This window comes from Montipora foliosa, unplaced genomic scaffold (genome assembly GCF_036669935.1).
Source record: "Montipora foliosa isolate CH-2021 unplaced genomic scaffold, ASM3666993v2 scaffold_135, whole genome shotgun sequence".
NCBI classification, from domain to species: domain Eukaryota; kingdom Metazoa; phylum Cnidaria; class Anthozoa; order Scleractinia; family Acroporidae; genus Montipora; species Montipora foliosa.
Genome location: NW_027179435.1, coordinates 1 through 136627, shown reverse-complemented (window position 1 = coordinate 136627; position 136627 = coordinate 1). Strand labels below are relative to the sequence as shown.

General features: G+C 50.7%; 69 non-coding genes and 1 pseudogene across 69 annotated transcripts; 18 read left to right on the top strand and 52 right to left on the bottom strand.

The window, feature by feature from the left end:
• Positions 1 to 5116: 5116 nt before the first annotated feature.
• On the bottom strand, positions 5117 to 5308 carry LOC137986080 (U2 spliceosomal RNA). The gene has a single exon (XR_011119533.1). It is a non-coding gene; the product is annotated as a U2 spliceosomal RNA (small nuclear RNA).
• A 267-nt stretch (positions 5309 to 5575) lies between these two features.
• LOC137986118 (5S ribosomal RNA) lies at positions 5576 to 5694 on the top strand. Its single transcript, XR_011119570.1, has one exon. It is a non-coding gene; the product is annotated as a 5S ribosomal RNA (ribosomal RNA).
• Positions 5695 to 6670: 976 nt separating this feature from the next.
• LOC137986144 (U1 spliceosomal RNA) lies at positions 6671 to 6834 on the bottom strand. The gene has a single exon (XR_011119595.1). It is a non-coding gene; the product is annotated as a U1 spliceosomal RNA (small nuclear RNA).
• Positions 6835 to 7028: 194 nt separating this feature from the next.
• Positions 7029 to 7219, bottom strand: LOC137986105 (U2 spliceosomal RNA). Its single transcript, XR_011119558.1, has one exon. It is a non-coding gene; the product is annotated as a U2 spliceosomal RNA (small nuclear RNA).
• A 5639-nt stretch (positions 7220 to 12858) lies between these two features.
• LOC137986079 (U2 spliceosomal RNA) lies at positions 12859 to 13050 on the bottom strand. Its single transcript, XR_011119532.1, has one exon. It is a non-coding gene; the product is annotated as a U2 spliceosomal RNA (small nuclear RNA).
• Positions 13051 to 13317: 267 nt separating this feature from the next.
• LOC137986117 (5S ribosomal RNA) lies at positions 13318 to 13436 on the top strand. The gene has a single exon (XR_011119569.1). It is a non-coding gene; the product is annotated as a 5S ribosomal RNA (ribosomal RNA).
• Positions 13437 to 14412: 976 nt separating this feature from the next.
• On the bottom strand, positions 14413 to 14576 carry LOC137986143 (U1 spliceosomal RNA). The gene has a single exon (XR_011119594.1). It is a non-coding gene; the product is annotated as a U1 spliceosomal RNA (small nuclear RNA).
• A 194-nt stretch (positions 14577 to 14770) lies between these two features.
• LOC137986104 (U2 spliceosomal RNA) lies at positions 14771 to 14961 on the bottom strand. Its single transcript, XR_011119557.1, has one exon. It is a non-coding gene; the product is annotated as a U2 spliceosomal RNA (small nuclear RNA).
• A 5639-nt stretch (positions 14962 to 20600) lies between these two features.
• LOC137986078 (U2 spliceosomal RNA) lies at positions 20601 to 20792 on the bottom strand. The gene has a single exon (XR_011119531.1). It is a non-coding gene; the product is annotated as a U2 spliceosomal RNA (small nuclear RNA).
• Positions 20793 to 21059: 267 nt separating this feature from the next.
• LOC137986116 (5S ribosomal RNA) lies at positions 21060 to 21178 on the top strand. Its single transcript, XR_011119568.1, has one exon. It is a non-coding gene; the product is annotated as a 5S ribosomal RNA (ribosomal RNA).
• Positions 21179 to 22154: 976 nt separating this feature from the next.
• On the bottom strand, positions 22155 to 22318 carry LOC137986142 (U1 spliceosomal RNA). The gene has a single exon (XR_011119593.1). It is a non-coding gene; the product is annotated as a U1 spliceosomal RNA (small nuclear RNA).
• Positions 22319 to 22512: 194 nt separating this feature from the next.
• LOC137986102 (U2 spliceosomal RNA) lies at positions 22513 to 22703 on the bottom strand. The gene has a single exon (XR_011119555.1). It is a non-coding gene; the product is annotated as a U2 spliceosomal RNA (small nuclear RNA).
• Positions 22704 to 28342: 5639 nt separating this feature from the next.
• On the bottom strand, positions 28343 to 28534 carry LOC137986077 (U2 spliceosomal RNA). The gene has a single exon (XR_011119530.1). It is a non-coding gene; the product is annotated as a U2 spliceosomal RNA (small nuclear RNA).
• Positions 28535 to 28801: 267 nt separating this feature from the next.
• On the top strand, positions 28802 to 28920 carry LOC137986115 (5S ribosomal RNA). The gene has a single exon (XR_011119567.1). It is a non-coding gene; the product is annotated as a 5S ribosomal RNA (ribosomal RNA).
• A 976-nt stretch (positions 28921 to 29896) lies between these two features.
• On the bottom strand, positions 29897 to 30060 carry LOC137986140 (U1 spliceosomal RNA). The gene has a single exon (XR_011119591.1). It is a non-coding gene; the product is annotated as a U1 spliceosomal RNA (small nuclear RNA).
• Positions 30061 to 30254: 194 nt separating this feature from the next.
• Positions 30255 to 30445, bottom strand: LOC137986101 (U2 spliceosomal RNA). The gene has a single exon (XR_011119554.1). It is a non-coding gene; the product is annotated as a U2 spliceosomal RNA (small nuclear RNA).
• A 5639-nt stretch (positions 30446 to 36084) lies between these two features.
• LOC137986076 (U2 spliceosomal RNA) lies at positions 36085 to 36276 on the bottom strand. Its single transcript, XR_011119529.1, has one exon. It is a non-coding gene; the product is annotated as a U2 spliceosomal RNA (small nuclear RNA).
• A 267-nt stretch (positions 36277 to 36543) lies between these two features.
• LOC137986114 (5S ribosomal RNA) lies at positions 36544 to 36662 on the top strand. The gene has a single exon (XR_011119566.1). It is a non-coding gene; the product is annotated as a 5S ribosomal RNA (ribosomal RNA).
• Positions 36663 to 37638: 976 nt separating this feature from the next.
• Positions 37639 to 37802, bottom strand: LOC137986139 (U1 spliceosomal RNA). The gene has a single exon (XR_011119590.1). It is a non-coding gene; the product is annotated as a U1 spliceosomal RNA (small nuclear RNA).
• A 194-nt stretch (positions 37803 to 37996) lies between these two features.
• LOC137986100 (U2 spliceosomal RNA) lies at positions 37997 to 38187 on the bottom strand. Its single transcript, XR_011119553.1, has one exon. It is a non-coding gene; the product is annotated as a U2 spliceosomal RNA (small nuclear RNA).
• A 5639-nt stretch (positions 38188 to 43826) lies between these two features.
• Positions 43827 to 44018, bottom strand: LOC137986075 (U2 spliceosomal RNA). The gene has a single exon (XR_011119528.1). It is a non-coding gene; the product is annotated as a U2 spliceosomal RNA (small nuclear RNA).
• A 267-nt stretch (positions 44019 to 44285) lies between these two features.
• On the top strand, positions 44286 to 44404 carry LOC137986113 (5S ribosomal RNA). Its single transcript, XR_011119565.1, has one exon. It is a non-coding gene; the product is annotated as a 5S ribosomal RNA (ribosomal RNA).
• A 976-nt stretch (positions 44405 to 45380) lies between these two features.
• On the bottom strand, positions 45381 to 45544 carry LOC137986138 (U1 spliceosomal RNA). The gene has a single exon (XR_011119589.1). It is a non-coding gene; the product is annotated as a U1 spliceosomal RNA (small nuclear RNA).
• A 194-nt stretch (positions 45545 to 45738) lies between these two features.
• On the bottom strand, positions 45739 to 45929 carry LOC137986099 (U2 spliceosomal RNA). The gene has a single exon (XR_011119552.1). It is a non-coding gene; the product is annotated as a U2 spliceosomal RNA (small nuclear RNA).
• Positions 45930 to 51568: 5639 nt separating this feature from the next.
• Positions 51569 to 51760, bottom strand: LOC137986074 (U2 spliceosomal RNA). Its single transcript, XR_011119527.1, has one exon. It is a non-coding gene; the product is annotated as a U2 spliceosomal RNA (small nuclear RNA).
• Positions 51761 to 52027: 267 nt separating this feature from the next.
• Positions 52028 to 52146, top strand: LOC137986103 (5S ribosomal RNA). The gene has a single exon (XR_011119556.1). It is a non-coding gene; the product is annotated as a 5S ribosomal RNA (ribosomal RNA).
• Positions 52147 to 53122: 976 nt separating this feature from the next.
• On the bottom strand, positions 53123 to 53286 carry LOC137986137 (U1 spliceosomal RNA). The gene has a single exon (XR_011119588.1). It is a non-coding gene; the product is annotated as a U1 spliceosomal RNA (small nuclear RNA).
• A 194-nt stretch (positions 53287 to 53480) lies between these two features.
• On the bottom strand, positions 53481 to 53671 carry LOC137986098 (U2 spliceosomal RNA). Its single transcript, XR_011119551.1, has one exon. It is a non-coding gene; the product is annotated as a U2 spliceosomal RNA (small nuclear RNA).
• A 5639-nt stretch (positions 53672 to 59310) lies between these two features.
• Positions 59311 to 59502, bottom strand: LOC137986073 (U2 spliceosomal RNA). The gene has a single exon (XR_011119526.1). It is a non-coding gene; the product is annotated as a U2 spliceosomal RNA (small nuclear RNA).
• A 267-nt stretch (positions 59503 to 59769) lies between these two features.
• On the top strand, positions 59770 to 59888 carry LOC137986092 (5S ribosomal RNA). The gene has a single exon (XR_011119545.1). It is a non-coding gene; the product is annotated as a 5S ribosomal RNA (ribosomal RNA).
• A 976-nt stretch (positions 59889 to 60864) lies between these two features.
• On the bottom strand, positions 60865 to 61028 carry LOC137986136 (U1 spliceosomal RNA). The gene has a single exon (XR_011119587.1). It is a non-coding gene; the product is annotated as a U1 spliceosomal RNA (small nuclear RNA).
• A 194-nt stretch (positions 61029 to 61222) lies between these two features.
• On the bottom strand, positions 61223 to 61413 carry LOC137986097 (U2 spliceosomal RNA). Its single transcript, XR_011119550.1, has one exon. It is a non-coding gene; the product is annotated as a U2 spliceosomal RNA (small nuclear RNA).
• A 5639-nt stretch (positions 61414 to 67052) lies between these two features.
• LOC137986072 (U2 spliceosomal RNA) lies at positions 67053 to 67244 on the bottom strand. The gene has a single exon (XR_011119525.1). It is a non-coding gene; the product is annotated as a U2 spliceosomal RNA (small nuclear RNA).
• Positions 67245 to 67511: 267 nt separating this feature from the next.
• Positions 67512 to 67630, top strand: LOC137986081 (5S ribosomal RNA). Its single transcript, XR_011119534.1, has one exon. It is a non-coding gene; the product is annotated as a 5S ribosomal RNA (ribosomal RNA).
• A 976-nt stretch (positions 67631 to 68606) lies between these two features.
• On the bottom strand, positions 68607 to 68770 carry LOC137986135 (U1 spliceosomal RNA). Its single transcript, XR_011119586.1, has one exon. It is a non-coding gene; the product is annotated as a U1 spliceosomal RNA (small nuclear RNA).
• Positions 68771 to 68964: 194 nt separating this feature from the next.
• On the bottom strand, positions 68965 to 69155 carry LOC137986096 (U2 spliceosomal RNA). Its single transcript, XR_011119549.1, has one exon. It is a non-coding gene; the product is annotated as a U2 spliceosomal RNA (small nuclear RNA).
• Positions 69156 to 74794: 5639 nt separating this feature from the next.
• Positions 74795 to 74986, bottom strand: LOC137986071 (U2 spliceosomal RNA). Its single transcript, XR_011119524.1, has one exon. It is a non-coding gene; the product is annotated as a U2 spliceosomal RNA (small nuclear RNA).
• Positions 74987 to 75253: 267 nt separating this feature from the next.
• LOC137986070 (5S ribosomal RNA) lies at positions 75254 to 75372 on the top strand. Its single transcript, XR_011119523.1, has one exon. It is a non-coding gene; the product is annotated as a 5S ribosomal RNA (ribosomal RNA).
• Positions 75373 to 76348: 976 nt separating this feature from the next.
• LOC137986134 (U1 spliceosomal RNA) lies at positions 76349 to 76512 on the bottom strand. The gene has a single exon (XR_011119585.1). It is a non-coding gene; the product is annotated as a U1 spliceosomal RNA (small nuclear RNA).
• Positions 76513 to 76706: 194 nt separating this feature from the next.
• Positions 76707 to 76897, bottom strand: LOC137986095 (U2 spliceosomal RNA). The gene has a single exon (XR_011119548.1). It is a non-coding gene; the product is annotated as a U2 spliceosomal RNA (small nuclear RNA).
• Positions 76898 to 82536: 5639 nt separating this feature from the next.
• LOC137986069 (U2 spliceosomal RNA) lies at positions 82537 to 82728 on the bottom strand. Its single transcript, XR_011119522.1, has one exon. It is a non-coding gene; the product is annotated as a U2 spliceosomal RNA (small nuclear RNA).
• A 267-nt stretch (positions 82729 to 82995) lies between these two features.
• Positions 82996 to 83114, top strand: LOC137986152 (5S ribosomal RNA). Its single transcript, XR_011119603.1, has one exon. It is a non-coding gene; the product is annotated as a 5S ribosomal RNA (ribosomal RNA).
• A 976-nt stretch (positions 83115 to 84090) lies between these two features.
• Positions 84091 to 84254, bottom strand: LOC137986133 (U1 spliceosomal RNA). The gene has a single exon (XR_011119584.1). It is a non-coding gene; the product is annotated as a U1 spliceosomal RNA (small nuclear RNA).
• Positions 84255 to 84448: 194 nt separating this feature from the next.
• LOC137986094 (U2 spliceosomal RNA) lies at positions 84449 to 84639 on the bottom strand. Its single transcript, XR_011119547.1, has one exon. It is a non-coding gene; the product is annotated as a U2 spliceosomal RNA (small nuclear RNA).
• Positions 84640 to 90278: 5639 nt separating this feature from the next.
• On the bottom strand, positions 90279 to 90470 carry LOC137986068 (U2 spliceosomal RNA). Its single transcript, XR_011119521.1, has one exon. It is a non-coding gene; the product is annotated as a U2 spliceosomal RNA (small nuclear RNA).
• A 267-nt stretch (positions 90471 to 90737) lies between these two features.
• On the top strand, positions 90738 to 90856 carry LOC137986141 (5S ribosomal RNA). Its single transcript, XR_011119592.1, has one exon. It is a non-coding gene; the product is annotated as a 5S ribosomal RNA (ribosomal RNA).
• Positions 90857 to 91832: 976 nt separating this feature from the next.
• Positions 91833 to 91996, bottom strand: LOC137986132 (U1 spliceosomal RNA). Its single transcript, XR_011119583.1, has one exon. It is a non-coding gene; the product is annotated as a U1 spliceosomal RNA (small nuclear RNA).
• A 194-nt stretch (positions 91997 to 92190) lies between these two features.
• LOC137986093 (U2 spliceosomal RNA) lies at positions 92191 to 92381 on the bottom strand. Its single transcript, XR_011119546.1, has one exon. It is a non-coding gene; the product is annotated as a U2 spliceosomal RNA (small nuclear RNA).
• A 5639-nt stretch (positions 92382 to 98020) lies between these two features.
• On the bottom strand, positions 98021 to 98212 carry LOC137986067 (U2 spliceosomal RNA). Its single transcript, XR_011119520.1, has one exon. It is a non-coding gene; the product is annotated as a U2 spliceosomal RNA (small nuclear RNA).
• A 267-nt stretch (positions 98213 to 98479) lies between these two features.
• LOC137986130 (5S ribosomal RNA) lies at positions 98480 to 98598 on the top strand. Its single transcript, XR_011119581.1, has one exon. It is a non-coding gene; the product is annotated as a 5S ribosomal RNA (ribosomal RNA).
• Positions 98599 to 99574: 976 nt separating this feature from the next.
• Positions 99575 to 99738, bottom strand: LOC137986131 (U1 spliceosomal RNA). Its single transcript, XR_011119582.1, has one exon. It is a non-coding gene; the product is annotated as a U1 spliceosomal RNA (small nuclear RNA).
• A 194-nt stretch (positions 99739 to 99932) lies between these two features.
• LOC137986091 (U2 spliceosomal RNA) lies at positions 99933 to 100123 on the bottom strand. The gene has a single exon (XR_011119544.1). It is a non-coding gene; the product is annotated as a U2 spliceosomal RNA (small nuclear RNA).
• A 5639-nt stretch (positions 100124 to 105762) lies between these two features.
• LOC137986066 (U2 spliceosomal RNA) lies at positions 105763 to 105954 on the bottom strand. Its single transcript, XR_011119519.1, has one exon. It is a non-coding gene; the product is annotated as a U2 spliceosomal RNA (small nuclear RNA).
• A 267-nt stretch (positions 105955 to 106221) lies between these two features.
• On the top strand, positions 106222 to 106340 carry LOC137986119 (5S ribosomal RNA). Its single transcript, XR_011119571.1, has one exon. It is a non-coding gene; the product is annotated as a 5S ribosomal RNA (ribosomal RNA).
• A 975-nt stretch (positions 106341 to 107315) lies between these two features.
• Positions 107316 to 107479, bottom strand: LOC137986129 (U1 spliceosomal RNA). The gene has a single exon (XR_011119580.1). It is a non-coding gene; the product is annotated as a U1 spliceosomal RNA (small nuclear RNA).
• A 195-nt stretch (positions 107480 to 107674) lies between these two features.
• On the bottom strand, positions 107675 to 107864 carry LOC137986111 (U2 spliceosomal RNA). Its single transcript, XR_011119563.1, has one exon. It is a non-coding gene; the product is annotated as a U2 spliceosomal RNA (small nuclear RNA).
• A 5639-nt stretch (positions 107865 to 113503) lies between these two features.
• LOC137986065 (U2 spliceosomal RNA) lies at positions 113504 to 113695 on the bottom strand. The gene has a single exon (XR_011119518.1). It is a non-coding gene; the product is annotated as a U2 spliceosomal RNA (small nuclear RNA).
• Positions 113696 to 113962: 267 nt separating this feature from the next.
• Positions 113963 to 114081, top strand: LOC137986064 (5S ribosomal RNA). The gene has a single exon (XR_011119517.1). It is a non-coding gene; the product is annotated as a 5S ribosomal RNA (ribosomal RNA).
• Positions 114082 to 115057: 976 nt separating this feature from the next.
• Positions 115058 to 115220, bottom strand: LOC137986150 (U1 spliceosomal RNA). Its single transcript, XR_011119601.1, has one exon. It is a non-coding gene; the product is annotated as a U1 spliceosomal RNA (small nuclear RNA).
• Positions 115221 to 115414: 194 nt separating this feature from the next.
• On the bottom strand, positions 115415 to 115605 carry LOC137986087 (U2 spliceosomal RNA). Its single transcript, XR_011119540.1, has one exon. It is a non-coding gene; the product is annotated as a U2 spliceosomal RNA (small nuclear RNA).
• Positions 115606 to 115872: 267 nt separating this feature from the next.
• On the top strand, positions 115873 to 115990 carry LOC137986125 (5S ribosomal RNA). Its single transcript, XR_011119577.1, has one exon. It is a non-coding gene; the product is annotated as a 5S ribosomal RNA (ribosomal RNA).
• Positions 115991 to 116976: 986 nt separating this feature from the next.
• On the bottom strand, positions 116977 to 117143 carry LOC137986154 (U1 spliceosomal RNA). The gene has a single exon (XR_011119605.1). It is a non-coding gene; the product is annotated as a U1 spliceosomal RNA (small nuclear RNA).
• A 203-nt stretch (positions 117144 to 117346) lies between these two features.
• Positions 117347 to 117545, bottom strand: LOC137986089 (U2 spliceosomal RNA). The gene has a single exon (XR_011119542.1). It is a non-coding gene; the product is annotated as a U2 spliceosomal RNA (small nuclear RNA).
• A 272-nt stretch (positions 117546 to 117817) lies between these two features.
• LOC137986127 (5S ribosomal RNA) lies at positions 117818 to 117936 on the top strand. Its single transcript, XR_011119579.1, has one exon. It is a non-coding gene; the product is annotated as a 5S ribosomal RNA (ribosomal RNA).
• A 1003-nt stretch (positions 117937 to 118939) lies between these two features.
• LOC137986156 (U1 spliceosomal RNA) lies at positions 118940 to 119108 on the bottom strand. Its single transcript, XR_011119607.1, has one exon. It is a non-coding gene; the product is annotated as a U1 spliceosomal RNA (small nuclear RNA).
• A 4056-nt stretch (positions 119109 to 123164) lies between these two features.
• On the bottom strand, positions 123165 to 123356 carry LOC137986157 (U2 spliceosomal RNA). The gene has a single exon (XR_011119608.1). It is a non-coding gene; the product is annotated as a U2 spliceosomal RNA (small nuclear RNA).
• Positions 123357 to 123624: 268 nt separating this feature from the next.
• Positions 123625 to 123743, top strand: LOC137986124 (5S ribosomal RNA). Its single transcript, XR_011119576.1, has one exon. It is a non-coding gene; the product is annotated as a 5S ribosomal RNA (ribosomal RNA).
• A 978-nt stretch (positions 123744 to 124721) lies between these two features.
• Positions 124722 to 124884, bottom strand: LOC137986149 (U1 spliceosomal RNA). The gene has a single exon (XR_011119600.1). It is a non-coding gene; the product is annotated as a U1 spliceosomal RNA (small nuclear RNA).
• Positions 124885 to 125073: 189 nt separating this feature from the next.
• LOC137986110 (U2 spliceosomal RNA) lies at positions 125074 to 125201 on the bottom strand (annotated as a pseudogene).
• A 5816-nt stretch (positions 125202 to 131017) lies between these two features.
• LOC137986090 (U2 spliceosomal RNA) lies at positions 131018 to 131200 on the bottom strand. Its single transcript, XR_011119543.1, has one exon. It is a non-coding gene; the product is annotated as a U2 spliceosomal RNA (small nuclear RNA).
• Positions 131201 to 136627: the final 5427 nt, after the last annotated feature.

Genomic DNA, 136627 nt, shown 5'->3' with positions numbered 1-136627 from the left:
AGAAGACGCTCAGCAGTGTAAATCACACCATGAGCTACCTTCCAGGAGAAATCAACAACAAAGCGGTCAAAATCAAAGAAGTGGAACTGGCGCCACGTATCATACCAGTAAAGGTCCCCAAAGGAGGGAAAGAACTTAACTACACAGTGCGGTGTGACAGAGGAACAGGATAAAAGAAACTGGTAACCGACTTTGGCAGAGAAAAAAAGCCACGGAGGCGACAACGTGAGGGTCAGAGGATGCGAAAACCAAAGTTCCCCGGGAGGGGGAAAAAGAGCCACCAAGCGACTCCCAGGCCAAAAGCAAAGAGGAGTAAAATGGCGGTAACAGGGACCTGTCGAAGGCAGCGGGACGGGAGAAAACATCAAGAGAGGAGGCAGCAAAACACGATTGAAACCAGTACGACACAAAGGAGGACCAGCTTGACGAGGACAAAGTAGACCGTTTGACCCACTGACCCAGAAGCGACCAAACCTTGAGCTTAATGTCCACCACCGAGAAACCTCCCAGCGATGTGGGCTGAACGACCACAGCACGTGCAACGAGCTCCCGCTTGGTTTTCCAGAAGAATGAGAAAACAAGGGAGTTAAGTTCTTTAAGTACCCAGGGGGGCATGTGGACCAGGGATGCCACATACCAAACCCTGGCGAGGGCCAGGCAATTGATGACCAAAGCCTTGCCATGAAAAGACAAGGAGCGCTGACGCCAGGAGGAGAGGACGCGTTCCACAGCCTCTATCCGAGGCCGCCAATTAGTTCATCAATGTCATGCGGGCCAATGAAGACTCCGAGGATTTTAAGCTTAGAAGATGTCCAGTCGAGAGGGACAGGGGGGTCAGTTCGGCCAGCCCAAGACCCCAGCCACAAGCCGCGAGACTTTGTCAGGTTGAGCTTGGATCCAGAACCAAGCTCATACCTTGTGTAGGTGTCAAAAACAGCCCTAATGGAGGCATCGGAGGACAAGATGAGCGATGTGTCATCCGCGTACTGGGAAATTGGAGAGAGCGGTGAGGGCAGTCCAGGCAGCAAAGGTCCAGTAATGGCGGGATTTGCTCGAATATTGGCGGCCAAGACCTCAGCGACCATAACATACAGCAAAGGTGCGAGGGGGCAGCCTTGACGCACCCCCCGTGTGAGACTGAAAAAGTTTGAGACATGACCGTTAACAATGACAGCACTCTGAACAGCATTATAGAAAAGGCGGATCCAGCGCAGAAAGGAGGTTTGGAAACCCATTCTGCAGAGGGTGGCATGCAGAAAGGACCAATCAACGCGATCAAACGCTTTTTCTTGGTCGAGCGAGAGGATGGCACAAGGAGACCCGGATTGCGTGGCGTAATGGACCATGTCTCGGAGATAAGCGACGTTCTCACCAATATAACGACCGGGGACACCACAGGTTTGATCCTCAGCCACCACGGCATGAATAACCTTCAGGAGACGCCCAGCGATGACGCGGGCAGCGAGCTTGTAGTCCACACTAAGGAGGGAAATTGGCCGCCAGTTACGAGGGTTCAGCCGGTCACCCGTCTTAAAGATGAGAGAAATGATGCCTCGACGCTGAGAGAGGCTGAGAGTGCCAGCCTCATAACATGAGTTCAGGACGAGCACGAGGTCCTGTCCGAGCACCGGCCAGAATTTGACATAAAACTCCATAGGGAGGCCATCCAAGCCCGGGGTCTTGCCTCGAGCCATCCCACATAAAGCAGTATAACACTCCTCCGACTGGAGAGGACCATCACACTGTTGAGCCTGGTCGGCGGACAAGGTGGAGGTGAGGGCGTCGAGCAGGGAAAGAGCCACGTCCCCGTCAGTAGGCTCGGCACTAAACAAGTTAGAATAAAAGGAAGCAAAAGCCTGGCATAGGTCCTTTGAACTCGAGACCACTGTGCCATCATCGCATCGAAGTGCTGAAATAAGTCGGTCGGCGGCACGCTTCTTTTCCAGACGGAAGAAAAAGGCCGAGGAGGTTTCACCTTCCTCAACCCATTGGCCCGAGCACGGACTTGGGCTCCCCGAGCTGCCTCGAGGTCTAGGGCAGCAAGGGCAGACAGGGTAGAATGGTACGGCTCAACACAGGAGGTGAAACCGGCATCAACACGGTTCTTAAGATGCCCAGCTAGTCGGCCAAGGAGGTCTCGACACTGCGATGTTTTCTTTCGAGCGCTCAGCGCAATATTTAATTGTGAGGCCTTTGATTTGGCTCTTGCCCTTATCCCACCACTTAGCTAGTGACGGGAAGGACAGCATGGACTGCCTCCAAACGGACCAAAAATTAGTGATATGCTGGATATAGTCCTCATCATTGAGGACAGAAATGTTGAGCTTCCAGAAACTGTCCCAGGAGCAGCAATGTCTGGGACACTACAAGAAAGCACCACACCACAGTGATCCGAAAACGGACAAGGAATAATATCGCAAGTCAAGACTGATGGTAACAGGAGTACGGGGCACCAATGAGATCAATACGGGAGGCCATAAGGCCGTCTGAGCGAGTCCAAGAGAAGGCAGAATCGGAAGGATGCAGGTGCCTCCAAATGTCCAGACAACAGCAGGAGTCAAAAAGACGTTTTAAGGTAGCAGTACTTTCGCGGGAAGTGTCAGAGACATTGGAGCCCCGACGATCGAGGGCGCGGTCGAACACAGTGTTAAAGTCCCCGGCAAGGAAGGTCGGATAGGTGGGATCAACCCAAGACGAGACGTCGTCCAGGAAGTCGTCACGGGCTGGGTTGCGATTGGGGGCGTAGAGACAGCAGATACGAAACGGGTGCCCAGAATGGGTAAAGTGGCAAAAAACAACACGCCCAGCGGTGTCACACCAAGAGCTCGTAAGGGTGACCGTGGGGCGGAATAAAATGATGCAACCACAAGAGTGTGCAGAGCCAACAGAAGCAACTGCATTAAAACCAGATGAACGAAACCAGACTGACATTCACTGTCTGAAGAGCAGTGGGCCCTCTTGTAGGCAGACAATGTCAGGGACCTGAGGAAAGGAACGTAACCAGTGCAGAACACCAGCGCGCTTGGACGAGTCCCTGAGACCATTGGTGTTTAAGGAGAGGATAGAGAGAGCCATAACTGAGAAGAAAGAGAGAGACAGCACAACTAGGAGCGACGGCTCCGAACCGGGGCAGGGGGAGCCAAGGAGGGAAGGCCAGAATGAACAGCCCTCCCAGACTCCCTGCCCTTTCCAGACTTCGAGCGGCCGGGGACCGCAGAACCAGGAAGAGGTTTCTTCGCTTTCTTCTTAGACTTGACCTGATCATCAGAGGAAGCCTCAACATCCGAAAGTCCACGCTTAGTGACTGGTGAATCAGTCAGCTCGACCTCGTTAACCATTACGGGAGACAGAGATAGAACCTGTGGGGTATTTACAGGGGTTACATTGATGCCCGTTAAAGGGTCATCGTCACTAAATATACTTTGACTGTATTCAGTCTCATTAACTAGTTCATTATCATTCGTATCCATTTCTTTTCCATTATTACTATTATCCATTTCCATTTCTTTTCCATTAACTACAGCATTATTTGTCATTTCTTTTCCAGTAACTACATTATTACTATTATCCATTTCCATTTCTTTTCCATTAACTATAGTAGTATTGTCCATTACACCAACTACGTTACTACTAGTGTTAACATTGTATTACTCTGTGGCGCAGCCAAACCATCAGACGCAGCGGCGGGGGAGGCAGCCACCTGCACGCGCGTCGAGGACCCACCATTACCGTTTTAGGGAGGGCCGCACCCTCCTTAACATTTACTGGTGGCAGGAGAGGCCATGGGTGGAGTACCAGGGGGGATAACTCATTGTCCCTGAGGTCGGTGTGGGAACCCCAACTTGAAATACCAGGTTGCGTGGGGGCAGGAGGACGAAGGGTTACCCCCTCGTCCCCAGAGTCCTCATGGTCAGAGCTTGCAGGAGAAGTGGGAAGGTCCTCAGGACCAGAACTGACATCCAGGAGGGGAGGCAGCGACTCCGGGGGAGTGGCACCAACAACAAGTGAAGCGGACGGATGGGCGGGGGTCGCAGGCGAAGATGGTGGGTTCCCCCAGGCATTGGGGGGGTTGGGCAATCCCTGGCCATGTGACCAGGCTCCCGACACCTGCGGCACTTCCCGCGCAAGTCACAGTTTTTGGTGAGGTGTTCCCCACGACAGATATCACATTCGGCCGGCTGACCCACATACCACACCTTACATTTATATCCAGCAATGTCCAGATTACGAGGGATCCGGCCAGAACGAACCATTTTGATGATACGGGCTCCAGTGCAGATTGCAGGGTCACCCGGGTAATGCTGGTGCCTTATCGTCTCCACCTTCCCGTACGAGGAAAAGTAGGGCCGGAGGCGATCATCACTCTCCTCAAAGGGATAGTGATACAACATAACATTTTGAGCTCGAGGCCCAGCATACATGACTTTGCACTTAGCACCAGCTAAAGTGACAAAATCATAACCTTCAACAATATTTTTACATTTTGGGTCAGCGAAAGTAATCTGAACCAGTTTTACGGGAACAAACTGAATACTGTCAATCACAAAGGGGGTGAACTTTCCCTTGATGGCTGTAACAAGTTCCGCCCTGGGAACAGAGGTTGGAACATCGGAAAGGTCGAGGACTACTGTCCTCTTAAAGGCCGCAAGAGGCATGATGAAAAGGGAAAAAGAGAAAAAACAGTCCCCCCGGAAAGCAAAGCTCCCAGGAAGGGAACAGAAAGACTGGCTACCCTGGGTTATGGCAGGACGCCAAGCATAAGTCCCCAGGAGGGTCACCAGTAAAACTCAGGAATCAAAAATCTTACCACAAATCCCAAAAACGCTTGTCCCCACACTCCAATTCCAATACGGAACTTACGCGTACCACAAGGAAAGGCACGAACCTGGCAGATAATAAAAACCCGCGTCAGGTAAGTATGCCTTTTCAACCTCTCCGGAACCGCAAAAACGCAACTTGTCTGCGCATACCATGTGGTAATGGGGGTCACGTGCTCCTCGTCCTGTCGTGTCGTGCTGTCCACTCGCTGCTATGCTACCTAGAAAAGAGAAGAGAAATGTGAAGGTTGGTTGCTTGGTCATTTGTTCTGCTTTCACTTGATTATTTCTTCCCCAGAGGGAAGTGGGCCACGCTCGGAGGTAGTGCTATACCGAGGCAACCCGTGGCCGGGACGAGGCAAGCCTCTTTTCCACGGCCCAGTTCCAAAAATCAGTTTAATATATGAGCTGCTCGATGAGCAGCGTATCAGATATTAAGCTGATAAGAACAGATACTACACTTGATCTTAGCCAAAAGGCCGAGAAGCGATGCCCGTAAATGCTCACAGCGGACAAGGTGCTCCCAGTCTCATGGCCACGAGATATGGTGGTCCGATTACAATCCGTGCCAAGGAAGGAATGCCCAAAGCCAACCTGAAAGCGAGGCGCACACAACGATCGCCCTTGTACAGTGGGCAGCAGGACCAGCATTGCATGGCACTTGCGTTGACGGCAAGAGGACAAATGCACATTGTGCTTGCTCTGACCTCGTTTTTATTTTCCCTTATAACAAAGTTAATTTTCACGGCGAATTACTTGTCTACGACCATACCACAGGGAAAACACCGGTTCTCGTCCGATCACCGAAGTTAAGCCCTGTCGGGCGGGGTTAGTACTTGGATGGGAGACCGCCTGGGAATACCCCGTGTTGTAGGCTTCCCTTTTTCCTTCTGTACACTTGATTATCTCAAAAAATCTCAGTTTCCTTTAATGAAAGAACATTCCAAACCAGGTTTTTTGAACACAACATGCCAACGATATGTCAAAGATGAGACATACAACAAAAACAAAATAGTTCACACGAGAAAGTGGAACTTGTATTCCCAAGGGAGCGCGTGCGCGCGAGATCTTATCAATCCAACGTTTATGACATGAAACGTATCTTTTCGTGTGAGCAAAGAACAGGATACGACAAGTAAAAAATGCATGCACTGTTATGCATTAGATGGAAGTTAACCTAGCCCGGATGATATGCATACAACGAAGGCTACAACACTACAACATTGATCCTGCGAAAACGTGACTTACGTGACGTAGCGCACTTCAAAGTCTTACTGTTCCCTGCTCAACACGGACAGTACGTATTCAAAGGGCCGATAAGACACTATCCTGACCATGAAAGATTTACTTTTTATGATAACAATCCAATTAACTGATAACATAGAGAAACCACAAAGTGTTGGCCACAGAAATGTAACGCCAACTGATCTGGCGGGTCCTCAGTTACTCAATGCAAAACGGGCTCTCCAGAACGCAACATAACACAACGCAAAAGAAATCTATCGCGATGGAGCAGTACAAACACACATCCACTTACGTTTTCGAAACGATGCACGAGGATAAGAGCTCGACCCGCTGGCATTTTCTTGTCTCACTCGTCTATCGATGGAAATCGATGCGGCTGAAATAAACACGTCCTCTCGCTCTCTCTACGGCCAAGAATGAAAGAAATAAAATCACAGTTTTGCAGTGCACCAAGTACGGAACATTCACCTACAATTTCAGCAGTGGAATTCACAAATACAACTCACCTTCCTTAGTCCTTACACCGCCACCGCATCTCCTTCCCTGCCCTGCCTGAAACGTTACCAACAAACCTTCCCATTAGCCAACTTTGCCACCGGGGTTTGGTGCGGGGACTAGCGCGAACGCAGGTCCCCACTACCAGAAATTATACGCTCGAGTTACCCACATTTGGGGTAATCGCAAGGGTCAACCCAATCGAAGTGCAATGAAAGAGCCTCACCTTGAGAGGACTGCCTCCCTGATCACAGTGCCTCCCGCGTCAGGTAAGTATGCCTTTTCAACCTCTCCGGAACCGCAAAACGCAACTTGTCTGCGCATACCATGTGGTAATGGGGGTCACGTGCTCCTCGTCCTGTCGTGTCGTGCTGTCCACTCGCTGCTATGCTACCTAGAAAAGAGAAGAGAATGTGAAGGTTGGTTGCTTGGTCATTTGTTCTGCTTTCACTTGATTATTTCTTCCCCAGAGGGAAGTGGGCCACGCTCGGAGGTAGTGCTATACCGAGGCAACCCGTGGCCGGGACGAGGCAAGCCTCTTTTCCACGGCCCAGTTCCAAAAATCAGTTTAATATATGAGCTGCTCGATGAGCAGCGGTGAATGGCAGACCAAAGGTCACCAGTCGACAGACTCATCCAACGCCTGAGGCATTGGTCACCAGTATTAGGCGACAGAGGCGAAATAAAACTAAGCAAATCAGGTGGTACAGAGGGTGAATTAAGCAGGTGGCCCGAAGCGAAAAACGAGCTTGTTGGAAACATAGAGGCGATGACTCCATCCGCCCCCCACTGGCGGGCAAAATAACGTCGACGTCTCCGGGTTGAAAAACGCTTGAAGAGCAAGGGGAGGTGGAACTTGACACGGGCCTTTGCTCCCTCAATGACGGCGAGGGCCCCAGGTTGACAGAACGAAAGCGGTAGTCATTGCGGGCCAGCCAGATGTGAAACTTACAGGCACACAACAGGTAACTGAAGACTTTGGGCACTGCGTGAAGCTCAGTGGAATTGAAACCAAAAAGTAAATGGCGACGCTCAAGCACAGGACACATAGGCGAGAAATGAAAAAGGAGGGACTGTAGCCAACCAACAACACTTTGAGCAAGGGGACACACAAAGAGCAAATGCGACAGTGACTCGACGACAGGACCACAAAAACAAGCGGAGGAGACAGATAAACCAAAAGAGAGAAGACGCTCAGCAGTGTAAATCACACCATGAGCTACCTTCCAGGAGAAATCAACAACAAAGCGGTCAAAATCAAAGAAGTGGAACTGGCGCCACGTATCATACCAGTAAAGGTCCCCAAAGGAGGGAAAGAACTTAACTACACAGTGCGGTGTGACAGAGGAACAGGATAAAAGAAACTGGTAACCGACTTTGGCAGAGAAAAAAAGCCACGGAGGCGACAACGTGAGGGTCAGAGGATGCGAAAACCAAAGTTCCCCGGGAGGGGGAAAAAGAGCCACCAAGCGACTCCCAGGCCAAAAGCAAAGAGGAGTAAAATGGCGGTAACAGGGACCTGTCGAAGGCAGCGGGACGGGAGAAAACATCAAGAGAGGAGGCAGCAAAACACGATTGAAACCAGTACGACACAAAGGAGGACCAGCTTGACGAGGACAAAGTAGACCGTTTGACCCACTGACCCAGAAGCGACCAAACCTTGAGCTTAATGTCCACCACCGAGAAACCTCCCAGCGATGTGGGCTGAACGACCACAGCACGTGCAACGAGCTCCCGCTTGGTTTTCCAGAAGAATGAGAAAACAAGGGAGTTAAGTTCTTTAAGTACCCAGGGGGGCATGTGGACCAGGGATGCCACATACCAAACCCTGGCGAGGGCCAGGCAATTGATGACCAAAGCCTTGCCATGAAAAGACAAGGAGCGCTGACGCCAGGAGGAGAGGACGCGTTCCACAGCCTCTATCCGAGGCCGCCAATTAGTTCATCAATGTCATGCGGGCCAATGAAGACTCCGAGGATTTTAAGCTTAGAAGATGTCCAGTCGAGAGGGACAGGGGGGTCAGTTCGGCCAGCCCAAGACCCCAGCCACAAGCCGCGAGACTTTGTCAGGTTGAGCTTGGATCCAGAACCAAGCTCATACCTTGTGTAGGTGTCAAAAACAGCCCTAATGGAGGCATCGGAGGACAAGATGAGCGATGTGTCATCCGCGTACTGGGAAATTGGAGAGAGCGGTGAGGGCAGTCCAGGCAGCAAAGGTCCAGTAATGGCGGGATTTGCTCGAATATTGGCGGCCAAGACCTCAGCGACCATAACATACAGCAAAGGTGCGAGGGGGCAGCCTTGACGCACCCCCCGTGTGAGACTGAAAAAGTTTGAGACATGACCGTTAACAATGACAGCACTCTGAACAGCATTATAGAAAAGGCGGATCCAGCGCAGAAAGGAGGTTTGGAAACCCATTCTGCAGAGGGTGGCATGCAGAAAGGACCAATCAACGCGATCAAACGCTTTTTCTTGGTCGAGCGAGAGGATGGCACAAGGAGACCCGGATTGCGTGGCGTAATGGACCATGTCTCGGAGATAAGCGACGTTCTCACCAATATAACGACCGGGGACACCACAGGTTTGATCCTCAGCCACCACGGCATGAATAACCTTCAGGAGACGCCCAGCGATGACGCGGGCAGCGAGCTTGTAGTCCACACTAAGGAGGGAAATTGGCCGCCAGTTACGAGGGTTCAGCCGGTCACCCGTCTTAAAGATGAGAGAAATGATGCCTCGACGCTGAGAGAGGCTGAGAGTGCCAGCCTCATAACATGAGTTCAGGACGAGCACGAGGTCCTGTCCGAGCACCGGCCAGAATTTGACATAAAACTCCATAGGGAGGCCATCCAAGCCCGGGGTCTTGCCTCGAGCCATCCCACATAAAGCAGTATAACACTCCTCCGACTGGAGAGGACCATCACACTGTTGAGCCTGGTCGGCGGACAAGGTGGAGGTGAGGGCGTCGAGCAGGGAAAGAGCCACGTCCCCGTCAGTAGGCTCGGCACTAAACAAGTTAGAATAAAAGGAAGCAAAAGCCTGGCATAGGTCCTTTGAACTCGAGACCACTGTGCCATCATCGCATCGAAGTGCTGAAATAAGTCGGTCGGCGGCACGCTTCTTTTCCAGACGGAAGAAAAAGGCCGAGGAGGTTTCACCTTCCTCAACCCATTGGCCCGAGCACGGACTTGGGCTCCCCGAGCTGCCTCGAGGTCTAGGGCAGCAAGGGCAGACAGGGTAGAATGGTACGGCTCAACACAGGAGGTGAAACCGGCATCAACACGGTTCTTAAGATGCCCAGCTAGTCGGCCAAGGAGGTCTCGACACTGCGATGTTTTCTTTCGAGCGCTCAGCGCAATATTTAATTGTGAGGCCTTTGATTTGGCTCTTGCCCTTATCCCACCACTTAGCTAGTGACGGGAAGGACAGCATGGACTGCCTCCAAACGGACCAAAAATTAGTGATATGCTGGATATAGTCCTCATCATTGAGGACAGAAATGTTGAGCTTCCAGAAACTGTCCCAGGAGCAGCAATGTCTGGGACACTACAAGAAAGCACCACACCACAGTGATCCGAAAACGGACAAGGAATAATATCGCAAGTCAAGACTGATGGTAACAGGAGTACGGGGCACCAATGAGATCAATACGGGAGGCCATAAGGCCGTCTGAGCGAGTCCAAGAGAAGGCAGAATCGGAAGGATGCAGGTGCCTCCAAATGTCCAGACAACAGCAGGAGTCAAAAAGACGTTTTAAGGTAGCAGTACTTTCGCGGGAAGTGTCAGAGACATTGGAGCCCCGACGATCGAGGGCGCGGTCGAACACAGTGTTAAAGTCCCCGGCAAGGAAGGTCGGATAGGTGGGATCAACCCAAGACGAGACGTCGTCCAGGAAGTCGTCACGGGCTGGGTTGCGATTGGGGGCGTAGAGACAGCAGATACGAAACGGGTGCCCAGAATGGGTAAAGTGGCAAAAAACAACACGCCCAGCGGTGTCACACCAAGAGCTCGTAAGGGTGACCGTGGGGCGGAATAAAATGATGCAACCACAAGAGTGTGCAGAGCCAACAGAAGCAACTGCATTAAAACCAGATGAACGAAACCAGACTGACATTCACTGTCTGAAGAGCAGTGGGCCCTCTTGTAGGCAGACAATGTCAGGGACCTGAGGAAAGGAACGTAACCAGTGCAGAACACCAGCGCGCTTGGACGAGTCCCTGAGACCATTGGTGTTTAAGGAGAGGATAGAGAGAGCCATAACTGAGAAGAAAGAGAGAGACAGCACAACTAGGAGCGACGGCTCCGAACCGGGGCAGGGGGAGCCAAGGAGGGAAGGCCAGAATGAACAGCCCTCCCAGACTCCCTGCCCTTTCCAGACTTCGAGCGGCCGGGGACCGCAGAACCAGGAAGAGGTTTCTTCGCTTTCTTCTTAGACTTGACCTGATCATCAGAGGAAGCCTCAACATCCGAAAGTCCACGCTTAGTGACTGGTGAATCAGTCAGCTCGACCTCGTTAACCATTACGGGAGACAGAGATAGAACCTGTGGGGTATTTACAGGGGTTACATTGATGCCCGTTAAAGGGTCATCGTCACTAAATATACTTTGACTGTATTCAGTCTCATTAACTAGTTCATTATCATTCGTATCCATTTCTTTTCCATTATTACTATTATCCATTTCCATTTCTTTTCCATTAACTACAGCATTATTTGTCATTTCTTTTCCAGTAACTACATTATTACTATTATCCATTTCCATTTCTTTTCCATTAACTATAGTAGTATTGTCCATTACACCAACTACGTTACTACTAGTGTTAACATTGTATTACTCTGTGGCGCAGCCAAACCATCAGACGCAGCGGCGGGGGAGGCAGCCACCTGCACGCGCGTCGAGGACCCACCATTACCGTTTTAGGGAGGGCCGCACCCTCCTTAACATTTACTGGTGGCAGGAGAGGCCATGGGTGGAGTACCAGGGGGGATAACTCATTGTCCCTGAGGTCGGTGTGGGAACCCCAACTTGAAATACCAGGTTGCGTGGGGGCAGGAGGACGAAGGGTTACCCCCTCGTCCCCAGAGTCCTCATGGTCAGAGCTTGCAGGAGAAGTGGGAAGGTCCTCAGGACCAGAACTGACATCCAGGAGGGGAGGCAGCGACTCCGGGGGAGTGGCACCAACAACAAGTGAAGCGGACGGATGGGCGGGGGTCGCAGGCGAAGATGGTGGGTTCCCCCAGGCATTGGGGGGGTTGGGCAATCCCTGGCCATGTGACCAGGCTCCCGACACCTGCGGCACTTCCCGCGCAAGTCACAGTTTTTGGTGAGGTGTTCCCCACGACAGATATCACATTCGGCCGGCTGACCCACATACCACACCTTACATTTATATCCAGCAATGTCCAGATTACGAGGGATCCGGCCAGAACGAACCATTTTGATGATACGGGCTCCAGTGCAGATTGCAGGGTCACCCGGGTAATGCTGGTGCCTTATCGTCTCCACCTTCCCGTACGAGGAAAAGTAGGGCCGGAGGCGATCATCACTCTCCTCAAAGGGATAGTGATACAACATAACATTTTGAGCTCGAGGCCCAGCATACATGACTTTGCACTTAGCACCAGCTAAAGTGACAAAATCATAACCTTCAACAATATTTTTACATTTTGGGTCAGCGAAAGTAATCTGAACCAGTTTTACGGGAACAAACTGAATACTGTCAATCACAAAGGGGGTGAACTTTCCCTTGATGGCTGTAACAAGTTCCGCCCTGGGAACAGAGGTTGGAACATCGGAAAGGTCGAGGACTACTGTCCTCTTAAAGGCCGCAAGAGGCATGATGAAAAGGGAAAAAGAGAAAAAACAGTCCCCCCGGAAAGCAAAGCTCCCAGGAAGGGAACAGAAAGACTGGCTACCCTGGGTTATGGCAGGACGCCAAGCATAAGTCCCCAGGAGGGTCACCAGTAAAACTCAGGAATCAAAAATCTTACCACAAATCCCAAAAACGCTTGTCCCCACACTCCAATTCCAATACGGAACTTACGCGTACCACAAGGAAAGGCACGAACCTGGCAGATAATAAAAACCCGCGTCAGGTAAGTATGCCTTTTCAACCTCTCCGGAACCGCAAAAACGCAACTTGTCTGCGCATACCATGTGGTAATGGGGGTCACGTGCTCCTCGTCCTGTCGTGTCGTGCTGTCCACTCGCTGCTATGCTACCTAGAAAAGAGAAGAGAAATGTGAAGGTTGGTTGCTTGGTCATTTGTTCTGCTTTCACTTGATTATTTCTTCCCCAGAGGGAAGTGGGCCACGCTCGGAGGTAGTGCTATACCGAGGCAACCCGTGGCCGGGACGAGGCAAGCCTCTTTTCCACGGCCCAGTTCCAAAAATCAGTTTAATATATGAGCTGCTCGATGAGCAGCGTATCAGATATTAAGCTGATAAGAACAGATACTACACTTGATCTTAGCCAAAAGGCCGAGAAGCGATGCCCGTAAATGCTCACAGCGGACAAGGTGCTCCCAGTCTCATGGCCACGAGATATGGTGGTCCGATTACAATCCGTGCCAAGGAAGGAATGCCCAAAGCCAACCTGAAAGCGAGGCGCACACAACGATCGCCCTTGTACAGTGGGCAGCAGGACCAGCATTGCATGGCACTTGCGTTGACGGCAAGAGGACAAATGCACATTGTGCTTGCTCTGACCTCGTTTTTATTTTCCCTTATAACAAAGTTAATTTTCACGGCGAATTACTTGTCTACGACCATACCACAGGGAAAACACCGGTTCTCGTCCGATCACCGAAGTTAAGCCCTGTCGGGCGGGGTTAGTACTTGGATGGGAGACCGCCTGGGAATACCCCGTGTTGTAGGCTTCCCTTTTTCCTTCTGTACACTTGATTATCTCAAAAAATCTCAGTTTCCTTTAATGAAAGAACATTCCAAACCAGGTTTTTTGAACACAACATGCCAACGATATGTCAAAGATGAGACATACAACAAAAACAAAATAGTTCACACGAGAAAGTGGAACTTGTATTCCCAAGGGAGCGCGTGCGCGCGAGATCTTATCAATCCAACGTTTATGACATGAAACGTATCTTTTCGTGTGAGCAAAGAACAGGATACGACAAGTAAAAAATGCATGCACTGTTATGCATTAGATGGAAGTTAACCTAGCCCGGATGATATGCATACAACGAAGGCTACAACACTACAACATTGATCCTGCGAAAACGTGACTTACGTGACGTAGCGCACTTCAAAGTCTTACTGTTCCCTGCTCAACACGGACAGTACGTATTCAAAGGGCCGATAAGACACTATCCTGACCATGAAAGATTTACTTTTTATGATAACAATCCAATTAACTGATAACATAGAGAAACCACAAAGTGTTGGCCACAGAAATGTAACGCCAACTGATCTGGCGGGTCCTCAGTTACTCAATGCAAAACGGGCTCTCCAGAACGCAACATAACACAACGCAAAAGAAATCTATCGCGATGGAGCAGTACAAACACACATCCACTTACGTTTTCGAAACGATGCACGAGGATAAGAGCTCGACCCGCTGGCATTTTCTTGTCTCACTCGTCTATCGATGGAAATCGATGCGGCTGAAATAAACACGTCCTCTCGCTCTCTCTACGGCCAAGAATGAAAGAAATAAAATCACAGTTTTGCAGTGCACCAAGTACGGAACATTCACCTACAATTTCAGCAGTGGAATTCACAAATACAACTCACCTTCCTTAGTCCTTACACCGCCACCGCATCTCCTTCCCTGCCCTGCCTGAAACGTTACCAACAAACCTTCCCATTAGCCAACTTTGCCACCGGGGTTTGGTGCGGGGACTAGCGCGAACGCAGGTCCCCACTACCAGAAATTATACGCTCGAGTTACCCACATTTGGGGTAATCGCAAGGGTCAACCCAATCGAAGTGCAATGAAAGAGCCTCACCTTGAGAGGACTGCCTCCCTGATCACAGTGCCTCCCGCGTCAGGTAAGTATGCCTTTTCAACCTCTCCGGAACCGCAAAACGCAACTTGTCTGCGCATACCATGTGGTAATGGGGGTCACGTGCTCCTCGTCCTGTCGTGTCGTGCTGTCCACTCGCTGCTATGCTACCTAGAAAAGAGAAGAGAATGTGAAGGTTGGTTGCTTGGTCATTTGTTCTGCTTTCACTTGATTATTTCTTCCCCAGAGGGAAGTGGGCCACGCTCGGAGGTAGTGCTATACCGAGGCAACCCGTGGCCGGGACGAGGCAAGCCTCTTTTCCACGGCCCAGTTCCAAAAATCAGTTTAATATATGAGCTGCTCGATGAGCAGCGGTGAATGGCAGACCAAAGGTCACCAGTCGACAGACTCATCCAACGCCTGAGGCATTGGTCACCAGTATTAGGCGACAGAGGCGAAATAAAACTAAGCAAATCAGGTGGTACAGAGGGTGAATTAAGCAGGTGGCCCGAAGCGAAAAACGAGCTTGTTGGAAACATAGAGGCGATGACTCCATCCGCCCCCCACTGGCGGGCAAAATAACGTCGACGTCTCCGGGTTGAAAAACGCTTGAAGAGCAAGGGGAGGTGGAACTTGACACGGGCCTTTGCTCCCTCAATGACGGCGAGGGCCCCAGGTTGACAGAACGAAAGCGGTAGTCATTGCGGGCCAGCCAGATGTGAAACTTACAGGCACACAACAGGTAACTGAAGACTTTGGGCACTGCGTGAAGCTCAGTGGAATTGAAACCAAAAAGTAAATGGCGACGCTCAAGCACAGGACACATAGGCGAGAAATGAAAAAGGAGGGACTGTAGCCAACCAACAACACTTTGAGCAAGGGGACACACAAAGAGCAAATGCGACAGTGACTCGACGACAGGACCACAAAAACAAGCGGAGGAGACAGATAAACCAAAAGAGAGAAGACGCTCAGCAGTGTAAATCACACCATGAGCTACCTTCCAGGAGAAATCAACAACAAAGCGGTCAAAATCAAAGAAGTGGAACTGGCGCCACGTATCATACCAGTAAAGGTCCCCAAAGGAGGGAAAGAACTTAACTACACAGTGCGGTGTGACAGAGGAACAGGATAAAAGAAACTGGTAACCGACTTTGGCAGAGAAAAAAAGCCACGGAGGCGACAACGTGAGGGTCAGAGGATGCGAAAACCAAAGTTCCCCGGGAGGGGGAAAAAGAGCCACCAAGCGACTCCCAGGCCAAAAGCAAAGAGGAGTAAAATGGCGGTAACAGGGACCTGTCGAAGGCAGCGGGACGGGAGAAAACATCAAGAGAGGAGGCAGCAAAACACGATTGAAACCAGTACGACACAAAGGAGGACCAGCTTGACGAGGACAAAGTAGACCGTTTGACCCACTGACCCAGAAGCGACCAAACCTTGAGCTTAATGTCCACCACCGAGAAACCTCCCAGCGATGTGGGCTGAACGACCACAGCACGTGCAACGAGCTCCCGCTTGGTTTTCCAGAAGAATGAGAAAACAAGGGAGTTAAGTTCTTTAAGTACCCAGGGGGGCATGTGGACCAGGGATGCCACATACCAAACCCTGGCGAGGGCCAGGCAATTGATGACCAAAGCCTTGCCATGAAAAGACAAGGAGCGCTGACGCCAGGAGGAGAGGACGCGTTCCACAGCCTCTATCCGAGGCCGCCAATTAGTTCATCAATGTCATGCGGGCCAATGAAGACTCCGAGGATTTTAAGCTTAGAAGATGTCCAGTCGAGAGGGACAGGGGGGTCAGTTCGGCCAGCCCAAGACCCCAGCCACAAGCCGCGAGACTTTGTCAGGTTGAGCTTGGATCCAGAACCAAGCTCATACCTTGTGTAGGTGTCAAAAACAGCCCTAATGGAGGCATCGGAGGACAAGATGAGCGATGTGTCATCCGCGTACTGGGAAATTGGAGAGAGCGGTGAGGGCAGTCCAGGCAGCAAAGGTCCAGTAATGGCGGGATTTGCTCGAATATTGGCGGCCAAGACCTCAGCGACCATAACATACAGCAAAGGTGCGAGGGGGCAGCCTTGACGCACCCCCCGTGTGAGACTGAAAAAGTTTGAGACATGACCGTTAACAATGACAGCACTCTGAACAGCATTATAGAAAAGGCGGATCCAGCGCAGAAAGGAGGTTTGGAAACCCATTCTGCAGAGGGTGGCATGCAGAAAGGACCAATCAACGCGATCAAACGCTTTTTCTTGGTCGAGCGAGAGGATGGCACAAGGAGACCCGGATTGCGTGGCGTAATGGACCATGTCTCGGAGATAAGCGACGTTCTCACCAATATAACGACCGGGGACACCACAGGTTTGATCCTCAGCCACCACGGCATGAATAACCTTCAGGAGACGCCCAGCGATGACGCGGGCAGCGAGCTTGTAGTCCACACTAAGGAGGGAAATTGGCCGCCAGTTACGAGGGTTCAGCCGGTCACCCGTCTTAAAGATGAGAGAAATGATGCCTCGACGCTGAGAGAGGCTGAGAGTGCCAGCCTCATAACATGAGTTCAGGACGAGCACGAGGTCCTGTCCGAGCACCGGCCAGAATTTGACATAAAACTCCATAGGGAGGCCATCCAAGCCCGGGGTCTTGCCTCGAGCCATCCCACATAAAGCAGTATAACACTCCTCCGACTGGAGAGGACCATCACACTGTTGAGCCTGGTCGGCGGACAAGGTGGAGGTGAGGGCGTCGAGCAGGGAAAGAGCCACGTCCCCGTCAGTAGGCTCGGCACTAAACAAGTTAGAATAAAAGGAAGCAAAAGCCTGGCATAGGTCCTTTGAACTCGAGACCACTGTGCCATCATCGCATCGAAGTGCTGAAATAAGTCGGTCGGCGGCACGCTTCTTTTCCAGACGGAAGAAAAAGGCCGAGGAGGTTTCACCTTCCTCAACCCATTGGCCCGAGCACGGACTTGGGCTCCCCGAGCTGCCTCGAGGTCTAGGGCAGCAAGGGCAGACAGGGTAGAATGGTACGGCTCAACACAGGAGGTGAAACCGGCATCAACACGGTTCTTAAGATGCCCAGCTAGTCGGCCAAGGAGGTCTCGACACTGCGATGTTTTCTTTCGAGCGCTCAGCGCAATATTTAATTGTGAGGCCTTTGATTTGGCTCTTGCCCTTATCCCACCACTTAGCTAGTGACGGGAAGGACAGCATGGACTGCCTCCAAACGGACCAAAAATTAGTGATATGCTGGATATAGTCCTCATCATTGAGGACAGAAATGTTGAGCTTCCAGAAACTGTCCCAGGAGCAGCAATGTCTGGGACACTACAAGAAAGCACCACACCACAGTGATCCGAAAACGGACAAGGAATAATATCGCAAGTCAAGACTGATGGTAACAGGAGTACGGGGCACCAATGAGATCAATACGGGAGGCCATAAGGCCGTCTGAGCGAGTCCAAGAGAAGGCAGAATCGGAAGGATGCAGGTGCCTCCAAATGTCCAGACAACAGCAGGAGTCAAAAAGACGTTTTAAGGTAGCAGTACTTTCGCGGGAAGTGTCAGAGACATTGGAGCCCCGACGATCGAGGGCGCGGTCGAACACAGTGTTAAAGTCCCCGGCAAGGAAGGTCGGATAGGTGGGATCAACCCAAGACGAGACGTCGTCCAGGAAGTCGTCACGGGCTGGGTTGCGATTGGGGGCGTAGAGACAGCAGATACGAAACGGGTGCCCAGAATGGGTAAAGTGGCAAAAAACAACACGCCCAGCGGTGTCACACCAAGAGCTCGTAAGGGTGACCGTGGGGCGGAATAAAATGATGCAACCACAAGAGTGTGCAGAGCCAACAGAAGCAACTGCATTAAAACCAGATGAACGAAACCAGACTGACATTCACTGTCTGAAGAGCAGTGGGCCCTCTTGTAGGCAGACAATGTCAGGGACCTGAGGAAAGGAACGTAACCAGTGCAGAACACCAGCGCGCTTGGACGAGTCCCTGAGACCATTGGTGTTTAAGGAGAGGATAGAGAGAGCCATAACTGAGAAGAAAGAGAGAGACAGCACAACTAGGAGCGACGGCTCCGAACCGGGGCAGGGGGAGCCAAGGAGGGAAGGCCAGAATGAACAGCCCTCCCAGACTCCCTGCCCTTTCCAGACTTCGAGCGGCCGGGGACCGCAGAACCAGGAAGAGGTTTCTTCGCTTTCTTCTTAGACTTGACCTGATCATCAGAGGAAGCCTCAACATCCGAAAGTCCACGCTTAGTGACTGGTGAATCAGTCAGCTCGACCTCGTTAACCATTACGGGAGACAGAGATAGAACCTGTGGGGTATTTACAGGGGTTACATTGATGCCCGTTAAAGGGTCATCGTCACTAAATATACTTTGACTGTATTCAGTCTCATTAACTAGTTCATTATCATTCGTATCCATTTCTTTTCCATTATTACTATTATCCATTTCCATTTCTTTTCCATTAACTACAGCATTATTTGTCATTTCTTTTCCAGTAACTACATTATTACTATTATCCATTTCCATTTCTTTTCCATTAACTATAGTAGTATTGTCCATTACACCAACTACGTTACTACTAGTGTTAACATTGTATTACTCTGTGGCGCAGCCAAACCATCAGACGCAGCGGCGGGGGAGGCAGCCACCTGCACGCGCGTCGAGGACCCACCATTACCGTTTTAGGGAGGGCCGCACCCTCCTTAACATTTACTGGTGGCAGGAGAGGCCATGGGTGGAGTACCAGGGGGGATAACTCATTGTCCCTGAGGTCGGTGTGGGAACCCCAACTTGAAATACCAGGTTGCGTGGGGGCAGGAGGACGAAGGGTTACCCCCTCGTCCCCAGAGTCCTCATGGTCAGAGCTTGCAGGAGAAGTGGGAAGGTCCTCAGGACCAGAACTGACATCCAGGAGGGGAGGCAGCGACTCCGGGGGAGTGGCACCAACAACAAGTGAAGCGGACGGATGGGCGGGGGTCGCAGGCGAAGATGGTGGGTTCCCCCAGGCATTGGGGGGGTTGGGCAATCCCTGGCCATGTGACCAGGCTCCCGACACCTGCGGCACTTCCCGCGCAAGTCACAGTTTTTGGTGAGGTGTTCCCCACGACAGATATCACATTCGGCCGGCTGACCCACATACCACACCTTACATTTATATCCAGCAATGTCCAGATTACGAGGGATCCGGCCAGAACGAACCATTTTGATGATACGGGCTCCAGTGCAGATTGCAGGGTCACCCGGGTAATGCTGGTGCCTTATCGTCTCCACCTTCCCGTACGAGGAAAAGTAGGGCCGGAGGCGATCATCACTCTCCTCAAAGGGATAGTGATACAACATAACATTTTGAGCTCGAGGCCCAGCATACATGACTTTGCACTTAGCACCAGCTAAAGTGACAAAATCATAACCTTCAACAATATTTTTACATTTTGGGTCAGCGAAAGTAATCTGAACCAGTTTTACGGGAACAAACTGAATACTGTCAATCACAAAGGGGGTGAACTTTCCCTTGATGGCTGTAACAAGTTCCGCCCTGGGAACAGAGGTTGGAACATCGGAAAGGTCGAGGACTACTGTCCTCTTAAAGGCCGCAAGAGGCATGATGAAAAGGGAAAAAGAGAAAAAACAGTCCCCCCGGAAAGCAAAGCTCCCAGGAAGGGAACAGAAAGACTGGCTACCCTGGGTTATGGCAGGACGCCAAGCATAAGTCCCCAGGAGGGTCACCAGTAAAACTCAGGAATCAAAAATCTTACCACAAATCCCAAAAACGCTTGTCCCCACACTCCAATTCCAATACGGAACTTACGCGTACCACAAGGAAAGGCACGAACCTGGCAGATAATAAAAACCCGCGTCAGGTAAGTATGCCTTTTCAACCTCTCCGGAACCGCAAAAACGCAACTTGTCTGCGCATACCATGTGGTAATGGGGGTCACGTGCTCCTCGTCCTGTCGTGTCGTGCTGTCCACTCGCTGCTATGCTACCTAGAAAAGAGAAGAGAAATGTGAAGGTTGGTTGCTTGGTCATTTGTTCTGCTTTCACTTGATTATTTCTTCCCCAGAGGGAAGTGGGCCACGCTCGGAGGTAGTGCTATACCGAGGCAACCCGTGGCCGGGACGAGGCAAGCCTCTTTTCCACGGCCCAGTTCCAAAAATCAGTTTAATATATGAGCTGCTCGATGAGCAGCGTATCAGATATTAAGCTGATAAGAACAGATACTACACTTGATCTTAGCCAAAAGGCCGAGAAGCGATGCCCGTAAATGCTCACAGCGGACAAGGTGCTCCCAGTCTCATGGCCACGAGATATGGTGGTCCGATTACAATCCGTGCCAAGGAAGGAATGCCCAAAGCCAACCTGAAAGCGAGGCGCACACAACGATCGCCCTTGTACAGTGGGCAGCAGGACCAGCATTGCATGGCACTTGCGTTGACGGCAAGAGGACAAATGCACATTGTGCTTGCTCTGACCTCGTTTTTATTTTCCCTTATAACAAAGTTAATTTTCACGGCGAATTACTTGTCTACGACCATACCACAGGGAAAACACCGGTTCTCGTCCGATCACCGAAGTTAAGCCCTGTCGGGCGGGGTTAGTACTTGGATGGGAGACCGCCTGGGAATACCCCGTGTTGTAGGCTTCCCTTTTTCCTTCTGTACACTTGATTATCTCAAAAAATCTCAGTTTCCTTTAATGAAAGAACATTCCAAACCAGGTTTTTTGAACACAACATGCCAACGATATGTCAAAGATGAGACATACAACAAAAACAAAATAGTTCACACGAGAAAGTGGAACTTGTATTCCCAAGGGAGCGCGTGCGCGCGAGATCTTATCAATCCAACGTTTATGACATGAAACGTATCTTTTCGTGTGAGCAAAGAACAGGATACGACAAGTAAAAAATGCATGCACTGTTATGCATTAGATGGAAGTTAACCTAGCCCGGATGATATGCATACAACGAAGGCTACAACACTACAACATTGATCCTGCGAAAACGTGACTTACGTGACGTAGCGCACTTCAAAGTCTTACTGTTCCCTGCTCAACACGGACAGTACGTATTCAAAGGGCCGATAAGACACTATCCTGACCATGAAAGATTTACTTTTTATGATAACAATCCAATTAACTGATAACATAGAGAAACCACAAAGTGTTGGCCACAGAAATGTAACGCCAACTGATCTGGCGGGTCCTCAGTTACTCAATGCAAAACGGGCTCTCCAGAACGCAACATAACACAACGCAAAAGAAATCTATCGCGATGGAGCAGTACAAACACACATCCACTTACGTTTTCGAAACGATGCACGAGGATAAGAGCTCGACCCGCTGGCATTTTCTTGTCTCACTCGTCTATCGATGGAAATCGATGCGGCTGAAATAAACACGTCCTCTCGCTCTCTCTACGGCCAAGAATGAAAGAAATAAAATCACAGTTTTGCAGTGCACCAAGTACGGAACATTCACCTACAATTTCAGCAGTGGAATTCACAAATACAACTCACCTTCCTTAGTCCTTACACCGCCACCGCATCTCCTTCCCTGCCCTGCCTGAAACGTTACCAACAAACCTTCCCATTAGCCAACTTTGCCACCGGGGTTTGGTGCGGGGACTAGCGCGAACGCAGGTCCCCACTACCAGAAATTATACGCTCGAGTTACCCACATTTGGGGTAATCGCAAGGGTCAACCCAATCGAAGTGCAATGAAAGAGCCTCACCTTGAGAGGACTGCCTCCCTGATCACAGTGCCTCCCGCGTCAGGTAAGTATGCCTTTTCAACCTCTCCGGAACCGCAAAACGCAACTTGTCTGCGCATACCATGTGGTAATGGGGGTCACGTGCTCCTCGTCCTGTCGTGTCGTGCTGTCCACTCGCTGCTATGCTACCTAGAAAAGAGAAGAGAATGTGAAGGTTGGTTGCTTGGTCATTTGTTCTGCTTTCACTTGATTATTTCTTCCCCAGAGGGAAGTGGGCCACGCTCGGAGGTAGTGCTATACCGAGGCAACCCGTGGCCGGGACGAGGCAAGCCTCTTTTCCACGGCCCAGTTCCAAAAATCAGTTTAATATATGAGCTGCTCGATGAGCAGCGGTGAATGGCAGACCAAAGGTCACCAGTCGACAGACTCATCCAACGCCTGAGGCATTGGTCACCAGTATTAGGCGACAGAGGCGAAATAAAACTAAGCAAATCAGGTGGTACAGAGGGTGAATTAAGCAGGTGGCCCGAAGCGAAAAACGAGCTTGTTGGAAACATAGAGGCGATGACTCCATCCGCCCCCCACTGGCGGGCAAAATAACGTCGACGTCTCCGGGTTGAAAAACGCTTGAAGAGCAAGGGGAGGTGGAACTTGACACGGGCCTTTGCTCCCTCAATGACGGCGAGGGCCCCAGGTTGACAGAACGAAAGCGGTAGTCATTGCGGGCCAGCCAGATGTGAAACTTACAGGCACACAACAGGTAACTGAAGACTTTGGGCACTGCGTGAAGCTCAGTGGAATTGAAACCAAAAAGTAAATGGCGACGCTCAAGCACAGGACACATAGGCGAGAAATGAAAAAGGAGGGACTGTAGCCAACCAACAACACTTTGAGCAAGGGGACACACAAAGAGCAAATGCGACAGTGACTCGACGACAGGACCACAAAAACAAGCGGAGGAGACAGATAAACCAAAAGAGAGAAGACGCTCAGCAGTGTAAATCACACCATGAGCTACCTTCCAGGAGAAATCAACAACAAAGCGGTCAAAATCAAAGAAGTGGAACTGGCGCCACGTATCATACCAGTAAAGGTCCCCAAAGGAGGGAAAGAACTTAACTACACAGTGCGGTGTGACAGAGGAACAGGATAAAAGAAACTGGTAACCGACTTTGGCAGAGAAAAAAAGCCACGGAGGCGACAACGTGAGGGTCAGAGGATGCGAAAACCAAAGTTCCCCGGGAGGGGGAAAAAGAGCCACCAAGCGACTCCCAGGCCAAAAGCAAAGAGGAGTAAAATGGCGGTAACAGGGACCTGTCGAAGGCAGCGGGACGGGAGAAAACATCAAGAGAGGAGGCAGCAAAACACGATTGAAACCAGTACGACACAAAGGAGGACCAGCTTGACGAGGACAAAGTAGACCGTTTGACCCACTGACCCAGAAGCGACCAAACCTTGAGCTTAATGTCCACCACCGAGAAACCTCCCAGCGATGTGGGCTGAACGACCACAGCACGTGCAACGAGCTCCCGCTTGGTTTTCCAGAAGAATGAGAAAACAAGGGAGTTAAGTTCTTTAAGTACCCAGGGGGGCATGTGGACCAGGGATGCCACATACCAAACCCTGGCGAGGGCCAGGCAATTGATGACCAAAGCCTTGCCATGAAAAGACAAGGAGCGCTGACGCCAGGAGGAGAGGACGCGTTCCACAGCCTCTATCCGAGGCCGCCAATTAGTTCATCAATGTCATGCGGGCCAATGAAGACTCCGAGGATTTTAAGCTTAGAAGATGTCCAGTCGAGAGGGACAGGGGGGTCAGTTCGGCCAGCCCAAGACCCCAGCCACAAGCCGCGAGACTTTGTCAGGTTGAGCTTGGATCCAGAACCAAGCTCATACCTTGTGTAGGTGTCAAAAACAGCCCTAATGGAGGCATCGGAGGACAAGATGAGCGATGTGTCATCCGCGTACTGGGAAATTGGAGAGAGCGGTGAGGGCAGTCCAGGCAGCAAAGGTCCAGTAATGGCGGGATTTGCTCGAATATTGGCGGCCAAGACCTCAGCGACCATAACATACAGCAAAGGTGCGAGGGGGCAGCCTTGACGCACCCCCCGTGTGAGACTGAAAAAGTTTGAGACATGACCGTTAACAATGACAGCACTCTGAACAGCATTATAGAAAAGGCGGATCCAGCGCAGAAAGGAGGTTTGGAAACCCATTCTGCAGAGGGTGGCATGCAGAAAGGACCAATCAACGCGATCAAACGCTTTTTCTTGGTCGAGCGAGAGGATGGCACAAGGAGACCCGGATTGCGTGGCGTAATGGACCATGTCTCGGAGATAAGCGACGTTCTCACCAATATAACGACCGGGGACACCACAGGTTTGATCCTCAGCCACCACGGCATGAATAACCTTCAGGAGACGCCCAGCGATGACGCGGGCAGCGAGCTTGTAGTCCACACTAAGGAGGGAAATTGGCCGCCAGTTACGAGGGTTCAGCCGGTCACCCGTCTTAAAGATGAGAGAAATGATGCCTCGACGCTGAGAGAGGCTGAGAGTGCCAGCCTCATAACATGAGTTCAGGACGAGCACGAGGTCCTGTCCGAGCACCGGCCAGAATTTGACATAAAACTCCATAGGGAGGCCATCCAAGCCCGGGGTCTTGCCTCGAGCCATCCCACATAAAGCAGTATAACACTCCTCCGACTGGAGAGGACCATCACACTGTTGAGCCTGGTCGGCGGACAAGGTGGAGGTGAGGGCGTCGAGCAGGGAAAGAGCCACGTCCCCGTCAGTAGGCTCGGCACTAAACAAGTTAGAATAAAAGGAAGCAAAAGCCTGGCATAGGTCCTTTGAACTCGAGACCACTGTGCCATCATCGCATCGAAGTGCTGAAATAAGTCGGTCGGCGGCACGCTTCTTTTCCAGACGGAAGAAAAAGGCCGAGGAGGTTTCACCTTCCTCAACCCATTGGCCCGAGCACGGACTTGGGCTCCCCGAGCTGCCTCGAGGTCTAGGGCAGCAAGGGCAGACAGGGTAGAATGGTACGGCTCAACACAGGAGGTGAAACCGGCATCAACACGGTTCTTAAGATGCCCAGCTAGTCGGCCAAGGAGGTCTCGACACTGCGATGTTTTCTTTCGAGCGCTCAGCGCAATATTTAATTGTGAGGCCTTTGATTTGGCTCTTGCCCTTATCCCACCACTTAGCTAGTGACGGGAAGGACAGCATGGACTGCCTCCAAACGGACCAAAAATTAGTGATATGCTGGATATAGTCCTCATCATTGAGGACAGAAATGTTGAGCTTCCAGAAACTGTCCCAGGAGCAGCAATGTCTGGGACACTACAAGAAAGCACCACACCACAGTGATCCGAAAACGGACAAGGAATAATATCGCAAGTCAAGACTGATGGTAACAGGAGTACGGGGCACCAATGAGATCAATACGGGAGGCCATAAGGCCGTCTGAGCGAGTCCAAGAGAAGGCAGAATCGGAAGGATGCAGGTGCCTCCAAATGTCCAGACAACAGCAGGAGTCAAAAAGACGTTTTAAGGTAGCAGTACTTTCGCGGGAAGTGTCAGAGACATTGGAGCCCCGACGATCGAGGGCGCGGTCGAACACAGTGTTAAAGTCCCCGGCAAGGAAGGTCGGATAGGTGGGATCAACCCAAGACGAGACGTCGTCCAGGAAGTCGTCACGGGCTGGGTTGCGATTGGGGGCGTAGAGACAGCAGATACGAAACGGGTGCCCAGAATGGGTAAAGTGGCAAAAAACAACACGCCCAGCGGTGTCACACCAAGAGCTCGTAAGGGTGACCGTGGGGCGGAATAAAATGATGCAACCACAAGAGTGTGCAGAGCCAACAGAAGCAACTGCATTAAAACCAGATGAACGAAACCAGACTGACATTCACTGTCTGAAGAGCAGTGGGCCCTCTTGTAGGCAGACAATGTCAGGGACCTGAGGAAAGGAACGTAACCAGTGCAGAACACCAGCGCGCTTGGACGAGTCCCTGAGACCATTGGTGTTTAAGGAGAGGATAGAGAGAGCCATAACTGAGAAGAAAGAGAGAGACAGCACAACTAGGAGCGACGGCTCCGAACCGGGGCAGGGGGAGCCAAGGAGGGAAGGCCAGAATGAACAGCCCTCCCAGACTCCCTGCCCTTTCCAGACTTCGAGCGGCCGGGGACCGCAGAACCAGGAAGAGGTTTCTTCGCTTTCTTCTTAGACTTGACCTGATCATCAGAGGAAGCCTCAACATCCGAAAGTCCACGCTTAGTGACTGGTGAATCAGTCAGCTCGACCTCGTTAACCATTACGGGAGACAGAGATAGAACCTGTGGGGTATTTACAGGGGTTACATTGATGCCCGTTAAAGGGTCATCGTCACTAAATATACTTTGACTGTATTCAGTCTCATTAACTAGTTCATTATCATTCGTATCCATTTCTTTTCCATTATTACTATTATCCATTTCCATTTCTTTTCCATTAACTACAGCATTATTTGTCATTTCTTTTCCAGTAACTACATTATTACTATTATCCATTTCCATTTCTTTTCCATTAACTATAGTAGTATTGTCCATTACACCAACTACGTTACTACTAGTGTTAACATTGTATTACTCTGTGGCGCAGCCAAACCATCAGACGCAGCGGCGGGGGAGGCAGCCACCTGCACGCGCGTCGAGGACCCACCATTACCGTTTTAGGGAGGGCCGCACCCTCCTTAACATTTACTGGTGGCAGGAGAGGCCATGGGTGGAGTACCAGGGGGGATAACTCATTGTCCCTGAGGTCGGTGTGGGAACCCCAACTTGAAATACCAGGTTGCGTGGGGGCAGGAGGACGAAGGGTTACCCCCTCGTCCCCAGAGTCCTCATGGTCAGAGCTTGCAGGAGAAGTGGGAAGGTCCTCAGGACCAGAACTGACATCCAGGAGGGGAGGCAGCGACTCCGGGGGAGTGGCACCAACAACAAGTGAAGCGGACGGATGGGCGGGGGTCGCAGGCGAAGATGGTGGGTTCCCCCAGGCATTGGGGGGGTTGGGCAATCCCTGGCCATGTGACCAGGCTCCCGACACCTGCGGCACTTCCCGCGCAAGTCACAGTTTTTGGTGAGGTGTTCCCCACGACAGATATCACATTCGGCCGGCTGACCCACATACCACACCTTACATTTATATCCAGCAATGTCCAGATTACGAGGGATCCGGCCAGAACGAACCATTTTGATGATACGGGCTCCAGTGCAGATTGCAGGGTCACCCGGGTAATGCTGGTGCCTTATCGTCTCCACCTTCCCGTACGAGGAAAAGTAGGGCCGGAGGCGATCATCACTCTCCTCAAAGGGATAGTGATACAACATAACATTTTGAGCTCGAGGCCCAGCATACATGACTTTGCACTTAGCACCAGCTAAAGTGACAAAATCATAACCTTCAACAATATTTTTACATTTTGGGTCAGCGAAAGTAATCTGAACCAGTTTTACGGGAACAAACTGAATACTGTCAATCACAAAGGGGGTGAACTTTCCCTTGATGGCTGTAACAAGTTCCGCCCTGGGAACAGAGGTTGGAACATCGGAAAGGTCGAGGACTACTGTCCTCTTAAAGGCCGCAAGAGGCATGATGAAAAGGGAAAAAGAGAAAAAACAGTCCCCCCGGAAAGCAAAGCTCCCAGGAAGGGAACAGAAAGACTGGCTACCCTGGGTTATGGCAGGACGCCAAGCATAAGTCCCCAGGAGGGTCACCAGTAAAACTCAGGAATCAAAAATCTTACCACAAATCCCAAAAACGCTTGTCCCCACACTCCAATTCCAATACGGAACTTACGCGTACCACAAGGAAAGGCACGAACCTGGCAGATAATAAAAACCCGCGTCAGGTAAGTATGCCTTTTCAACCTCTCCGGAACCGCAAAAACGCAACTTGTCTGCGCATACCATGTGGTAATGGGGGTCACGTGCTCCTCGTCCTGTCGTGTCGTGCTGTCCACTCGCTGCTATGCTACCTAGAAAAGAGAAGAGAAATGTGAAGGTTGGTTGCTTGGTCATTTGTTCTGCTTTCACTTGATTATTTCTTCCCCAGAGGGAAGTGGGCCACGCTCGGAGGTAGTGCTATACCGAGGCAACCCGTGGCCGGGACGAGGCAAGCCTCTTTTCCACGGCCCAGTTCCAAAAATCAGTTTAATATATGAGCTGCTCGATGAGCAGCGTATCAGATATTAAGCTGATAAGAACAGATACTACACTTGATCTTAGCCAAAAGGCCGAGAAGCGATGCCCGTAAATGCTCACAGCGGACAAGGTGCTCCCAGTCTCATGGCCACGAGATATGGTGGTCCGATTACAATCCGTGCCAAGGAAGGAATGCCCAAAGCCAACCTGAAAGCGAGGCGCACACAACGATCGCCCTTGTACAGTGGGCAGCAGGACCAGCATTGCATGGCACTTGCGTTGACGGCAAGAGGACAAATGCACATTGTGCTTGCTCTGACCTCGTTTTTATTTTCCCTTATAACAAAGTTAATTTTCACGGCGAATTACTTGTCTACGACCATACCACAGGGAAAACACCGGTTCTCGTCCGATCACCGAAGTTAAGCCCTGTCGGGCGGGGTTAGTACTTGGATGGGAGACCGCCTGGGAATACCCCGTGTTGTAGGCTTCCCTTTTTCCTTCTGTACACTTGATTATCTCAAAAAATCTCAGTTTCCTTTAATGAAAGAACATTCCAAACCAGGTTTTTTGAACACAACATGCCAACGATATGTCAAAGATGAGACATACAACAAAAACAAAATAGTTCACACGAGAAAGTGGAACTTGTATTCCCAAGGGAGCGCGTGCGCGCGAGATCTTATCAATCCAACGTTTATGACATGAAACGTATCTTTTCGTGTGAGCAAAGAACAGGATACGACAAGTAAAAAATGCATGCACTGTTATGCATTAGATGGAAGTTAACCTAGCCCGGATGATATGCATACAACGAAGGCTACAACACTACAACATTGATCCTGCGAAAACGTGACTTACGTGACGTAGCGCACTTCAAAGTCTTACTGTTCCCTGCTCAACACGGACAGTACGTATTCAAAGGGCCGATAAGACACTATCCTGACCATGAAAGATTTACTTTTTATGATAACAATCCAATTAACTGATAACATAGAGAAACCACAAAGTGTTGGCCACAGAAATGTAACGCCAACTGATCTGGCGGGTCCTCAGTTACTCAATGCAAAACGGGCTCTCCAGAACGCAACATAACACAACGCAAAAGAAATCTATCGCGATGGAGCAGTACAAACACACATCCACTTACGTTTTCGAAACGATGCACGAGGATAAGAGCTCGACCCGCTGGCATTTTCTTGTCTCACTCGTCTATCGATGGAAATCGATGCGGCTGAAATAAACACGTCCTCTCGCTCTCTCTACGGCCAAGAATGAAAGAAATAAAATCACAGTTTTGCAGTGCACCAAGTACGGAACATTCACCTACAATTTCAGCAGTGGAATTCACAAATACAACTCACCTTCCTTAGTCCTTACACCGCCACCGCATCTCCTTCCCTGCCCTGCCTGAAACGTTACCAACAAACCTTCCCATTAGCCAACTTTGCCACCGGGGTTTGGTGCGGGGACTAGCGCGAACGCAGGTCCCCACTACCAGAAATTATACGCTCGAGTTACCCACATTTGGGGTAATCGCAAGGGTCAACCCAATCGAAGTGCAATGAAAGAGCCTCACCTTGAGAGGACTGCCTCCCTGATCACAGTGCCTCCCGCGTCAGGTAAGTATGCCTTTTCAACCTCTCCGGAACCGCAAAACGCAACTTGTCTGCGCATACCATGTGGTAATGGGGGTCACGTGCTCCTCGTCCTGTCGTGTCGTGCTGTCCACTCGCTGCTATGCTACCTAGAAAAGAGAAGAGAATGTGAAGGTTGGTTGCTTGGTCATTTGTTCTGCTTTCACTTGATTATTTCTTCCCCAGAGGGAAGTGGGCCACGCTCGGAGGTAGTGCTATACCGAGGCAACCCGTGGCCGGGACGAGGCAAGCCTCTTTTCCACGGCCCAGTTCCAAAAATCAGTTTAATATATGAGCTGCTCGATGAGCAGCGGTGAATGGCAGACCAAAGGTCACCAGTCGACAGACTCATCCAACGCCTGAGGCATTGGTCACCAGTATTAGGCGACAGAGGCGAAATAAAACTAAGCAAATCAGGTGGTACAGAGGGTGAATTAAGCAGGTGGCCCGAAGCGAAAAACGAGCTTGTTGGAAACATAGAGGCGATGACTCCATCCGCCCCCCACTGGCGGGCAAAATAACGTCGACGTCTCCGGGTTGAAAAACGCTTGAAGAGCAAGGGGAGGTGGAACTTGACACGGGCCTTTGCTCCCTCAATGACGGCGAGGGCCCCAGGTTGACAGAACGAAAGCGGTAGTCATTGCGGGCCAGCCAGATGTGAAACTTACAGGCACACAACAGGTAACTGAAGACTTTGGGCACTGCGTGAAGCTCAGTGGAATTGAAACCAAAAAGTAAATGGCGACGCTCAAGCACAGGACACATAGGCGAGAAATGAAAAAGGAGGGACTGTAGCCAACCAACAACACTTTGAGCAAGGGGACACACAAAGAGCAAATGCGACAGTGACTCGACGACAGGACCACAAAAACAAGCGGAGGAGACAGATAAACCAAAAGAGAGAAGACGCTCAGCAGTGTAAATCACACCATGAGCTACCTTCCAGGAGAAATCAACAACAAAGCGGTCAAAATCAAAGAAGTGGAACTGGCGCCACGTATCATACCAGTAAAGGTCCCCAAAGGAGGGAAAGAACTTAACTACACAGTGCGGTGTGACAGAGGAACAGGATAAAAGAAACTGGTAACCGACTTTGGCAGAGAAAAAAAGCCACGGAGGCGACAACGTGAGGGTCAGAGGATGCGAAAACCAAAGTTCCCCGGGAGGGGGAAAAAGAGCCACCAAGCGACTCCCAGGCCAAAAGCAAAGAGGAGTAAAATGGCGGTAACAGGGACCTGTCGAAGGCAGCGGGACGGGAGAAAACATCAAGAGAGGAGGCAGCAAAACACGATTGAAACCAGTACGACACAAAGGAGGACCAGCTTGACGAGGACAAAGTAGACCGTTTGACCCACTGACCCAGAAGCGACCAAACCTTGAGCTTAATGTCCACCACCGAGAAACCTCCCAGCGATGTGGGCTGAACGACCACAGCACGTGCAACGAGCTCCCGCTTGGTTTTCCAGAAGAATGAGAAAACAAGGGAGTTAAGTTCTTTAAGTACCCAGGGGGGCATGTGGACCAGGGATGCCACATACCAAACCCTGGCGAGGGCCAGGCAATTGATGACCAAAGCCTTGCCATGAAAAGACAAGGAGCGCTGACGCCAGGAGGAGAGGACGCGTTCCACAGCCTCTATCCGAGGCCGCCAATTAGTTCATCAATGTCATGCGGGCCAATGAAGACTCCGAGGATTTTAAGCTTAGAAGATGTCCAGTCGAGAGGGACAGGGGGGTCAGTTCGGCCAGCCCAAGACCCCAGCCACAAGCCGCGAGACTTTGTCAGGTTGAGCTTGGATCCAGAACCAAGCTCATACCTTGTGTAGGTGTCAAAAACAGCCCTAATGGAGGCATCGGAGGACAAGATGAGCGATGTGTCATCCGCGTACTGGGAAATTGGAGAGAGCGGTGAGGGCAGTCCAGGCAGCAAAGGTCCAGTAATGGCGGGATTTGCTCGAATATTGGCGGCCAAGACCTCAGCGACCATAACATACAGCAAAGGTGCGAGGGGGCAGCCTTGACGCACCCCCCGTGTGAGACTGAAAAAGTTTGAGACATGACCGTTAACAATGACAGCACTCTGAACAGCATTATAGAAAAGGCGGATCCAGCGCAGAAAGGAGGTTTGGAAACCCATTCTGCAGAGGGTGGCATGCAGAAAGGACCAATCAACGCGATCAAACGCTTTTTCTTGGTCGAGCGAGAGGATGGCACAAGGAGACCCGGATTGCGTGGCGTAATGGACCATGTCTCGGAGATAAGCGACGTTCTCACCAATATAACGACCGGGGACACCACAGGTTTGATCCTCAGCCACCACGGCATGAATAACCTTCAGGAGACGCCCAGCGATGACGCGGGCAGCGAGCTTGTAGTCCACACTAAGGAGGGAAATTGGCCGCCAGTTACGAGGGTTCAGCCGGTCACCCGTCTTAAAGATGAGAGAAATGATGCCTCGACGCTGAGAGAGGCTGAGAGTGCCAGCCTCATAACATGAGTTCAGGACGAGCACGAGGTCCTGTCCGAGCACCGGCCAGAATTTGACATAAAACTCCATAGGGAGGCCATCCAAGCCCGGGGTCTTGCCTCGAGCCATCCCACATAAAGCAGTATAACACTCCTCCGACTGGAGAGGACCATCACACTGTTGAGCCTGGTCGGCGGACAAGGTGGAGGTGAGGGCGTCGAGCAGGGAAAGAGCCACGTCCCCGTCAGTAGGCTCGGCACTAAACAAGTTAGAATAAAAGGAAGCAAAAGCCTGGCATAGGTCCTTTGAACTCGAGACCACTGTGCCATCATCGCATCGAAGTGCTGAAATAAGTCGGTCGGCGGCACGCTTCTTTTCCAGACGGAAGAAAAAGGCCGAGGAGGTTTCACCTTCCTCAACCCATTGGCCCGAGCACGGACTTGGGCTCCCCGAGCTGCCTCGAGGTCTAGGGCAGCAAGGGCAGACAGGGTAGAATGGTACGGCTCAACACAGGAGGTGAAACCGGCATCAACACGGTTCTTAAGATGCCCAGCTAGTCGGCCAAGGAGGTCTCGACACTGCGATGTTTTCTTTCGAGCGCTCAGCGCAATATTTAATTGTGAGGCCTTTGATTTGGCTCTTGCCCTTATCCCACCACTTAGCTAGTGACGGGAAGGACAGCATGGACTGCCTCCAAACGGACCAAAAATTAGTGATATGCTGGATATAGTCCTCATCATTGAGGACAGAAATGTTGAGCTTCCAGAAACTGTCCCAGGAGCAGCAATGTCTGGGACACTACAAGAAAGCACCACACCACAGTGATCCGAAAACGGACAAGGAATAATATCGCAAGTCAAGACTGATGGTAACAGGAGTACGGGGCACCAATGAGATCAATACGGGAGGCCATAAGGCCGTCTGAGCGAGTCCAAGAGAAGGCAGAATCGGAAGGATGCAGGTGCCTCCAAATGTCCAGACAACAGCAGGAGTCAAAAAGACGTTTTAAGGTAGCAGTACTTTCGCGGGAAGTGTCAGAGACATTGGAGCCCCGACGATCGAGGGCGCGGTCGAACACAGTGTTAAAGTCCCCGGCAAGGAAGGTCGGATAGGTGGGATCAACCCAAGACGAGACGTCGTCCAGGAAGTCGTCACGGGCTGGGTTGCGATTGGGGGCGTAGAGACAGCAGATACGAAACGGGTGCCCAGAATGGGTAAAGTGGCAAAAAACAACACGCCCAGCGGTGTCACACCAAGAGCTCGTAAGGGTGACCGTGGGGCGGAATAAAATGATGCAACCACAAGAGTGTGCAGAGCCAACAGAAGCAACTGCATTAAAACCAGATGAACGAAACCAGACTGACATTCACTGTCTGAAGAGCAGTGGGCCCTCTTGTAGGCAGACAATGTCAGGGACCTGAGGAAAGGAACGTAACCAGTGCAGAACACCAGCGCGCTTGGACGAGTCCCTGAGACCATTGGTGTTTAAGGAGAGGATAGAGAGAGCCATAACTGAGAAGAAAGAGAGAGACAGCACAACTAGGAGCGACGGCTCCGAACCGGGGCAGGGGGAGCCAAGGAGGGAAGGCCAGAATGAACAGCCCTCCCAGACTCCCTGCCCTTTCCAGACTTCGAGCGGCCGGGGACCGCAGAACCAGGAAGAGGTTTCTTCGCTTTCTTCTTAGACTTGACCTGATCATCAGAGGAAGCCTCAACATCCGAAAGTCCACGCTTAGTGACTGGTGAATCAGTCAGCTCGACCTCGTTAACCATTACGGGAGACAGAGATAGAACCTGTGGGGTATTTACAGGGGTTACATTGATGCCCGTTAAAGGGTCATCGTCACTAAATATACTTTGACTGTATTCAGTCTCATTAACTAGTTCATTATCATTCGTATCCATTTCTTTTCCATTATTACTATTATCCATTTCCATTTCTTTTCCATTAACTACAGCATTATTTGTCATTTCTTTTCCAGTAACTACATTATTACTATTATCCATTTCCATTTCTTTTCCATTAACTATAGTAGTATTGTCCATTACACCAACTACGTTACTACTAGTGTTAACATTGTATTACTCTGTGGCGCAGCCAAACCATCAGACGCAGCGGCGGGGGAGGCAGCCACCTGCACGCGCGTCGAGGACCCACCATTACCGTTTTAGGGAGGGCCGCACCCTCCTTAACATTTACTGGTGGCAGGAGAGGCCATGGGTGGAGTACCAGGGGGGATAACTCATTGTCCCTGAGGTCGGTGTGGGAACCCCAACTTGAAATACCAGGTTGCGTGGGGGCAGGAGGACGAAGGGTTACCCCCTCGTCCCCAGAGTCCTCATGGTCAGAGCTTGCAGGAGAAGTGGGAAGGTCCTCAGGACCAGAACTGACATCCAGGAGGGGAGGCAGCGACTCCGGGGGAGTGGCACCAACAACAAGTGAAGCGGACGGATGGGCGGGGGTCGCAGGCGAAGATGGTGGGTTCCCCCAGGCATTGGGGGGGTTGGGCAATCCCTGGCCATGTGACCAGGCTCCCGACACCTGCGGCACTTCCCGCGCAAGTCACAGTTTTTGGTGAGGTGTTCCCCACGACAGATATCACATTCGGCCGGCTGACCCACATACCACACCTTACATTTATATCCAGCAATGTCCAGATTACGAGGGATCCGGCCAGAACGAACCATTTTGATGATACGGGCTCCAGTGCAGATTGCAGGGTCACCCGGGTAATGCTGGTGCCTTATCGTCTCCACCTTCCCGTACGAGGAAAAGTAGGGCCGGAGGCGATCATCACTCTCCTCAAAGGGATAGTGATACAACATAACATTTTGAGCTCGAGGCCCAGCATACATGACTTTGCACTTAGCACCAGCTAAAGTGACAAAATCATAACCTTCAACAATATTTTTACATTTTGGGTCAGCGAAAGTAATCTGAACCAGTTTTACGGGAACAAACTGAATACTGTCAATCACAAAGGGGGTGAACTTTCCCTTGATGGCTGTAACAAGTTCCGCCCTGGGAACAGAGGTTGGAACATCGGAAAGGTCGAGGACTACTGTCCTCTTAAAGGCCGCAAGAGGCATGATGAAAAGGGAAAAAGAGAAAAAACAGTCCCCCCGGAAAGCAAAGCTCCCAGGAAGGGAACAGAAAGACTGGCTACCCTGGGTTATGGCAGGACGCCAAGCATAAGTCCCCAGGAGGGTCACCAGTAAAACTCAGGAATCAAAAATCTTACCACAAATCCCAAAAACGCTTGTCCCCACACTCCAATTCCAATACGGAACTTACGCGTACCACAAGGAAAGGCACGAACCTGGCAGATAATAAAAACCCGCGTCAGGTAAGTATGCCTTTTCAACCTCTCCGGAACCGCAAAAACGCAACTTGTCTGCGCATACCATGTGGTAATGGGGGTCACGTGCTCCTCGTCCTGTCGTGTCGTGCTGTCCACTCGCTGCTATGCTACCTAGAAAAGAGAAGAGAAATGTGAAGGTTGGTTGCTTGGTCATTTGTTCTGCTTTCACTTGATTATTTCTTCCCCAGAGGGAAGTGGGCCACGCTCGGAGGTAGTGCTATACCGAGGCAACCCGTGGCCGGGACGAGGCAAGCCTCTTTTCCACGGCCCAGTTCCAAAAATCAGTTTAATATATGAGCTGCTCGATGAGCAGCGTATCAGATATTAAGCTGATAAGAACAGATACTACACTTGATCTTAGCCAAAAGGCCGAGAAGCGATGCCCGTAAATGCTCACAGCGGACAAGGTGCTCCCAGTCTCATGGCCACGAGATATGGTGGTCCGATTACAATCCGTGCCAAGGAAGGAATGCCCAAAGCCAACCTGAAAGCGAGGCGCACACAACGATCGCCCTTGTACAGTGGGCAGCAGGACCAGCATTGCATGGCACTTGCGTTGACGGCAAGAGGACAAATGCACATTGTGCTTGCTCTGACCTCGTTTTTATTTTCCCTTATAACAAAGTTAATTTTCACGGCGAATTACTTGTCTACGACCATACCACAGGGAAAACACCGGTTCTCGTCCGATCACCGAAGTTAAGCCCTGTCGGGCGGGGTTAGTACTTGGATGGGAGACCGCCTGGGAATACCCCGTGTTGTAGGCTTCCCTTTTTCCTTCTGTACACTTGATTATCTCAAAAAATCTCAGTTTCCTTTAATGAAAGAACATTCCAAACCAGGTTTTTTGAACACAACATGCCAACGATATGTCAAAGATGAGACATACAACAAAAACAAAATAGTTCACACGAGAAAGTGGAACTTGTATTCCCAAGGGAGCGCGTGCGCGCGAGATCTTATCAATCCAACGTTTATGACATGAAACGTATCTTTTCGTGTGAGCAAAGAACAGGATACGACAAGTAAAAAATGCATGCACTGTTATGCATTAGATGGAAGTTAACCTAGCCCGGATGATATGCATACAACGAAGGCTACAACACTACAACATTGATCCTGCGAAAACGTGACTTACGTGACGTAGCGCACTTCAAAGTCTTACTGTTCCCTGCTCAACACGGACAGTACGTATTCAAAGGGCCGATAAGACACTATCCTGACCATGAAAGATTTACTTTTTATGATAACAATCCAATTAACTGATAACATAGAGAAACCACAAAGTGTTGGCCACAGAAATGTAACGCCAACTGATCTGGCGGGTCCTCAGTTACTCAATGCAAAACGGGCTCTCCAGAACGCAACATAACACAACGCAAAAGAAATCTATCGCGATGGAGCAGTACAAACACACATCCACTTACGTTTTCGAAACGATGCACGAGGATAAGAGCTCGACCCGCTGGCATTTTCTTGTCTCACTCGTCTATCGATGGAAATCGATGCGGCTGAAATAAACACGTCCTCTCGCTCTCTCTACGGCCAAGAATGAAAGAAATAAAATCACAGTTTTGCAGTGCACCAAGTACGGAACATTCACCTACAATTTCAGCAGTGGAATTCACAAATACAACTCACCTTCCTTAGTCCTTACACCGCCACCGCATCTCCTTCCCTGCCCTGCCTGAAACGTTACCAACAAACCTTCCCATTAGCCAACTTTGCCACCGGGGTTTGGTGCGGGGACTAGCGCGAACGCAGGTCCCCACTACCAGAAATTATACGCTCGAGTTACCCACATTTGGGGTAATCGCAAGGGTCAACCCAATCGAAGTGCAATGAAAGAGCCTCACCTTGAGAGGACTGCCTCCCTGATCACAGTGCCTCCCGCGTCAGGTAAGTATGCCTTTTCAACCTCTCCGGAACCGCAAAACGCAACTTGTCTGCGCATACCATGTGGTAATGGGGGTCACGTGCTCCTCGTCCTGTCGTGTCGTGCTGTCCACTCGCTGCTATGCTACCTAGAAAAGAGAAGAGAATGTGAAGGTTGGTTGCTTGGTCATTTGTTCTGCTTTCACTTGATTATTTCTTCCCCAGAGGGAAGTGGGCCACGCTCGGAGGTAGTGCTATACCGAGGCAACCCGTGGCCGGGACGAGGCAAGCCTCTTTTCCACGGCCCAGTTCCAAAAATCAGTTTAATATATGAGCTGCTCGATGAGCAGCGGTGAATGGCAGACCAAAGGTCACCAGTCGACAGACTCATCCAACGCCTGAGGCATTGGTCACCAGTATTAGGCGACAGAGGCGAAATAAAACTAAGCAAATCAGGTGGTACAGAGGGTGAATTAAGCAGGTGGCCCGAAGCGAAAAACGAGCTTGTTGGAAACATAGAGGCGATGACTCCATCCGCCCCCCACTGGCGGGCAAAATAACGTCGACGTCTCCGGGTTGAAAAACGCTTGAAGAGCAAGGGGAGGTGGAACTTGACACGGGCCTTTGCTCCCTCAATGACGGCGAGGGCCCCAGGTTGACAGAACGAAAGCGGTAGTCATTGCGGGCCAGCCAGATGTGAAACTTACAGGCACACAACAGGTAACTGAAGACTTTGGGCACTGCGTGAAGCTCAGTGGAATTGAAACCAAAAAGTAAATGGCGACGCTCAAGCACAGGACACATAGGCGAGAAATGAAAAAGGAGGGACTGTAGCCAACCAACAACACTTTGAGCAAGGGGACACACAAAGAGCAAATGCGACAGTGACTCGACGACAGGACCACAAAAACAAGCGGAGGAGACAGATAAACCAAAAGAGAGAAGACGCTCAGCAGTGTAAATCACACCATGAGCTACCTTCCAGGAGAAATCAACAACAAAGCGGTCAAAATCAAAGAAGTGGAACTGGCGCCACGTATCATACCAGTAAAGGTCCCCAAAGGAGGGAAAGAACTTAACTACACAGTGCGGTGTGACAGAGGAACAGGATAAAAGAAACTGGTAACCGACTTTGGCAGAGAAAAAAAGCCACGGAGGCGACAACGTGAGGGTCAGAGGATGCGAAAACCAAAGTTCCCCGGGAGGGGGAAAAAGAGCCACCAAGCGACTCCCAGGCCAAAAGCAAAGAGGAGTAAAATGGCGGTAACAGGGACCTGTCGAAGGCAGCGGGACGGGAGAAAACATCAAGAGAGGAGGCAGCAAAACACGATTGAAACCAGTACGACACAAAGGAGGACCAGCTTGACGAGGACAAAGTAGACCGTTTGACCCACTGACCCAGAAGCGACCAAACCTTGAGCTTAATGTCCACCACCGAGAAACCTCCCAGCGATGTGGGCTGAACGACCACAGCACGTGCAACGAGCTCCCGCTTGGTTTTCCAGAAGAATGAGAAAACAAGGGAGTTAAGTTCTTTAAGTACCCAGGGGGGCATGTGGACCAGGGATGCCACATACCAAACCCTGGCGAGGGCCAGGCAATTGATGACCAAAGCCTTGCCATGAAAAGACAAGGAGCGCTGACGCCAGGAGGAGAGGACGCGTTCCACAGCCTCTATCCGAGGCCGCCAATTAGTTCATCAATGTCATGCGGGCCAATGAAGACTCCGAGGATTTTAAGCTTAGAAGATGTCCAGTCGAGAGGGACAGGGGGGTCAGTTCGGCCAGCCCAAGACCCCAGCCACAAGCCGCGAGACTTTGTCAGGTTGAGCTTGGATCCAGAACCAAGCTCATACCTTGTGTAGGTGTCAAAAACAGCCCTAATGGAGGCATCGGAGGACAAGATGAGCGATGTGTCATCCGCGTACTGGGAAATTGGAGAGAGCGGTGAGGGCAGTCCAGGCAGCAAAGGTCCAGTAATGGCGGGATTTGCTCGAATATTGGCGGCCAAGACCTCAGCGACCATAACATACAGCAAAGGTGCGAGGGGGCAGCCTTGACGCACCCCCCGTGTGAGACTGAAAAAGTTTGAGACATGACCGTTAACAATGACAGCACTCTGAACAGCATTATAGAAAAGGCGGATCCAGCGCAGAAAGGAGGTTTGGAAACCCATTCTGCAGAGGGTGGCATGCAGAAAGGACCAATCAACGCGATCAAACGCTTTTTCTTGGTCGAGCGAGAGGATGGCACAAGGAGACCCGGATTGCGTGGCGTAATGGACCATGTCTCGGAGATAAGCGACGTTCTCACCAATATAACGACCGGGGACACCACAGGTTTGATCCTCAGCCACCACGGCATGAATAACCTTCAGGAGACGCCCAGCGATGACGCGGGCAGCGAGCTTGTAGTCCACACTAAGGAGGGAAATTGGCCGCCAGTTACGAGGGTTCAGCCGGTCACCCGTCTTAAAGATGAGAGAAATGATGCCTCGACGCTGAGAGAGGCTGAGAGTGCCAGCCTCATAACATGAGTTCAGGACGAGCACGAGGTCCTGTCCGAGCACCGGCCAGAATTTGACATAAAACTCCATAGGGAGGCCATCCAAGCCCGGGGTCTTGCCTCGAGCCATCCCACATAAAGCAGTATAACACTCCTCCGACTGGAGAGGACCATCACACTGTTGAGCCTGGTCGGCGGACAAGGTGGAGGTGAGGGCGTCGAGCAGGGAAAGAGCCACGTCCCCGTCAGTAGGCTCGGCACTAAACAAGTTAGAATAAAAGGAAGCAAAAGCCTGGCATAGGTCCTTTGAACTCGAGACCACTGTGCCATCATCGCATCGAAGTGCTGAAATAAGTCGGTCGGCGGCACGCTTCTTTTCCAGACGGAAGAAAAAGGCCGAGGAGGTTTCACCTTCCTCAACCCATTGGCCCGAGCACGGACTTGGGCTCCCCGAGCTGCCTCGAGGTCTAGGGCAGCAAGGGCAGACAGGGTAGAATGGTACGGCTCAACACAGGAGGTGAAACCGGCATCAACACGGTTCTTAAGATGCCCAGCTAGTCGGCCAAGGAGGTCTCGACACTGCGATGTTTTCTTTCGAGCGCTCAGCGCAATATTTAATTGTGAGGCCTTTGATTTGGCTCTTGCCCTTATCCCACCACTTAGCTAGTGACGGGAAGGACAGCATGGACTGCCTCCAAACGGACCAAAAATTAGTGATATGCTGGATATAGTCCTCATCATTGAGGACAGAAATGTTGAGCTTCCAGAAACTGTCCCAGGAGCAGCAATGTCTGGGACACTACAAGAAAGCACCACACCACAGTGATCCGAAAACGGACAAGGAATAATATCGCAAGTCAAGACTGATGGTAACAGGAGTACGGGGCACCAATGAGATCAATACGGGAGGCCATAAGGCCGTCTGAGCGAGTCCAAGAGAAGGCAGAATCGGAAGGATGCAGGTGCCTCCAAATGTCCAGACAACAGCAGGAGTCAAAAAGACGTTTTAAGGTAGCAGTACTTTCGCGGGAAGTGTCAGAGACATTGGAGCCCCGACGATCGAGGGCGCGGTCGAACACAGTGTTAAAGTCCCCGGCAAGGAAGGTCGGATAGGTGGGATCAACCCAAGACGAGACGTCGTCCAGGAAGTCGTCACGGGCTGGGTTGCGATTGGGGGCGTAGAGACAGCAGATACGAAACGGGTGCCCAGAATGGGTAAAGTGGCAAAAAACAACACGCCCAGCGGTGTCACACCAAGAGCTCGTAAGGGTGACCGTGGGGCGGAATAAAATGATGCAACCACAAGAGTGTGCAGAGCCAACAGAAGCAACTGCATTAAAACCAGATGAACGAAACCAGACTGACATTCACTGTCTGAAGAGCAGTGGGCCCTCTTGTAGGCAGACAATGTCAGGGACCTGAGGAAAGGAACGTAACCAGTGCAGAACACCAGCGCGCTTGGACGAGTCCCTGAGACCATTGGTGTTTAAGGAGAGGATAGAGAGAGCCATAACTGAGAAGAAAGAGAGAGACAGCACAACTAGGAGCGACGGCTCCGAACCGGGGCAGGGGGAGCCAAGGAGGGAAGGCCAGAATGAACAGCCCTCCCAGACTCCCTGCCCTTTCCAGACTTCGAGCGGCCGGGGACCGCAGAACCAGGAAGAGGTTTCTTCGCTTTCTTCTTAGACTTGACCTGATCATCAGAGGAAGCCTCAACATCCGAAAGTCCACGCTTAGTGACTGGTGAATCAGTCAGCTCGACCTCGTTAACCATTACGGGAGACAGAGATAGAACCTGTGGGGTATTTACAGGGGTTACATTGATGCCCGTTAAAGGGTCATCGTCACTAAATATACTTTGACTGTATTCAGTCTCATTAACTAGTTCATTATCATTCGTATCCATTTCTTTTCCATTATTACTATTATCCATTTCCATTTCTTTTCCATTAACTACAGCATTATTTGTCATTTCTTTTCCAGTAACTACATTATTACTATTATCCATTTCCATTTCTTTTCCATTAACTATAGTAGTATTGTCCATTACACCAACTACGTTACTACTAGTGTTAACATTGTATTACTCTGTGGCGCAGCCAAACCATCAGACGCAGCGGCGGGGGAGGCAGCCACCTGCACGCGCGTCGAGGACCCACCATTACCGTTTTAGGGAGGGCCGCACCCTCCTTAACATTTACTGGTGGCAGGAGAGGCCATGGGTGGAGTACCAGGGGGGATAACTCATTGTCCCTGAGGTCGGTGTGGGAACCCCAACTTGAAATACCAGGTTGCGTGGGGGCAGGAGGACGAAGGGTTACCCCCTCGTCCCCAGAGTCCTCATGGTCAGAGCTTGCAGGAGAAGTGGGAAGGTCCTCAGGACCAGAACTGACATCCAGGAGGGGAGGCAGCGACTCCGGGGGAGTGGCACCAACAACAAGTGAAGCGGACGGATGGGCGGGGGTCGCAGGCGAAGATGGTGGGTTCCCCCAGGCATTGGGGGGGTTGGGCAATCCCTGGCCATGTGACCAGGCTCCCGACACCTGCGGCACTTCCCGCGCAAGTCACAGTTTTTGGTGAGGTGTTCCCCACGACAGATATCACATTCGGCCGGCTGACCCACATACCACACCTTACATTTATATCCAGCAATGTCCAGATTACGAGGGATCCGGCCAGAACGAACCATTTTGATGATACGGGCTCCAGTGCAGATTGCAGGGTCACCCGGGTAATGCTGGTGCCTTATCGTCTCCACCTTCCCGTACGAGGAAAAGTAGGGCCGGAGGCGATCATCACTCTCCTCAAAGGGATAGTGATACAACATAACATTTTGAGCTCGAGGCCCAGCATACATGACTTTGCACTTAGCACCAGCTAAAGTGACAAAATCATAACCTTCAACAATATTTTTACATTTTGGGTCAGCGAAAGTAATCTGAACCAGTTTTACGGGAACAAACTGAATACTGTCAATCACAAAGGGGGTGAACTTTCCCTTGATGGCTGTAACAAGTTCCGCCCTGGGAACAGAGGTTGGAACATCGGAAAGGTCGAGGACTACTGTCCTCTTAAAGGCCGCAAGAGGCATGATGAAAAGGGAAAAAGAGAAAAAACAGTCCCCCCGGAAAGCAAAGCTCCCAGGAAGGGAACAGAAAGACTGGCTACCCTGGGTTATGGCAGGACGCCAAGCATAAGTCCCCAGGAGGGTCACCAGTAAAACTCAGGAATCAAAAATCTTACCACAAATCCCAAAAACGCTTGTCCCCACACTCCAATTCCAATACGGAACTTACGCGTACCACAAGGAAAGGCACGAACCTGGCAGATAATAAAAACCCGCGTCAGGTAAGTATGCCTTTTCAACCTCTCCGGAACCGCAAAAACGCAACTTGTCTGCGCATACCATGTGGTAATGGGGGTCACGTGCTCCTCGTCCTGTCGTGTCGTGCTGTCCACTCGCTGCTATGCTACCTAGAAAAGAGAAGAGAAATGTGAAGGTTGGTTGCTTGGTCATTTGTTCTGCTTTCACTTGATTATTTCTTCCCCAGAGGGAAGTGGGCCACGCTCGGAGGTAGTGCTATACCGAGGCAACCCGTGGCCGGGACGAGGCAAGCCTCTTTTCCACGGCCCAGTTCCAAAAATCAGTTTAATATATGAGCTGCTCGATGAGCAGCGTATCAGATATTAAGCTGATAAGAACAGATACTACACTTGATCTTAGCCAAAAGGCCGAGAAGCGATGCCCGTAAATGCTCACAGCGGACAAGGTGCTCCCAGTCTCATGGCCACGAGATATGGTGGTCCGATTACAATCCGTGCCAAGGAAGGAATGCCCAAAGCCAACCTGAAAGCGAGGCGCACACAACGATCGCCCTTGTACAGTGGGCAGCAGGACCAGCATTGCATGGCACTTGCGTTGACGGCAAGAGGACAAATGCACATTGTGCTTGCTCTGACCTCGTTTTTATTTTCCCTTATAACAAAGTTAATTTTCACGGCGAATTACTTGTCTACGACCATACCACAGGGAAAACACCGGTTCTCGTCCGATCACCGAAGTTAAGCCCTGTCGGGCGGGGTTAGTACTTGGATGGGAGACCGCCTGGGAATACCCCGTGTTGTAGGCTTCCCTTTTTCCTTCTGTACACTTGATTATCTCAAAAAATCTCAGTTTCCTTTAATGAAAGAACATTCCAAACCAGGTTTTTTGAACACAACATGCCAACGATATGTCAAAGATGAGACATACAACAAAAACAAAATAGTTCACACGAGAAAGTGGAACTTGTATTCCCAAGGGAGCGCGTGCGCGCGAGATCTTATCAATCCAACGTTTATGACATGAAACGTATCTTTTCGTGTGAGCAAAGAACAGGATACGACAAGTAAAAAATGCATGCACTGTTATGCATTAGATGGAAGTTAACCTAGCCCGGATGATATGCATACAACGAAGGCTACAACACTACAACATTGATCCTGCGAAAACGTGACTTACGTGACGTAGCGCACTTCAAAGTCTTACTGTTCCCTGCTCAACACGGACAGTACGTATTCAAAGGGCCGATAAGACACTATCCTGACCATGAAAGATTTACTTTTTATGATAACAATCCAATTAACTGATAACATAGAGAAACCACAAAGTGTTGGCCACAGAAATGTAACGCCAACTGATCTGGCGGGTCCTCAGTTACTCAATGCAAAACGGGCTCTCCAGAACGCAACATAACACAACGCAAAAGAAATCTATCGCGATGGAGCAGTACAAACACACATCCACTTACGTTTTCGAAACGATGCACGAGGATAAGAGCTCGACCCGCTGGCATTTTCTTGTCTCACTCGTCTATCGATGGAAATCGATGCGGCTGAAATAAACACGTCCTCTCGCTCTCTCTACGGCCAAGAATGAAAGAAATAAAATCACAGTTTTGCAGTGCACCAAGTACGGAACATTCACCTACAATTTCAGCAGTGGAATTCACAAATACAACTCACCTTCCTTAGTCCTTACACCGCCACCGCATCTCCTTCCCTGCCCTGCCTGAAACGTTACCAACAAACCTTCCCATTAGCCAACTTTGCCACCGGGGTTTGGTGCGGGGACTAGCGCGAACGCAGGTCCCCACTACCAGAAATTATACGCTCGAGTTACCCACATTTGGGGTAATCGCAAGGGTCAACCCAATCGAAGTGCAATGAAAGAGCCTCACCTTGAGAGGACTGCCTCCCTGATCACAGTGCCTCCCGCGTCAGGTAAGTATGCCTTTTCAACCTCTCCGGAACCGCAAAACGCAACTTGTCTGCGCATACCATGTGGTAATGGGGGTCACGTGCTCCTCGTCCTGTCGTGTCGTGCTGTCCACTCGCTGCTATGCTACCTAGAAAAGAGAAGAGAATGTGAAGGTTGGTTGCTTGGTCATTTGTTCTGCTTTCACTTGATTATTTCTTCCCCAGAGGGAAGTGGGCCACGCTCGGAGGTAGTGCTATACCGAGGCAACCCGTGGCCGGGACGAGGCAAGCCTCTTTTCCACGGCCCAGTTCCAAAAATCAGTTTAATATATGAGCTGCTCGATGAGCAGCGGTGAATGGCAGACCAAAGGTCACCAGTCGACAGACTCATCCAACGCCTGAGGCATTGGTCACCAGTATTAGGCGACAGAGGCGAAATAAAACTAAGCAAATCAGGTGGTACAGAGGGTGAATTAAGCAGGTGGCCCGAAGCGAAAAACGAGCTTGTTGGAAACATAGAGGCGATGACTCCATCCGCCCCCCACTGGCGGGCAAAATAACGTCGACGTCTCCGGGTTGAAAAACGCTTGAAGAGCAAGGGGAGGTGGAACTTGACACGGGCCTTTGCTCCCTCAATGACGGCGAGGGCCCCAGGTTGACAGAACGAAAGCGGTAGTCATTGCGGGCCAGCCAGATGTGAAACTTACAGGCACACAACAGGTAACTGAAGACTTTGGGCACTGCGTGAAGCTCAGTGGAATTGAAACCAAAAAGTAAATGGCGACGCTCAAGCACAGGACACATAGGCGAGAAATGAAAAAGGAGGGACTGTAGCCAACCAACAACACTTTGAGCAAGGGGACACACAAAGAGCAAATGCGACAGTGACTCGACGACAGGACCACAAAAACAAGCGGAGGAGACAGATAAACCAAAAGAGAGAAGACGCTCAGCAGTGTAAATCACACCATGAGCTACCTTCCAGGAGAAATCAACAACAAAGCGGTCAAAATCAAAGAAGTGGAACTGGCGCCACGTATCATACCAGTAAAGGTCCCCAAAGGAGGGAAAGAACTTAACTACACAGTGCGGTGTGACAGAGGAACAGGATAAAAGAAACTGGTAACCGACTTTGGCAGAGAAAAAAAGCCACGGAGGCGACAACGTGAGGGTCAGAGGATGCGAAAACCAAAGTTCCCCGGGAGGGGGAAAAAGAGCCACCAAGCGACTCCCAGGCCAAAAGCAAAGAGGAGTAAAATGGCGGTAACAGGGACCTGTCGAAGGCAGCGGGACGGGAGAAAACATCAAGAGAGGAGGCAGCAAAACACGATTGAAACCAGTACGACACAAAGGAGGACCAGCTTGACGAGGACAAAGTAGACCGTTTGACCCACTGACCCAGAAGCGACCAAACCTTGAGCTTAATGTCCACCACCGAGAAACCTCCCAGCGATGTGGGCTGAACGACCACAGCACGTGCAACGAGCTCCCGCTTGGTTTTCCAGAAGAATGAGAAAACAAGGGAGTTAAGTTCTTTAAGTACCCAGGGGGGCATGTGGACCAGGGATGCCACATACCAAACCCTGGCGAGGGCCAGGCAATTGATGACCAAAGCCTTGCCATGAAAAGACAAGGAGCGCTGACGCCAGGAGGAGAGGACGCGTTCCACAGCCTCTATCCGAGGCCGCCAATTAGTTCATCAATGTCATGCGGGCCAATGAAGACTCCGAGGATTTTAAGCTTAGAAGATGTCCAGTCGAGAGGGACAGGGGGGTCAGTTCGGCCAGCCCAAGACCCCAGCCACAAGCCGCGAGACTTTGTCAGGTTGAGCTTGGATCCAGAACCAAGCTCATACCTTGTGTAGGTGTCAAAAACAGCCCTAATGGAGGCATCGGAGGACAAGATGAGCGATGTGTCATCCGCGTACTGGGAAATTGGAGAGAGCGGTGAGGGCAGTCCAGGCAGCAAAGGTCCAGTAATGGCGGGATTTGCTCGAATATTGGCGGCCAAGACCTCAGCGACCATAACATACAGCAAAGGTGCGAGGGGGCAGCCTTGACGCACCCCCCGTGTGAGACTGAAAAAGTTTGAGACATGACCGTTAACAATGACAGCACTCTGAACAGCATTATAGAAAAGGCGGATCCAGCGCAGAAAGGAGGTTTGGAAACCCATTCTGCAGAGGGTGGCATGCAGAAAGGACCAATCAACGCGATCAAACGCTTTTTCTTGGTCGAGCGAGAGGATGGCACAAGGAGACCCGGATTGCGTGGCGTAATGGACCATGTCTCGGAGATAAGCGACGTTCTCACCAATATAACGACCGGGGACACCACAGGTTTGATCCTCAGCCACCACGGCATGAATAACCTTCAGGAGACGCCCAGCGATGACGCGGGCAGCGAGCTTGTAGTCCACACTAAGGAGGGAAATTGGCCGCCAGTTACGAGGGTTCAGCCGGTCACCCGTCTTAAAGATGAGAGAAATGATGCCTCGACGCTGAGAGAGGCTGAGAGTGCCAGCCTCATAACATGAGTTCAGGACGAGCACGAGGTCCTGTCCGAGCACCGGCCAGAATTTGACATAAAACTCCATAGGGAGGCCATCCAAGCCCGGGGTCTTGCCTCGAGCCATCCCACATAAAGCAGTATAACACTCCTCCGACTGGAGAGGACCATCACACTGTTGAGCCTGGTCGGCGGACAAGGTGGAGGTGAGGGCGTCGAGCAGGGAAAGAGCCACGTCCCCGTCAGTAGGCTCGGCACTAAACAAGTTAGAATAAAAGGAAGCAAAAGCCTGGCATAGGTCCTTTGAACTCGAGACCACTGTGCCATCATCGCATCGAAGTGCTGAAATAAGTCGGTCGGCGGCACGCTTCTTTTCCAGACGGAAGAAAAAGGCCGAGGAGGTTTCACCTTCCTCAACCCATTGGCCCGAGCACGGACTTGGGCTCCCCGAGCTGCCTCGAGGTCTAGGGCAGCAAGGGCAGACAGGGTAGAATGGTACGGCTCAACACAGGAGGTGAAACCGGCATCAACACGGTTCTTAAGATGCCCAGCTAGTCGGCCAAGGAGGTCTCGACACTGCGATGTTTTCTTTCGAGCGCTCAGCGCAATATTTAATTGTGAGGCCTTTGATTTGGCTCTTGCCCTTATCCCACCACTTAGCTAGTGACGGGAAGGACAGCATGGACTGCCTCCAAACGGACCAAAAATTAGTGATATGCTGGATATAGTCCTCATCATTGAGGACAGAAATGTTGAGCTTCCAGAAACTGTCCCAGGAGCAGCAATGTCTGGGACACTACAAGAAAGCACCACACCACAGTGATCCGAAAACGGACAAGGAATAATATCGCAAGTCAAGACTGATGGTAACAGGAGTACGGGGCACCAATGAGATCAATACGGGAGGCCATAAGGCCGTCTGAGCGAGTCCAAGAGAAGGCAGAATCGGAAGGATGCAGGTGCCTCCAAATGTCCAGACAACAGCAGGAGTCAAAAAGACGTTTTAAGGTAGCAGTACTTTCGCGGGAAGTGTCAGAGACATTGGAGCCCCGACGATCGAGGGCGCGGTCGAACACAGTGTTAAAGTCCCCGGCAAGGAAGGTCGGATAGGTGGGATCAACCCAAGACGAGACGTCGTCCAGGAAGTCGTCACGGGCTGGGTTGCGATTGGGGGCGTAGAGACAGCAGATACGAAACGGGTGCCCAGAATGGGTAAAGTGGCAAAAAACAACACGCCCAGCGGTGTCACACCAAGAGCTCGTAAGGGTGACCGTGGGGCGGAATAAAATGATGCAACCACAAGAGTGTGCAGAGCCAACAGAAGCAACTGCATTAAAACCAGATGAACGAAACCAGACTGACATTCACTGTCTGAAGAGCAGTGGGCCCTCTTGTAGGCAGACAATGTCAGGGACCTGAGGAAAGGAACGTAACCAGTGCAGAACACCAGCGCGCTTGGACGAGTCCCTGAGACCATTGGTGTTTAAGGAGAGGATAGAGAGAGCCATAACTGAGAAGAAAGAGAGAGACAGCACAACTAGGAGCGACGGCTCCGAACCGGGGCAGGGGGAGCCAAGGAGGGAAGGCCAGAATGAACAGCCCTCCCAGACTCCCTGCCCTTTCCAGACTTCGAGCGGCCGGGGACCGCAGAACCAGGAAGAGGTTTCTTCGCTTTCTTCTTAGACTTGACCTGATCATCAGAGGAAGCCTCAACATCCGAAAGTCCACGCTTAGTGACTGGTGAATCAGTCAGCTCGACCTCGTTAACCATTACGGGAGACAGAGATAGAACCTGTGGGGTATTTACAGGGGTTACATTGATGCCCGTTAAAGGGTCATCGTCACTAAATATACTTTGACTGTATTCAGTCTCATTAACTAGTTCATTATCATTCGTATCCATTTCTTTTCCATTATTACTATTATCCATTTCCATTTCTTTTCCATTAACTACAGCATTATTTGTCATTTCTTTTCCAGTAACTACATTATTACTATTATCCATTTCCATTTCTTTTCCATTAACTATAGTAGTATTGTCCATTACACCAACTACGTTACTACTAGTGTTAACATTGTATTACTCTGTGGCGCAGCCAAACCATCAGACGCAGCGGCGGGGGAGGCAGCCACCTGCACGCGCGTCGAGGACCCACCATTACCGTTTTAGGGAGGGCCGCACCCTCCTTAACATTTACTGGTGGCAGGAGAGGCCATGGGTGGAGTACCAGGGGGGATAACTCATTGTCCCTGAGGTCGGTGTGGGAACCCCAACTTGAAATACCAGGTTGCGTGGGGGCAGGAGGACGAAGGGTTACCCCCTCGTCCCCAGAGTCCTCATGGTCAGAGCTTGCAGGAGAAGTGGGAAGGTCCTCAGGACCAGAACTGACATCCAGGAGGGGAGGCAGCGACTCCGGGGGAGTGGCACCAACAACAAGTGAAGCGGACGGATGGGCGGGGGTCGCAGGCGAAGATGGTGGGTTCCCCCAGGCATTGGGGGGGTTGGGCAATCCCTGGCCATGTGACCAGGCTCCCGACACCTGCGGCACTTCCCGCGCAAGTCACAGTTTTTGGTGAGGTGTTCCCCACGACAGATATCACATTCGGCCGGCTGACCCACATACCACACCTTACATTTATATCCAGCAATGTCCAGATTACGAGGGATCCGGCCAGAACGAACCATTTTGATGATACGGGCTCCAGTGCAGATTGCAGGGTCACCCGGGTAATGCTGGTGCCTTATCGTCTCCACCTTCCCGTACGAGGAAAAGTAGGGCCGGAGGCGATCATCACTCTCCTCAAAGGGATAGTGATACAACATAACATTTTGAGCTCGAGGCCCAGCATACATGACTTTGCACTTAGCACCAGCTAAAGTGACAAAATCATAACCTTCAACAATATTTTTACATTTTGGGTCAGCGAAAGTAATCTGAACCAGTTTTACGGGAACAAACTGAATACTGTCAATCACAAAGGGGGTGAACTTTCCCTTGATGGCTGTAACAAGTTCCGCCCTGGGAACAGAGGTTGGAACATCGGAAAGGTCGAGGACTACTGTCCTCTTAAAGGCCGCAAGAGGCATGATGAAAAGGGAAAAAGAGAAAAAACAGTCCCCCCGGAAAGCAAAGCTCCCAGGAAGGGAACAGAAAGACTGGCTACCCTGGGTTATGGCAGGACGCCAAGCATAAGTCCCCAGGAGGGTCACCAGTAAAACTCAGGAATCAAAAATCTTACCACAAATCCCAAAAACGCTTGTCCCCACACTCCAATTCCAATACGGAACTTACGCGTACCACAAGGAAAGGCACGAACCTGGCAGATAATAAAAACCCGCGTCAGGTAAGTATGCCTTTTCAACCTCTCCGGAACCGCAAAAACGCAACTTGTCTGCGCATACCATGTGGTAATGGGGGTCACGTGCTCCTCGTCCTGTCGTGTCGTGCTGTCCACTCGCTGCTATGCTACCTAGAAAAGAGAAGAGAAATGTGAAGGTTGGTTGCTTGGTCATTTGTTCTGCTTTCACTTGATTATTTCTTCCCCAGAGGGAAGTGGGCCACGCTCGGAGGTAGTGCTATACCGAGGCAACCCGTGGCCGGGACGAGGCAAGCCTCTTTTCCACGGCCCAGTTCCAAAAATCAGTTTAATATATGAGCTGCTCGATGAGCAGCGTATCAGATATTAAGCTGATAAGAACAGATACTACACTTGATCTTAGCCAAAAGGCCGAGAAGCGATGCCCGTAAATGCTCACAGCGGACAAGGTGCTCCCAGTCTCATGGCCACGAGATATGGTGGTCCGATTACAATCCGTGCCAAGGAAGGAATGCCCAAAGCCAACCTGAAAGCGAGGCGCACACAACGATCGCCCTTGTACAGTGGGCAGCAGGACCAGCATTGCATGGCACTTGCGTTGACGGCAAGAGGACAAATGCACATTGTGCTTGCTCTGACCTCGTTTTTATTTTCCCTTATAACAAAGTTAATTTTCACGGCGAATTACTTGTCTACGACCATACCACAGGGAAAACACCGGTTCTCGTCCGATCACCGAAGTTAAGCCCTGTCGGGCGGGGTTAGTACTTGGATGGGAGACCGCCTGGGAATACCCCGTGTTGTAGGCTTCCCTTTTTCCTTCTGTACACTTGATTATCTCAAAAAATCTCAGTTTCCTTTAATGAAAGAACATTCCAAACCAGGTTTTTTGAACACAACATGCCAACGATATGTCAAAGATGAGACATACAACAAAAACAAAATAGTTCACACGAGAAAGTGGAACTTGTATTCCCAAGGGAGCGCGTGCGCGCGAGATCTTATCAATCCAACGTTTATGACATGAAACGTATCTTTTCGTGTGAGCAAAGAACAGGATACGACAAGTAAAAAATGCATGCACTGTTATGCATTAGATGGAAGTTAACCTAGCCCGGATGATATGCATACAACGAAGGCTACAACACTACAACATTGATCCTGCGAAAACGTGACTTACGTGACGTAGCGCACTTCAAAGTCTTACTGTTCCCTGCTCAACACGGACAGTACGTATTCAAAGGGCCGATAAGACACTATCCTGACCATGAAAGATTTACTTTTTATGATAACAATCCAATTAACTGATAACATAGAGAAACCACAAAGTGTTGGCCACAGAAATGTAACGCCAACTGATCTGGCGGGTCCTCAGTTACTCAATGCAAAACGGGCTCTCCAGAACGCAACATAACACAACGCAAAAGAAATCTATCGCGATGGAGCAGTACAAACACACATCCACTTACGTTTTCGAAACGATGCACGAGGATAAGAGCTCGACCCGCTGGCATTTTCTTGTCTCACTCGTCTATCGATGGAAATCGATGCGGCTGAAATAAACACGTCCTCTCGCTCTCTCTACGGCCAAGAATGAAAGAAATAAAATCACAGTTTTGCAGTGCACCAAGTACGGAACATTCACCTACAATTTCAGCAGTGGAATTCACAAATACAACTCACCTTCCTTAGTCCTTACACCGCCACCGCATCTCCTTCCCTGCCCTGCCTGAAACGTTACCAACAAACCTTCCCATTAGCCAACTTTGCCACCGGGGTTTGGTGCGGGGACTAGCGCGAACGCAGGTCCCCACTACCAGAAATTATACGCTCGAGTTACCCACATTTGGGGTAATCGCAAGGGTCAACCCAATCGAAGTGCAATGAAAGAGCCTCACCTTGAGAGGACTGCCTCCCTGATCACAGTGCCTCCCGCGTCAGGTAAGTATGCCTTTTCAACCTCTCCGGAACCGCAAAACGCAACTTGTCTGCGCATACCATGTGGTAATGGGGGTCACGTGCTCCTCGTCCTGTCGTGTCGTGCTGTCCACTCGCTGCTATGCTACCTAGAAAAGAGAAGAGAATGTGAAGGTTGGTTGCTTGGTCATTTGTTCTGCTTTCACTTGATTATTTCTTCCCCAGAGGGAAGTGGGCCACGCTCGGAGGTAGTGCTATACCGAGGCAACCCGTGGCCGGGACGAGGCAAGCCTCTTTTCCACGGCCCAGTTCCAAAAATCAGTTTAATATATGAGCTGCTCGATGAGCAGCGGTGAATGGCAGACCAAAGGTCACCAGTCGACAGACTCATCCAACGCCTGAGGCATTGGTCACCAGTATTAGGCGACAGAGGCGAAATAAAACTAAGCAAATCAGGTGGTACAGAGGGTGAATTAAGCAGGTGGCCCGAAGCGAAAAACGAGCTTGTTGGAAACATAGAGGCGATGACTCCATCCGCCCCCCACTGGCGGGCAAAATAACGTCGACGTCTCCGGGTTGAAAAACGCTTGAAGAGCAAGGGGAGGTGGAACTTGACACGGGCCTTTGCTCCCTCAATGACGGCGAGGGCCCCAGGTTGACAGAACGAAAGCGGTAGTCATTGCGGGCCAGCCAGATGTGAAACTTACAGGCACACAACAGGTAACTGAAGACTTTGGGCACTGCGTGAAGCTCAGTGGAATTGAAACCAAAAAGTAAATGGCGACGCTCAAGCACAGGACACATAGGCGAGAAATGAAAAAGGAGGGACTGTAGCCAACCAACAACACTTTGAGCAAGGGGACACACAAAGAGCAAATGCGACAGTGACTCGACGACAGGACCACAAAAACAAGCGGAGGAGACAGATAAACCAAAAGAGAGAAGACGCTCAGCAGTGTAAATCACACCATGAGCTACCTTCCAGGAGAAATCAACAACAAAGCGGTCAAAATCAAAGAAGTGGAACTGGCGCCACGTATCATACCAGTAAAGGTCCCCAAAGGAGGGAAAGAACTTAACTACACAGTGCGGTGTGACAGAGGAACAGGATAAAAGAAACTGGTAACCGACTTTGGCAGAGAAAAAAAGCCACGGAGGCGACAACGTGAGGGTCAGAGGATGCGAAAACCAAAGTTCCCCGGGAGGGGGAAAAAGAGCCACCAAGCGACTCCCAGGCCAAAAGCAAAGAGGAGTAAAATGGCGGTAACAGGGACCTGTCGAAGGCAGCGGGACGGGAGAAAACATCAAGAGAGGAGGCAGCAAAACACGATTGAAACCAGTACGACACAAAGGAGGACCAGCTTGACGAGGACAAAGTAGACCGTTTGACCCACTGACCCAGAAGCGACCAAACCTTGAGCTTAATGTCCACCACCGAGAAACCTCCCAGCGATGTGGGCTGAACGACCACAGCACGTGCAACGAGCTCCCGCTTGGTTTTCCAGAAGAATGAGAAAACAAGGGAGTTAAGTTCTTTAAGTACCCAGGGGGGCATGTGGACCAGGGATGCCACATACCAAACCCTGGCGAGGGCCAGGCAATTGATGACCAAAGCCTTGCCATGAAAAGACAAGGAGCGCTGACGCCAGGAGGAGAGGACGCGTTCCACAGCCTCTATCCGAGGCCGCCAATTAGTTCATCAATGTCATGCGGGCCAATGAAGACTCCGAGGATTTTAAGCTTAGAAGATGTCCAGTCGAGAGGGACAGGGGGGTCAGTTCGGCCAGCCCAAGACCCCAGCCACAAGCCGCGAGACTTTGTCAGGTTGAGCTTGGATCCAGAACCAAGCTCATACCTTGTGTAGGTGTCAAAAACAGCCCTAATGGAGGCATCGGAGGACAAGATGAGCGATGTGTCATCCGCGTACTGGGAAATTGGAGAGAGCGGTGAGGGCAGTCCAGGCAGCAAAGGTCCAGTAATGGCGGGATTTGCTCGAATATTGGCGGCCAAGACCTCAGCGACCATAACATACAGCAAAGGTGCGAGGGGGCAGCCTTGACGCACCCCCCGTGTGAGACTGAAAAAGTTTGAGACATGACCGTTAACAATGACAGCACTCTGAACAGCATTATAGAAAAGGCGGATCCAGCGCAGAAAGGAGGTTTGGAAACCCATTCTGCAGAGGGTGGCATGCAGAAAGGACCAATCAACGCGATCAAACGCTTTTTCTTGGTCGAGCGAGAGGATGGCACAAGGAGACCCGGATTGCGTGGCGTAATGGACCATGTCTCGGAGATAAGCGACGTTCTCACCAATATAACGACCGGGGACACCACAGGTTTGATCCTCAGCCACCACGGCATGAATAACCTTCAGGAGACGCCCAGCGATGACGCGGGCAGCGAGCTTGTAGTCCACACTAAGGAGGGAAATTGGCCGCCAGTTACGAGGGTTCAGCCGGTCACCCGTCTTAAAGATGAGAGAAATGATGCCTCGACGCTGAGAGAGGCTGAGAGTGCCAGCCTCATAACATGAGTTCAGGACGAGCACGAGGTCCTGTCCGAGCACCGGCCAGAATTTGACATAAAACTCCATAGGGAGGCCATCCAAGCCCGGGGTCTTGCCTCGAGCCATCCCACATAAAGCAGTATAACACTCCTCCGACTGGAGAGGACCATCACACTGTTGAGCCTGGTCGGCGGACAAGGTGGAGGTGAGGGCGTCGAGCAGGGAAAGAGCCACGTCCCCGTCAGTAGGCTCGGCACTAAACAAGTTAGAATAAAAGGAAGCAAAAGCCTGGCATAGGTCCTTTGAACTCGAGACCACTGTGCCATCATCGCATCGAAGTGCTGAAATAAGTCGGTCGGCGGCACGCTTCTTTTCCAGACGGAAGAAAAAGGCCGAGGAGGTTTCACCTTCCTCAACCCATTGGCCCGAGCACGGACTTGGGCTCCCCGAGCTGCCTCGAGGTCTAGGGCAGCAAGGGCAGACAGGGTAGAATGGTACGGCTCAACACAGGAGGTGAAACCGGCATCAACACGGTTCTTAAGATGCCCAGCTAGTCGGCCAAGGAGGTCTCGACACTGCGATGTTTTCTTTCGAGCGCTCAGCGCAATATTTAATTGTGAGGCCTTTGATTTGGCTCTTGCCCTTATCCCACCACTTAGCTAGTGACGGGAAGGACAGCATGGACTGCCTCCAAACGGACCAAAAATTAGTGATATGCTGGATATAGTCCTCATCATTGAGGACAGAAATGTTGAGCTTCCAGAAACTGTCCCAGGAGCAGCAATGTCTGGGACACTACAAGAAAGCACCACACCACAGTGATCCGAAAACGGACAAGGAATAATATCGCAAGTCAAGACTGATGGTAACAGGAGTACGGGGCACCAATGAGATCAATACGGGAGGCCATAAGGCCGTCTGAGCGAGTCCAAGAGAAGGCAGAATCGGAAGGATGCAGGTGCCTCCAAATGTCCAGACAACAGCAGGAGTCAAAAAGACGTTTTAAGGTAGCAGTACTTTCGCGGGAAGTGTCAGAGACATTGGAGCCCCGACGATCGAGGGCGCGGTCGAACACAGTGTTAAAGTCCCCGGCAAGGAAGGTCGGATAGGTGGGATCAACCCAAGACGAGACGTCGTCCAGGAAGTCGTCACGGGCTGGGTTGCGATTGGGGGCGTAGAGACAGCAGATACGAAACGGGTGCCCAGAATGGGTAAAGTGGCAAAAAACAACACGCCCAGCGGTGTCACACCAAGAGCTCGTAAGGGTGACCGTGGGGCGGAATAAAATGATGCAACCACAAGAGTGTGCAGAGCCAACAGAAGCAACTGCATTAAAACCAGATGAACGAAACCAGACTGACATTCACTGTCTGAAGAGCAGTGGGCCCTCTTGTAGGCAGACAATGTCAGGGACCTGAGGAAAGGAACGTAACCAGTGCAGAACACCAGCGCGCTTGGACGAGTCCCTGAGACCATTGGTGTTTAAGGAGAGGATAGAGAGAGCCATAACTGAGAAGAAAGAGAGAGACAGCACAACTAGGAGCGACGGCTCCGAACCGGGGCAGGGGGAGCCAAGGAGGGAAGGCCAGAATGAACAGCCCTCCCAGACTCCCTGCCCTTTCCAGACTTCGAGCGGCCGGGGACCGCAGAACCAGGAAGAGGTTTCTTCGCTTTCTTCTTAGACTTGACCTGATCATCAGAGGAAGCCTCAACATCCGAAAGTCCACGCTTAGTGACTGGTGAATCAGTCAGCTCGACCTCGTTAACCATTACGGGAGACAGAGATAGAACCTGTGGGGTATTTACAGGGGTTACATTGATGCCCGTTAAAGGGTCATCGTCACTAAATATACTTTGACTGTATTCAGTCTCATTAACTAGTTCATTATCATTCGTATCCATTTCTTTTCCATTATTACTATTATCCATTTCCATTTCTTTTCCATTAACTACAGCATTATTTGTCATTTCTTTTCCAGTAACTACATTATTACTATTATCCATTTCCATTTCTTTTCCATTAACTATAGTAGTATTGTCCATTACACCAACTACGTTACTACTAGTGTTAACATTGTATTACTCTGTGGCGCAGCCAAACCATCAGACGCAGCGGCGGGGGAGGCAGCCACCTGCACGCGCGTCGAGGACCCACCATTACCGTTTTAGGGAGGGCCGCACCCTCCTTAACATTTACTGGTGGCAGGAGAGGCCATGGGTGGAGTACCAGGGGGGATAACTCATTGTCCCTGAGGTCGGTGTGGGAACCCCAACTTGAAATACCAGGTTGCGTGGGGGCAGGAGGACGAAGGGTTACCCCCTCGTCCCCAGAGTCCTCATGGTCAGAGCTTGCAGGAGAAGTGGGAAGGTCCTCAGGACCAGAACTGACATCCAGGAGGGGAGGCAGCGACTCCGGGGGAGTGGCACCAACAACAAGTGAAGCGGACGGATGGGCGGGGGTCGCAGGCGAAGATGGTGGGTTCCCCCAGGCATTGGGGGGGTTGGGCAATCCCTGGCCATGTGACCAGGCTCCCGACACCTGCGGCACTTCCCGCGCAAGTCACAGTTTTTGGTGAGGTGTTCCCCACGACAGATATCACATTCGGCCGGCTGACCCACATACCACACCTTACATTTATATCCAGCAATGTCCAGATTACGAGGGATCCGGCCAGAACGAACCATTTTGATGATACGGGCTCCAGTGCAGATTGCAGGGTCACCCGGGTAATGCTGGTGCCTTATCGTCTCCACCTTCCCGTACGAGGAAAAGTAGGGCCGGAGGCGATCATCACTCTCCTCAAAGGGATAGTGATACAACATAACATTTTGAGCTCGAGGCCCAGCATACATGACTTTGCACTTAGCACCAGCTAAAGTGACAAAATCATAACCTTCAACAATATTTTTACATTTTGGGTCAGCGAAAGTAATCTGAACCAGTTTTACGGGAACAAACTGAATACTGTCAATCACAAAGGGGGTGAACTTTCCCTTGATGGCTGTAACAAGTTCCGCCCTGGGAACAGAGGTTGGAACATCGGAAAGGTCGAGGACTACTGTCCTCTTAAAGGCCGCAAGAGGCATGATGAAAAGGGAAAAAGAGAAAAAACAGTCCCCCCGGAAAGCAAAGCTCCCAGGAAGGGAACAGAAAGACTGGCTACCCTGGGTTATGGCAGGACGCCAAGCATAAGTCCCCAGGAGGGTCACCAGTAAAACTCAGGAATCAAAAATCTTACCACAAATCCCAAAAACGCTTGTCCCCACACTCCAATTCCAATACGGAACTTACGCGTACCACAAGGAAAGGCACGAACCTGGCAGATAATAAAAACCCGCGTCAGGTAAGTATGCCTTTTCAACCTCTCCGGAACCGCAAAAACGCAACTTGTCTGCGCATACCATGTGGTAATGGGGGTCACGTGCTCCTCGTCCTGTCGTGTCGTGCTGTCCACTCGCTGCTATGCTACCTAGAAAAGAGAAGAGAAATGTGAAGGTTGGTTGCTTGGTCATTTGTTCTGCTTTCACTTGATTATTTCTTCCCCAGAGGGAAGTGGGCCACGCTCGGAGGTAGTGCTATACCGAGGCAACCCGTGGCCGGGACGAGGCAAGCCTCTTTTCCACGGCCCAGTTCCAAAAATCAGTTTAATATATGAGCTGCTCGATGAGCAGCGTATCAGATATTAAGCTGATAAGAACAGATACTACACTTGATCTTAGCCAAAAGGCCGAGAAGCGATGCCCGTAAATGCTCACAGCGGACAAGGTGCTCCCAGTCTCATGGCCACGAGATATGGTGGTCCGATTACAATCCGTGCCAAGGAAGGAATGCCCAAAGCCAACCTGAAAGCGAGGCGCACACAACGATCGCCCTTGTACAGTGGGCAGCAGGACCAGCATTGCATGGCACTTGCGTTGACGGCAAGAGGACAAATGCACATTGTGCTTGCTCTGACCTCGTTTTTATTTTCCCTTATAACAAAGTTAATTTTCACGGCGAATTACTTGTCTACGACCATACCACAGGGAAAACACCGGTTCTCGTCCGATCACCGAAGTTAAGCCCTGTCGGGCGGGGTTAGTACTTGGATGGGAGACCGCCTGGGAATACCCCGTGTTGTAGGCTTCCCTTTTTCCTTCTGTACACTTGATTATCTCAAAAAATCTCAGTTTCCTTTAATGAAAGAACATTCCAAACCAGGTTTTTTGAACACAACATGCCAACGATATGTCAAAGATGAGACATACAACAAAAACAAAATAGTTCACACGAGAAAGTGGAACTTGTATTCCCAAGGGAGCGCGTGCGCGCGAGATCTTATCAATCCAACGTTTATGACATGAAACGTATCTTTTCGTGTGAGCAAAGAACAGGATACGACAAGTAAAAAATGCATGCACTGTTATGCATTAGATGGAAGTTAACCTAGCCCGGATGATATGCATACAACGAAGGCTACAACACTACAACATTGATCCTGCGAAAACGTGACTTACGTGACGTAGCGCACTTCAAAGTCTTACTGTTCCCTGCTCAACACGGACAGTACGTATTCAAAGGGCCGATAAGACACTATCCTGACCATGAAAGATTTACTTTTTATGATAACAATCCAATTAACTGATAACATAGAGAAACCACAAAGTGTTGGCCACAGAAATGTAACGCCAACTGATCTGGCGGGTCCTCAGTTACTCAATGCAAAACGGGCTCTCCAGAACGCAACATAACACAACGCAAAAGAAATCTATCGCGATGGAGCAGTACAAACACACATCCACTTACGTTTTCGAAACGATGCACGAGGATAAGAGCTCGACCCGCTGGCATTTTCTTGTCTCACTCGTCTATCGATGGAAATCGATGCGGCTGAAATAAACACGTCCTCTCGCTCTCTCTACGGCCAAGAATGAAAGAAATAAAATCACAGTTTTGCAGTGCACCAAGTACGGAACATTCACCTACAATTTCAGCAGTGGAATTCACAAATACAACTCACCTTCCTTAGTCCTTACACCGCCACCGCATCTCCTTCCCTGCCCTGCCTGAAACGTTACCAACAAACCTTCCCATTAGCCAACTTTGCCACCGGGGTTTGGTGCGGGGACTAGCGCGAACGCAGGTCCCCACTACCAGAAATTATACGCTCGAGTTACCCACATTTGGGGTAATCGCAAGGGTCAACCCAATCGAAGTGCAATGAAAGAGCCTCACCTTGAGAGGACTGCCTCCCTGATCACAGTGCCTCCCGCGTCAGGTAAGTATGCCTTTTCAACCTCTCCGGAACCGCAAAACGCAACTTGTCTGCGCATACCATGTGGTAATGGGGGTCACGTGCTCCTCGTCCTGTCGTGTCGTGCTGTCCACTCGCTGCTATGCTACCTAGAAAAGAGAAGAGAATGTGAAGGTTGGTTGCTTGGTCATTTGTTCTGCTTTCACTTGATTATTTCTTCCCCAGAGGGAAGTGGGCCACGCTCGGAGGTAGTGCTATACCGAGGCAACCCGTGGCCGGGACGAGGCAAGCCTCTTTTCCACGGCCCAGTTCCAAAAATCAGTTTAATATATGAGCTGCTCGATGAGCAGCGGTGAATGGCAGACCAAAGGTCACCAGTCGACAGACTCATCCAACGCCTGAGGCATTGGTCACCAGTATTAGGCGACAGAGGCGAAATAAAACTAAGCAAATCAGGTGGTACAGAGGGTGAATTAAGCAGGTGGCCCGAAGCGAAAAACGAGCTTGTTGGAAACATAGAGGCGATGACTCCATCCGCCCCCCACTGGCGGGCAAAATAACGTCGACGTCTCCGGGTTGAAAAACGCTTGAAGAGCAAGGGGAGGTGGAACTTGACACGGGCCTTTGCTCCCTCAATGACGGCGAGGGCCCCAGGTTGACAGAACGAAAGCGGTAGTCATTGCGGGCCAGCCAGATGTGAAACTTACAGGCACACAACAGGTAACTGAAGACTTTGGGCACTGCGTGAAGCTCAGTGGAATTGAAACCAAAAAGTAAATGGCGACGCTCAAGCACAGGACACATAGGCGAGAAATGAAAAAGGAGGGACTGTAGCCAACCAACAACACTTTGAGCAAGGGGACACACAAAGAGCAAATGCGACAGTGACTCGACGACAGGACCACAAAAACAAGCGGAGGAGACAGATAAACCAAAAGAGAGAAGACGCTCAGCAGTGTAAATCACACCATGAGCTACCTTCCAGGAGAAATCAACAACAAAGCGGTCAAAATCAAAGAAGTGGAACTGGCGCCACGTATCATACCAGTAAAGGTCCCCAAAGGAGGGAAAGAACTTAACTACACAGTGCGGTGTGACAGAGGAACAGGATAAAAGAAACTGGTAACCGACTTTGGCAGAGAAAAAAAGCCACGGAGGCGACAACGTGAGGGTCAGAGGATGCGAAAACCAAAGTTCCCCGGGAGGGGGAAAAAGAGCCACCAAGCGACTCCCAGGCCAAAAGCAAAGAGGAGTAAAATGGCGGTAACAGGGACCTGTCGAAGGCAGCGGGACGGGAGAAAACATCAAGAGAGGAGGCAGCAAAACACGATTGAAACCAGTACGACACAAAGGAGGACCAGCTTGACGAGGACAAAGTAGACCGTTTGACCCACTGACCCAGAAGCGACCAAACCTTGAGCTTAATGTCCACCACCGAGAAACCTCCCAGCGATGTGGGCTGAACGACCACAGCACGTGCAACGAGCTCCCGCTTGGTTTTCCAGAAGAATGAGAAAACAAGGGAGTTAAGTTCTTTAAGTACCCAGGGGGGCATGTGGACCAGGGATGCCACATACCAAACCCTGGCGAGGGCCAGGCAATTGATGACCAAAGCCTTGCCATGAAAAGACAAGGAGCGCTGACGCCAGGAGGAGAGGACGCGTTCCACAGCCTCTATCCGAGGCCGCCAATTAGTTCATCAATGTCATGCGGGCCAATGAAGACTCCGAGGATTTTAAGCTTAGAAGATGTCCAGTCGAGAGGGACAGGGGGGTCAGTTCGGCCAGCCCAAGACCCCAGCCACAAGCCGCGAGACTTTGTCAGGTTGAGCTTGGATCCAGAACCAAGCTCATACCTTGTGTAGGTGTCAAAAACAGCCCTAATGGAGGCATCGGAGGACAAGATGAGCGATGTGTCATCCGCGTACTGGGAAATTGGAGAGAGCGGTGAGGGCAGTCCAGGCAGCAAAGGTCCAGTAATGGCGGGATTTGCTCGAATATTGGCGGCCAAGACCTCAGCGACCATAACATACAGCAAAGGTGCGAGGGGGCAGCCTTGACGCACCCCCCGTGTGAGACTGAAAAAGTTTGAGACATGACCGTTAACAATGACAGCACTCTGAACAGCATTATAGAAAAGGCGGATCCAGCGCAGAAAGGAGGTTTGGAAACCCATTCTGCAGAGGGTGGCATGCAGAAAGGACCAATCAACGCGATCAAACGCTTTTTCTTGGTCGAGCGAGAGGATGGCACAAGGAGACCCGGATTGCGTGGCGTAATGGACCATGTCTCGGAGATAAGCGACGTTCTCACCAATATAACGACCGGGGACACCACAGGTTTGATCCTCAGCCACCACGGCATGAATAACCTTCAGGAGACGCCCAGCGATGACGCGGGCAGCGAGCTTGTAGTCCACACTAAGGAGGGAAATTGGCCGCCAGTTACGAGGGTTCAGCCGGTCACCCGTCTTAAAGATGAGAGAAATGATGCCTCGACGCTGAGAGAGGCTGAGAGTGCCAGCCTCATAACATGAGTTCAGGACGAGCACGAGGTCCTGTCCGAGCACCGGCCAGAATTTGACATAAAACTCCATAGGGAGGCCATCCAAGCCCGGGGTCTTGCCTCGAGCCATCCCACATAAAGCAGTATAACACTCCTCCGACTGGAGAGGACCATCACACTGTTGAGCCTGGTCGGCGGACAAGGTGGAGGTGAGGGCGTCGAGCAGGGAAAGAGCCACGTCCCCGTCAGTAGGCTCGGCACTAAACAAGTTAGAATAAAAGGAAGCAAAAGCCTGGCATAGGTCCTTTGAACTCGAGACCACTGTGCCATCATCGCATCGAAGTGCTGAAATAAGTCGGTCGGCGGCACGCTTCTTTTCCAGACGGAAGAAAAAGGCCGAGGAGGTTTCACCTTCCTCAACCCATTGGCCCGAGCACGGACTTGGGCTCCCCGAGCTGCCTCGAGGTCTAGGGCAGCAAGGGCAGACAGGGTAGAATGGTACGGCTCAACACAGGAGGTGAAACCGGCATCAACACGGTTCTTAAGATGCCCAGCTAGTCGGCCAAGGAGGTCTCGACACTGCGATGTTTTCTTTCGAGCGCTCAGCGCAATATTTAATTGTGAGGCCTTTGATTTGGCTCTTGCCCTTATCCCACCACTTAGCTAGTGACGGGAAGGACAGCATGGACTGCCTCCAAACGGACCAAAAATTAGTGATATGCTGGATATAGTCCTCATCATTGAGGACAGAAATGTTGAGCTTCCAGAAACTGTCCCAGGAGCAGCAATGTCTGGGACACTACAAGAAAGCACCACACCACAGTGATCCGAAAACGGACAAGGAATAATATCGCAAGTCAAGACTGATGGTAACAGGAGTACGGGGCACCAATGAGATCAATACGGGAGGCCATAAGGCCGTCTGAGCGAGTCCAAGAGAAGGCAGAATCGGAAGGATGCAGGTGCCTCCAAATGTCCAGACAACAGCAGGAGTCAAAAAGACGTTTTAAGGTAGCAGTACTTTCGCGGGAAGTGTCAGAGACATTGGAGCCCCGACGATCGAGGGCGCGGTCGAACACAGTGTTAAAGTCCCCGGCAAGGAAGGTCGGATAGGTGGGATCAACCCAAGACGAGACGTCGTCCAGGAAGTCGTCACGGGCTGGGTTGCGATTGGGGGCGTAGAGACAGCAGATACGAAACGGGTGCCCAGAATGGGTAAAGTGGCAAAAAACAACACGCCCAGCGGTGTCACACCAAGAGCTCGTAAGGGTGACCGTGGGGCGGAATAAAATGATGCAACCACAAGAGTGTGCAGAGCCAACAGAAGCAACTGCATTAAAACCAGATGAACGAAACCAGACTGACATTCACTGTCTGAAGAGCAGTGGGCCCTCTTGTAGGCAGACAATGTCAGGGACCTGAGGAAAGGAACGTAACCAGTGCAGAACACCAGCGCGCTTGGACGAGTCCCTGAGACCATTGGTGTTTAAGGAGAGGATAGAGAGAGCCATAACTGAGAAGAAAGAGAGAGACAGCACAACTAGGAGCGACGGCTCCGAACCGGGGCAGGGGGAGCCAAGGAGGGAAGGCCAGAATGAACAGCCCTCCCAGACTCCCTGCCCTTTCCAGACTTCGAGCGGCCGGGGACCGCAGAACCAGGAAGAGGTTTCTTCGCTTTCTTCTTAGACTTGACCTGATCATCAGAGGAAGCCTCAACATCCGAAAGTCCACGCTTAGTGACTGGTGAATCAGTCAGCTCGACCTCGTTAACCATTACGGGAGACAGAGATAGAACCTGTGGGGTATTTACAGGGGTTACATTGATGCCCGTTAAAGGGTCATCGTCACTAAATATACTTTGACTGTATTCAGTCTCATTAACTAGTTCATTATCATTCGTATCCATTTCTTTTCCATTATTACTATTATCCATTTCCATTTCTTTTCCATTAACTACAGCATTATTTGTCATTTCTTTTCCAGTAACTACATTATTACTATTATCCATTTCCATTTCTTTTCCATTAACTATAGTAGTATTGTCCATTACACCAACTACGTTACTACTAGTGTTAACATTGTATTACTCTGTGGCGCAGCCAAACCATCAGACGCAGCGGCGGGGGAGGCAGCCACCTGCACGCGCGTCGAGGACCCACCATTACCGTTTTAGGGAGGGCCGCACCCTCCTTAACATTTACTGGTGGCAGGAGAGGCCATGGGTGGAGTACCAGGGGGGATAACTCATTGTCCCTGAGGTCGGTGTGGGAACCCCAACTTGAAATACCAGGTTGCGTGGGGGCAGGAGGACGAAGGGTTACCCCCTCGTCCCCAGAGTCCTCATGGTCAGAGCTTGCAGGAGAAGTGGGAAGGTCCTCAGGACCAGAACTGACATCCAGGAGGGGAGGCAGCGACTCCGGGGGAGTGGCACCAACAACAAGTGAAGCGGACGGATGGGCGGGGGTCGCAGGCGAAGATGGTGGGTTCCCCCAGGCATTGGGGGGGTTGGGCAATCCCTGGCCATGTGACCAGGCTCCCGACACCTGCGGCACTTCCCGCGCAAGTCACAGTTTTTGGTGAGGTGTTCCCCACGACAGATATCACATTCGGCCGGCTGACCCACATACCACACCTTACATTTATATCCAGCAATGTCCAGATTACGAGGGATCCGGCCAGAACGAACCATTTTGATGATACGGGCTCCAGTGCAGATTGCAGGGTCACCCGGGTAATGCTGGTGCCTTATCGTCTCCACCTTCCCGTACGAGGAAAAGTAGGGCCGGAGGCGATCATCACTCTCCTCAAAGGGATAGTGATACAACATAACATTTTGAGCTCGAGGCCCAGCATACATGACTTTGCACTTAGCACCAGCTAAAGTGACAAAATCATAACCTTCAACAATATTTTTACATTTTGGGTCAGCGAAAGTAATCTGAACCAGTTTTACGGGAACAAACTGAATACTGTCAATCACAAAGGGGGTGAACTTTCCCTTGATGGCTGTAACAAGTTCCGCCCTGGGAACAGAGGTTGGAACATCGGAAAGGTCGAGGACTACTGTCCTCTTAAAGGCCGCAAGAGGCATGATGAAAAGGGAAAAAGAGAAAAAACAGTCCCCCCGGAAAGCAAAGCTCCCAGGAAGGGAACAGAAAGACTGGCTACCCTGGGTTATGGCAGGACGCCAAGCATAAGTCCCCAGGAGGGTCACCAGTAAAACTCAGGAATCAAAAATCTTACCACAAATCCCAAAAACGCTTGTCCCCACACTCCAATTCCAATACGGAACTTACGCGTACCACAAGGAAAGGCACGAACCTGGCAGATAATAAAAACCCGCGTCAGGTAAGTATGCCTTTTCAACCTCTCCGGAACCGCAAAAACGCAACTTGTCTGCGCATACCATGTGGTAATGGGGGTCACGTGCTCCTCGTCCTGTCGTGTCGTGCTGTCCACTCGCTGCTATGCTACCTAGAAAAGAGAAGAGAAATGTGAAGGTTGGTTGCTTGGTCATTTGTTCTGCTTTCACTTGATTATTTCTTCCCCAGAGGGAAGTGGGCCACGCTCGGAGGTAGTGCTATACCGAGGCAACCCGTGGCCGGGACGAGGCAAGCCTCTTTTCCACGGCCCAGTTCCAAAAATCAGTTTAATATATGAGCTGCTCGATGAGCAGCGTATCAGATATTAAGCTGATAAGAACAGATACTACACTTGATCTTAGCCAAAAGGCCGAGAAGCGATGCCCGTAAATGCTCACAGCGGACAAGGTGCTCCCAGTCTCATGGCCACGAGATATGGTGGTCCGATTACAATCCGTGCCAAGGAAGGAATGCCCAAAGCCAACCTGAAAGCGAGGCGCACACAACGATCGCCCTTGTACAGTGGGCAGCAGGACCAGCATTGCATGGCACTTGCGTTGACGGCAAGAGGACAAATGCACATTGTGCTTGCTCTGACCTCGTTTTTATTTTCCCTTATAACAAAGTTAATTTTCACGGCGAATTACTTGTCTACGACCATACCACAGGGAAAACACCGGTTCTCGTCCGATCACCGAAGTTAAGCCCTGTCGGGCGGGGTTAGTACTTGGATGGGAGACCGCCTGGGAATACCCCGTGTTGTAGGCTTCCCTTTTTCCTTCTGTACACTTGATTATCTCAAAAAATCTCAGTTTCCTTTAATGAAAGAACATTCCAAACCAGGTTTTTTGAACACAACATGCCAACGATATGTCAAAGATGAGACATACAACAAAAACAAAATAGTTCACACGAGAAAGTGGAACTTGTATTCCCAAGGGAGCGCGTGCGCGCGAGATCTTATCAATCCAACGTTTATGACATGAAACGTATCTTTTCGTGTGAGCAAAGAACAGGATACGACAAGTAAAAAATGCATGCACTGTTATGCATTAGATGGAAGTTAACCTAGCCCGGATGATATGCATACAACGAAGGCTACAACACTACAACATTGATCCTGCGAAAACGTGACTTACGTGACGTAGCGCACTTCAAAGTCTTACTGTTCCCTGCTCAACACGGACAGTACGTATTCAAAGGGCCGATAAGACACTATCCTGACCATGAAAGATTTACTTTTTATGATAACAATCCAATTAACTGATAACATAGAGAAACCACAAAGTGTTGGCCACAGAAATGTAACGCCAACTGATCTGGCGGGTCCTCAGTTACTCAATGCAAAACGGGCTCTCCAGAACGCAACATAACACAACGCAAAAGAAATCTATCGCGATGGAGCAGTACAAACACACATCCACTTACGTTTTCGAAACGATGCACGAGGATAAGAGCTCGACCCGCTGGCATTTTCTTGTCTCACTCGTCTATCGATGGAAATCGATGCGGCTGAAATAAACACGTCCTCTCGCTCTCTCTACGGCCAAGAATGAAAGAAATAAAATCACAGTTTTGCAGTGCACCAAGTACGGAACATTCACCTACAATTTCAGCAGTGGAATTCACAAATACAACTCACCTTCCTTAGTCCTTACACCGCCACCGCATCTCCTTCCCTGCCCTGCCTGAAACGTTACCAACAAACCTTCCCATTAGCCAACTTTGCCACCGGGGTTTGGTGCGGGGACTAGCGCGAACGCAGGTCCCCACTACCAGAAATTATACGCTCGAGTTACCCACATTTGGGGTAATCGCAAGGGTCAACCCAATCGAAGTGCAATGAAAGAGCCTCACCTTGAGAGGACTGCCTCCCTGATCACAGTGCCTCCCGCGTCAGGTAAGTATGCCTTTTCAACCTCTCCGGAACCGCAAAACGCAACTTGTCTGCGCATACCATGTGGTAATGGGGGTCACGTGCTCCTCGTCCTGTCGTGTCGTGCTGTCCACTCGCTGCTATGCTACCTAGAAAAGAGAAGAGAATGTGAAGGTTGGTTGCTTGGTCATTTGTTCTGCTTTCACTTGATTATTTCTTCCCCAGAGGGAAGTGGGCCACGCTCGGAGGTAGTGCTATACCGAGGCAACCCGTGGCCGGGACGAGGCAAGCCTCTTTTCCACGGCCCAGTTCCAAAAATCAGTTTAATATATGAGCTGCTCGATGAGCAGCGGTGAATGGCAGACCAAAGGTCACCAGTCGACAGACTCATCCAACGCCTGAGGCATTGGTCACCAGTATTAGGCGACAGAGGCGAAATAAAACTAAGCAAATCAGGTGGTACAGAGGGTGAATTAAGCAGGTGGCCCGAAGCGAAAAACGAGCTTGTTGGAAACATAGAGGCGATGACTCCATCCGCCCCCCACTGGCGGGCAAAATAACGTCGACGTCTCCGGGTTGAAAAACGCTTGAAGAGCAAGGGGAGGTGGAACTTGACACGGGCCTTTGCTCCCTCAATGACGGCGAGGGCCCCAGGTTGACAGAACGAAAGCGGTAGTCATTGCGGGCCAGCCAGATGTGAAACTTACAGGCACACAACAGGTAACTGAAGACTTTGGGCACTGCGTGAAGCTCAGTGGAATTGAAACCAAAAAGTAAATGGCGACGCTCAAGCACAGGACACATAGGCGAGAAATGAAAAAGGAGGGACTGTAGCCAACCAACAACACTTTGAGCAAGGGGACACACAAAGAGCAAATGCGACAGTGACTCGACGACAGGACCACAAAAACAAGCGGAGGAGACAGATAAACCAAAAGAGAGAAGACGCTCAGCAGTGTAAATCACACCATGAGCTACCTTCCAGGAGAAATCAACAACAAAGCGGTCAAAATCAAAGAAGTGGAACTGGCGCCACGTATCATACCAGTAAAGGTCCCCAAAGGAGGGAAAGAACTTAACTACACAGTGCGGTGTGACAGAGGAACAGGATAAAAGAAACTGGTAACCGACTTTGGCAGAGAAAAAAAGCCACGGAGGCGACAACGTGAGGGTCAGAGGATGCGAAAACCAAAGTTCCCCGGGAGGGGGAAAAAGAGCCACCAAGCGACTCCCAGGCCAAAAGCAAAGAGGAGTAAAATGGCGGTAACAGGGACCTGTCGAAGGCAGCGGGACGGGAGAAAACATCAAGAGAGGAGGCAGCAAAACACGATTGAAACCAGTACGACACAAAGGAGGACCAGCTTGACGAGGACAAAGTAGACCGTTTGACCCACTGACCCAGAAGCGACCAAACCTTGAGCTTAATGTCCACCACCGAGAAACCTCCCAGCGATGTGGGCTGAACGACCACAGCACGTGCAACGAGCTCCCGCTTGGTTTTCCAGAAGAATGAGAAAACAAGGGAGTTAAGTTCTTTAAGTACCCAGGGGGGCATGTGGACCAGGGATGCCACATACCAAACCCTGGCGAGGGCCAGGCAATTGATGACCAAAGCCTTGCCATGAAAAGACAAGGAGCGCTGACGCCAGGAGGAGAGGACGCGTTCCACAGCCTCTATCCGAGGCCGCCAATTAGTTCATCAATGTCATGCGGGCCAATGAAGACTCCGAGGATTTTAAGCTTAGAAGATGTCCAGTCGAGAGGGACAGGGGGGTCAGTTCGGCCAGCCCAAGACCCCAGCCACAAGCCGCGAGACTTTGTCAGGTTGAGCTTGGATCCAGAACCAAGCTCATACCTTGTGTAGGTGTCAAAAACAGCCCTAATGGAGGCATCGGAGGACAAGATGAGCGATGTGTCATCCGCGTACTGGGAAATTGGAGAGAGCGGTGAGGGCAGTCCAGGCAGCAAAGGTCCAGTAATGGCGGGATTTGCTCGAATATTGGCGGCCAAGACCTCAGCGACCATAACATACAGCAAAGGTGCGAGGGGGCAGCCTTGACGCACCCCCCGTGTGAGACTGAAAAAGTTTGAGACATGACCGTTAACAATGACAGCACTCTGAACAGCATTATAGAAAAGGCGGATCCAGCGCAGAAAGGAGGTTTGGAAACCCATTCTGCAGAGGGTGGCATGCAGAAAGGACCAATCAACGCGATCAAACGCTTTTTCTTGGTCGAGCGAGAGGATGGCACAAGGAGACCCGGATTGCGTGGCGTAATGGACCATGTCTCGGAGATAAGCGACGTTCTCACCAATATAACGACCGGGGACACCACAGGTTTGATCCTCAGCCACCACGGCATGAATAACCTTCAGGAGACGCCCAGCGATGACGCGGGCAGCGAGCTTGTAGTCCACACTAAGGAGGGAAATTGGCCGCCAGTTACGAGGGTTCAGCCGGTCACCCGTCTTAAAGATGAGAGAAATGATGCCTCGACGCTGAGAGAGGCTGAGAGTGCCAGCCTCATAACATGAGTTCAGGACGAGCACGAGGTCCTGTCCGAGCACCGGCCAGAATTTGACATAAAACTCCATAGGGAGGCCATCCAAGCCCGGGGTCTTGCCTCGAGCCATCCCACATAAAGCAGTATAACACTCCTCCGACTGGAGAGGACCATCACACTGTTGAGCCTGGTCGGCGGACAAGGTGGAGGTGAGGGCGTCGAGCAGGGAAAGAGCCACGTCCCCGTCAGTAGGCTCGGCACTAAACAAGTTAGAATAAAAGGAAGCAAAAGCCTGGCATAGGTCCTTTGAACTCGAGACCACTGTGCCATCATCGCATCGAAGTGCTGAAATAAGTCGGTCGGCGGCACGCTTCTTTTCCAGACGGAAGAAAAAGGCCGAGGAGGTTTCACCTTCCTCAACCCATTGGCCCGAGCACGGACTTGGGCTCCCCGAGCTGCCTCGAGGTCTAGGGCAGCAAGGGCAGACAGGGTAGAATGGTACGGCTCAACACAGGAGGTGAAACCGGCATCAACACGGTTCTTAAGATGCCCAGCTAGTCGGCCAAGGAGGTCTCGACACTGCGATGTTTTCTTTCGAGCGCTCAGCGCAATATTTAATTGTGAGGCCTTTGATTTGGCTCTTGCCCTTATCCCACCACTTAGCTAGTGACGGGAAGGACAGCATGGACTGCCTCCAAACGGACCAAAAATTAGTGATATGCTGGATATAGTCCTCATCATTGAGGACAGAAATGTTGAGCTTCCAGAAACTGTCCCAGGAGCAGCAATGTCTGGGACACTACAAGAAAGCACCACACCACAGTGATCCGAAAACGGACAAGGAATAATATCGCAAGTCAAGACTGATGGTAACAGGAGTACGGGGCACCAATGAGATCAATACGGGAGGCCATAAGGCCGTCTGAGCGAGTCCAAGAGAAGGCAGAATCGGAAGGATGCAGGTGCCTCCAAATGTCCAGACAACAGCAGGAGTCAAAAAGACGTTTTAAGGTAGCAGTACTTTCGCGGGAAGTGTCAGAGACATTGGAGCCCCGACGATCGAGGGCGCGGTCGAACACAGTGTTAAAGTCCCCGGCAAGGAAGGTCGGATAGGTGGGATCAACCCAAGACGAGACGTCGTCCAGGAAGTCGTCACGGGCTGGGTTGCGATTGGGGGCGTAGAGACAGCAGATACGAAACGGGTGCCCAGAATGGGTAAAGTGGCAAAAAACAACACGCCCAGCGGTGTCACACCAAGAGCTCGTAAGGGTGACCGTGGGGCGGAATAAAATGATGCAACCACAAGAGTGTGCAGAGCCAACAGAAGCAACTGCATTAAAACCAGATGAACGAAACCAGACTGACATTCACTGTCTGAAGAGCAGTGGGCCCTCTTGTAGGCAGACAATGTCAGGGACCTGAGGAAAGGAACGTAACCAGTGCAGAACACCAGCGCGCTTGGACGAGTCCCTGAGACCATTGGTGTTTAAGGAGAGGATAGAGAGAGCCATAACTGAGAAGAAAGAGAGAGACAGCACAACTAGGAGCGACGGCTCCGAACCGGGGCAGGGGGAGCCAAGGAGGGAAGGCCAGAATGAACAGCCCTCCCAGACTCCCTGCCCTTTCCAGACTTCGAGCGGCCGGGGACCGCAGAACCAGGAAGAGGTTTCTTCGCTTTCTTCTTAGACTTGACCTGATCATCAGAGGAAGCCTCAACATCCGAAAGTCCACGCTTAGTGACTGGTGAATCAGTCAGCTCGACCTCGTTAACCATTACGGGAGACAGAGATAGAACCTGTGGGGTATTTACAGGGGTTACATTGATGCCCGTTAAAGGGTCATCGTCACTAAATATACTTTGACTGTATTCAGTCTCATTAACTAGTTCATTATCATTCGTATCCATTTCTTTTCCATTATTACTATTATCCATTTCCATTTCTTTTCCATTAACTACAGCATTATTTGTCATTTCTTTTCCAGTAACTACATTATTACTATTATCCATTTCCATTTCTTTTCCATTAACTATAGTAGTATTGTCCATTACACCAACTACGTTACTACTAGTGTTAACATTGTATTACTCTGTGGCGCAGCCAAACCATCAGACGCAGCGGCGGGGGAGGCAGCCACCTGCACGCGCGTCGAGGACCCACCATTACCGTTTTAGGGAGGGCCGCACCCTCCTTAACATTTACTGGTGGCAGGAGAGGCCATGGGTGGAGTACCAGGGGGGATAACTCATTGTCCCTGAGGTCGGTGTGGGAACCCCAACTTGAAATACCAGGTTGCGTGGGGGCAGGAGGACGAAGGGTTACCCCCTCGTCCCCAGAGTCCTCATGGTCAGAGCTTGCAGGAGAAGTGGGAAGGTCCTCAGGACCAGAACTGACATCCAGGAGGGGAGGCAGCGACTCCGGGGGAGTGGCACCAACAACAAGTGAAGCGGACGGATGGGCGGGGGTCGCAGGCGAAGATGGTGGGTTCCCCCAGGCATTGGGGGGGTTGGGCAATCCCTGGCCATGTGACCAGGCTCCCGACACCTGCGGCACTTCCCGCGCAAGTCACAGTTTTTGGTGAGGTGTTCCCCACGACAGATATCACATTCGGCCGGCTGACCCACATACCACACCTTACATTTATATCCAGCAATGTCCAGATTACGAGGGATCCGGCCAGAACGAACCATTTTGATGATACGGGCTCCAGTGCAGATTGCAGGGTCACCCGGGTAATGCTGGTGCCTTATCGTCTCCACCTTCCCGTACGAGGAAAAGTAGGGCCGGAGGCGATCATCACTCTCCTCAAAGGGATAGTGATACAACATAACATTTTGAGCTCGAGGCCCAGCATACATGACTTTGCACTTAGCACCAGCTAAAGTGACAAAATCATAACCTTCAACAATATTTTTACATTTTGGGTCAGCGAAAGTAATCTGAACCAGTTTTACGGGAACAAACTGAATACTGTCAATCACAAAGGGGGTGAACTTTCCCTTGATGGCTGTAACAAGTTCCGCCCTGGGAACAGAGGTTGGAACATCGGAAAGGTCGAGGACTACTGTCCTCTTAAAGGCCGCAAGAGGCATGATGAAAAGGGAAAAAGAGAAAAAACAGTCCCCCCGGAAAGCAAAGCTCCCAGGAAGGGAACAGAAAGACTGGCTACCCTGGGTTATGGCAGGACGCCAAGCATAAGTCCCCAGGAGGGTCACCAGTAAAACTCAGGAATCAAAAATCTTACCACAAATCCCAAAAACGCTTGTCCCCACACTCCAATTCCAATACGGAACTTACGCGTACCACAAGGAAAGGCACGAACCTGGCAGATAATAAAAACCCGCGTCAGGTAAGTATGCCTTTTCAACCTCTCCGGAACCGCAAAAACGCAACTTGTCTGCGCATACCATGTGGTAATGGGGGTCACGTGCTCCTCGTCCTGTCGTGTCGTGCTGTCCACTCGCTGCTATGCTACCTAGAAAAGAGAAGAGAAATGTGAAGGTTGGTTGCTTGGTCATTTGTTCTGCTTTCACTTGATTATTTCTTCCCCAGAGGGAAGTGGGCCACGCTCGGAGGTAGTGCTATACCGAGGCAACCCGTGGCCGGGACGAGGCAAGCCTCTTTTCCACGGCCCAGTTCCAAAAATCAGTTTAATATATGAGCTGCTCGATGAGCAGCGTATCAGATATTAAGCTGATAAGAACAGATACTACACTTGATCTTAGCCAAAAGGCCGAGAAGCGATGCCCGTAAATGCTCACAGCGGACAAGGTGCTCCCAGTCTCATGGCCACGAGATATGGTGGTCCGATTACAATCCGTGCCAAGGAAGGAATGCCCAAAGCCAACCTGAAAGCGAGGCGCACACAACGATCGCCCTTGTACAGTGGGCAGCAGGACCAGCATTGCATGGCACTTGCGTTGACGGCAAGAGGACAAATGCACATTGTGCTTGCTCTGACCTCGTTTTTATTTTCCCTTATAACAAAGTTAATTTTCACGGCGAATTACTTGTCTACGACCATACCACAGGGAAAACACCGGTTCTCGTCCGATCACCGAAGTTAAGCCCTGTCGGGCGGGGTTAGTACTTGGATGGGAGACCGCCTGGGAATACCCCGTGTTGTAGGCTTCCCTTTTTCCTTCTGTACACTTGATTATCTCAAAAAATCTCAGTTTCCTTTAATGAAAGAACATTCCAAACCAGGTTTTTTGAACACAACATGCCAACGATATGTCAAAGATGAGACATACAACAAAAACAAAATAGTTCACACGAGAAAGTGGAACTTGTATTCCCAAGGGAGCGCGTGCGCGCGAGATCTTATCAATCCAACGTTTATGACATGAAACGTATCTTTTCGTGTGAGCAAAGAACAGGATACGACAAGTAAAAAATGCATGCACTGTTATGCATTAGATGGAAGTTAACCTAGCCCGGATGATATGCATACAACGAAGGCTACAACACTACAACATTGATCCTGCGAAAACGTGACTTACGTGACGTAGCGCACTTCAAAGTCTTACTGTTCCCTGCTCAACACGGACAGTACGTATTCAAAGGGCCGATAAGACACTATCCTGACCATGAAAGATTTACTTTTTATGATAACAATCCAATTAACTGATAACATAGAGAAACCACAAAGTGTTGGCCACAGAAATGTAACGCCAACTGATCTGGCGGGTCCTCAGTTACTCAATGCAAAACGGGCTCTCCAGAACGCAACATAACACAACGCAAAAGAAATCTATCGCGATGGAGCAGTACAAACACACATCCACTTACGTTTTCGAAACGATGCACGAGGATAAGAGCTCGACCCGCTGGCATTTTCTTGTCTCACTCGTCTATCGATGGAAATCGATGCGGCTGAAATAAACACGTCCTCTCGCTCTCTCTACGGCCAAGAATGAAAGAAATAAAATCACAGTTTTGCAGTGCACCAAGTACGGAACATTCACCTACAATTTCAGCAGTGGAATTCACAAATACAACTCACCTTCCTTAGTCCTTACACCGCCACCGCATCTCCTTCCCTGCCCTGCCTGAAACGTTACCAACAAACCTTCCCATTAGCCAACTTTGCCACCGGGGTTTGGTGCGGGGACTAGCGCGAACGCAGGTCCCCACTACCAGAAATTATACGCTCGAGTTACCCACATTTGGGGTAATCGCAAGGGTCAACCCAATCGAAGTGCAATGAAAGAGCCTCACCTTGAGAGGACTGCCTCCCTGATCACAGTGCCTCCCGCGTCAGGTAAGTATGCCTTTTCAACCTCTCCGGAACCGCAAAACGCAACTTGTCTGCGCATACCATGTGGTAATGGGGGTCACGTGCTCCTCGTCCTGTCGTGTCGTGCTGTCCACTCGCTGCTATGCTACCTAGAAAAGAGAAGAGAATGTGAAGGTTGGTTGCTTGGTCATTTGTTCTGCTTTCACTTGATTATTTCTTCCCCAGAGGGAAGTGGGCCACGCTCGGAGGTAGTGCTATACCGAGGCAACCCGTGGCCGGGACGAGGCAAGCCTCTTTTCCACGGCCCAGTTCCAAAAATCAGTTTAATATATGAGCTGCTCGATGAGCAGCGGTGAATGGCAGACCAAAGGTCACCAGTCGACAGACTCATCCAACGCCTGAGGCATTGGTCACCAGTATTAGGCGACAGAGGCGAAATAAAACTAAGCAAATCAGGTGGTACAGAGGGTGAATTAAGCAGGTGGCCCGAAGCGAAAAACGAGCTTGTTGGAAACATAGAGGCGATGACTCCATCCGCCCCCCACTGGCGGGCAAAATAACGTCGACGTCTCCGGGTTGAAAAACGCTTGAAGAGCAAGGGGAGGTGGAACTTGACACGGGCCTTTGCTCCCTCAATGACGGCGAGGGCCCCAGGTTGACAGAACGAAAGCGGTAGTCATTGCGGGCCAGCCAGATGTGAAACTTACAGGCACACAACAGGTAACTGAAGACTTTGGGCACTGCGTGAAGCTCAGTGGAATTGAAACCAAAAAGTAAATGGCGACGCTCAAGCACAGGACACATAGGCGAGAAATGAAAAAGGAGGGACTGTAGCCAACCAACAACACTTTGAGCAAGGGGACACACAAAGAGCAAATGCGACAGTGACTCGACGACAGGACCACAAAAACAAGCGGAGGAGACAGATAAACCAAAAGAGAGAAGACGCTCAGCAGTGTAAATCACACCATGAGCTACCTTCCAGGAGAAATCAACAACAAAGCGGTCAAAATCAAAGAAGTGGAACTGGCGCCACGTATCATACCAGTAAAGGTCCCCAAAGGAGGGAAAGAACTTAACTACACAGTGCGGTGTGACAGAGGAACAGGATAAAAGAAACTGGTAACCGACTTTGGCAGAGAAAAAAAGCCACGGAGGCGACAACGTGAGGGTCAGAGGATGCGAAAACCAAAGTTCCCCGGGAGGGGGAAAAAGAGCCACCAAGCGACTCCCAGGCCAAAAGCAAAGAGGAGTAAAATGGCGGTAACAGGGACCTGTCGAAGGCAGCGGGACGGGAGAAAACATCAAGAGAGGAGGCAGCAAAACACGATTGAAACCAGTACGACACAAAGGAGGACCAGCTTGACGAGGACAAAGTAGACCGTTTGACCCACTGACCCAGAAGCGACCAAACCTTGAGCTTAATGTCCACCACCGAGAAACCTCCCAGCGATGTGGGCTGAACGACCACAGCACGTGCAACGAGCTCCCGCTTGGTTTTCCAGAAGAATGAGAAAACAAGGGAGTTAAGTTCTTTAAGTACCCAGGGGGGCATGTGGACCAGGGATGCCACATACCAAACCCTGGCGAGGGCCAGGCAATTGATGACCAAAGCCTTGCCATGAAAAGACAAGGAGCGCTGACGCCAGGAGGAGAGGACGCGTTCCACAGCCTCTATCCGAGGCCGCCAATTAGTTCATCAATGTCATGCGGGCCAATGAAGACTCCGAGGATTTTAAGCTTAGAAGATGTCCAGTCGAGAGGGACAGGGGGGTCAGTTCGGCCAGCCCAAGACCCCAGCCACAAGCCGCGAGACTTTGTCAGGTTGAGCTTGGATCCAGAACCAAGCTCATACCTTGTGTAGGTGTCAAAAACAGCCCTAATGGAGGCATCGGAGGACAAGATGAGCGATGTGTCATCCGCGTACTGGGAAATTGGAGAGAGCGGTGAGGGCAGTCCAGGCAGCAAAGGTCCAGTAATGGCGGGATTTGCTCGAATATTGGCGGCCAAGACCTCAGCGACCATAACATACAGCAAAGGTGCGAGGGGGCAGCCTTGACGCACCCCCCGTGTGAGACTGAAAAAGTTTGAGACATGACCGTTAACAATGACAGCACTCTGAACAGCATTATAGAAAAGGCGGATCCAGCGCAGAAAGGAGGTTTGGAAACCCATTCTGCAGAGGGTGGCATGCAGAAAGGACCAATCAACGCGATCAAACGCTTTTTCTTGGTCGAGCGAGAGGATGGCACAAGGAGACCCGGATTGCGTGGCGTAATGGACCATGTCTCGGAGATAAGCGACGTTCTCACCAATATAACGACCGGGGACACCACAGGTTTGATCCTCAGCCACCACGGCATGAATAACCTTCAGGAGACGCCCAGCGATGACGCGGGCAGCGAGCTTGTAGTCCACACTAAGGAGGGAAATTGGCCGCCAGTTACGAGGGTTCAGCCGGTCACCCGTCTTAAAGATGAGAGAAATGATGCCTCGACGCTGAGAGAGGCTGAGAGTGCCAGCCTCATAACATGAGTTCAGGACGAGCACGAGGTCCTGTCCGAGCACCGGCCAGAATTTGACATAAAACTCCATAGGGAGGCCATCCAAGCCCGGGGTCTTGCCTCGAGCCATCCCACATAAAGCAGTATAACACTCCTCCGACTGGAGAGGACCATCACACTGTTGAGCCTGGTCGGCGGACAAGGTGGAGGTGAGGGCGTCGAGCAGGGAAAGAGCCACGTCCCCGTCAGTAGGCTCGGCACTAAACAAGTTAGAATAAAAGGAAGCAAAAGCCTGGCATAGGTCCTTTGAACTCGAGACCACTGTGCCATCATCGCATCGAAGTGCTGAAATAAGTCGGTCGGCGGCACGCTTCTTTTCCAGACGGAAGAAAAAGGCCGAGGAGGTTTCACCTTCCTCAACCCATTGGCCCGAGCACGGACTTGGGCTCCCCGAGCTGCCTCGAGGTCTAGGGCAGCAAGGGCAGACAGGGTAGAATGGTACGGCTCAACACAGGAGGTGAAACCGGCATCAACACGGTTCTTAAGATGCCCAGCTAGTCGGCCAAGGAGGTCTCGACACTGCGATGTTTTCTTTCGAGCGCTCAGCGCAATATTTAATTGTGAGGCCTTTGATTTGGCTCTTGCCCTTATCCCACCACTTAGCTAGTGACGGGAAGGACAGCATGGACTGCCTCCAAACGGACCAAAAATTAGTGATATGCTGGATATAGTCCTCATCATTGAGGACAGAAATGTTGAGCTTCCAGAAACTGTCCCAGGAGCAGCAATGTCTGGGACACTACAAGAAAGCACCACACCACAGTGATCCGAAAACGGACAAGGAATAATATCGCAAGTCAAGACTGATGGTAACAGGAGTACGGGGCACCAATGAGATCAATACGGGAGGCCATAAGGCCGTCTGAGCGAGTCCAAGAGAAGGCAGAATCGGAAGGATGCAGGTGCCTCCAAATGTCCAGACAACAGCAGGAGTCAAAAAGACGTTTTAAGGTAGCAGTACTTTCGCGGGAAGTGTCAGAGACATTGGAGCCCCGACGATCGAGGGCGCGGTCGAACACAGTGTTAAAGTCCCCGGCAAGGAAGGTCGGATAGGTGGGATCAACCCAAGACGAGACGTCGTCCAGGAAGTCGTCACGGGCTGGGTTGCGATTGGGGGCGTAGAGACAGCAGATACGAAACGGGTGCCCAGAATGGGTAAAGTGGCAAAAAACAACACGCCCAGCGGTGTCACACCAAGAGCTCGTAAGGGTGACCGTGGGGCGGAATAAAATGATGCAACCACAAGAGTGTGCAGAGCCAACAGAAGCAACTGCATTAAAACCAGATGAACGAAACCAGACTGACATTCACTGTCTGAAGAGCAGTGGGCCCTCTTGTAGGCAGACAATGTCAGGGACCTGAGGAAAGGAACGTAACCAGTGCAGAACACCAGCGCGCTTGGACGAGTCCCTGAGACCATTGGTGTTTAAGGAGAGGATAGAGAGAGCCATAACTGAGAAGAAAGAGAGAGACAGCACAACTAGGAGCGACGGCTCCGAACCGGGGCAGGGGGAGCCAAGGAGGGAAGGCCAGAATGAACAGCCCTCCCAGACTCCCTGCCCTTTCCAGACTTCGAGCGGCCGGGGACCGCAGAACCAGGAAGAGGTTTCTTCGCTTTCTTCTTAGACTTGACCTGATCATCAGAGGAAGCCTCAACATCCGAAAGTCCACGCTTAGTGACTGGTGAATCAGTCAGCTCGACCTCGTTAACCATTACGGGAGACAGAGATAGAACCTGTGGGGTATTTACAGGGGTTACATTGATGCCCGTTAAAGGGTCATCGTCACTAAATATACTTTGACTGTATTCAGTCTCATTAACTAGTTCATTATCATTCGTATCCATTTCTTTTCCATTATTACTATTATCCATTTCCATTTCTTTTCCATTAACTACAGCATTATTTGTCATTTCTTTTCCAGTAACTACATTATTACTATTATCCATTTCCATTTCTTTTCCATTAACTATAGTAGTATTGTCCATTACACCAACTACGTTACTACTAGTGTTAACATTGTATTACTCTGTGGCGCAGCCAAACCATCAGACGCAGCGGCGGGGGAGGCAGCCACCTGCACGCGCGTCGAGGACCCACCATTACCGTTTTAGGGAGGGCCGCACCCTCCTTAACATTTACTGGTGGCAGGAGAGGCCATGGGTGGAGTACCAGGGGGGATAACTCATTGTCCCTGAGGTCGGTGTGGGAACCCCAACTTGAAATACCAGGTTGCGTGGGGGCAGGAGGACGAAGGGTTACCCCCTCGTCCCCAGAGTCCTCATGGTCAGAGCTTGCAGGAGAAGTGGGAAGGTCCTCAGGACCAGAACTGACATCCAGGAGGGGAGGCAGCGACTCCGGGGGAGTGGCACCAACAACAAGTGAAGCGGACGGATGGGCGGGGGTCGCAGGCGAAGATGGTGGGTTCCCCCAGGCATTGGGGGGGTTGGGCAATCCCTGGCCATGTGACCAGGCTCCCGACACCTGCGGCACTTCCCGCGCAAGTCACAGTTTTTGGTGAGGTGTTCCCCACGACAGATATCACATTCGGCCGGCTGACCCACATACCACACCTTACATTTATATCCAGCAATGTCCAGATTACGAGGGATCCGGCCAGAACGAACCATTTTGATGATACGGGCTCCAGTGCAGATTGCAGGGTCACCCGGGTAATGCTGGTGCCTTATCGTCTCCACCTTCCCGTACGAGGAAAAGTAGGGCCGGAGGCGATCATCACTCTCCTCAAAGGGATAGTGATACAACATAACATTTTGAGCTCGAGGCCCAGCATACATGACTTTGCACTTAGCACCAGCTAAAGTGACAAAATCATAACCTTCAACAATATTTTTACATTTTGGGTCAGCGAAAGTAATCTGAACCAGTTTTACGGGAACAAACTGAATACTGTCAATCACAAAGGGGGTGAACTTTCCCTTGATGGCTGTAACAAGTTCCGCCCTGGGAACAGAGGTTGGAACATCGGAAAGGTCGAGGACTACTGTCCTCTTAAAGGCCGCAAGAGGCATGATGAAAAGGGAAAAAGAGAAAAAACAGTCCCCCCGGAAAGCAAAGCTCCCAGGAAGGGAACAGAAAGACTGGCTACCCTGGGTTATGGCAGGACGCCAAGCATAAGTCCCCAGGAGGGTCACCAGTAAAACTCAGGAATCAAAAATCTTACCACAAATCCCAAAAACGCTTGTCCCCACACTCCAATTCCAATACGGAACTTACGCGTACCACAAGGAAAGGCACGAACCTGGCAGATAATAAAAACCCGCGTCAGGTAAGTATGCCTTTTCAACCTCTCCGGAACCGCAAAAACGCAACTTGTCTGCGCATACCATGTGGTAATGGGGGTCACGTGCTCCTCGTCCTGTCGTGTCGTGCTGTCCACTCGCTGCTATGCTACCTAGAAAAGAGAAGAGAAATGTGAAGGTTGGTTGCTTGGTCATTTGTTCTGCTTTCACTTGATTATTTCTTCCCCAGAGGGAAGTGGGCCACGCTCGGAGGTAGTGCTATACCGAGGCAACCCGTGGCCGGGACGAGGCAAGCCTCTTTTCCACGGCCCAGTTCCAAAAATCAGTTTAATATATGAGCTGCTCGATGAGCAGCGTATCAGATATTAAGCTGATAAGAACAGATACTACACTTGATCTTAGCCAAAAGGCCGAGAAGCGATGCCCGTAAATGCTCACAGCGGACAAGGTGCTCCCAGTCTCATGGCCACGAGATATGGTGGTCCGATTACAATCCGTGCCAAGGAAGGAATGCCCAAAGCCAACCTGAAAGCGAGGCGCACACAACGATCGCCCTTGTACAGTGGGCAGCAGGACCAGCATTGCATGGCACTTGCGTTGACGGCAAGAGGACAAATGCACATTGTGCTTGCTCTGACCTCGTTTTTATTTTCCCTTATAACAAAGTTAATTTTCACGGCGAATTACTTGTCTACGACCATACCACAGGGAAAACACCGGTTCTCGTCCGATCACCGAAGTTAAGCCCTGTCGGGCGGGGTTAGTACTTGGATGGGAGACCGCCTGGGAATACCCCGTGTTGTAGGCTTCCCTTTTTCCTTCTGTACACTTGATTATCTCAAAAAATCTCAGTTTCCTTTAATGAAAGAACATTCCAAACCAGGTTTTTTGAACACAACATGCCAACGATATGTCAAAGATGAGACATACAACAAAAACAAAATAGTTCACACGAGAAAGTGGAACTTGTATTCCCAAGGGAGCGCGTGCGCGCGAGATCTTATCAATCCAACGTTTATGACATGAAACGTATCTTTTCGTGTGAGCAAAGAACAGGATACGACAAGTAAAAAATGCATGCACTGTTATGCATTAGATGGAAGTTAACCTAGCCCGGATGATATGCATACAACGAAGGCTACAACACTACAACATTGATCCTGCGAAAACGTGACTTACGTGACGTAGCGCACTTCAAAGTCTTACTGTTCCCTGCTCAACACGGACAGTACGTATTCAAAGGGCCGATAAGACACTATCCTGACCATGAAAGATTTACTTTTTATGATAACAATCCAATTAACTGATAACATAGAGAAACCACAAAGTGTTGGCCACAGAAATGTAACGCCAACTGATCTGGCGGGTCCTCAGTTACTCAATGCAAAACGGGCTCTCCAGAACGCAACATAACACAACGCAAAAGAAATCTATCGCGATGGAGCAGTACAAACACACATCCACTTACGTTTTCGAAACGATGCACGAGGATAAGAGCTCGACCCGCTGGCATTTTCTTGTCTCACTCGTCTATCGATGGAAATCGATGCGGCTGAAATAAACACGTCCTCTCGCTCTCTCTACGGCCAAGAATGAAAGAAATAAAATCACAGTTTTGCAGTGCACCAAGTACGGAACATTCACCTACAATTTCAGCAGTGGAATTCACAAATACAACTCACCTTCCTTAGTCCTTACACCGCCACCGCATCTCCTTCCCTGCCCTGCCTGAAACGTTACCAACAAACCTTCCCATTAGCCAACTTTGCCACCGGGGTTTGGTGCGGGGACTAGCGCGAACGCAGGTCCCCACTACCAGAAATTATACGCTCGAGTTACCCACATTTGGGGTAATCGCAAGGGTCAACCCAATCGAAGTGCAATGAAAGAGCCTCACCTTGAGAGGACTGCCTCCCTGATCACAGTGCCTCCCGCGTCAGGTAAGTATGCCTTTTCAACCTCTCCGGAACCGCAAAACGCAACTTGTCTGCGCATACCATGTGGTAATGGGGGTCACGTGCTCCTCGTCCTGTCGTGTCGTGCTGTCCACTCGCTGCTATGCTACCTAGAAAAGAGAAGAGAATGTGAAGGTTGGTTGCTTGGTCATTTGTTCTGCTTTCACTTGATTATTTCTTCCCCAGAGGGAAGTGGGCCACGCTCGGAGGTAGTGCTATACCGAGGCAACCCGTGGCCGGGACGAGGCAAGCCTCTTTTCCACGGCCCAGTTCCAAAAATCAGTTTAATATATGAGCTGCTCGATGAGCAGCGGTGAATGGCAGACCAAAGGTCACCAGTCGACAGACTCATCCAACGCCTGAGGCATTGGTCACCAGTATTAGGCGACAGAGGCGAAATAAAACTAAGCAAATCAGGTGGTACAGAGGGTGAATTAAGCAGGTGGCCCGAAGCGAAAAACGAGCTTGTTGGAAACATAGAGGCGATGACTCCATCCGCCCCCCACTGGCGGGCAAAATAACGTCGACGTCTCCGGGTTGAAAAACGCTTGAAGAGCAAGGGGAGGTGGAACTTGACACGGGCCTTTGCTCCCTCAATGACGGCGAGGGCCCCAGGTTGACAGAACGAAAGCGGTAGTCATTGCGGGCCAGCCAGATGTGAAACTTACAGGCACACAACAGGTAACTGAAGACTTTGGGCACTGCGTGAAGCTCAGTGGAATTGAAACCAAAAAGTAAATGGCGACGCTCAAGCACAGGACACATAGGCGAGAAATGAAAAAGGAGGGACTGTAGCCAACCAACAACACTTTGAGCAAGGGGACACACAAAGAGCAAATGCGACAGTGACTCGACGACAGGACCACAAAAACAAGCGGAGGAGACAGATAAACCAAAAGAGAGAAGACGCTCAGCAGTGTAAATCACACCATGAGCTACCTTCCAGGAGAAATCAACAACAAAGCGGTCAAAATCAAAGAAGTGGAACTGGCGCCACGTATCATACCAGTAAAGGTCCCCAAAGGAGGGAAAGAACTTAACTACACAGTGCGGTGTGACAGAGGAACAGGATAAAAGAAACTGGTAACCGACTTTGGCAGAGAAAAAAAGCCACGGAGGCGACAACGTGAGGGTCAGAGGATGCGAAAACCAAAGTTCCCCGGGAGGGGGAAAAAGAGCCACCAAGCGACTCCCAGGCCAAAAGCAAAGAGGAGTAAAATGGCGGTAACAGGGACCTGTCGAAGGCAGCGGGACGGGAGAAAACATCAAGAGAGGAGGCAGCAAAACACGATTGAAACCAGTACGACACAAAGGAGGACCAGCTTGACGAGGACAAAGTAGACCGTTTGACCCACTGACCCAGAAGCGACCAAACCTTGAGCTTAATGTCCACCACCGAGAAACCTCCCAGCGATGTGGGCTGAACGACCACAGCACGTGCAACGAGCTCCCGCTTGGTTTTCCAGAAGAATGAGAAAACAAGGGAGTTAAGTTCTTTAAGTACCCAGGGGGGCATGTGGACCAGGGATGCCACATACCAAACCCTGGCGAGGGCCAGGCAATTGATGACCAAAGCCTTGCCATGAAAAGACAAGGAGCGCTGACGCCAGGAGGAGAGGACGCGTTCCACAGCCTCTATCCGAGGCCGCCAATTAGTTCATCAATGTCATGCGGGCCAATGAAGACTCCGAGGATTTTAAGCTTAGAAGATGTCCAGTCGAGAGGGACAGGGGGGTCAGTTCGGCCAGCCCAAGACCCCAGCCACAAGCCGCGAGACTTTGTCAGGTTGAGCTTGGATCCAGAACCAAGCTCATACCTTGTGTAGGTGTCAAAAACAGCCCTAATGGAGGCATCGGAGGACAAGATGAGCGATGTGTCATCCGCGTACTGGGAAATTGGAGAGAGCGGTGAGGGCAGTCCAGGCAGCAAAGGTCCAGTAATGGCGGGATTTGCTCGAATATTGGCGGCCAAGACCTCAGCGACCATAACATACAGCAAAGGTGCGAGGGGGCAGCCTTGACGCACCCCCCGTGTGAGACTGAAAAAGTTTGAGACATGACCGTTAACAATGACAGCACTCTGAACAGCATTATAGAAAAGGCGGATCCAGCGCAGAAAGGAGGTTTGGAAACCCATTCTGCAGAGGGTGGCATGCAGAAAGGACCAATCAACGCGATCAAACGCTTTTTCTTGGTCGAGCGAGAGGATGGCACAAGGAGACCCGGATTGCGTGGCGTAATGGACCATGTCTCGGAGATAAGCGACGTTCTCACCAATATAACGACCGGGGACACCACAGGTTTGATCCTCAGCCACCACGGCATGAATAACCTTCAGGAGACGCCCAGCGATGACGCGGGCAGCGAGCTTGTAGTCCACACTAAGGAGGGAAATTGGCCGCCAGTTACGAGGGTTCAGCCGGTCACCCGTCTTAAAGATGAGAGAAATGATGCCTCGACGCTGAGAGAGGCTGAGAGTGCCAGCCTCATAACATGAGTTCAGGACGAGCACGAGGTCCTGTCCGAGCACCGGCCAGAATTTGACATAAAACTCCATAGGGAGGCCATCCAAGCCCGGGGTCTTGCCTCGAGCCATCCCACATAAAGCAGTATAACACTCCTCCGACTGGAGAGGACCATCACACTGTTGAGCCTGGTCGGCGGACAAGGTGGAGGTGAGGGCGTCGAGCAGGGAAAGAGCCACGTCCCCGTCAGTAGGCTCGGCACTAAACAAGTTAGAATAAAAGGAAGCAAAAGCCTGGCATAGGTCCTTTGAACTCGAGACCACTGTGCCATCATCGCATCGAAGTGCTGAAATAAGTCGGTCGGCGGCACGCTTCTTTTCCAGACGGAAGAAAAAGGCCGAGGAGGTTTCACCTTCCTCAACCCATTGGCCCGAGCACGGACTTGGGCTCCCCGAGCTGCCTCGAGGTCTAGGGCAGCAAGGGCAGACAGGGTAGAATGGTACGGCTCAACACAGGAGGTGAAACCGGCATCAACACGGTTCTTAAGATGCCCAGCTAGTCGGCCAAGGAGGTCTCGACACTGCGATGTTTTCTTTCGAGCGCTCAGCGCAATATTTAATTGTGAGGCCTTTGATTTGGCTCTTGCCCTTATCCCACCACTTAGCTAGTGACGGGAAGGACAGCATGGACTGCCTCCAAACGGACCAAAAATTAGTGATATGCTGGATATAGTCCTCATCATTGAGGACAGAAATGTTGAGCTTCCAGAAACTGTCCCAGGAGCAGCAATGTCTGGGACACTACAAGAAAGCACCACACCACAGTGATCCGAAAACGGACAAGGAATAATATCGCAAGTCAAGACTGATGGTAACAGGAGTACGGGGCACCAATGAGATCAATACGGGAGGCCATAAGGCCGTCTGAGCGAGTCCAAGAGAAGGCAGAATCGGAAGGATGCAGGTGCCTCCAAATGTCCAGACAACAGCAGGAGTCAAAAAGACGTTTTAAGGTAGCAGTACTTTCGCGGGAAGTGTCAGAGACATTGGAGCCCCGACGATCGAGGGCGCGGTCGAACACAGTGTTAAAGTCCCCGGCAAGGAAGGTCGGATAGGTGGGATCAACCCAAGACGAGACGTCGTCCAGGAAGTCGTCACGGGCTGGGTTGCGATTGGGGGCGTAGAGACAGCAGATACGAAACGGGTGCCCAGAATGGGTAAAGTGGCAAAAAACAACACGCCCAGCGGTGTCACACCAAGAGCTCGTAAGGGTGACCGTGGGGCGGAATAAAATGATGCAACCACAAGAGTGTGCAGAGCCAACAGAAGCAACTGCATTAAAACCAGATGAACGAAACCAGACTGACATTCACTGTCTGAAGAGCAGTGGGCCCTCTTGTAGGCAGACAATGTCAGGGACCTGAGGAAAGGAACGTAACCAGTGCAGAACACCAGCGCGCTTGGACGAGTCCCTGAGACCATTGGTGTTTAAGGAGAGGATAGAGAGAGCCATAACTGAGAAGAAAGAGAGAGACAGCACAACTAGGAGCGACGGCTCCGAACCGGGGCAGGGGGAGCCAAGGAGGGAAGGCCAGAATGAACAGCCCTCCCAGACTCCCTGCCCTTTCCAGACTTCGAGCGGCCGGGGACCGCAGAACCAGGAAGAGGTTTCTTCGCTTTCTTCTTAGACTTGACCTGATCATCAGAGGAAGCCTCAACATCCGAAAGTCCACGCTTAGTGACTGGTGAATCAGTCAGCTCGACCTCGTTAACCATTACGGGAGACAGAGATAGAACCTGTGGGGTATTTACAGGGGTTACATTGATGCCCGTTAAAGGGTCATCGTCACTAAATATACTTTGACTGTATTCAGTCTCATTAACTAGTTCATTATCATTCGTATCCATTTCTTTTCCATTATTACTATTATCCATTTCCATTTCTTTTCCATTAACTACAGCATTATTTGTCATTTCTTTTCCAGTAACTACATTATTACTATTATCCATTTCCATTTCTTTTCCATTAACTATAGTAGTATTGTCCATTACACCAACTACGTTACTACTAGTGTTAACATTGTATTACTCTGTGGCGCAGCCAAACCATCAGACGCAGCGGCGGGGGAGGCAGCCACCTGCACGCGCGTCGAGGACCCACCATTACCGTTTTAGGGAGGGCCGCACCCTCCTTAACATTTACTGGTGGCAGGAGAGGCCATGGGTGGAGTACCAGGGGGGATAACTCATTGTCCCTGAGGTCGGTGTGGGAACCCCAACTTGAAATACCAGGTTGCGTGGGGGCAGGAGGACGAAGGGTTACCCCCTCGTCCCCAGAGTCCTCATGGTCAGAGCTTGCAGGAGAAGTGGGAAGGTCCTCAGGACCAGAACTGACATCCAGGAGGGGAGGCAGCGACTCCGGGGGAGTGGCACCAACAACAAGTGAAGCGGACGGATGGGCGGGGGTCGCAGGCGAAGATGGTGGGTTCCCCCAGGCATTGGGGGGGTTGGGCAATCCCTGGCCATGTGACCAGGCTCCCGACACCTGCGGCACTTCCCGCGCAAGTCACAGTTTTTGGTGAGGTGTTCCCCACGACAGATATCACATTCGGCCGGCTGACCCACATACCACACCTTACATTTATATCCAGCAATGTCCAGATTACGAGGGATCCGGCCAGAACGAACCATTTTGATGATACGGGCTCCAGTGCAGATTGCAGGGTCACCCGGGTAATGCTGGTGCCTTATCGTCTCCACCTTCCCGTACGAGGAAAAGTAGGGCCGGAGGCGATCATCACTCTCCTCAAAGGGATAGTGATACAACATAACATTTTGAGCTCGAGGCCCAGCATACATGACTTTGCACTTAGCACCAGCTAAAGTGACAAAATCATAACCTTCAACAATATTTTTACATTTTGGGTCAGCGAAAGTAATCTGAACCAGTTTTACGGGAACAAACTGAATACTGTCAATCACAAAGGGGGTGAACTTTCCCTTGATGGCTGTAACAAGTTCCGCCCTGGGAACAGAGGTTGGAACATCGGAAAGGTCGAGGACTACTGTCCTCTTAAAGGCCGCAAGAGGCATGATGAAAAGGGAAAAAGAGAAAAAACAGTCCCCCCGGAAAGCAAAGCTCCCAGGAAGGGAACAGAAAGACTGGCTACCCTGGGTTATGGCAGGACGCCAAGCATAAGTCCCCAGGAGGGTCACCAGTAAAACTCAGGAATCAAAAATCTTACCACAAATCCCAAAAACGCTTGTCCCCACACTCCAATTCCAATACGGAACTTACGCGTACCACAAGGAAAGGCACGAACCTGGCAGATAATAAAAACCCGCGTCAGGTAAGTATGCCTTTTCAACCTCTCCGGAACCGCAAAAACGCAACTTGTCTGCGCATACCATGTGGTAATGGGGGTCACGTGCTCCTCGTCCTGTCGTGTCGTGCTGTCCACTCGCTGCTATGCTACCTAGAAAAGAGAAGAGAAATGTGAAGGTTGGTTGCTTGGTCATTTGTTCTGCTTTCACTTGATTATTTCTTCCCCAGAGGGAAGTGGGCCACGCTCGGAGGTAGTGCTATACCGAGGCAACCCGTGGCCGGGACGAGGCAAGCCTCTTTTCCACGGCCCAGTTCCAAAAATCAGTTTAATATATGAGCTGCTCGATGAGCAGCGTATCAGATATTAAGCTGATAAGAACAGATACTACACTTGATCTTAGCCAAAAGGCCGAGAAGCGATGCCCGTAAATGCTCACAGCGGACAAGGTGCTCCCAGTCTCATGGCCACGAGATATGGTGGTCCGATTACAATCCGTGCCAAGGAAGGAATGCCCAAAGCCAACCTGAAAGCGAGGCGCACACAACGATCGCCCTTGTACAGTGGGCAGCAGGACCAGCATTGCATGGCACTTGCGTTGACGGCAAGAGGACAAATGCACATTGTGCTTGCTCTGACCTCGTTTTTATTTTCCCTTATAACAAAGTTAATTTTCACGGCGAATTACTTGTCTACGACCATACCACAGGGAAAACACCGGTTCTCGTCCGATCACCGAAGTTAAGCCCTGTCGGGCGGGGTTAGTACTTGGATGGGAGACCGCCTGGGAATACCCCGTGTTGTAGGCTTCCCTTTTTCCTTCTGTACACTTGATTATCTCAAAAAATCTCAGTTTCCTTTAATGAAAGAACATTCCAAACCAGGTTTTTTGAACACAACATGCCAACGATATGTCAAAGATGAGACATACAACAAAAACAAAATAGTTCACACGAGAAAGTGGAACTTGTATTCCCAAGGGAGCGCGTGCGCGCGAGATCTTATCAATCCAACGTTTATGACATGAAACGTATCTTTTCGTGTGAGCAAAGAACAGGATACGACAAGTAAAAAATGCATGCACTGTTATGCATTAGATGGAAGTTAACCTAGCCCGGATGATATGCATACAACGAAGGCTACAACACTACAACATTGATCCTGCGAAAACGTGACTTACGTGACGTAGCGCACTTCAAAGTCTTACTGTTCCCTGCTCAACACGGACAGTACGTATTCAAAGGGCCGATAAGACACTATCCTGACCATGAAAGATTTACTTTTTATGATAACAATCCAATTAACTGATAACATAGAGAAACCACAAAGTGTTGGCCACAGAAATGTAACGCCAACTGATCTGGCGGGTCCTCAGTTACTCAATGCAAAACGGGCTCTCCAGAACGCAACATAACACAACGCAAAAGAAATCTATCGCGATGGAGCAGTACAAACACACATCCACTTACGTTTTCGAAACGATGCACGAGGATAAGAGCTCGACCCGCTGGCATTTTCTTGTCTCACTCGTCTATCGATGGAAATCGATGCGGCTGAAATAAACACGTCCTCTCGCTCTCTCTACGGCCAAGAATGAAAGAAATAAAATCACAGTTTTGCAGTGCACCAAGTACGGAACATTCACCTACAATTTCAGCAGTGGAATTCACAAATACAACTCACCTTCCTTAGTCCTTACACCGCCACCGCATCTCCTTCCCTGCCCTGCCTGAAACGTTACCAACAAACCTTCCCATTAGCCAACTTTGCCACCGGGGTTTGGTGCGGGGACTAGCGCGAACGCAGGTCCCCACTACCAGAAATTATACGCTCGAGTTACCCACATTTGGGGTAATCGCAAGGGTCAACCCAATCGAAGTGCAATGAAAGAGCCTCACCTTGAGAGGACTGCCTCCCTGATCACAGTGCCTCCCGCGTCAGGTAAGTATGCCTTTTCAACCTCTCCGGAACCGCAAAACGCAACTTGTCTGCGCATACCATGTGGTAATGGGGGTCACGTGCTCCTCGTCCTGTCGTGTCGTGCTGTCCACTCGCTGCTATGCTACCTAGAAAAGAGAAGAGAATGTGAAGGTTGGTTGCTTGGTCATTTGTTCTGCTTTCACTTGATTATTTCTTCCCCAGAGGGAAGTGGGCCACGCTCGGAGGTAGTGCTATACCGAGGCAACCCGTGGCCGGGACGAGGCAAGCCTCTTTTCCACGGCCCAGTTCCAAAAATCAGTTTAATATATGAGCTGCTCGATGAGCAGCGGTGAATGGCAGACCAAAGGTCACCAGTCGACAGACTCATCCAACGCCTGAGGCATTGGTCACCAGTATTAGGCGACAGAGGCGAAATAAAACTAAGCAAATCAGGTGGTACAGAGGGTGAATTAAGCAGGTGGCCCGAAGCGAAAAACGAGCTTGTTGGAAACATAGAGGCGATGACTCCATCCGCCCCCCACTGGCGGGCAAAATAACGTCGACGTCTCCGGGTTGAAAAACGCTTGAAGAGCAAGGGGAGGTGGAACTTGACACGGGCCTTTGCTCCCTCAATGACGGCGAGGGCCCCAGGTTGACAGAACGAAAGCGGTAGTCATTGCGGGCCAGCCAGATGTGAAACTTACAGGCACACAACAGGTAACTGAAGACTTTGGGCACTGCGTGAAGCTCAGTGGAATTGAAACCAAAAAGTAAATGGCGACGCTCAAGCACAGGACACATAGGCGAGAAATGAAAAAGGAGGGACTGTAGCCAACCAACAACACTTTGAGCAAGGGGACACACAAAGAGCAAATGCGACAGTGACTCGACGACAGGACCACAAAAACAAGCGGAGGAGACAGATAAACCAAAAGAGAGAAGACGCTCAGCAGTGTAAATCACACCATGAGCTACCTTCCAGGAGAAATCAACAACAAAGCGGTCAAAATCAAAGAAGTGGAACTGGCGCCACGTATCATACCAGTAAAGGTCCCCAAAGGAGGGAAAGAACTTAACTACACAGTGCGGTGTGACAGAGGAACAGGATAAAAGAAACTGGTAACCGACTTTGGCAGAGAAAAAAAGCCACGGAGGCGACAACGTGAGGGTCAGAGGATGCGAAAACCAAAGTTCCCCGGGAGGGGGAAAAAGAGCCACCAAGCGACTCCCAGGCCAAAAGCAAAGAGGAGTAAAATGGCGGTAACAGGGACCTGTCGAAGGCAGCGGGACGGGAGAAAACATCAAGAGAGGAGGCAGCAAAACACGATTGAAACCAGTACGACACAAAGGAGGACCAGCTTGACGAGGACAAAGTAGACCGTTTGACCCACTGACCCAGAAGCGACCAAACCTTGAGCTTAATGTCCACCACCGAGAAACCTCCCAGCGATGTGGGCTGAACGACCACAGCACGTGCAACGAGCTCCCGCTTGGTTTTCCAGAAGAATGAGAAAACAAGGGAGTTAAGTTCTTTAAGTACCCAGGGGGGCATGTGGACCAGGGATGCCACATACCAAACCCTGGCGAGGGCCAGGCAATTGATGACCAAAGCCTTGCCATGAAAAGACAAGGAGCGCTGACGCCAGGAGGAGAGGACGCGTTCCACAGCCTCTATCCGAGGCCGCCAATTAGTTCATCAATGTCATGCGGGCCAATGAAGACTCCGAGGATTTTAAGCTTAGAAGATGTCCAGTCGAGAGGGACAGGGGGGTCAGTTCGGCCAGCCCAAGACCCCAGCCACAAGCCGCGAGACTTTGTCAGGTTGAGCTTGGATCCAGAACCAAGCTCATACCTTGTGTAGGTGTCAAAAACAGCCCTAATGGAGGCATCGGAGGACAAGATGAGCGATGTGTCATCCGCGTACTGGGAAATTGGAGAGAGCGGTGAGGGCAGTCCAGGCAGCAAAGGTCCAGTAATGGCGGGATTTGCTCGAATATTGGCGGCCAAGACCTCAGCGACCATAACATACAGCAAAGGTGCGAGGGGGCAGCCTTGACGCACCCCCCGTGTGAGACTGAAAAAGTTTGAGACATGACCGTTAACAATGACAGCACTCTGAACAGCATTATAGAAAAGGCGGATCCAGCGCAGAAAGGAGGTTTGGAAACCCATTCTGCAGAGGGTGGCATGCAGAAAGGACCAATCAACGCGATCAAACGCTTTTTCTTGGTCGAGCGAGAGGATGGCACAAGGAGACCCGGATTGCGTGGCGTAATGGACCATGTCTCGGAGATAAGCGACGTTCTCACCAATATAACGACCGGGGACACCACAGGTTTGATCCTCAGCCACCACGGCATGAATAACCTTCAGGAGACGCCCAGCGATGACGCGGGCAGCGAGCTTGTAGTCCACACTAAGGAGGGAAATTGGCCGCCAGTTACGAGGGTTCAGCCGGTCACCCGTCTTAAAGATGAGAGAAATGATGCCTCGACGCTGAGAGAGGCTGAGAGTGCCAGCCTCATAACATGAGTTCAGGACGAGCACGAGGTCCTGTCCGAGCACCGGCCAGAATTTGACATAAAACTCCATAGGGAGGCCATCCAAGCCCGGGGTCTTGCCTCGAGCCATCCCACATAAAGCAGTATAACACTCCTCCGACTGGAGAGGACCATCACACTGTTGAGCCTGGTCGGCGGACAAGGTGGAGGTGAGGGCGTCGAGCAGGGAAAGAGCCACGTCCCCGTCAGTAGGCTCGGCACTAAACAAGTTAGAATAAAAGGAAGCAAAAGCCTGGCATAGGTCCTTTGAACTCGAGACCACTGTGCCATCATCGCATCGAAGTGCTGAAATAAGTCGGTCGGCGGCACGCTTCTTTTCCAGACGGAAGAAAAAGGCCGAGGAGGTTTCACCTTCCTCAACCCATTGGCCCGAGCACGGACTTGGGCTCCCCGAGCTGCCTCGAGGTCTAGGGCAGCAAGGGCAGACAGGGTAGAATGGTACGGCTCAACACAGGAGGTGAAACCGGCATCAACACGGTTCTTAAGATGCCCAGCTAGTCGGCCAAGGAGGTCTCGACACTGCGATGTTTTCTTTCGAGCGCTCAGCGCAATATTTAATTGTGAGGCCTTTGATTTGGCTCTTGCCCTTATCCCACCACTTAGCTAGTGACGGGAAGGACAGCATGGACTGCCTCCAAACGGACCAAAAATTAGTGATATGCTGGATATAGTCCTCATCATTGAGGACAGAAATGTTGAGCTTCCAGAAACTGTCCCAGGAGCAGCAATGTCTGGGACACTACAAGAAAGCACCACACCACAGTGATCCGAAAACGGACAAGGAATAATATCGCAAGTCAAGACTGATGGTAACAGGAGTACGGGGCACCAATGAGATCAATACGGGAGGCCATAAGGCCGTCTGAGCGAGTCCAAGAGAAGGCAGAATCGGAAGGATGCAGGTGCCTCCAAATGTCCAGACAACAGCAGGAGTCAAAAAGACGTTTTAAGGTAGCAGTACTTTCGCGGGAAGTGTCAGAGACATTGGAGCCCCGACGATCGAGGGCGCGGTCGAACACAGTGTTAAAGTCCCCGGCAAGGAAGGTCGGATAGGTGGGATCAACCCAAGACGAGACGTCGTCCAGGAAGTCGTCACGGGCTGGGTTGCGATTGGGGGCGTAGAGACAGCAGATACGAAACGGGTGCCCAGAATGGGTAAAGTGGCAAAAAACAACACGCCCAGCGGTGTCACACCAAGAGCTCGTAAGGGTGACCGTGGGGCGGAATAAAATGATGCAACCACAAGAGTGTGCAGAGCCAACAGAAGCAACTGCATTAAAACCAGATGAACGAAACCAGACTGACATTCACTGTCTGAAGAGCAGTGGGCCCTCTTGTAGGCAGACAATGTCAGGGACCTGAGGAAAGGAACGTAACCAGTGCAGAACACCAGCGCGCTTGGACGAGTCCCTGAGACCATTGGTGTTTAAGGAGAGGATAGAGAGAGCCATAACTGAGAAGAAAGAGAGAGACAGCACAACTAGGAGCGACGGCTCCGAACCGGGGCAGGGGGAGCCAAGGAGGGAAGGCCAGAATGAACAGCCCTCCCAGACTCCCTGCCCTTTCCAGACTTCGAGCGGCCGGGGACCGCAGAACCAGGAAGAGGTTTCTTCGCTTTCTTCTTAGACTTGACCTGATCATCAGAGGAAGCCTCAACATCCGAAAGTCCACGCTTAGTGACTGGTGAATCAGTCAGCTCGACCTCGTTAACCATTACGGGAGACAGAGATAGAACCTGTGGGGTATTTACAGGGGTTACATTGATGCCCGTTAAAGGGTCATCGTCACTAAATATACTTTGACTGTATTCAGTCTCATTAACTAGTTCATTATCATTCGTATCCATTTCTTTTCCATTATTACTATTATCCATTTCCATTTCTTTTCCATTAACTACAGCATTATTTGTCATTTCTTTTCCAGTAACTACATTATTACTATTATCCATTTCCATTTCTTTTCCATTAACTATAGTAGTATTGTCCATTACACCAACTACGTTACTACTAGTGTTAACATTGTATTACTCTGTGGCGCAGCCAAACCATCAGACGCAGCGGCGGGGGAGGCAGCCACCTGCACGCGCGTCGAGGACCCACCATTACCGTTTTAGGGAGGGCCGCACCCTCCTTAACATTTACTGGTGGCAGGAGAGGCCATGGGTGGAGTACCAGGGGGGATAACTCATTGTCCCTGAGGTCGGTGTGGGAACCCCAACTTGAAATACCAGGTTGCGTGGGGGCAGGAGGACGAAGGGTTACCCCCTCGTCCCCAGAGTCCTCATGGTCAGAGCTTGCAGGAGAAGTGGGAAGGTCCTCAGGACCAGAACTGACATCCAGGAGGGGAGGCAGCGACTCCGGGGGAGTGGCACCAACAACAAGTGAAGCGGACGGATGGGCGGGGGTCGCAGGCGAAGATGGTGGGTTCCCCCAGGCATTGGGGGGGTTGGGCAATCCCTGGCCATGTGACCAGGCTCCCGACACCTGCGGCACTTCCCGCGCAAGTCACAGTTTTTGGTGAGGTGTTCCCCACGACAGATATCACATTCGGCCGGCTGACCCACATACCACACCTTACATTTATATCCAGCAATGTCCAGATTACGAGGGATCCGGCCAGAACGAACCATTTTGATGATACGGGCTCCAGTGCAGATTGCAGGGTCACCCGGGTAATGCTGGTGCCTTATCGTCTCCACCTTCCCGTACGAGGAAAAGTAGGGCCGGAGGCGATCATCACTCTCCTCAAAGGGATAGTGATACAACATAACATTTTGAGCTCGAGGCCCAGCATACATGACTTTGCACTTAGCACCAGCTAAAGTGACAAAATCATAACCTTCAACAATATTTTTACATTTTGGGTCAGCGAAAGTAATCTGAACCAGTTTTACGGGAACAAACTGAATACTGTCAATCACAAAGGGGGTGAACTTTCCCTTGATGGCTGTAACAAGTTCCGCCCTGGGAACAGAGGTTGGAACATCGGAAAGGTCGAGGACTACTGTCCTCTTAAAGGCCGCAAGAGGCATGATGAAAAGGGAAAAAGAGAAAAAACAGTCCCCCCGGAAAGCAAAGCTCCCAGGAAGGGAACAGAAAGACTGGCTACCCTGGGTTATGGCAGGACGCCAAGCATAAGTCCCCAGGAGGGTCACCAGTAAAACTCAGGAATCAAAAATCTTACCACAAATCCCAAAAACGCTTGTCCCCACACTCCAATTCCAATACGGAACTTACGCGTACCACAAGGAAAGGCACGAACCTGGCAGATAATAAAAACCCGCGTCAGGTAAGTATGCCTTTTCAACCTCTCCGGAACCGCAAAAACGCAACTTGTCTGCGCATACCATGTGGTAATGGGGGTCACGTGCTCCTCGTCCTGTCGTGTCGTGCTGTCCACTCGCTGCTATGCTACCTAGAAAAGAGAAGAGAAATGTGAAGGTTGGTTGCTTGGTCATTTGTTCTGCTTTCACTTGATTATTTCTTCCCCAGAGGGAAGTGGGCCACGCTCGGAGGTAGTGCTATACCGAGGCAACCCGTGGCCGGGACGAGGCAAGCCTCTTTTCCACGGCCCAGTTCCAAAAATCAGTTTAATATATGAGCTGCTCGATGAGCAGCGTATCAGATATTAAGCTGATAAGAACAGATACTACACTTGATCTTAGCCAAAAGGCCGAGAAGCGATGCCCGTAAATGCTCACAGCGGACAAGGTGCTCCCAGTCTCATGGCCACGAGATATGGTGGTCCGATTACAATCCGTGCCAAGGAAGGAATGCCCAAAGCCAACCTGAAAGCGAGGCGCACACAACGATCGCCCTTGTACAGTGGGCAGCAGGACCAGCATTGCATGGCACTTGCGTTGACGGCAAGAGGACAAATGCACATTGTGCTTGCTCTGACCTCGTTTTTATTTTCCCTTATAACAAAGTTAATTTTCACGGCGAATTACTTGTCTACGACCATACCACAGGGAAAACACCGGTTCTCGTCCGATCACCGAAGTTAAGCCCTGTCGGGCGGGGTTAGTACTTGGATGGGAGACCGCCTGGGAATACCCCGTGTTGTAGGCTTCCCTTTTTCCTTCTGTACACTTGATTATCTCAAAAAATCTCAGTTTCCTTTAATGAAAGAACATTCCAAACCAGGTTTTTTGAACACAACATGCCAACGATATGTCAAAGATGAGACATACAACAAAAACAAAATAGTTCACACGAGAAAGTGGAACTTGTATTCCCAAGGGAGCGCGTGCGCGCGAGATCTTATCAATCCAACGTTTATGACATGAAACGTATCTTTTCGTGTGAGCAAAGAACAGGATACGACAAGTAAAAAATGCATGCACTGTTATGCATTAGATGGAAGTTAACCTAGCCCGGATGATATGCATACAACGAAGGCTACAACACTACAACATTGATCCTGCGAAAACGTGACTTACGTGACGTAGCGCACTTCAAAGTCTTACTGTTCCCTGCTCAACACGGACAGTACGTATTCAAAGGGCCGATAAGACACTATCCTGACCATGAAAGATTTACTTTTTATGATAACAATCCAATTAACTGATAACATAGAGAAACCACAAAGTGTTGGCCACAGAAATGTAACGCCAACTGATCTGGCGGGTCCTCAGTTACTCAATGCAAAACGGGCTCTCCAGAACGCAACATAACACAACGCAAAAGAAATCTATCGCGATGGAGCAGTACAAACACACATCCACTTACGTTTTCGAAACGATGCACGAGGATAAGAGCTCGACCCGCTGGCATTTTCTTGTCTCACTCGTCTATCGATGGAAATCGATGCGGCTGAAATAAACACGTCCTCTCGCTCTCTCTACGGCCAAGAATGAAAGAAATAAAATCACAGTTTTGCAGTGCACCAAGTACGGAACATTCACCTACAATTTCAGCAGTGGAATTCACAAATACAACTCACCTTCCTTAGTCCTTACACCGCCACCGCATCTCCTTCCCTGCCCTGCCTGAAACGTTACCAACAAACCTTCCCATTAGCCAACTTTGCCACCGGGGTTTGGTGCGGGGACTAGCGCGAACGCAGGTCCCCACTACCAGAAATTATACGCTCGAGTTACCCACATTTGGGGTAATCGCAAGGGTCAACCCAATCGAAGTGCAATGAAAGAGCCTCACCTTGAGAGGACTGCCTCCCTGATCACAGTGCCTCCCGCGTCAGGTAAGTATGCCTTTTCAACCTCTCCGGAACCGCAAAACGCAACTTGTCTGCGCATACCATGTGGTAATGGGGGTCACGTGCTCCTCGTCCTGTCGTGTCGTGCTGTCCACTCGCTGCTATGCTACCTAGAAAAGAGAAGAGAATGTGAAGGTTGGTTGCTTGGTCATTTGTTCTGCTTTCACTTGATTATTTCTTCCCCAGAGGGAAGTGGGCCACGCTCGGAGGTAGTGCTATACCGAGGCAACCCGTGGCCGGGACGAGGCAAGCCTCTTTTCCACGGCCCAGTTCCAAAAATCAGTTTAATATATGAGCTGCTCGATGAGCAGCGGTGAATGGCAGACCAAAGGTCACCAGTCGACAGACTCATCCAACGCCTGAGGCATTGGTCACCAGTATTAGGCGACAGAGGCGAAATAAAACTAAGCAAATCAGGTGGTACAGAGGGTGAATTAAGCAGGTGGCCCGAAGCGAAAAACGAGCTTGTTGGAAACATAGAGGCGATGACTCCATCCGCCCCCCACTGGCGGGCAAAATAACGTCGACGTCTCCGGGTTGAAAAACGCTTGAAGAGCAAGGGGAGGTGGAACTTGACACGGGCCTTTGCTCCCTCAATGACGGCGAGGGCCCCAGGTTGACAGAACGAAAGCGGTAGTCATTGCGGGCCAGCCAGATGTGAAACTTACAGGCACACAACAGGTAACTGAAGACTTTGGGCACTGCGTGAAGCTCAGTGGAATTGAAACCAAAAAGTAAATGGCGACGCTCAAGCACAGGACACATAGGCGAGAAATGAAAAAGGAGGGACTGTAGCCAACCAACAACACTTTGAGCAAGGGGACACACAAAGAGCAAATGCGACAGTGACTCGACGACAGGACCACAAAAACAAGCGGAGGAGACAGATAAACCAAAAGAGAGAAGACGCTCAGCAGTGTAAATCACACCATGAGCTACCTTCCAGGAGAAATCAACAACAAAGCGGTCAAAATCAAAGAAGTGGAACTGGCGCCACGTATCATACCAGTAAAGGTCCCCAAAGGAGGGAAAGAACTTAACTACACAGTGCGGTGTGACAGAGGAACAGGATAAAAGAAACTGGTAACCGACTTTGGCAGAGAAAAAAAGCCACGGAGGCGACAACGTGAGGGTCAGAGGATGCGAAAACCAAAGTTCCCCGGGAGGGGGAAAAAGAGCCACCAAGCGACTCCCAGGCCAAAAGCAAAGAGGAGTAAAATGGCGGTAACAGGGACCTGTCGAAGGCAGCGGGACGGGAGAAAACATCAAGAGAGGAGGCAGCAAAACACGATTGAAACCAGTACGACACAAAGGAGGACCAGCTTGACGAGGACAAAGTAGACCGTTTGACCCACTGACCCAGAAGCGACCAAACCTTGAGCTTAATGTCCACCACCGAGAAACCTCCCAGCGATGTGGGCTGAACGACCACAGCACGTGCAACGAGCTCCCGCTTGGTTTTCCAGAAGAATGAGAAAACAAGGGAGTTAAGTTCTTTAAGTACCCAGGGGGGCATGTGGACCAGGGATGCCACATACCAAACCCTGGCGAGGGCCAGGCAATTGATGACCAAAGCCTTGCCATGAAAAGACAAGGAGCGCTGACGCCAGGAGGAGAGGACGCGTTCCACAGCCTCTATCCGAGGCCGCCAATTAGTTCATCAATGTCATGCGGGCCAATGAAGACTCCGAGGATTTTAAGCTTAGAAGATGTCCAGTCGAGAGGGACAGGGGGGTCAGTTCGGCCAGCCCAAGACCCCAGCCACAAGCCGCGAGACTTTGTCAGGTTGAGCTTGGATCCAGAACCAAGCTCATACCTTGTGTAGGTGTCAAAAACAGCCCTAATGGAGGCATCGGAGGACAAGATGAGCGATGTGTCATCCGCGTACTGGGAAATTGGAGAGAGCGGTGAGGGCAGTCCAGGCAGCAAAGGTCCAGTAATGGCGGGATTTGCTCGAATATTGGCGGCCAAGACCTCAGCGACCATAACATACAGCAAAGGTGCGAGGGGGCAGCCTTGACGCACCCCCCGTGTGAGACTGAAAAAGTTTGAGACATGACCGTTAACAATGACAGCACTCTGAACAGCATTATAGAAAAGGCGGATCCAGCGCAGAAAGGAGGTTTGGAAACCCATTCTGCAGAGGGTGGCATGCAGAAAGGACCAATCAACGCGATCAAACGCTTTTTCTTGGTCGAGCGAGAGGATGGCACAAGGAGACCCGGATTGCGTGGCGTAATGGACCATGTCTCGGAGATAAGCGACGTTCTCACCAATATAACGACCGGGGACACCACAGGTTTGATCCTCAGCCACCACGGCATGAATAACCTTCAGGAGACGCCCAGCGATGACGCGGGCAGCGAGCTTGTAGTCCACACTAAGGAGGGAAATTGGCCGCCAGTTACGAGGGTTCAGCCGGTCACCCGTCTTAAAGATGAGAGAAATGATGCCTCGACGCTGAGAGAGGCTGAGAGTGCCAGCCTCATAACATGAGTTCAGGACGAGCACGAGGTCCTGTCCGAGCACCGGCCAGAATTTGACATAAAACTCCATAGGGAGGCCATCCAAGCCCGGGGTCTTGCCTCGAGCCATCCCACATAAAGCAGTATAACACTCCTCCGACTGGAGAGGACCATCACACTGTTGAGCCTGGTCGGCGGACAAGGTGGAGGTGAGGGCGTCGAGCAGGGAAAGAGCCACGTCCCCGTCAGTAGGCTCGGCACTAAACAAGTTAGAATAAAAGGAAGCAAAAGCCTGGCATAGGTCCTTTGAACTCGAGACCACTGTGCCATCATCGCATCGAAGTGCTGAAATAAGTCGGTCGGCGGCACGCTTCTTTTCCAGACGGAAGAAAAAGGCCGAGGAGGTTTCACCTTCCTCAACCCATTGGCCCGAGCACGGACTTGGGCTCCCCGAGCTGCCTCGAGGTCTAGGGCAGCAAGGGCAGACAGGGTAGAATGGTACGGCTCAACACAGGAGGTGAAACCGGCATCAACACGGTTCTTAAGATGCCCAGCTAGTCGGCCAAGGAGGTCTCGACACTGCGATGTTTTCTTTCGAGCGCTCAGCGCAATATTTAATTGTGAGGCCTTTGATTTGGCTCTTGCCCTTATCCCACCACTTAGCTAGTGACGGGAAGGACAGCATGGACTGCCTCCAAACGGACCAAAAATTAGTGATATGCTGGATATAGTCCTCATCATTGAGGACAGAAATGTTGAGCTTCCAGAAACTGTCCCAGGAGCAGCAATGTCTGGGACACTACAAGAAAGCACCACACCACAGTGATCCGAAAACGGACAAGGAATAATATCGCAAGTCAAGACTGATGGTAACAGGAGTACGGGGCACCAATGAGATCAATACGGGAGGCCATAAGGCCGTCTGAGCGAGTCCAAGAGAAGGCAGAATCGGAAGGATGCAGGTGCCTCCAAATGTCCAGACAACAGCAGGAGTCAAAAAGACGTTTTAAGGTAGCAGTACTTTCGCGGGAAGTGTCAGAGACATTGGAGCCCCGACGATCGAGGGCGCGGTCGAACACAGTGTTAAAGTCCCCGGCAAGGAAGGTCGGATAGGTGGGATCAACCCAAGACGAGACGTCGTCCAGGAAGTCGTCACGGGCTGGGTTGCGATTGGGGGCGTAGAGACAGCAGATACGAAACGGGTGCCCAGAATGGGTAAAGTGGCAAAAAACAACACGCCCAGCGGTGTCACACCAAGAGCTCGTAAGGGTGACCGTGGGGCGGAATAAAATGATGCAACCACAAGAGTGTGCAGAGCCAACAGAAGCAACTGCATTAAAACCAGATGAACGAAACCAGACTGACATTCACTGTCTGAAGAGCAGTGGGCCCTCTTGTAGGCAGACAATGTCAGGGACCTGAGGAAAGGAACGTAACCAGTGCAGAACACCAGCGCGCTTGGACGAGTCCCTGAGACCATTGGTGTTTAAGGAGAGGATAGAGAGAGCCATAACTGAGAAGAAAGAGAGAGACAGCACAACTAGGAGCGACGGCTCCGAACCGGGGCAGGGGGAGCCAAGGAGGGAAGGCCAGAATGAACAGCCCTCCCAGACTCCCTGCCCTTTCCAGACTTCGAGCGGCCGGGGACCGCAGAACCAGGAAGAGGTTTCTTCGCTTTCTTCTTAGACTTGACCTGATCATCAGAGGAAGCCTCAACATCCGAAAGTCCACGCTTAGTGACTGGTGAATCAGTCAGCTCGACCTCGTTAACCATTACGGGAGACAGAGATAGAACCTGTGGGGTATTTACAGGGGTTACATTGATGCCCGTTAAAGGGTCATCGTCACTAAATATACTTTGACTGTATTCAGTCTCATTAACTAGTTCATTATCATTCGTATCCATTTCTTTTCCATTATTACTATTATCCATTTCCATTTCTTTTCCATTAACTACAGCATTATTTGTCATTTCTTTTCCAGTAACTACATTATTACTATTATCCATTTCCATTTCTTTTCCATTAACTATAGTAGTATTGTCCATTACACCAACTACGTTACTACTAGTGTTAACATTGTATTACTCTGTGGCGCAGCCAAACCATCAGACGCAGCGGCGGGGGAGGCAGCCACCTGCACGCGCGTCGAGGACCCACCATTACCGTTTTAGGGAGGGCCGCACCCTCCTTAACATTTACTGGTGGCAGGAGAGGCCATGGGTGGAGTACCAGGGGGGATAACTCATTGTCCCTGAGGTCGGTGTGGGAACCCCAACTTGAAATACCAGGTTGCGTGGGGGCAGGAGGACGAAGGGTTACCCCCTCGTCCCCAGAGTCCTCATGGTCAGAGCTTGCAGGAGAAGTGGGAAGGTCCTCAGGACCAGAACTGACATCCAGGAGGGGAGGCAGCGACTCCGGGGGAGTGGCACCAACAACAAGTGAAGCGGACGGATGGGCGGGGGTCGCAGGCGAAGATGGTGGGTTCCCCCAGGCATTGGGGGGGTTGGGCAATCCCTGGCCATGTGACCAGGCTCCCGACACCTGCGGCACTTCCCGCGCAAGTCACAGTTTTTGGTGAGGTGTTCCCCACGACAGATATCACATTCGGCCGGCTGACCCACATACCACACCTTACATTTATATCCAGCAATGTCCAGATTACGAGGGATCCGGCCAGAACGAACCATTTTGATGATACGGGCTCCAGTGCAGATTGCAGGGTCACCCGGGTAATGCTGGTGCCTTATCGTCTCCACCTTCCCGTACGAGGAAAAGTAGGGCCGGAGGCGATCATCACTCTCCTCAAAGGGATAGTGATACAACATAACATTTTGAGCTCGAGGCCCAGCATACATGACTTTGCACTTAGCACCAGCTAAAGTGACAAAATCATAACCTTCAACAATATTTTTACATTTTGGGTCAGCGAAAGTAATCTGAACCAGTTTTACGGGAACAAACTGAATACTGTCAATCACAAAGGGGGTGAACTTTCCCTTGATGGCTGTAACAAGTTCCGCCCTGGGAACAGAGGTTGGAACATCGGAAAGGTCGAGGACTACTGTCCTCTTAAAGGCCGCAAGAGGCATGATGAAAAGGGAAAAAGAGAAAAAACAGTCCCCCCGGAAAGCAAAGCTCCCAGGAAGGGAACAGAAAGACTGGCTACCCTGGGTTATGGCAGGACGCCAAGCATAAGTCCCCAGGAGGGTCACCAGTAAAACTCAGGAATCAAAAATCTTACCACAAATCCCAAAAACGCTTGTCCCCACACTCCAATTCCAATACGGAACTTACGCGTACCACAAGGAAAGGCACGAACCTGGCAGATAATAAAAACCCGCGTCAGGTAAGTATGCCTTTTCAACCTCTCCGGAACCGCAAAAACGCAACTTGTCTGCGCATACCATGTGGTAATGGGGGTCACGTGCTCCTCGTCCTGTCGTGTCGTGCTGTCCACTCGCTGCTATGCTACCTAGAAAAGAGAAGAGAAATGTGAAGGTTGGTTGCTTGGTCATTTGTTCTGCTTTCACTTGATTATTTCTTCCCCAGAGGGAAGTGGGCCACGCTCGGAGGTAGTGCTATACCGAGGCAACCCGTGGCCGGGACGAGGCAAGCCTCTTTTCCACGGCCCAGTTCCAAAAATCAGTTTAATATATGAGCTGCTCGATGAGCAGCGTATCAGATATTAAGCTGATAAGAACAGATACTACACTTGATCTTAGCCAAAAGGCCGAGAAGCGATGCCCGTAAATGCTCACAGCGGACAAGGTGCTCCCAGTCTCATGGCCACGAGATATGGTGGTCCGATTACAATCCGTGCCAAGGAAGGAATGCCCAAAGCCAACCTGAAAGCGAGGCGCACACAACGATCGCCCTTGTACAGTGGGCAGCAGGACCAGCATTGCATGGCACTTGCGTTGACGGCAAGAGGACAAATGCACATTGTGCTTGCTCTGACCTCGTTTTTATTTTCCCTTATAACAAAGTTAATTTTCACGGCGAATTACTTGTCTACGACCATACCACAGGGAAAACACCGGTTCTCGTCCGATCACCGAAGTTAAGCCCTGTCGGGCGGGGTTAGTACTTGGATGGGAGACCGCCTGGGAATACCCCGTGTTGTAGGCTTCCCTTTTTCCTTCTGTACACTTGATTATCTCAAAAAATCTCAGTTTCCTTTAATGAAAGAACATTCCAAACCAGGTTTTTGAACACAACATGCCAACGATATGTCAAAGATGAGACATACAACAAAAACAAAATAGTTCACACGAGAAAGTGGAACTTGTATTCCCAAGGGAGCGCGTGCGCGCGAGATCTTATCAATCCAACGTTTATGACATGAAACGTATCTTTTCGTGTGAGCAAAGAACAGGATACGACAAGTAAAAAATGCATGCACTGTTATGCATTAGATGGAAGTTAACCTAGCCCGGATGATATGCATACAACGAAGGCTACAACACTACAACATTGATCCTGCGAAAACGTGACTTACGTGACGTAGCGCACTTCAAAGTCTTACTGTTCCCTGCTCAACACGGACAGTACGTATTCAAAGGGCCGATAAGACACTATCCTGACCATGAAAGATTTACTTTTTATGATAACAATCCAATTAACTGATAACATAGAGAAACCACAAAGTGTTGGCCACAGAAATGTAACGCCAACTGATCTGGCGGGTCCTCAGTTACTCAATGCAAAACGGGCTCTCCAGAACGCAACATAACACAACGCAAAAGAAATCTATCGCGATGGAGCAGTACAAACACACATCCACTTACGTTTTCGAAACGATGCACGAGGATAAGAGCTCGACCCGCTGGCATTTTCTTGTCTCACTCGTCTATCGATGGAAATCGATGCGGCTGAAATAAACACGTCCTCTCGCTCTCTCTACGGCCAAGAATGAAAGAAATAAAATCACAGTTTTGCAGTGCACCAAGTACGGAACATTCACCTACAATTTCAGCAGTGGAATTCACAAATACAACTCACCTTCCTTAGTCCTTACACCGCCACCGCATCTCCTTCCCTGCCCTGCCTGAAACGTTACCAACAAACCTTCCCATTAGCCAACTTTGCCACCGGGGTTTGGTGCGGGGACTAGCGCGAACGCAGGTCCCCACTACCAGAAATTATACGCTCGAGTTACCCACATTTGGGGTAATCGCAAGGGTCAACCCAATCGAAGTGCAATGAAAGAGCCTCACCTTGAGAGGACTGCCTCCCTGATCACAGTGCCTCCCGCGTCAGGTAAGTATGCCTTTTCAACCTCTCCGGAACCGCAAAACGCAACTTGTCTGCGCATACCATGTGGTAATGGGGGTCACGTGCTCCTCGTCCTGTCGTGTCGTGCTGTCCACTCGCTGCTATGCTACCTAGAAAAGAGAAGAGAATGTGAAGGTTGGTTGCTTGGTCATTTGTTCTGCTTTCACTTGATTATTTCTTCCCCAGAGGGAAGTGGGCCACGCTCGGAGGTAGTGCTATACCGAGGCAACCGTGGCCGGGACGAGGCAAGCCTCTTTTCCACGGCCCAGTTCCAAAAATCAGTTTAATATATGAGCTGCTCGATGAGCAGCGGGTGAATGGCAGACCAAAGGTCACCAGTCGACAGACTCATCCAACGCCTGAGGCATTGGTCACCAGTATTAGGCGACAGAGGCGAAATAAAACTAAGCAAATCAGGTGGTACAGAGGGTGAATTAAGCAGGTGGCCCGAAGCGAAAAACGAGCTTGTTGGAAACATAGAGGCGATGACTCCATCCGCCCCCCACTGGCGGGCAAAATAACGTCGACGTCTCCGGGTTGAAAAACGCTTGAAGAGCAAGGGGAGGTGGAACTTGACACGGGCCTTTGCTCCCTCAATGACGGCGAGGGCCCCAGGTTGACAGAACGAAAGCGGTAGTCATTGCGGGCCAGCCAGATGTGAAACTTACAGGCACACAACAGGTAACTGAAGACTTTGGGCACTGCGTGAAGCTCAGTGGAATTGAAACCAAAAAGTAAATGGCGACGCTCAAGCACAGGACACATAGGCGAGAAATGAAAAAGGAGGGACTGTAGCCAACCAACAACACTTTGAGCAAGGGGACACACAAAGAGCAAATGCGACAGTGACTCGACGACAGGACCACAAAAACAAGCGGAGGAGACAGATAAACCAAAAGAGAGAAGACGCTCAGCAGTGTAAATCACACCATGAGCTACCTTCCAGGAGAAATCAACAACAAAGCGGTCAAAATCAAAGAAGTGGAACTGGCGCCACGTATCATACCAGTAAAGGTCCCCAAAGGAGGGAAAGAACTTAACTACACAGTGCGGTGTGACAGAGGAACAGGATAAAAGAAACTGGTAACCGACTTTGGCAGAGAAAAAAAGCCACGGAGGCGACAACGTGAGGGTCAGAGGATGCGAAAACCAAAGTTCCCCGGGAGGGGGAAAAAGAGCCACCAAGCGACTCCCAGGCCAAAAGCAAAGAGGAGTAAAATGGCGGTAACAGGGACCTGTCGAAGGCAGCGGGACGGGAGAAAACATCAAGAGAGGAGGCAGCAAAACACGATTGAAACCAGTACGACACAAAGGAGGACCAGCTTGACGAGGACAAAGTAGACCGTTTGACCCACTGACCCAGAAGCGACCAAACCTTGAGCTTAATGTCCACCACCGAGAAACCTCCCAGCGATGTGGGCTGAACGACCACAGCACGTGCAACGAGCTCCCGCTTGGTTTTCCAGAAGAATGAGAAAACAAGGGAGTTAAGTTCTTTAAGTACCCAGGGGGGCATGTGGACCAGGGATGCCACATACCAAACCCTGGCGAGGGCCAGGCAATTGATGACCAAAGCCTTGCCATGAAAAGACAAGGAGCGCTGACGCCAGGAGGAGAGGACGCGTTCCACAGCCTCTATCCGAGGCCGCCAATTAGTTCATCAATGTCATGCGGGCCAATGAAGACTCCGAGGATTTTAAGCTTAGAAGATGTCCAGTCGAGAGGGACAGGGGGGTCAGTTCGGCCAGCCCAAGACCCCAGCCACAAGCCGCGAGACTTTGTCAGGTTGAGCTTGGATCCAGAACCAAGCTCATACCTTGTGTAGGTGTCAAAAACAGCCCTAATGGAGGCATCGGAGGACAAGATGAGCGATGTGTCATCCGCGTACTGGGAAATTGGAGAGAGCGGTGAGGGCAGTCCAGGCAGCAAAGGTCCAGTAATGGCGGGATTTGCTCGAATATTGGCGGCCAAGACCTCAGCGACCATAACATACAGCAAAGGTGCGAGGGGGCAGCCTTGACGCACCCCCCGTGTGAGACTGAAAAAGTTTGAGACATGACCGTTAACAATGACAGCACTCTGAACAGCATTATAGAAAAGGCGGATCCAGCGCAGAAAGGAGGTTTGGAAACCCATTCTGCAGAGGGTGGCATGCAGAAAGGACCAATCAACGCGATCAAACGCTTTTTCTTGGTCGAGCGAGAGGATGGCACAAGGAGACCCGGATTGCGTGGCGTAATGGACCATGTCTCGGAGATAAGCGACGTTCTCACCAATATAACGACCGGGGACACCACAGGTTTGATCCTCAGCCACCACGGCATGAATAACCTTCAGGAGACGCCCAGCGATGACGCGGGCAGCGAGCTTGTAGTCCACACTAAGGAGGGAAATTGGCCGCCAGTTACGAGGGTTCAGCCGGTCACCCGTCTTAAAGATGAGAGAAATGATGCCTCGACGCTGAGAGAGGCTGAGAGTGCCAGCCTCATAACATGAGTTCAGGACGAGCACGAGGTCCTGTCCGAGCACCGGCCAGAATTTGACATAAAACTCCATAGGGAGGCCATCCAAGCCCGGGGTCTTGCCTCGAGCCATCCCACATAAAGCAGTATAACACTCCTCCGACTGGAGAGGACCATCACACTGTTGAGCCTGGTCGGCGGACAAGGTGGAGGTGAGGGCGTCGAGCAGGGAAAGAGCCACGTCCCCGTCAGTAGGCTCGGCACTAAACAAGTTAGAATAAAAGGAAGCAAAAGCCTGGCATAGGTCCTTTGAACTCGAGACCACTGTGCCATCATCGCATCGAAGTGCTGAAATAAGTCGGTCGGCGGCACGCTTCTTTTCCAGACGGAAGAAAAAGGCCGAGGAGGTTTCACCTTCCTCAACCCATTGGCCCGAGCACGGACTTGGGCTCCCCGAGCTGCCTCGAGGTCTAGGGCAGCAAGGGCAGACAGGGTAGAATGGTACGGCTCAACACAGGAGGTGAAACCGGCATCAACACGGTTCTTAAGATGCCCAGCTAGTCGGCCAAGGAGGTCTCGACACTGCGATGTTTTCTTTCGAGCGCTCAGCGCAATATTTAATTGTGAGGCCTTTGATTTGGCTCTTGCCCTTATCCCACCACTTAGCTAGTGACGGGAAGGACAGCATGGACTGCCTCCAAACGGACCAAAAATTAGTGATATGCTGGATATAGTCCTCATCATTGAGGACAGAAATGTTGAGCTTCCAGAAACTGTCCCAGGAGCAGCAATGTCTGGGACACTACAAGAAAGCACCACACCACAGTGATCCGAAAACGGACAAGGAATAATATCGCAAGTCAAGACTGATGGTAACAGGAGTACGGGGCACCAATGAGATCAATACGGGAGGCCATAAGGCCGTCTGAGCGAGTCCAAGAGAAGGCAGAATCGGAAGGATGCAGGTGCCTCCAAATGTCCAGACAACAGCAGGAGTCAAAAAGACGTTTTAAGGTAGCAGTACTTTCGCGGGAAGTGTCAGAGACATTGGAGCCCCGACGATCGAGGGCGCGGTCGAACACAGTGTTAAAGTCCCCGGCAAGGAAGGTCGGATAGGTGGGATCAACCCAAGACGAGACGTCGTCCAGGAAGTCGTCACGGGCTGGGTTGCGATTGGGGGCGTAGAGACAGCAGATACGAAACGGGTGCCCAGAATGGGTAAAGTGGCAAAAAACAACACGCCCAGCGGTGTCACACCAAGAGCTCGTAAGGGTGACCGTGGGGCGGAATAAAATGATGCAACCACAAGAGTGTGCAGAGCCAACAGAAGCAACTGCATTAAAACCAGATGAACGAAACCAGACTGACATTCACTGTCTGAAGAGCAGTGGGCCCTCTTGTAGGCAGACAATGTCAGGGACCTGAGGAAAGGAACGTAACCAGTGCAGAACACCAGCGCGCTTGGACGAGTCCCTGAGACCATTGGTGTTTAAGGAGAGGATAGAGAGAGCCATAACTGAGAAGAAAGAGAGAGACAGCACAACTAGGAGCGACGGCTCCGAACCGGGGCAGGGGGAGCCAAGGAGGGAAGGCCAGAATGAACAGCCCTCCCAGACTCCCTGCCCTTTCCAGACTTCGAGCGGCCGGGGACCGCAGAACCAGGAAGAGGTTTCTTCGCTTTCTTCTTAGACTTGACCTGATCATCAGAGGAAGCCTCAACATCCGAAAGTCCACGCTTAGTGACTGGTGAATCAGTCAGCTCGACCTCGTTAACCATTACGGGAGACAGAGATAGAACCTGTGGGGTATTTACAGGGGTTACATTGATGCCCGTTAAAGGGTCATCGTCACTAAATATACTTTGACTGTATTCAGTCTCATTAACTAGTTCATTATCATTCGTATCCATTTCTTTTCCATTATTACTATTATCCATTTCCATTTCTTTTCCATTAACTACAGCATTATTTGTCATTTCTTTTCCAGTAACTACATTATTACTATTATCCATTTCCATTTCTTTTCCATTAACTATAGTAGTATTGTCCATTACACCAACTACGTTACTACTAGTGTTAACATTGTATTACTCTGTGGCGCAGCCAAACCATCAGACGCAGCGGCGGGGGAGGCAGCCACCTGCACGCGCGTCGAGGACCCACCATTACCGTTTTAGGGAGGGCCGCACCCTCCTTAACATTTACTGGTGGCAGGAGAGGCCATGGGTGGAGTACCAGGGGGGATAACTCATTGTCCCTGAGGTCGGTGTGGGAACCCCAACTTGAAATACCAGGTTGCGTGGGGGCAGGAGGACGAAGGGTTACCCCCTCGTCCCCAGAGTCCTCATGGTCAGAGCTTGCAGGAGAAGTGGGAAGGTCCTCAGGACCAGAACTGACATCCAGGAGGGGAGGCAGCGACTCCGGGGGAGTGGCACCAACAACAAGTGAAGCGGACGGATGGGCGGGGGTCGCAGGCGAAGATGGTGGGTTCCCCCAGGCATTGGGGGGGTTGGGCAATCCCTGGCCATGTGACCAGGCTCCCGACACCTGCGGCACTTCCCGCGCAAGTCACAGTTTTTGGTGAGGTGTTCCCCACGACAGATATCACATTCGGCCGGCTGACCCACATACCACACCTTACATTTATATCCAGCAATGTCCAGATTACGAGGGATCCGGCCAGAACGAACCATTTTGATGATACGGGCTCCAGTGCAGATTGCAGGGTCACCCGGGTAATGCTGGTGCCTTATCGTCTCCACCTTCCCGTACGAGGAAAAGTAGGGCCGGAGGCGATCATCACTCTCCTCAAAGGGATAGTGATACAACATAACATTTTGAGCTCGAGGCCCAGCATACATGACTTTGCACTTAGCACCAGCTAAAGTGACAAAATCATAACCTTCAACAATATTTTTACATTTTGGGTCAGCGAAAGTAATCTGAACCAGTTTTACGGGAACAAACTGAATACTGTCAATCACAAAGGGGGTGAACTTTCCCTTGATGGCTGTAACAAGTTCCGCCCTGGGAACAGAGGTTGGAACATCGGAAAGGTCGAGGACTACTGTCCTCTTAAAGGCCGCAAGAGGCATGATGAAAAGGGAAAAAGAGAAAAAACAGTCCCCCCGGAAAGCAAAGCTCCCAGGAAGGGAACAGAAAGACTGGCTACCCTGGGTTATGGCAGGACGCCAAGCATAAGTCCCCAGGAGGGTCACCAGTAAAACTCAGGAATCAAAAATCTTACCACAAATCCCAAAAACGCTTGTCCCCACACTCCAATTCCAATACGGAACTTACGCGTACCACAAGGAAAGGCACGAACCTGGCAGATAATAAAAACCCGCGTCAGGTAAGTATGCCTTTTCAACCTCTCCGGAACCGCAAAAACGCAACTTGTCTGCGCATACCATGTGGTAATGGGGGTCACGTGCTCCTCGTCCTGTCGTGTCGTGCTGTCCACTCGCTGCTATGCTACCTAGAAAAGAGAAGAGAAATGTGAAGGTTGGTTGCTTGGTCATTTGTTCTGCTTTCACTTGATTATTTCTTCCCCAGAGGGAAGTGGGCCACGCTCGGAGGTAGTGCTATACCGAGGCAACCCGTGGCCGGGACGAGGCAAGCCTCTTTTCCACGGCCCAGTTCCAAAAATCAGTTTAATATATGAGCTGCTCGATGAGCAGCGTATCAGATATTAAGCTGATAAGAACAGATACTACACTTGATCTTAGCCAAAAGGCCGAGAAGCGATGCCCGTAAATGCTCACAGCGGACAAGGTGCTCCCAGTCTCATGGCCACGAGATATGGTGGTCCGATTACAATCCGTGCCAAGGAAGGAATGCCCAAAGCCAACCTGAAAGCGAGGCGCACACAACGATCGCCCTTGTACAGTGGGCAGCAGGACCAGCATTGCATGGCACTTGCGTTGACGGCAAGAGGACAAATGCACATTGTGCTTGCTCTGACCTCGTTTTTATTTTCCCTTATAACAAAGTTAATTTTCACGGCGAATTACTTGTCTACGACCATACCACAGGGAAAACACCGGTTCTCGTCCGATCACCGAAGTTAAGCCCTGTCGGGCGGGGTTAGTACTTGGATGGGAGACCGCCTGGGAATACCCCGTGTTGTAGGCTTCCCTTTTTCCTTCTGTACACTTGATTATCTCAAAAAATCTCAGTTTCCTTTAATGAAAGAACATTCCAAACCAGGTTTTTTGAACACAACATGCCAACGATATGTCAAAGATGAGACATACAACAAAAACAAAATAGTTCACACGAGAAAGTGGAACTTGTATTCCAAAGGGAGCGCGTGCGCGCGAGATCTTATCAATCCAACGTTTATGACATGAAACGTATCTTTTCGTGTGAGCAAAGAACAGGATACGACAAGTAAAAAATGCATGCACTGTTATGCATTAGATGGAAGTTAACCTAGCCCGGATGATATGCATACAACGAAGGCTACAACACTACAACATTGATCCTGCGAAAACGTGACTTACGTGACGTAGCGCACTTCAAAGTCTTACTGTTCCCTGCTCAACACGGACAGTACGTATTCAAAGGGCCGATAAGACACTATCCTGACCATGAAAGATTTACTTTTTATGATAACAATCCAATTAACTGATAACATAGAGAAACCACAAAGTGTTGGCCACAGAAATGTAACGCCAACTGATCTGGCGGGTCCTCAGTTACTCAATGCAAAACGGGCTCTCCAGAACGCAACATAACACAACGCAAAAGAAATCTATCGCGATGGAGCAGTACAAACACACATCCACTTACGTTTTCGAAACGATGCACGAGGATAAGAGCTCGACCCGCTGGCATTTTCTTGTCTCACTCGTCTATCGATGGAAATCGATGCGGCTGAAATAAACACGTCCTCTCGCTCTCTCTACGGCCAAGAATGAAAGAAATAAAATCACAGTTTTGCAGTGCACCAAGTACGGAACATTCACCTACAATTTCAGCAGTGGAATTCACAAATACAACTCACCTTCCTTAGTCCTTACACCGCCACCGCATCTCCTTCCCTGCCCTGCCTGAAACGTTACCAACAAACCTTCCCATTAGCCAACTTTGCCACCGGGGTTTGGTGCGGGGACTAGCGCGAACGCAGGTCCCCACTACCAGAAATTATACGCTCGAGTTACCCACATTTGGGGTAATCGCAAGGGTCAACCCAATCGAAGTGCAATGAAAGAGCCTCACCTTGAGAGGACTGCCTCCTGATCACAGTGCCTCCCGCGTCAGGTAAGTATGCCTTTTCAACCTCTCCGGAACCGCAAAACGCAACTTGTCTGCGCATACCATGTGGTAATGGGGGTCACGTGCTCCTCGTCCTGTCGTGTCGTGCTGTCCACTCGCTGCTATGCTACCTAGAAAAGAGAAGAGAATGTGAAGGTTGGTTGCTTGGTCATTTGTTCTGCTTTCACTTGATTATTTCTTCCCCAGAGGGAAGTGGGCCACGCTCGGAGGTAGTGCTATACCGAGGCAACCCGTGGCCGGGACGAGGCAAGCCTCTTTTCCACGGCCCAGTTCCAAAATCAGTTTAATATATGAGCTGCTCGATGAGCAGCGTATCAGATATTAAGCTGATAAGAACAGATACTACACTTGATCTTAGCCAAAAGGCCGAGAAGCGATGCCCGTAAATGCTCACAGCGGACAAGGTGCTCCCAGTCTCATGGCCACGAGATATGGTGGTCCGATTACAATCCGTGCCAAGGAAGGAATGCCCAAAGCCAACCTGAAAGCGAGGCGCACACAACGATCGCCCTTGTACAGTGGGCAGCAGGACCAGCATTGCATGGCACTTGCGTTGACGGCAAGAGGACAAATGCACATTGTGCTTGCTCTGACCTCGTTTTTATTTTCCCTTATAACAAAGTTAATTTTCACGGCGAATTACTTGTCTACGACCATACCACAGGGAAAACACCGGTTCTCGTCCGATCACCGAAGTTAAGCCCTGTCGGGCGGGGTTAGTACTTGGATGGGAGACCGCCTGGGAATACCCGTGTTGTAGGCTTCCCTTTTTCCTTCTGTACACTTGATTATCTCAAAAATCTCAGTTTCCTTTAATGAAAGAACATTCCAAACCAGGTTTTTTGAACACAACATGCCAACGATATGTCAAAGATGAGACATACAACAAAAACAAAATAGTTCACACGAGAAAGTGGAACTTGTATTCCCAAGGGAGCGCGTGCGCGCGAGATCTTATCAATCCAACGTTTATGACATGAAACGTATCTTTTCGTGTGAGCAAAGAACAGGATACGACAAGTAAAAAATGCATGCACTGTTATGCATTAGATGGAAGTTAACCTAGCCCGGATGATATGCATACAACGAAGGCTACAACACTACAACATTGATCCTGCGAAAACGTGACTTACGTGACGTAGCGCACTTCAAAGTCTTACTGTTCCCTGCTCAACACGGACAGTACGTATTCAAAGGGCCGATAAGACACTATCCTGACCATGAAAGATTTACTTTTTATGATAACAATCCAATTAACTGATAACATAGAGAAACCACAAAGTGTTGGCCACAGAAATGTAACGCCAACTGATCTGGCGGGTCCTCAGTTACTCAATGCAAAACGGGCTCTCCAGAACGCAAACATAACACAAACGCAAAAGAAATCTATCGCGATGGAGCAGTACAAAAACCACTGCCACTTACGTTTTCGAAACGATGCACGAGGATTAAGAGCTCGAACCCGCTGGCATGTTCTTGTCTCAACTCGTCTATCGATGGAAATCGATGCGGCTGAAATAAACACGTACTCTCGCTATCTCTCCGGCCAAGAATGAAAGATCTGAATAAAATCACAGTTTTGCAGTGCACCAAGTACGGAACATTCACCTACAATTTCAGCAGTGGAATTCACAAATACAACTCACCTTCATTAGTCCTTACACCGCCACCGCATCTCCTTCCCTGCCCTGCCTGAAACGTTACCAACAAACCTTCCCATTAGACAACTTTGCCACCGGGTGTTTGGTGCGGGGACTGTAGCGCTAACGCATGTCCCCACTACCAGAAATTATACGCTCGAGTTACCCACATTTGGGGTAATCGCAAGGGTCAACCCAATCGAAGTGCAATGAAAGAGCCTCACCTTGAGAGGACTGCCTCCCTGATCACAGTGCCTCCCGCGTCAGGTAAGGTATGCCTTTCCAACCTCTCCGGAACCGCAAAACGACCAACGTGTATGCGCACTACCATGTGGGGTAATGGGGGTCACGTGCTCCTCGTCCTGTCGTGTCGTGCTGTCCACTCGCTGCTATGCTACCTAGAAAAGAGAAAAGAGAATGTGAGGTTTGGTTGCTTGGTAACTTGTTCTGCTTTCACTTGGATTATTTCTTCCCCAGAGGGAACGTGGGCCACGCGCGGAGGTAGTGCTATACCGAGGCAACCCGTGGCCGGGACGAGGCAAGCCTCTTTTCCACGGCCCAGTTCCAAAAATCAGTTTAATATATGAGCTGCTCGATGAGCAGCGTATCAGATATTAAGCTGATAAGAAAAAAAACAGATACTACACTTGATTATTAGCCAAAAGGCCGAGAAGCGATGCCCGAATATGCTCACAGCGGACAAGGTGACTCCCCGTCTCATGGCCACGAGATATGGGGGTCCGATTACAATCAGGGCCAAGGAAGGAATTGCCCAAAGCCAACCTGAAAGCGAGGCGCCACACAACGATCGCCCTTGTACAGTGGGCAGCAGGCCCAGCATTGCATGGCAACTTGCGTTGACGGCAAGAGGACAAATGCACATTGTGCTTGCTCTGACCTCGTTTCATTTTCCCTTATAACAAAGTTACTTTTCACGGCGGAATTACTTCGTCTACGACAATACCACAGGGAAAACACCGGTTATCGTCCGATCCCCGAAGTTAAGCCCTGTCGGGCGGGGTTAGTACTTGGATGGGAGACCGCCTGGGAATACCCCGTGTTGTAGGCTTCCCGTTTTCCTTCTGTACACTTGATTATCTCAAAAAATCTCAGTTTCCTTTAATGAAAGAACATACAAAACCAGGTTTTTTCAACACAACATGCCAACGATATGTCAAAGATGAGAGGCCATACCAACAAAAACAAAATAGTTCACACGAGAAAGTGGAACTTGTATTCCCAAGGGAGCGCGTGCGCGCGAGATCTTATCAATCCAACGTTTATGACATGAAACGTATCTTTTGGAGTGAGCAAAAGAAAACAGGATACGACAAGTAAAAAATGCATGCACTGTTATGCATTAGATGGAAGTAACCCTATGCCGGAGGATATGTATACAACGAAGGCTACAACACTACAACATTGATCCTGCGAAAACGTGACTTACGTGACGTAGCGCACTTCAAAGTCTTACTGTTCCCTGCTCACCACGGACAGTACGTATGGCAAAGGGCCGATACGACACTATCCTGACCATGAAAGATTTACTTTTTATGATAACAAATCCAATTAACTGATAACATAGAGAAACCACAAAGTGTTGGCCACAGAAATGTAACGCCAACTGATATGGCGGGTCCTCAGTTACTCAATGCAAACTGGGACTCTCCAGAACGCAACATAACACAACGCAAAAGAAATCTATCGCGATGGAGCAGTACAAACACACATCCACTTACGTTTTCGAAACGATGCACGAGGATAAGAGACGAACACCGCTGGGCACATTGTCTTGTCTCACTCGTCTATCGATGGAAAACGATGCGGGCTGGAAATAAACACGTCCTCTCGCTCTCTCTACGGCCAAGAATGAAAGAAATAAAATCACAGTTTTGCAGTGCACCAAGTACGGGAACATTCACTCTAACAATTTCAGCAGTGGAATTCACAAATACAAACTTCACCTTCCTTAGTCCTTACACCGCCACCGCATCTCCTTCCCTGCCCTGCCCTGAAACGTTACCAACAAAACCTACACCATTAGCCAACTACTTGCCACCGGGGTTTGGCTGCGGGGACTAGCGCGAACGACAGGTCCCCACTACCAGAAATTATACGCTCGAGTTACCCCACATTTGGGGTAATCGCAAGGGTCAAACCCAATCGAAGTGCAATGAAAGAGCCTCACCCTTGAGAGGACTGCTCCCTGATCACCAGTGCCTCCACGCGTCAGGTATATAGTATGCCTTTTCAACCTCTCCGGAACACGCCAAAACGCAACGTGTCTGCGCATTACCATGTGGTAATGGGGGGTCACGTGCTCCTCGTCCTGGTCGTGTCGTGCTGTCCACTCGCTGCTATGCTACCTAGAAAAGAGAAGAGATTGTGAAAGGTTGGTTGCTTGGTCATTTGTTCTGCTTTTCACTTGATTATTCTCCCCAGAGGGAAGTGGGCACACGCTCGGAGGTAGTGCTATACCGAGGCAACCCGTGGCCGGGACGCGGCAAGCATCTTTTCGACGGACCAGTTCAAAACATAAGTTTAATATATGAGCTGGTCGATGCGCAGCGACACCACAGGTTTGATCCTCAGCCACCACGGCATGAATAACCTTCAGGAGACGCCCAGCGATGACGCGGGCAGCGAGCTTGTAGTCCACACTAAGGAGGGAAATTGGCCGCCAGTTACGAGGGTTCAGCCGGTCACCCGTCTTAAAGATGAGAGAAATGATGCCTCGACGCTGAGAGAGGCTGAGAGTGCCAGCCTCATAACATGAGTTCAGGACGAGCACGAGGTCCTGTCCGAGCACCGGCCAGAATTTGACATAAAACTCCATAGGGAGGCCATCCAAGCCCGGGGTCTTGCCTCGAGCCATCCCACATAAAGCAGTATAACACTCCTCCGACTGGAGAGGACCATCACACTGTTGAGCCTGGTCGGCGGACAAGGTGGAGGTGAGGGCGTCGAGCAGGGAAAGAGCCACGTCCCCGTCAGTAGGCTCGGCACTAAACAAGTTAGAATAAAAGGAAGCAAAAGCCTGGCATAGGTCCTTTGAACTCGAGACCACTGTGCCATCATCGCATCGAAGTGCTGAAATAAGTCGGTCGGCGGCACGCTTCTTTTCCAGACGGAAGAAAAAGGCCGAGGAGGTTTCACCTTCCTCAACCCATTGGCCCGAGCACGGACTTGGGCTCCCCGAGCTGCCTCGAGGTCTAGGGCAGCAAGGGCAGACAGGGTAGAATGGTACGGCTCAACACAGGAGGTGAAACCGGCATCAACACGGTTCTTAAGATGCCCAGCTAGTCGGCCAAGGAGGTCTCGACACTGCGATGTTTTCTTTCGAGCGCTCAGCGCAATATTTAATTGTGAGGCCTTTGATTTGGCTCTTGCCCTTATCCCACCACTTAGCTAGTGACGGGAAGGACAGCATGGACTGCCTCCAAACGGACCAAAAATTAGTGATATGCTGGATATAGTCCTCATCATTGAGGACAGAAATGTTGAGCTTCCAGAAACTGTCCCAGGAGCAGCAATGTCTGGGACACTACAAGAAAGCACCACACCACAGTGATCCGAAAACGGACAAGGAATAATATCGCAAGTCAAGACTGATGGTAACAGGAGTACGGGGCACCAATGAGATCAATACGGGAGGCCATAAGGCCGTCTGAGCGAGTCCAAGAGAAGGCAGAATCGGAAGGATGCAGGTGCCTCCAAATGTCCAGACAACAGCAGGAGTCAAAAAGACGTTTTAAGGTAGCAGTACTTTCGCGGGAAGTGTCAGAGACATTGGAGCCCCGACGATCGAGGGCGCGGTCGAACACAGTGTTAAAGTCCCCGGCAAGGAAGGTCGGATAGGTGGGATCAACCCAAGACGAGACGTCGTCCAGGAAGTCGTCACGGGCTGGGTTGCGATTGGGGGCGTAGAGACAGCAGATACGAAACGGGTGCCCAGAATGGGTAAAGTGGCAAAAAACAACACGCCCAGCGGTGTCACACCAAGAGCTCGTAAGGGTGACCGTGGGGCGGAATAAAATGATGCAACCACAAGAGTGTGCAGAGCCAACAGAAGCAACTGCATTAAAACCAGATGAACGAAACCAGACTGACATTCACTGTCTGAAGAGCAGTGGGCCCTCTTGTAGGCAGACAATGTCAGGGACCTGAGGAAAGGAACGTAACCAGTGCAGAACACCAGCGCGCTTGGACGAGTCCCTGAGACCATTGGTGTTTAAGGAGAGGATAGAGAGAGCCATAACTGAGAAGAAAGAGAGAGACAGCACAACTAGGAGCGACGGCTCCGAACCGGGGCAGGGGGAGCCAAGGAGGGAAGGCCAGAATGAACAGCCCTCCCAGACTCCCTGCCCTTTCCAGACTTCGAGCGGCCGGGGACCGCAGAACCAGGAAGAGGTTTCTTCGCTTTCTTCTTAGACTTGACCTGATCATCAGAGGAAGCCTCAACATCCGAAAGTCCACGCTTAGTGACTGGTGAATCAGTCAGCTCGACCTCGTTAACCATTACGGGAGACAGAGATAGAACCTGTGGGGTATTTACAGGGGTTACATTGATGCCCGTTAAAGGGTCATCGTCACTAAATATACTTTGACTGTATTCAGTCTCATTAACTAGTTCATTATCATTCGTATCCATTTCTTTTCCATTATTACTATTATCCATTTCCATTTCTTTTCCATTAACTACAGCATTATTTGTCATTTCTTTTCCAGTAACTACATTATTACTATTATCCATTTCCATTTCTTTTCCATTAACTATAGTAGTATTGTCCATTACACCAACTACGTTACTACTAGTGTTAACATTGTATTACTCTGTGGCGCAGCCAAACCATCAGACGCAGCGGCGGGGGAGGCAGCCACCTGCACGCGCGTCGAGGACCCACCATTACCGTTTTAGGGAGGGCCGCACCCTCCTTAACATTTACTGGTGGCAGGAGAGGCCATGGGTGGAGTACCAGGGGGGATAACTCATTGTCCCTGAGGTCGGTGTGGGAACCCCAACTTGAAATACCAGGTTGCGTGGGGGCAGGAGGACGAAGGGTTACCCCCTCGTCCCCAGAGTCCTCATGGTCAGAGCTTGCAGGAGAAGTGGGAAGGTCCTCAGGACCAGAACTGACATCCAGGAGGGGAGGCAGCGACTCCGGGGGAGTGGCACCAACAACAAGTGAAGCGGACGGATGGGCGGGGGTCGCAGGCGAAGATGGTGGGTTCCCCCAGGCATTGGGGGGGTTGGGCAATCCCTGGCCATGTGACCAGGCTCCCGACACCTGCGGCACTTCCCGCGCAAGTCACAGTTTTTGGTGAGGTGTTCCCCACGACAGATATCACATTCGGCCGGCTGACCCACATACCACACCTTACATTTATATCCAGCAATGTCCAGATTACGAGGGATCCGGCCAGAACGAACCATTTTGATGATACGGGCTCCAGTGCAGATTGCAGGGTCACCCGGGTAATGCTGGTGCCTTATCGTCTCCACCTTCCCGTACGAGGAAAAGTAGGGCCGGAGGCGATCATCACTCTCCTCAAAGGGATAGTGATACAACATAACATTTTGAGCTCGAGGCCCAGCATACATGACTTTGCACTTAGCACCAGCTAAAGTGACAAAATCATAACCTTCAACAATATTTTTACATTTTGGGTCAGCGAAAGTAATCTGAACCAGTTTTACGGGAACAAACTGAATACTGTCAATCACAAAGGGGGTGAACTTTCCCTTGATGGCTGTAACAAGTTCCGCCCTGGGAACAGAGGTTGGAACATCGGAAAGGTCGAGGACTACTGTCCTCTTAAAGGCCGCAAGAGGCATGATGAAAAGGGAAAAAGAGAAAAAACAGTCCCCCCGGAAAGCAAAGCTCCCAGGAAGGGAACAGAAAGACTGGCTACCCTGGGTTATGGCAGGACGCCAAGCATAAGTCCCCAGGAGGGTCACCAGTAAAACTCAGGAATCAAAAATCTTACCACAAATCCCAAAAACGCTTGTCCCCACACTCCAATTCCAATACGGAACTTACGCGTACCACAAGGAAAGGCACGAACCTGGCAGATAATAAAAACCCGCGTCAGGTAAGTATGCCTTTTCAACCTCTCCGGAACCGCAAAAACGCAACTTGTCTGCGCATACCATGTGGTAATGGGGGTCACGTGCTCCTCGTCCTGTCGTGTCGTGCTGTCCACTCGCTGCTATGCTACCTAGAAAAGAGAAGAGAAATGTGAAGGTTGGTTGCTTGGTCATTTGTTCTGCTTTCACTTGATTATTTCTTCCCCAGAGGGAAGTGGGCCACGCTCGGAGGTAGTGCTATACCGAGGCAACCCGTGGCCGGGACGAGGCAAGCCTCTTTTCCACGGCCCAGTTCCAAAAATCAGTTTAATATATGAGCTGCTCGATGAGCAGCGTATCAGATATTAAGCTGATAAGAACAGATACTACACTTGATCTTAGCCAAAAGGCCGAGAAGCGATGCCCGTAAATGCTCACAGCGGACAAGGTGCTCCCAGTCTCATGGCCACGAGATATGGTGGTCCGATTTACAATCCGTGCCAAGGAAGGAATGCCCAAAGCCAACCTGAAAGCGAGGCGCACACAACGATCGCCCTTGTACAGTGGGCAGCAGGACCAGCATTGCATGGCACTTGCGTTGACGGCAAGAGGACAAATGCACATTGTGCTTGCTCTGACCTCGTTTTTATTTTCCCTTATAACAAAGTTAATTTTCACGGCGAATTACTTGTCTACGACCATACCACAGGGAAAACACCGGTTCTCGTCCGATCACCGAAGTTAAGCCCTGTCGGGCGGGGTTAGTACTTGGATGGGAGACCGCCTGGGAATACCCCGTGTTGTAGGATTACATTTTTCCTTCTGTACACTTGATTATCTCAAAAACTCTCAGTTTCCTTTAAGGAAAGAACATTCCAAACCAGGTTTTTTGAACAAAACATGCCCACAATATGACAGACATGAGACATACAACAATAACAAAATAGTACACACGAGAAAGTGGGACTTGTATTCCAAAGGGAGCGCGTGCGCGCGAGATCTTATCAATCCAACGTTTATGACATGAAACGTATCTTGTCGTGTGAGCAAAGAACAGGATACGACAAGTAAAAACTGCATGCACTGTTATGCACTAGATGGAAGTTAACCTAGCCCGGATGACATGCATACAACGAAGGCTACAACAATACAACATTGATCCTGCGAAAACGTGACTTACGTGACGTAGCGCACTTCAAAAGTCTTACTGTTCCCTGCTCAACACGGACAGTACGTATTCAAAGGGCCGATAAGACACTATCCTGACCATGAAAGATTTACTTTTTATGATAACAATCCAATTAACTGATAACATAGAGAAACCACAAAGTGTTGGCCACAGAAATGTAACGCCAACTGATCTGGCGGGTCCTCAGTTACTCAATGCAAAACGGGCTCTCCAGAACGCAACATAACACAACGCAAAAGAAATCTATCGCGATGGAGCAGTACAAACACACATCCACTTACGTTTTCGAAACGATGCACGAGGATAAGAGCTCGACCCGCTGGCCATTTTCTTGTCTCACTCGTCTATCGATGGAAATCGATGCGGCTGAAATAAACACGTCCTCTCGCTCTCTCTACGGCCAAGAATGAAAGAAATAAAAATCACAGTTTTGCAGTGCACCAAGTACGGAACATTCACCTACAATTTCAGCAGTGGAATTCACAAATACAACTCACCTCCTTAGTCCTTACACACGCCACCGCATCTCCTTCCCTGCCCTGCCTGAAACGTTACCAACAAACCTTCCCATTAGCCAACTTTGCCACCGGGTTTGGTGCGGGGACTAGCGCGAACGCAGGTCCCCACTACCAGAAATGATACGCTCGAGTTACCCACATTGGGGTAATCGCAAGGGTCAACCCAATCGAAGTGCAATGAAAGAGCCTCACCTTGAGAGGACTGCCTCCCTGATCACAGTGCCTCCCGCGTCAGGTAAGTATGCCTTTCAACCTCTCCGGAACCGCAAAACGCAACTTGTCTGCGCATACCATGTGGTAATGGGGTCACGTGCTCCTCGTCCTGTCGTGTCGTGCTGTCCACTCGCTGCTATGCTACCTAGAAAAGAGAAGAGAATGTGAAGGTTGGTTGCTTGGTCATTTGTTCTGCTTTCACTGATTATTTCTTCCCCAGGGAAGTGGGCCACGCTCGGAGGTAGTGCTATACCGAGGCAACCCGTGGCCGGGACGAGGCAAGCCTCTTTTCCACGGCCCAGTTCCAAAAATCAGGTTAATATATGAGCTGCTCGATGAGCAGCGAGGCCAGGGGAAGGCCACCAGTCGAAAAGACTTATCCTGCAGGCGCAGGTTCGCCACCAATATGCAGCCAGAACGACAGGACATGACAAAGTACGAACAAGGCAAGCGGAGGACAACCAGGCTAAGAGGGAGACAACACGAGAACGAAGGCATGATTTCAGAAGGAGGACAAAACAAAACGATCATCGACAACTGAACCGATGACACCCGCAGCGCCCCACCTACGATGGAAAAGGCGCCGACGCCTTGGGGACTTACAGCGCTTGAACAAGAGCGAAGGTGGAACTGGACCCGAGAGCGGACTCTCGCAATAAGCTCAGGTGCGCCAGGGTGAATGCCCCGAAGCGAAAGTCGTTGCGGGCATGCCATACAAAATACTTACAAACATTCAGCATGTAAACAAAAACCTTCGGCAGAGAGCGGAGTTCACTTGGGGCGAAACCAAAGAGCACGATACGACAGACAAGCGAGGGGCAAGAAGGGGAGTAGGCGAACATGAGGGACTGGAGCCAAGACAGAACACTATGTGCCAGAGGGCAGGAAAAAAACAAATGAGAAGGACACTCGGGGGCCATGCCACAGAAGCAGTCCGGATCAACTGAATAGCCAAAGCCGATAAGCCGATCAACGGTGTACAGGACACCGTGAGCAACCTTCCAGGAGAGGTCGATGACAGGGCGATCCAGGTCAAAAGCGGAAAGCTGGCTCCAAGTGGAGGACCAGTACAGCTCACCGTATTGAGGGCGGAACTTCTCCACACAGTGAGGCAGCGAGCGTTGTTCGGACAGCAAAAACTGGTAGACGTGCTTGGCAGAGGCATCGGCCACAGGACAAGAATGGTGAGGAGACAACGAAGCAACAATAAGGCAGGCACGGCGACGGGAGTACGAGCCATCGACCTCCCCGCCAGGCAGACAACAATGCACGATAGAAGGGGGCAAAAGGGCAGAATGAAAAGCAGACGGGTTAGCCAGGACTGCATCGACTGACGTACGAAAATGGACGGAAGCCCAGTACGAGAGGAAGGACACCCAGCCAGATGGAGAAGAGACGAAACGCCGTACCCACTGCACGAGCAAGGAGGCAACCTTCAGCCGCGAGTCAACCACAGAGAAGCCGCCAGCAGTGGGGGCTGAGTGACAACCACCCGTGCAACCAAATCCCGTTTGCCCTTCCAGAAGAAAGGGAAGGTTAGCTTTGCCAATTCCGCGTGTACCCATAAGGGCGTGTGAATCAGAGAGGCCACATACCACACCGAGACAGAGCCAAGGCGTTGATGACCAGGGCCCTCCCCCGGAAGGACAAGGAACGCTGTCGCCATGATGCCAAAACATTCTCAACAGCTGTGATCCGCGGACGCCAGTTGTCCTCCTCCAGGTCACCAGGACCGATAAAGACTCCCAGAACCTTGAGTTTGTCAGACGTCCAGTCCAGCTGGACAGGCGGGTCCTGCCTGCCACTCCAGGAACCAAGCCAAAGGCCTTTAGACTTGGACACATTCAGCTTGGCCCCGGAAGCCGCCTCAAACAACGAGTAAGTATCAAAGATGGCCAAGATGGCATCATCAGAGCCAACGATTAACGATGTGTCATCTGCATACTGAGAGATGGGCGAAAGGGGGCGAGGGAGACCCAGGGATAGATAGGCCCGTGATACGTGGATTGGCACGGATGTTAGCAGCGAGAACCTCAGAGACCAACACATACAGCAAAGGCGACAGGGGACAGCCCTGACGAACACCACGGGAAAGATCAAAAAAGGAAGACAAATGACCGTTTACATTCACACAACTCTGAACACCCGTGTACAGTAAACGGACCCAACGGATAAAGGATGGACCGAAGCCCATCGAGACAAGGTAGAGATCATGAACTGCCAATCCACTCTATCAAAGGCCTTTTCCTGGTCCAAAGAGAGAATGGCAACGGGGGTGTTGGTCAAGGTGGCGTAGTCTACAACATCCCGAAGGAGAGCGACGTTCTCACCGATGAACCGTCCTGGCACTCCACAAGTCTGGTCCCTGCCAACCACCAGATGGATGACCTTCAGGAGACGCCCAGCTAGTACCCGAGACGCAAGCTTGTAATCCACATTCAAGAGGGAGATGGGGCGCCAGTTACGGGCGTCCAAACGATCTCCCTGCTTGGAGATGAGAGAGATGACTCCGCGACGTTGCGACAAGGACAGGGACCCAGAGGCATAACAGGAGTTGAGGACATCGACCAGGTCCCGGCCAAGCACTTCCCAGAAACGCACGTAAAATTCCATGGGCAAGCCGTCTGACCCGGGGGCCTTACGCCTAGCCATACCCAAAAGAGCAGCATGACACTCCCCAAGGGTGAGGCGACCCTCACAAAGGTCGGCCTGACTGGGAGGCAAAGAGGAGGTGACGTTGTCAAACAAACGGTCTTGCACACTGGGGTCTGTAGGGGAGGCAGAAAACAGCGACGAGTAAAAACCAGCAAGGAGGCGCAAAGATCAGCCGAGGAAGAGACAAGAGTACCGTCGGGCTCACGCAAAGCAGCAACCCACCTATCAGCCGCCTGCTTCTTCTCCAGACGGAAGAAAAAGGCAGACGACACTTCCCCTTCCTCCACCCACCGCACCCGGGACCGCACCTGGGCACCCTTGGCTTCATCAATGTCCCACCGGGACAGCTGTTCGAGCACGGACCGGTACGGCCCCAGACAGGACAGACAGCCAGAATCAACCCGGCTCTTCAGATGGTCGGCAAGCCGCGTCAGGAGATCACGAGACTGAGAGGCCAGGCGGGACCGCCGAGTGCAGTAGGAGATGGTGAAGCCCTTAATCATGGCCTTGCCATCTTCCCACCATTTGGCCAAAGAGGGACAGACAGCTTTACGGCGTTTCCATTGAGCCCAAAGATCGGAGACGGCACGAAAGTACTCATCCTCTTCCAAAAACAGACGTGTTCAGTTTCCACAAACCAGGCCCGGGGGAAGCAGCGTCCGGGACAGACACAGAGAGGAACATGGCACAGTGGTCCGAGAACGGACAAGGCAAAATGTCACAAACAGACACAGACGGAACCCATGCAAAAGGACAGCCCACCAGATCAATACGAGAGGAGAGACCCCCATCCGCCCTAGACCACGTGAAAAAACAGGCGTGGATGGGTGGAGGTAGCGCCAAATGTCTAAACAGCAGACGTCATCGAAGAGCCGAGTGAGGGCCGCAGTGCTTTCACGAGAAGTGTCACCAACAACCGAGCCACGACGATCGAGAGACCGGTCAAACACAGTATTAAAATCCCCGACCAGGATTGTGGGAACACTGGGGTCCGTATTGTCTGTAACGTACTCAAGGGAAACGATCCCGCTCGGGGTTACGGTTAGGGGCATACACACAGGCAACCCGAAAGCGCACACCCCGAAGCGAAAACTCCAGATGTAAGAAGCGGCCCTCTGCATCGGCCCACGAGGCAACGAAGGATACTGTCGGTCGAAATAGCATGACACATCCCGAGGACTTGACTGTGCCAGGCGACACGGAAAAGTCAAAGCCAGAGGACTGAAACCAGGACTGACATTCGGAAAAGGAAACGCAATGTGCCTCCTGGAGGCAGATGACATCTGGTACTGATGGCAAGGCCCGCAGCCCATCTAAGAACCCCAGCACGCTTAGCACCCATCCCGTAAGCCATTGACATTGAGGGACAAAACAGTTAGAGCCATGATGGTTGTCCAGAAGTACAAAACAAAACTCATTTCGAGCGGGTACGGGGGGGAACAGACGGAACCGTGGCGGGCATGGAATGAGCTGCCCGGTGAGAGTCAGGTTTGGGCACCAGACCAGTGGTCCCAACCTTCCGCACTCCTTTCTTAGTGCCCTTCTTGTGGGAAGGAACGGCACCGCCACTATCACCGTCAGACGAGAGAGACGAGTGGCCCCGCTTGCGGGCCGTCGACGCCTCGGCCATCTCCACCTCAACAGAACTGGGATTACCAGGGTGCATGGAGCCACTGGCAGCATGACTTACAACCCGGGCACACACTAACATTACTAACAATACTACCGTCAGAACTATGAACATCTTGGACAGGACCGGGGTGCACGGAACCAACAGCAGCGTGACTTACAACCCCACCTGCACTTACATTACGAGTAACACTATCGGTACCACTGAGGCGCATGGAGCCACTGGCCACATGACTTACAGCCCGGGCACATTAACACTACCAGTACTATTATCATTATTGGGGTGCACGGGGCCAGTGGCTCCATGCTTACAACCCCACCTGCACTTACACTACCACTATCATTAGAACTATCCTTACCAGTAACACTGTCGGCACCACTGAGGCGCATGGAGCCACTGGCCACATGACTTACACCCCGGGCACATTAAAACTACTAGTACTATTATCCTTACTGGGTGCACGGGGCCAGTGGCTCCATGACTTACAACCCCATTACCACTACTGGGGGCAGAGGCCCCATGTCCAACTATGATACTATCATCAGAAACCGGGCCAGAGGACCCGCTGGAATCAGAAAAGAGCTGAGGGGTGGACTCGACGGGGTCATCCCCAGAGTTCTCAGACAGAGGGGTCAACTCATTGTCACGCAGATCAGCAAGAGACGCCCAGCTACCAACACCTATGGACGACGAGGCCTGGACATCCCCAACAGCAGAGGCGCCCCCCCCCGACACGACGGCCTGGCGAGATGGGGCACCTTGAGCAGCACCAGACACCTGAGCAGTGCCCCATGAATTGCGGGGGCTTGGGCAATCACGGGCCATGTGGCCCCTTCTTACAATTCAGACACTTGCCTTTAAGCGGCATTCTTTCGCGACATGGGCCCCGTGACAGATGTCACATTCGGCCGGCTGCCCAACATACCATGTCTTAACCGCATACCCACCGACATCCAGGGAACGAGGTATGCGGCAACGGCGAACCATTCTCACAACCCGGGTACCAGTGGACAGGCCTACCAAATCAGGGTAGTGCTGATGACGGATGTCCCGCACCTCCCCGAACCCGCTCAAAACAACCAACAGAGGAGCATTGTCCTCTTCGAAAGGGTAGTGGTACACGAGGACATTCTGTACTCGCGGCCCACTCCTAACAACATTACATGCAACGTCACCGATGGTGACACGGTCAAACTGCTCGATCTCAGCTTTGGCCTCAGGGCCTTCAAAAGCAACTTGCACACGCTTGCCGGGCATGAATTGCACCGACTTAACTGTAAATTTACGGCCAAAACGTTCATCAATTAATTTGGCAACATCAAAGCGGCTTAGTGTAGCCGGCAATCCAGAAATATCCAGCACTACAGTGCGCTTAAGAGCACGAACCATAATGGACACAGGAACCCCAAGGGTCAAGAAGAAGACAGCTAGGAAAGACTCGGCTTACCCTGGGTTAGGACGAGGTGTCCAGCATGAGTCCCCAGGCGGGTCACCGAGAAAGACAGGAGAAGGTCTTACCAAGATCCTGACTTGACACTTCCCAGTACTTGATCTTCTTCCCACGAAAGTTTCCCCAAAAAGGTACCACAAGGGTCAGCAAGGCTTCACAAGGAAAAACAGGGTACGTACCACAAACGTAAGCAGCTCCAAAAAGGATAACTATAGCCCGCGTCAGGTAAGTATGCCTTTTCAGCCTCTCCGGGACCGCAAAACGCAACTTGTCTGCGCATACCATGTGGTAATGGGAGGTCACGTGCTCCTCGTCCTGTCGTGTCGTGCTGTCCACTCGCTGCTATGCTACCTAGAAAAGAGAAGAGAATGTGAAGGTTGGTTGCTTGGTCACTTTTTCTGCTTTCACTTGATTATTTCTTCCCCAGAGGGAAGTGGGCCACGCTCGGAGGTAGTGCTATACCGAGGCAACCCGTGGCCGGGACGAGGCAAGCCTCTTTTCCACGGCCCAGTTCCAAAAATCAGTTTAATATATGAGCTGCTCGATGAGCAGCGTATCAGATATTAAGCTGATAAGAACAGATTTTTTTTTTTTTCTTTTGATAAATTTATTTACAAGGGCCCAAGGGCCCAGGTAAAAAGATCGTATTCCCACATATTCATGATGCACCAAAAAAGTCCATGTTGAGCAAAGCTCAAAGTCCAAACTAGCTGATCTAACTAACCTAACTAACCTGTTCTACCAAAAGACTAGATCCAGAGTCCAAAGTTCATTAAAGGCAAAGCCGTGTTACAAAAACTAATTAACTAAAGATGAAAGGTAATATGATTATTTGCGGAGACTGAACAGACAACGTTTGAAGCAGACCAAAAAGACTAACCCTATCCAAGGAGTCACCCTGAACGCGGAATTTAACATCCTTAATAACATTATTAACAATTGAACGGAAGCCTAAGGTCCTGTTCCGAAAGGTTGCGAGGTTACGGGCATGCCAAACGTAAAAAAAGAAGGACGGTCGCAGCCAAATAATAAAACACCGAAGAGCCAGGAGAAGACGAACAAACAGAGAGAAGGGGAACAAAACAGACGGAAAGACAAAACAAAAGGAAAACCGAGAAGACGAGAAAACGAAGCTGCAAAGTAGTTCCAAACACGCACAGTCCTACGACAATCAACAAAACAATGTTTAGCAGTTTCAGGCAGCAGCGAGCAGATTGCGCAAAGGTCCGCGTCAATATAACCCCAGGCTCTGAGGTTATATCGAACGCGGACTGCATCGTGTAAAAGAAGCCAAATCAAATCAGATTTTTTATTCTCAATAAACTTCAGGCGGGACTTTCGCCACACCGAGGCCCATCGGTTAATGGGGCGGCCCAACAACGGCACCCCAGTAGCCAGCACACCTCGGTGCGGAATCGGGGAAAGCGTAAAGCAGAGAATAGATGTTCTTAGAGGACAAATCATCAGGTAGGGCACCATTTCGATCAAACAAAGATTGAAAAGCCGACAGACAGAGACGATAGAAAAAGGAAGGCTCGGGAGAAACAGGAACAGAATTCGAAGAAAAGGAGAAACGAGGATCAAGCTTAGCGAGCTGGCGTCGTCCAAGAAAATAGCGAGCCAGAAAGTGCCACTTTTCAGAGCCGAAGCTGTCACGCAGAGAAGAAAAACAAGAAAGGCGCAAGCTCACACATTTTGTACGGAAGTCGACAACGTTGAGGCCCCCCATCTTTAATGGGGCGCAGCAACGCTGCCGGCTTACATTCTCCATCCTCCCCTTCCATAAAAAGCCAAATCAAGCGGTGAAAACGATCACAAACCCATCGGGGGGGATGGAGAATCTTAGCAACATGCCAGAAACGGCTAGCACCAAGAATATTGACAATCATGGAGCGACCGATAAATGAAAGCTCTCTTTGTTTCCACAGGTTTAAGACAGTCTCAAGTTTATCGAGTTTGGATTTCCAATTATCAGACTCTACCGAGAGCAAACCGTTAGAGAAATAGACACCCAAAATCTTGATCTTGGGAACCCATTTCAATCCAAAAGGAGACCCCCCCTGTGACCGCCAATGGCCGAGCCACATGGCCTCAGTCTTGGAAGGTATTAAGTTTGGCACCAGAACCTAATTCAAATCTATGGACAATTTCCAAAAGTCGACAAAGAGAGCTTTCGGTCTTCAAAAATATAGTGGCATCGTCAGCATATTGCGAAATCTTAAATTGAAGTCCGGAAGCGCCCGGAAGCCGGAAGCCGATGATCTGATGGCATTGCCTAATTTGGGTCGAGAGAACTTCTGAAACAAGGACGTAGAGGAGAGGGGACAGGGGACAACCCTGCCTCACTCCCCTTTCTAGAAACACTGGGGCTGAAAGATTTCCATTAACAATTATACGGGAAAAGACATTGTTATAGAAGAGACTAACCCATTTACAAAAAGAAGGACCGAACCAAATTTAAGAAGAGTACGCGCATAAGAAAAGAATGATCAACACGGTCAAAAGCCTTCTCCTGGTCGAGAGTTACGAGGATTCCAGACTCATTGGGTTTTATCAATCATATCCAGGGTGTCTCGGATGAGTTGTAAGTTAGAAAAAATTGATCTGCCGACCACACCGCACGTCTGATCCCGATGAACGATGGACTCCATCACGGGCTTCAGGCGCTCGGTGATGGCCTTAGAGGCAAGTTTATAGTCAGTGTTAAGCAGCGAGATAGGGCGCCAATTCTTAGCTAATCGTTTGTCATCTCTTTTAAACACTAGGCGCAAGAGGCCCCCACGTTGACTATCAGTGAGGGAACCCCGGCGGTAGCACTCGTTTAAAACAAGAGTGAGGGCATCGCCGAGGTCCCCCCAAAAAGCAATGTAGAACTCAGTGGGAAGGCCATCCGATCCAGGCGACTTCCCAGTTTGAAGACTATTAAGGGCCGAGAAAAGTTCCTCACTAGAAAACTCGCCTTCACAGCTGTCACGTTCAGAAGCAGATAAGGAAAATTCTAGAGCATCAATTAAACTGGCCTGGACTCGCAGGTCGAGAGCATCCTTAGCAAAAAGGTTCTTATAAAAATCAACTAGGATCGATTCAATGTCAGCACCAGCAGTCTTCTCCAAACCATTAGCATCGAGAAGGCAATCAAAGGAATTTTTCTCGGCCCTTTTCTTCTCAAGACGGAAAAAATAAACGTGTGGGCCTCTCCCCCTCCTCCACCCACTTGGCGCGTGATCGGACTTTGGCGCCCTCCATTTCACGTGAAATGAGGGAATAGAGAGCGCTCTCAAAATCTCGAATCCTAATTGAAGCTGAGTTATCCCCGAAGCCAAATCAGACTTAGCGCGGATCAGACACTTAGTTAATCGGTTTCGTTCACGGTTTATGCGAGCTCGCTTGCGAGAACTAAAGCTAATGCAGAAATTACGGATATTCAATTTCAAATCGTCCCACCACGCGCCAAGGGAAGGAAAATTGGCACGACGCTGTTTCTGTTCATTAATAAGAGAGGACATTTCAAACTTAAAGTCGTTATCAGAAAGCAAACTAGAGTTAAACTTCCAACACCGTTTCGGGGACACGAAAAGTTATCCAAAGTCAAATGCAGGGAAACGAAATCGTGATCTGAAAAAGCGCACGGCAAAGTATCGCAGTTTTGGACAAATGAAAGGGAGAGCACGGGAAATAAGAAAGCGGTCAATACGTGAAGCCTGAGTATAACTGGCATTGGCCCAGTAAAAGAAACTCCGCGAGGGTTTTGCCTACGCCAAACATCAACAAGAGAACAGTCAGTGACGAAGGACTGAAACATAGCCTTATCCGGTAGAGATAAGTTAGAAGACGATAATCGGTCAAGCACACTATCAATACAGTTAAAATCACCGGCGACAATACGAGTAGGGGAAAGGAAAAAAGTGTGCAAATTTTGAAAGAAAGCTTTCCGATCCGAAACGGTGTTTGGAGCATACACATTAACAATATTAATTTGATGGGAGCCCGTTAGTATCAATGCACTGATAACGCGGCCGTCAGAATCAAAAGTAAAACGGGTAACAGAACCTTGAAAGGAGGGGGAGACAAGCAGGCCCACACCGGCCGACCTGGCGCCCCCAAACGACCAATAGCACTTTCCAGACCAGTTTCGAGAAAATTCGTTAGCCTGCTCCAGACGACACACATGTGTCTCCTGGAGCAGGATCAAATCAAAAGACAACAAGGAGATTTCACGAATAAAAAGATCGCGTTTTGCGGGTGTACCGAGTCCGCGCGCATTGAGTGACAGTAATTTAAGCATTGATACTAACGGCGCCTACCGACTTTCTGCCATTTACCCCGTTCCTCATCACTAAGTGATTGCCGGTCCTCACGTCCAGGGGTCTTTGAGCGCTCGCGATCACCCCCGCAGGAGCGGTCCCGCTCACGCCGCCGCTCCCGGGGCCGGACCTGGGCAGAAACACCCGAGGCACAGCCGCCAGGAGAGCAGCGCTCACTGGCGCCCCCACAGGAGTCACGCTCCCGCTCTCCAAATCCCCGAACGATCATGGGACCGGGTACCTTCTTCCAAATGATCTTCATCCTCGCTCTCTTCATTCTCCTCATCCTCTGTATTTTGCTCATCTTCCTCATCATCATCCATCTCCTCTTCAATCTTCCCATTATCTTCGTTTTTCTCATTCTCTTCACACTTTTTATGCACTGAAGCAGCACTCTCTTTAGGAACAGGTACAGGGGCAGGCGGTGGGTCAGGCACAGAGACAACTTTAGTGACATCAGCATACGTAGACGGACGAGATTCACGAACAGACGAAATGTTTCCACCATACACAACGAAAGGACAATCTCGGAAACGGTGATCACTTTTAAAACACACACTGCACAAAGTAGGCGACGGACATGAAGAAGCACGATGACCAGGTTGTTCACAATTAAGGCAACGGAGCGAGTCACACTTGCCAGCAAGGTGATCCCGCGAACCGCAACGACGGCACGTTTTGGGTTGATTCGGGTACCAGACCCGGATAAACTCCCCCGCAATATGGATACAGGATGGTATATCCTTATTTAGCCTCATCTTGGCAGTACGGACTCCATTAAAGAGGCTCTGTGACACACGGTCACGGCGAAAGGAGAAAACCTTCCCATAAGTTGACAGGCGGCCAATCAGGACTGTATCGGGCATTTCAAATGGTGCTTCATAAATCTTGACCAAAAGGACCCGCCTCTCACAATCTCCCAGAAGGATCTGGCAACCGGAGACAAAGATTTCATCTTTTCCTAGTGCAATAGACTTGGCACGATAGTCATTGAAGGTGACGATCCAAACACGGTTGGACATGCGAAACTGGACGGAGGAGATAAAATCCACGTCGATTCCAGCCTCGTCGAAGCCCTGAAGAATCTCCTGGGTGGTGCAAATTGTATCGCAGGAGAAAATACACCGACACTCCTTGTTTAGCCGTATGGTATTCCCCGCAGTTGACCACCGCTCAACAGGAACCGCATCAAATTGAACACCAGATGACATGAGATCAGCTAAAACACTTGGTAGCGGGACAGGACTCGGAGAGAACAACTCGGGCGATGCATCAGGAACTTGATTTTCGGGAACGGAGTCAGACCAGGAAGGAGAAGTAACAGTTTCATTAGGAGTCTCTGGAATAACAGAAATATCATCAATTAGTAGCTCGGTATCACCACTCAAATTACTCAATCTATCACTCATCTTGGTTCTTCTTCCCACAAGTAGGAGGGATGAAAAACAGCTTCTGACAAATGGCTCAAATGGCAAATATCATAGCCAAAAGGCCGAGAAGGATGCCCGTAAATGCTCACAGCGGACAAGGTGCTCCCAGTTCTCATGGCCACGAGATATGGTGGTCCGATTACAATCCGTGCCAAGGAAGGAATGCCCAAAGCCAACCTGAAAGCGAGGCGCACACAACGATCGCCCTTGTTATCAGTGGGCAGCAGGACCAGCATTGCATGGCACTTGCGTTGACGGTCAAGAGAATCAAATGCACATTGTGCTTGCTCTGACCTCGTTTTTT